A 144179-nucleotide genomic window follows, 5' to 3' on the forward strand; every position below is an offset into this window, starting at 1 on the left:
GGGGCCCACTTTATGTCTAGCAGCAGAGGCCGCTGTTAGTGTCACTACAGCTTTAGCTTCCAGAAGAACATCATATAAGCCTGCTTTATGGGACCGTTTTTGAGTCTAGAGATATCTGTGGATTCATTCCTCATCTATAGGAAAAGCTCTTCGTAACGGCTGTCATATTTCTTCAAACTGCCCCTTACCGAGCAGCTGGGAAATGAAAGACACTACTTGGAAAAAGATTTTAAAAAAGAGGAACAAAAACACAGCTGCAAGCTCTGATTCTCTCACACGGTGCCACTAAGACTCAAAGCTGTCGTAAAGTTTAAAGCATTTCCTGACTGTGCGAGCTTCCAGGGCTTGATGTATTTCACAAAGCATGGGTCCAGGAAACAAAACCTATTATGTAAGACTGATCTAACTTGGTCAAGTTGATTTTCAGATGAATTACTGTTCAAGAATGATTGTGGATCAAGTTTCTTAAAGGAATGATCCTTTGCCTCCTGGGTATGCCATGCAATGTGCTTGGGCATTCCTCAGAGCCTCCCACACCTCACTTCACCATCAGCCCAGTTCACTTCAGGCCCCTGTTGTGCCACTTAGGTGTGATGCTTTGAGGAGTAGCAGCTGCACCTGGAGCCTGGGGAATAGCAGGAGGTGAGGCTCAGGAGGAACCCTCACTATCAGGAACATCGCTACTGTTTTATAGTGGTATTGAAGTGCACTGATAACTTTTGGGCAACAATGTACATTCCACATACCGTTTCATAGTGTGATTTCCTACTTTTTATTCCACATTTGTAATGATTTGACACATGGTGTAGATCTGGCCCCTTATTCCACCTCATTAAGATCCAGCAAGCCAAGAGAGGAGGGGAGACCTCTGCAAAACCCAAAAGCATGGGTGTATAATCCACGGCCCTTGGATGTGTGTGGTGCTTATGGCACTGTCTCTGAATGCCTCCCCCTATACTGATCAGCATCACTGCTTTTGCACTGCTAATGGTGTCATAGAAGCCATAATGCTGCTCAGGGGTCACCCTCCAAGCAACCCAGAAGAAGCCAGTGCTTCTGCTTCTTCACCACCATGCATGGCAAAAACACAGCTATATCGATGGTCACTGGGATGGAGAGCATGCTAAGGCCTCTCCCACAGCCCAGTGATCCAGAAGCAGTTGATATCACTGCACCTGCGCCACTAATGGTGAAGCACAGACAAGGATGCCTGCTGGAGTTGCTGGGACCTCCAGCTTTCCCCTCCCTTAGTGACCTGCTCCACCAAAGCAACCTTCCCCCACCCCAGTGATATTGCAGGTATGTGTGCATGCGTGCAAATACACAGGCCTGCTGCCGATGCCTGATGCGACCTTCATGCCCCAAAGACTATGCACCCATGCTTTACGGAGAATTCCCACCATGTAGACAGAACTGCATACATGTGGGTCAGTGCATATGGAAGGAGAAATATCACCCCACCTATGAATTTCTCTTGCCGAATGATGTTTTATTCTCCAGGTTCTTGATACTGAAATTTCATTTCATTTTCATTCATTTCGTTTTCATTCATTTCTATATCTCCCAATAGCCAAAGGCCTCTGACCTTACAAAGATGACAACCCTTAAAAACACAATGTTGCACATAATATAAAAAACATTTACATGCAAACACATAAGCAGACAACACACACATACACCTAAACAATTTTTAAAAGTCAACAATAAGAAATATCAGGACCCAATTAAAAGCCTTATCATATGCTGCCAAATGCCTGAAAGTAGAGTGAACAATGTGATGTTCAGAGGGACCTTCAGAAAGGCCTTTCCCATTACTTACACTGGTACCTGGATGGCTCATTAAGCAAATCGAATTAATTAGAAGCCCAGTTGCTCCAGGTTTATTGTGGAGATTAGATTCACCCTAAAATATCCTAATAATCTAACGCTACCACCACCTCTTGAGTTAACAGAGCAGTAGGATGCTTAGGTTGCAATCCTATATCCACTTCCCTGAGAGTAAGCCCCATTGAACATAATGGGACATACGTCTGAGTAGGATTTATTTGATTTGTACCCTGCCTTTCTGCCAAGAACCAGTTTGGATCCAATCCTATCCACTGAAATGGCCATGAGATAATGAATACAACTCAACCATATGGCACAAAGAACTTGAGCCAGAGACTTTGGTATCTTACTCTGTTCCACCATACAGCTTGCTAGAGGAGGAACATTCTCACCTGATCTTTTCTGAACTTTAGTGTCACCATCACAGATAGTCAGGGTGGGCAGCCTTGAAGCTAACAGTTCAGAAAGGGGCAGGTGACACACAAGGGTCTAGTGAGGATCTACGTAGTTCTCTAAAGCAGCCAACTCTGACTTAGCAGAGAGCCCCAGAGCTCTGAGTCAGCCTGTGCTTCCATTGCTGCCTGCTCCCTCATTTACCATCGGATTGATAGTCCTAACACTGGCTAACCATACATATTTCATCAGTGCAGGCTGATGGTTCTGATGTCAGTGATGCTGTGAATCCTTTAAGTTAGAAGTCTGACTGAGAAAGGAGCTATCCAAGGTGCTGAACTATATCCCCAAAATGGGTTCAGTGCCTTGGATAGCTCCTTTAGAATTCTGACTTGTTCTGAATGAAACCCAGAGCAGTTTCACAGCACCGCTGACATCAGAGTCACCAGCCTCCATTGCATTTCATTGGAGAGTTAAGCAATGTGGCCACAGAATACTTAACCTTGGCTGGATTTTGCTCAAAGCATGGTAAGTAGGCCAGATGGAGGACCTGGAACATTTCACTAAAAATGAAATAATAATAATAAATAATAATAATAATAATAATAATAATAATAATTCTTCAACTCTTTCTATTCAGTAATGCATTCCAAGGTAGGTCTTTTTAAGCAGCTCAGAATCAGCTCTCAGATTTGCTTCACCTCTTTAAAATTCTAGTTCTATTTTCTATCATCTGCAGATGATCAAGCTGGATATTCAATCAGCCTCTCAGCGTGATGTTGCAGCATGGAAAATATAACCTTGAGAGAAAGAGAAATAACCTTACATCATATTAGCAGCAACAGACACTTTCAAAGAAGAAGAAACTGAATATGCATTTCCTTCCTTGCAAAGAAGGAACAGCTTGTGGTGGATTGAGAATACCCTTATTAAATAACCGACTGAAATTTTAAAAATCTATTGATGATCAAAATGACAATGATTTGGTGGAAGACTTTGTCGCCTAATGTAGACTATTAAAATTTAAATAGGGCCACAGCTCTGTGTATGTGGGGTAATGGGCATAATTCAGCTGACATGAAGTATGCTTTGCTCCCAATTTAACGCCCTGATTTCAATGAGACAGCTAATCAGGGCCTTAAATTTCTTCCACTGAAGTCAGTAGAAATGCAGGTTGCCTGCAATCTTGCACCGAGTTGGCTGGGAGTAACCCTTATTGGCCTCAATGGGTCTTACTTTTGATAGCCATGGATAAAATTGTGCTTTCATGTTTAAATTGAGCCCGATTTTATTTCAGTTATTTAGGGTAGAACTACATATTAGCAACATGGGCTTGCCAATAAAAATGGCAACACCATCTCATGTTACATTCTCCAGCCCATCACCATGCATGTGTCCCAGCATCAATATAGTGTGCATTTGCTTGCTCACCATCACTGGCTGTCCACAGCGGCAAAACAGAGAATGTGATTTATTTATTACATTTATATACCACCCCATAGCTGAAGCTCTCTGGGCGGTTTACATCATGACACACAATACACTGAACTATTCAATTTGGCGTGGGAGGTAGGGTGCACATGCAGTCAAGACAGGTCTGCCAATTTTGATGGCAGACCTGGTTTTGATAGCCCTGGTTCTGATAACGTGAATTTCCTCCAACAACTGTTTATGTCATTTCCCTAGGCTTTGCCACATAAGAAGCATTTCATTTATTTATTTATTTATTTATTACATTTTTATACCGCCCAATAGCCGAAGCTCTCTGGGCGGTTCACAAAAATTTAAACCATAATAAAACAACCAACAGGTTAAAAGCATTTCATCCACACAATTATTTTTAGTGTTAATTTAATTTGATTTTAGGGTCTGGACAAGTATATATGGGAGGAGGCAGTCCTTTGGTTATTTAAGATCCTTTCCCCATAACTGCTAACATTCTCATTGCCTTATTTCCCATCAGCACCATATTGATCTGATGATTTTAAGAAGTTATTCATAATAGCTACAACCAAGAAACTCTACAGGTTGCAGAGAGCTCTACGCACACAGAGGAATACTTAGTGTGGAGAGGTGGGTAACTAATAAATTAGTTACTACTACTACTACTACAAGTAGTAGTAGTATGACAGGATACATTTCTCAGTCACACACAGGAGAGAATGGGAAGTTCTTTCATGTACCAGGTATTGAAATGTGGCCCACCATTCCAAGATCACTTTCTTCATTGGTGATAGCTACTTTAGTGCTTAAAACTATGTAAGCCTTATAGGGGAGATCCATGGATTACATTTGTGCCTATCTACTTGTATCTCCAAGCCCTCCCGCAACCGTGCAAGACAATAAAGAGGTCCGCCAAGTAATCTACAAAGTTTTATTCAGCCAATAAACATCTTTTTGCACCTGAAGGGAGGTTAAACACTAGGAACTTTCCTCTAGGCTAAACTTGGATAACTAAGAAAGATGATTGTCCTTTCAACAAAAGGGAAGGTCTTTTCTCTGAGTCCCTTTCACTTCAAGGAGGATTCCTTGAAGAAGACTTTGGCAAGATGCTTGCTGAGCTGATCGCCTCTCCCCTACTTTTAGCTCTGAACCAGCAGAGGACCCTGGGATCAGCCAACTCTGAAGTCCCTCCCCCCTTCTGAGGATTCCTGAATTCTCACAGACTCTGAATTGTTAACATTTTCACTAATAAGATCCAGTGAAAAATCATCCCTGGCAGGTGAGGAGTCTGGGAGGATCACCTTCCCCACTTCCTCTGTAAGCTGGGATGTTTCTAGTCCTGTTTCTTCAATTTCAGAATCTGATTCTGATTGATAGCCCTCTGTGTTTTAGTTCATCTTTCCCCCAAATTCTCCATAGTTATTTGAATTTTGATCAGAAGTGGTGAAATATTTCATGACGTGCAGCTTTAACCATTCTGAAACTATTATGTCTCTTGTGGCAAACTACTCTGCAGGGAGAGCAATCACTGAGAGTCTCACAAATGCCTTCATTTAGTTATCAGCTGTAGCAGCTCTGCCTTATCTTCACTTCCTAATCCTGATTTGTTTTGCATGTTGATTATTGATGTGGTTCCCCCTCCCCTCAGATGTATGGGAGAAGCAGACTGATTGAGAGAGAGAGTACTGACTATCCTGCCTGGTGAAAGAATCCAAATTGGCAGCCTTCTGGAATGTTTTCCATTAAGGACTTTCTTGCTGTGCTTTTCACACATCCATTTCCAGCAGCTCAAAACCACCTAGAGCACATTAAATGGTTTCATAATCAGATCAGAACTTCTCCAGCTCACTAACGCAAATCAGAAGAAAGGAAGCATCTGAAAGCTTGCCCAGCATTTCTCAAACAAGTGCACCTTATTTCCTGTACCAAGTTCCTAAAGGCACCAGGCAGTAAGTTTTCGTACATTTTGATCCCTTGGCTATGGAAATACATAGAGATCCAGTACTATAAAAGCTACTGGAAGGAAAGAACTCATTTTGGCCATGGCATCTGCTAAGTGAGCTACAGAAAATAAATCCTTTGCAACAACAACAGCAACAGAGGCCTGTTGCATCGCATATTATACCAGCAAATCAGAATTTTGACATAACTTGACTTCTGATCCAAAGCGTTTGGCCAATAAAAAATCTTCTAGGATTTTGTCTAGACTGGGAGTTAAGAGGCACGCTGTTAGAAATATGCAGTGCCAGATGCTAAGTAACATGTTCTGAAAGACTGATCGAGGAAATCCAATATATAGGAAATGCAGGGTTTTGTGCGTAAAGTTCTCTCTTTCCAAAACAGAAGAGGCTGGACTAACGAATCATAGGTAGAAAAACACATCAACAATTCCATGACCTTTGCTGTTTTGAGAATGACTAGGCTACCCTTCTAGAATTGGCTTTCTCAAAGCTCCAGTCCCTTTGATGAACTGTAAATGAGGTCCTTAACAGCATTTATGGATGTCAGCCAGTGGGAGGGGATGGAAGTGGTGGTAGAAATGAGAAACTAACAATGTAGAAAGTGAAGGGGGGGGAAATAAGTGGTGAAGCAGACAAGTAGCTGACAGGAACCTGTCCAGCACAGTTATTCATTTTAAGTATTTAAAATACTTCTAGGTCATATTTCAGGGCAGGAAATATTTATTTATTCATTTATTGCATTTTTATACCACCCAATAGCTGAAACTCCCTGGGCAGTTCACAAAAATTGAAACCTTTTAAAGTATAAAACAAACAGTATAAAAACATGATATAAAATACAATATAAAAGCACAACCATATTATTGTAAATATGGAAGTTTACAATAATAAAATCTCATGGAGTATTCATAAAATTCATAAGAACAACCAACATCAGAAATAAACTCCTGGGCTAGATAATAAGATTTACAACACAATTACAGATCAAACCTGGATGGTCCAAGAAAACATAATCAGGAGAAGGGCAGAGAAAACAAGTACGTATTCAGGGCCTTCCTAGAAGGTTGCAGTGATGGGGTATGGGCAGGCAAGTATTATGGCACAGTTAGAAATGAAGCATTTTTTTCACAGAAGGCAAAAAAAAATAAAATCCAAATGTCAGCACCCCACCAGTTTAAAAAAAGAAGGATATTTAATTAAACTGACAGTGTGTTGCATTTTCATGGTCCCCAGAACTTGCTACTTGAGGCATCCTGCCTACCTGAAGAATCCTCCCCCTGCCTGGACTTTAAGGTCATCTTCAGCTAATAATAATAATAAAGTAATAATTTTCTTACCCACCTCTCCGTTTGGATCGAGACGGGGAACAACAGTAAGTATAAATACATAAAATTGATTAAAAATATAGTACACGTTATTAAAACATCCTAAAACATCCTAAAATTCCCCTGGATAGGCCAGCCAGAAGAGATCAGTCTTGATAGCTTTCTTAAATGCTAAAAGACTTTTAAGTTGACGAGTCTCCTCCAGCAGGCCATTCCACAGTCTGGGAGCAGCAAAAGAAAAGCTCCTCTGGGTAATACTTGTCATCCTAATTTTGGCAGGCTGAAGAAGATTCTTCCCAGAGGACCTGAGTGTGCAGGGTGGAAGGTGATCCTGCAGGTAGCCTGGACCCAAACCATGTAGATGCCCTTCTCCAGGTGGCTTTGTCAAATGAGGTGAGCCAGGTACCTCCTAAGGTGAAGCTCTTTTCAGTGGTGGTATGCTAATTGGGGAAGGCCTCCAGCTATAAGTCCTTCAGGGTTTTTTGTTTTGTTTAAAGTTTATGACCTCTGTGATTATTATAATTTTTTTAAAAAAAATGTTTTTATATTATGTTTTGTTTGTGAACCACCCAGAAAGCATTGGCTATTGGGCAATATAGAGATATAATACAATAAAAATAGATAAATAAATTTTGCAGTAGTGTAGAAGACAGAGCTGACCTTTTCTGCTAAGTATTTCCATCCATAGCTGGGCCACCACGAAGTTGATAGAAGGCCCTCCATGGTACTAAGGCCACCTCAGCCTCATGAGACAAAGATGACTCCAGGAGAATAAAATGAACCTGTTCCTTCAGAGGGGAGTTCAACCCTACAAGTTGAACACTTTCCATCTGGTCAGATGAACTAGTCACTATCAGCATCTCAGTTTTGTTGTCACCAAGGCTGTTTCCATATCAAAATTTAAAAGTGGAAAAGTGTAAAACTGACATTGAAGATTCAGTCTGTCCTCCCTACTTACAAATGGCCACAAGTCTGTAACATGGTTCAAAGTTGGTGTACTGCATCTTACAGACTCAGCCTTCCAAACAAACATAAATTTATTTATTTATTTATTTATTTAATTACATTTATATACCGCCCCACAGCCGAAGCTCTCTGGGCGGTTTACAACATTTAAAAATAATAAACATTAAAAGTATACAATTTAAAAACACACACACACACACACATAAAAAACAGTATAAAAACAACAGTATCCATTTAAAAACAACAATTGTGGGGTCCATTAAAAACAAACTTAACGTTGTTAAATGCTGTTAAAATGCTGTTAAAAATGCCTGGGAGAAGAGAAAAGTCTTGACCTGGCACCGAAAAGATAACAATGTTGGCGCCAGGCGAGCCTCATCGGGGAGATCATTCCACAGTCGGGGGGCCACCACTGAAAAGGCCCTCTCCCTTGTTGCCATCCTCCGAGCTTCCCTTGGAGTAGGCACTCGGAGGATAAATCATACTTACCTGTAAAGAAGTCCCATTGAGATCAGTGGGGTTTACTTTTGAGTAGACAGATGCATAAGAGTGCACTGCGACTTGTGAATATTCTAACAGATGCAGATTTTGATGACTCTTCTTGCACATAAACAGTATGTTTAAAATAGTAGGACTGTCTTTTGAAAAGGTAAGAGTTAAATAATTTCTATAACTCTAACTGTAGCTGAAATTCTATACACAGTTCCCTGGGAGTATACAGTACCCCACCTAAAAGAACAGGATTTACTTCTGAGTTGGCATGTTTAGGGTTGCATTTCTAGCAGTGCCAGTGTTGTAGCTGTGAGGAATTATTTGTATAGCACCCTGCCTGCATTAATACAAGATGGGAAAACATTCTATAAACACACATCACCATATGCACATTCTTGGAAGACAACAAGAAAGCAGGAATCAGAAACACTTCAGAGTTCAGAGAAAAATACCAATAGAATAGTAGTAGTAGTAGTAGTAGTAGTAGTCTGTTGCTTATGCCCTCACAGTCCTTATTTCCCCCCGCATTTTCCCCTTTAACTCTGATGCCATGCGACTTCAACAATCTGAATTTTTTCTTGTCGTTGTTGTTAGAGGCACACATCTCCTGAGGCTATATTAACTTTTTATGAGGTTTTTATTCCTATGGGTAAAACCATTTCACATTTCACCTTTAAAAGACACATTCCATTTCAGGTTTTGGCCAGCCCTGCTAGGTCTCCAACCAAAACATTTGCTTTTCAAGCAGTCAAGGATACCCAAGAAGTAACTACATACTAGCTCACATGACACCCGTTTACTTATGATTTTAGGTTACTGAGTCCAAGACAAATATATACAAATAAATACATACTGGCCTGGTTCAGAAGACATAATTATCTCAGTCTGATAAACCATGGTTTATGTCATGTCTGAAACTAGCAATGAGTTCCAAGACAGTCAGCACAAACAAGGATCAGGCAAAAAGCAAGCTCTCCATAGTCCATTTCCCAGGCAACAAGGTCCTAAGGAAACACAGGAGACAAAGAGTGGGCAGAAGGAGAATCAGAGTTCAGTCCAGAAGTACTTACACCTGGAATCAGTCAAGGCAGCAAACTGGAGTCAAGGCAAAGGAAACTTAATTCACGAAGATCTTGTCAACATTATCTCCAGCAAGCCTCTCAGACTTCCATTGTTGTTTTTATGTAGAGGCTCTCAGAGCCACACTTCAGCCTCAACAGTGAGCTGTTAGTGATCACAGCTGAAAAGGTCTTCCTTGTGAGCAAGCCCCATACATGTGAGTAGACCTTTACTCACAAGGAAGCCTCTGGCTTAGTCTTAACACCACTCCTGAGTGTCTTTTCAGGTGAGTTCTTTCCCACAAGCCTGGGGGTTCTCTGCCTCCATCTGTGAGGCAGAGTCCTTGTCCTCCCCAAGTGATACCCTCATGGTAGCCACCCCTGAGGGCCCAGGCTCCTCCTGGTCTATTGGCAGATACTGGGCATTGTTGTTTGTGGGTGGTTCTTGGTTCTCCAGCTCTTTCTTCTCCTCCAAAGAGTCTTCCAGTGTGGGCATGGCAATTTATATATAGCACATCCGGCAAGATATGCCAATCTTCAGTGCTACGCAGACCAGAACATAAGTATTTAAAAGTCTAAATATTTATTTATTTATTTAACATGTCAATGTTCAGAACAAACAATAAATTAATAAGAATAATAATTATGTTATGTTTGCAATGCTAATGCAATAAACCTAAGACCACATCTCTGCTTTTAATAGCTTCTCCCCCTTCCTTCTCATTCACAACTGATATGATCCCATCATAATGCAACTATATCCCACTTGCACATTTACATCTCATTGCACACATAATGACATCTACTCTGGTATTTCGGATAATAATATGGAATTAAATTCAGGCAATAACTCTAGGAAAGTGGTATACAGAATTGTATAAGTGCCCCTACAGTTACCAATACTGATAAAAAGCTCTACTGTACATCTAGCCCATGTTTCTTATTCTGCTGACTAACTTAACTCTGGCCCCTAATTCCTCTCACTGTCTATCTCCTAGCTCAACTCATTCAGACCTGATCCTGGTTTATAAGCATTTAAAGCACAGTTTCCCAGTTTGGATGCCAAAGTAATGTTTGTTTACCAAGCCAGGATAGAAGCATAAAGTCTTCCGAGTGTAACTCTACAAATAAAAAAAGATTTTTTGAAAAAAGATACATAAGCAGCTTGGGTGGAGGGGGATTAAGTTTGTATAGAATGGAGGTATAATTCAGATTGTTTGGAGGCATGCAACTGGAAATAAATGAGGCCCTCCTTTGCTATGCATATGATACCTGCTCTTCCACGCTAGGACTCACAAAATGATATTGCACACACCTTGGAAAGTATCCTTCTCTGAAAAAAAAAGTATGCTTCACTGCTTTATGGCTTTCACATGCAGACCAGAAGAACTAGAAACAGCAATCTGGGAAATATTATTCTTCTCAAAATAACACATGACTCATTCAGTGAGCGTTATTTCAATCCTCAAAACCAAATTATTACTGTTTTTTGTTGTTGTTGCTATTATAATCTTTGTGATGTAGCCTGCATACAGTACATTGTAAAAATAGCACTGTATAAGTCCTTAAAAGTCTGTTGCCTCTATCAAATAGATATTTTTTTTAAAAAAAAAATCAGGTAAAGAGATGTCTTAAGTTGTAAGAAATTTTACTTTACATGTTGATGAACACCCTTATCCTGACATTTAGCAAATGTTAATCTGAACCATCGCTATTAATAAATTAGCAGAAGAATGATGGTAATATGTATCATGTAGACATGATATCTTAAACTAGCCTATTAAAATGCATTGTGCCTATGAAGAGCATTCAGAAACTACAATTGGTATAAATATGGCAGCCAGTTTTTTAGCTGGACTCTCTTGGCCCAACTGCCACAACAATTGTGTCATTGATTACAACTCAGAGTGAATTGATAACAATTCAAATTACAATTCGTGGTTTGACCTGCATAGAACACTCCTTCCTGGGGTGGGGTGGGGCAAGTGGAGGTTCCAATGTTTTAGGCTCTAAAGTCTCCAAAAAAAGGAGGGAGTACCTGCCTGCTTAGGGGACCCTAAGCTCATCCTCAGGGGGTCCTTCTCCGTGAGCCCCTGCCAAAGGAAGTGAGGCAGGTGGCTACCAGAAGGAGGGCCTTCTCTGCTGTGGCTCCCCGGCTGTGGAATGAGCTCCCTGAGGAGGTTCGCCTGACATCTATATTCTTTCAGATGCCAGGTGAAGACCCTTTTATTCTCTTAGCATTTTAACAGTTTATACATTTTATTTTAACTTTGCTGTTTAAAATTTGTATTTTAAATTTGTATTTCTGCACTGCTGCTGATTTTATCCTGGTTGTGCTTTTATATTGTATTTTATATCATGTTTTTATACTGTTTCTTATACTGAATGGTTTTAATTTTTGTGAACTGCCCAGGGAGCTTTGGCTATTGGGCGGTATAAAAATGCAATAAATAAATAGATTGCCCTCCCTTTGGAACCAATTAGGGGGGGATTGTGTATGCCCAAGGGCCAAATTCCATTTCAGGGAACCTTTCAGGGGCCACATCACAGTGGTGGGCAAGGCCAAAGCAAAAGTGGCAGTGCCAAAGTACCCAGAATAACAGCATATTTTTAGTTTAAAGCTCTTCCTGCCGGTAATTAAGCCTTAGGAAAGGCATTTCAATGTGTTAGAATGGCGAGGATGCAAATACTGAATAGCCACCAAATAATCACTGGTCAATAGAAAGGGGCATGGCCACAAAAAGGAGGCGTGGCCCTCTAGGAAAGCCTGGAGGACCAGATTGGCCCACAGGCATAAAGTTCTTCACCCCTTTGTTTATGCCATCTCTTGAGATTTGGGTGCTATGGAGGCAAAGCTTCTTTTCATCTGCTCCCTTTTCATCTGCTCCCTTTTCATCATAGTCAGAGCTCCAACCACCGAAAAGCAAGAGCCATGGGGGTTTCACTAAGACATGGGAGGAGGCATCCAAGGTTGTATCTTCCCCTCCAAGGGCAGAGCTCTCTTTCCACCCTCCAGTATCAGGCAGTAAGGCTATATACACCAGTTTCTGGGGAGCATGGGCAGGAGGGTGGTGTTGCATCCGTATCCTGCTTGTGCTGGTCTACATGGACCCTTGGTCTGAACTAGCATGGCTCTTCTTATATTCTTAGATAGATATTTCCAAGATAAATATATCTTATTATTATTTATTGCATTTTTATACTGCCCAATAGCCAAAACTCCCTTATGACCCATGAGTGCTTCCCCTAAGATGAGCTCCCAGTGGACTGTTGTTACTTTCTTGTAATGGATGTTGCTTTCTTGTAATGGACTACTTGTGAAAGCCACCCTGGTGGCCAATCTGGTGGGAAGACTGGCTAAAAATGTGATCAATAAATTCATAAATAAAGATTGCCTAAATATTGTTGCAAAGATTCCAAGGCGAGTTAATTAAACAACAGCACAAGAGCCACACAAAATTGCCTTCTTCTGAGACCCTGGTGATTCTCTCGTCAGACTTTTCAACTGGATGTTTTTACAAATATGAGGGGGATTGCATCATTTCAAGACAGGTCCATCATACCACTTACCTGGGAGTAAATGCATTGAAAACTATGAGACTAGATATGCATATGATTTCACTGTTAAAGGGATTCTAGCTAGTTCAGTATAAGAACTATGGTTGGTGCAGTTTTGTTACTGAATGATATGTTAAAAAGGAGGTTAGCACATCTGTGCAGGAGAGGGAGAGAGAAATTTAAACCATGGGGGGAAACTCCAAGTGCAGTTTAACAAACGGCCCTAAGTCTTTTAATTCTGCAATTTCTGAGCTTAATGAGGGAGCTATTGATTTAACGCTTGTGTTCCACAACTATCTGTGAGCCCGACTTTGTAAGCCTGACATTTTGTTATCTAGATGTGTTTTTCTCATTAGCTTTAGGTCAATGTGAAGGATGTTTCCAAGATAACATATTATTCCAGAGGGCCTCAGTGTACTCTGAAATGAGAAAACCTAAAGCACAGGTTCCATCTGCTGACCCTTGGATGAAAATTAGGAGAAGTACATCATGACAAACTGGGCCTATGCAGAAAGAAGAATTCAGCAATGTCTTTTAGAGGTCGTCATTTCTTTCTGCTACCTTAAGTTGTACATCCTTCCTAAATTATGGATTTTGTACCTTAGGCACATCCTAAACACAGCAGCATTAGTTAAGAAATTCTTAAAGCAGGAGAGAACTCCCTATGGAAGGGAAGGAGAGCAAGGTTGACTTTGTTGCTTCAGTGTTTGAAGAAAACCTGTTAACATAGCCTGTTGCCTGTGAAATTTCATGTTAAACTAAAACCAATTTGTTACAAAGATGTTGCAGTTGATTCTAGCATTCAACAATCCCAAATACACAAAGATGATATTTCCTTTGGATTTTGGTTAGTTGCTTTAAGATCTATCACTTACTTTTTAAATTACAGCGTCAGTGCTATAGAACTGGTCACAGACCAGGAAAGTATGTGCAGATTGCTTAGCACAAAGTCTTCCCGATGGCAGATGCCTCCATACATTAAAATATAATCTTGGATATTAATGAGGTTGGCTGCATGATGCATTTACTGTGTGCTCCTCATTCCTTACTCATCTTTGGTTATTGTTTCTTTAGACGATGACATGACCCTCCAGTTTCTGTCAGGCTAATTGCTGGTGTTTGTTGTTTTTCTGATTTTTTTTACTGTTTTATTACTGTATTGGTTTCTATTATATGGGACTTTAGTTTTGTAAATCGCCTTGGAGTTCTCCTGCACAAAGAGGGGGATTAGAAATAATTTAAATAAATAAGTATAGAAGCATGGCATCTACTTGTTGGAGATGCTAAATATTTATTGAAATGTTTTTATACCAGCTTTTCAGACTGGCAAATCCAGCAAAGCTTCCATATTTGCACCACATTTAATGATTAGATGTCCCCAAGAGAATTGTGGATTAAAATAAGGAATTCAAAGGCTAATGAAACACAACTCAGTCGCAAGGTGTAAAAGTAATTAAATTCATCTTCTCTTTGTGCCTTCCCAAGATGGGAGATAGAGGTGCCAAGCAATTAGTAATTGATGATTATTTCATTGATACTCTGCTGATAAGAAAGGAATTCAGACAAGTGACAGGTTTTGCAGTTGGGGCACCAGGACATCAGTGCCCCTATTAGATTTATAGTGACAGAATCATAAATAGGATAATAAAGCAATTAGGGGGGATCATAAAACAGAAATGTGATCAAATAAGACAACCTGATGGATCTTCTCAGATTATAAATACAAAAGACATGTTTTGAAAATGAGACAGGATGGAGTCAGAGAAATAATTATAGTGTCACTAACATGCCAGTTTTTATATGTATGTTTTTATAATCCCCTATCTTGATAAGAGGTGATTTTCTTTAGTCATAAGTGATTTTAAAATAGAAATGTATCCTTGTGAATGTAGCTTAATGGGACATAAATAAATGAAATAAAAATAAGATAGACATGTATAAGGCCAGGCAAAAATATATAAAAACTTTTAAACATGCAACAGTAGGAGCTTTCCTTTTGGACCCCTAACATATTGGTTGTAGGAAAACTTGGTAAGTTTAATATTGGCAATTACTTTTGCTCTGCTTAGAAGCCTTGATTTAAGATTATGTGAATGAATTACGTGTTTCAGCCTATGCATGTATGAGCCTTGTATTTAGTATCACTATGCTGATATTTTTATAGGAAGGGGAAAAAAGACAAATTTTGTCTGAGAGGGTGATTTCTGAAAAATAGAAAACTCTATAGAGTGAGGAATTTAATCTTACTCTAAGATGGCATCTTGTTGCAAGACAGAACTAAAATGTATAGCTAAACAAGTTGCCTATATGCTGGTAACAATTTTTAAGAGAACGTCTGAACGAGGGCATATGCTGCAGTATACAATACAAATTTTTAAAAAACAATTTAACAAGAGACTTAAAAGCAAAGCAACAATATACATGGGAGCGGAACCAACAAAGCTCCTCATTAACAATCGTTAAGTGCTGAGCAAAACAAGCATGTCTTTGCTGCTTGCTGAAAGGCAAGCAATGAAGGAAAAAGCCTAGCTGGGGTGCTGCCACAGAAAATATTCCATGTTCAGAGCAACTTAACCACACTGGATGTTGGAAAATAGAGCAAGGCTTCAGATTAAAATATAACAGACATCTAAGGATTTCTGTTATTCTGAAGTGTTCCATTATTGTTGTTGTTATTGTTATTATTATTATTAAGAACTCATTTAAAAAATCTTTTGTTTTTAGAGAAGAGAGACACACTTGTAAATTCACTGATACACTGAAAGGCATGGAAAGAGTAAGTTAGGGCCTTAGCACCCATGCAACAGAAGCCATAAATAAGTTCTTCAGCAGCCTTCCACCCTGGTGCTCTAAGCCAGGCATGGGTGGCAGGGGGATTGTGGAAGTTACAGTCCCACAACCAGGAAGGCTGTAGGTTGGGGAAGGATGGTCCACAGTCATAAACACTTCTGATGTCCTGGATTACAATTTCAGCTCCATGAACCCACCGTTTACCTTGAATTTTCAGCCCCATTCCTCTTCCTCTGTAAATTGGGAGTTGTTCACCAAAACTGCCTTACTTCAGCTGGTGACGCCTCCTGCAGCAAGGCCTCCAATGAAGATCTCGATACACAGGCGGGTTCATATAGAAGAAAGTGTTCTTTTGAATCTCCTGGCCCTAGGTTGTTTGGGGCTTTAAAGTTTATTTATTTATTTATTTATTTATTACATTTTTATACCGCCCAATAGCCGAAGCTCTCTGGGCGGTTTACAAAAATTAAAACCACAATAAAACACCCAACAGGTTAAAAACACAATTACGAAATACAGTATAAAAAGCGCAACCAGGATAAAACCACACAGCAAAGTTGATATAAGATTAAAATACAGAGTTAAAACAGTAAAATTTAAATTTAAGTTAAAATTAAGTGTTAAAATACTGAGTGAATAAAAAGGTCTTCAGCTGACGATGAAAGCAGTACAGTGTAGGCGCCAGGCGGACCTCTCTGGGGAGCTCATTCCACAACCGGGGAAAGTTTAGTAAGAGCACTTTGAGTTGCATCTAGAGAAACCAATATGAAGAAGGTGGGAGAAAAATTTCCAGCACCAGAGTGGGATGCTACACAAAGCAGGATATGACACTTTGAAAATGGTTTGAAAACTGTATATGGAGAGCTCCATCACACCAGCGATTTAGTGCACTCTCGCTATGCCCGGTGTGCGGATTTGCAGCACTGTACTCACATGACACCGTGCCTGTCCTGCTGACACCCCTCCTCTTCCCCAGCCCTTTCTGTCTTTTCCTAGAACACCTAAAGTCTAGATTATTTTCCCTAAGCGTGATTTCCTTTGTTGGGGGCGTGTGCTGTGATGGGAGCCTTGCTGTTGGCTTGAATGGATTGCATCAGTTCCTGGCAAGGGAAAGCGATGTCTTCAAGCCTTAATATAAAACCCAAACCCTGCATCCCAGGCTCAAAAGCATTTTTAAAAAATCATACAACACCCTCATCTCTGCAGAGACAGGATTGTACTCCCTCGATGCTCCCAAAGAGCCAGACTAAAGGGTTGTTCCATTTTTGCTGGGCAGAAAGGCAGTCTGGTTGAAGTACTCATCTGAAAGGACCTGTCTTGTTAAAGTGGAGAAAAGAGCAACCAATGAACTGGAGGGAGAAAGAGAAGGGGTGGGGTTAACTGGAGTGGAAGAGCAAACAAGCGAAAGAGCATTGGAGGTACAACAACAACGAGACAAAGCAGGGGGGAATGAAATGTGATGGAGCATGGAGTGTGTCCTGGGCTCCAACAGTTGTCACTACTAGGGTGACCATATGAAAAGGAGGACAGGGCTCCTGCATCTTTAACAGAGCTATATACGAGAGTGACCAGATTTAAAAGAGGGCAGGGCACCTGCAGCTTTAACTGGTGTGATGAAGAGGAAATTTCACCAGGTTCCACATATATACAAATGACACCTGCTGAAATTCCCTTTTCTATCCAACTGTTAAAGAAACAGGAGCCCTGTCCTCCTTTTCATATGGTCACTCTAGTCGCTACTGTTATAAACCATTTTAAAGCAGTAGTGTAGATCCTGCCCAGGTTGCTGTTCATGACCCGCTAGACACTATTTGTACTGGCAATTCACTATTTGATGTAGTTGCCGTATCAAGTGAATTACAGCATTTCAAACTGGAAGGGAAATATAAAATGTGGCAATCACTGGTGAATAAAATGTGAGTCAGAAAGGGGTCCACATGGCTCATTTTTAAACTTTTTCTAGGCACGCCAACTCATATACTTTCTCTTGCATCAACCTTCTCTTCTTCTTTTTCTCTCCCTCTCATGGCAGTTTAAAAAAATCTATTCCTGAATGTATCCTGCCCTCTTGTGGTACTCTGTTATCTTTATACTGCACAACCCTTCAGGAAACTCTAAGCTTATACAGATACACTTTCAGATCAGGGCTTGCTGCTCTTTTTTCCTCCCATTGCTCCAACCCAAATAGCCCTTCCTTTGTGACTCATTTGACAGAGGTACTGACCAGCCAATCCAACACTGATGCTTATCCTTCCAAGCTTCGTACACTTTTTAAAAAATTACAGCACAATCATGCATTTGTTTGTTTTTAAAGCCACAAACATTTGTAGAAGGGGGGAAAGCTGCTCCAAGAATTAAGAAATGAGCTTGTGACATCACAGGGATCAGCCAATCAATGCTTTGGCTTATGTAGCAAAGAGGAAGAAGCAGTTTCCCTGGGGATGATCCTGAGGAGAAGACTATAATCCACTTCAGGTGTTCCGCTAACATGTTTAAGAGCATGGGGAGAAGGGTGGCAGCAGTCTCCACACACAGAATCGAATGCAAGGAGGGCTCTGTCCATGCGAATGGCAACTCACTGATCAGGGAACCTGGTTGCAAGGGCAGAGACATCCACACAGGAGTCTGCATACATTGGGCCTCCCTCCAGGTTGTCAATGAATGTCCAGAGAAGGAGAGGCTGTACTGCAAGTATTCATGTGAGCAGAGCAATGAGATGGGCTGTGGTTCTTTTGAGCAAAATGGGGTGAGTGTGTTTTCTTAGTTGGCTCAATGACATGAGTTATGTATGTCTGAATGCATCCCAAACCCAAAGGAAATATATTTTTGTTCTTGTGCTTGAAGATGGAGAATAGCAAACATCTCTCTCTCTCTCTTTGCAAATACGTTTAACTTAATCTTGGAAGATGTCATTTTAAAAAATGTATTTCAGTCATTGACCATAAATGAAAAAGTAACAAGACAAAACCACAGGGGGGAAATGAATAAAATAAGGCACCTGTATACTGCATGACAGTAATTGGGCAAAAGGCAGGATGATAATAATAATAATAATAATAATAATAATAATAATAATAATAATAATAATGATGTTTCAATATCATTCAACATCCAGATTAAATTCCACTACATTTCTCTCAAAATAGATTTGTATTCCCCTCACCCACCCATGTTTCTACCACTCCTGGTGACTAGGAGGTTCTCCTCTTACTAGTGATGCCAAAGGGGCTGTCCAATAGGTCAGGGAGCAAGGTTTTCAAGAGTGCAGGGGAGCTGTCCAGCGTTAAGGTCACAGGGAACGGAGCCAAATAAGGACTCAGTTTCCCAACATACTGGGCTCATCAGGGATTGTTTAACCCACAATGAGCTGCAGTGCATGTGAGTGACATTTTGAATATGCATATCTACAGAGGATTAGACAACCCTTGCATAAACTTTGGTTTGTTATTTAACCCTCGCACAGTCCTTAGCGGCTGGGTTTGCAAGACACAGGAACCCCTAAGTTGGGGTTGCATATTCAAAATGTTGTTCACATGCACTATGGCTCATTGTAGTTAAATAAACCCACAGTGAGCCATGACGTTTCATGGGAAATGGGCAGAGATGTTGCATCAGCAACTTTTAGGCACCAGCTTAAGAGTGCTACAGCTAACCCTGCTGCCCAACCCCTTCCTGGAACATCTGATTGCTGGTCTGATTGCTCCCTTTGAAGAGACCAGGCCTTGATTACTAATCAATAAAGCGCTTTTGAACCCTCTGTTGCTGGAATGGTGGAGTCGTGCTTAAGGGCTGTTTGGATCTCGTCCTTGGGTGAAAAGAACATTGATCTAACAAAAAGGGCCCAGGTATAGGCCTTTTGTTGGCTCTAGCTGCCTCCTCCCAATCAGGGCTCAGGAAAGTAAGGTCTTGTGTTGAAAGATGGGCACTGCCTTTGAAATCTCAATCAAGTCAGCACTCTTCTCAAATTAAACTTAGGCAAGTCTAGTAGATAGTTTTCTAGGCTATAACTGAGTATTATCCTAGCATACCAGGCTGTTGATTAAAATTGGCTAAAGAGGCATAGAGCTTTTTACATAAATCATATGTCCCTGAAGTGTTGCTTAAACTTCAATTTAGCAGCACTCCATCAAAGTAATTACCAGAAAACCCTGTAATTGGATTAATTGGGCAATTTATTAACACCCAGCATATTTGATCTGGTTTGATCTGTTCACATAACCATAATCTTGGGAGTTTGTTGGCCGGCATACTTAAGCCACAATTTAAATAGAAATGAATCGATTCCCAACCCTAGGAAGACTCCAGAGGCATTTTCCAGCATAATCAGCATGGTTATCCCGATGTTGTCCTTCTGTTGTCTTGTTTCTGCACATTCCTATACAGATCCCACCCACTACATGCTATGTTCAGAAGGGGCTGAATCCTGCCCGTACTGACTTCCAAACATCAAGTCAAATATCCAATGTCAACATCAACTACTATTTCCTATTTTAAAAAAATGGATTGGATCTAGATTAAGTATGACTAGCACCAGAAAATTTCAATAGGAGACATTATTTCAGGAATTTCTGCAAACATTTTTGTAAGTCCTTAAAGAATGCCTTTATATAACCTTTGTTCCAGTGTCTTGAGACCTTTCTCTTCCATTCGTAGGTCTATTTTGGATGGTCTCCCACTTTTGCATTCTTTCACCTGCCAAATCAGGCTGGCTTCAGTACATGCTGGCCTCTCTGATGAGCAAGCAAGGTCCCAGCCAATGTGTTGGGTAGATGATCCATTCAGTGTCCTCAACTGGGAACAGTAATGGACTGGATGAGGGCTAATAAACTGAGACTCAATCCAGACAAGACAAAAGTACTGTTAGTGGGTGGTTCATCTGTCTGGTGAGGTGATATTTGCGCTGTCCTGGACGGGGTTGCACTCTCCCTAAAGGATCGGGTCCGTAGTTTGGGGGTGCTCTTGGATCCAGAACTGTCACTTGAGGCACAGGTGAACTCAGTGGCAAAGAGCACCTTTTATCAGCTTAGGTTGATATACCAACTACTACCTTATCTGGACAGAGATAGCCTAGCTAGAGCTATCCATGCTCTGATAACCTCTCGTTTGGATTACTGCAATGCATTATATGTGAGGCTGCCTTTGAAAACAGTCCAGAAACTTCACCTGGTACAAAACAGGGCAGCCCATTTACTAACAGGGACTGGCCAGCGAGACCACATTATGCCAGTCCTTTTACAACTTCATTGGCTGCCAGTCCAGGTCCAGGCCCAATTCAAAGTGCTGGTATTGACATTCAAAGCCCTAAACGTTTTGGGGCCAGGATATTTGAAGGAACGCCTCCTCCCATATGTACCTGCCCGGACCTTAAGATCATCCACAGGGGCCCTTCTCCGTGAGCCCCTGCCAAAGGAAGTGAGGCAGGTGGCTACTAGGAGGAGGGCTTTCTCCACTGTGGCACCCAGGCTGTGGAATGAACTCCCCAGAGAGGTCCGCCTGGCGCCTACACTGTACTCCTTTCGTCACCAGCTGAAGACCTTTTTATTCTCTCAGTACTTTAACACTTAATTTTAACTTAAATTTAAATTTTACTGTTCTAATTCTGAATTTTAATCTTATATCAATTTCTGCTGCGTGGTTGTGCTTTTTATACTGTATTTTGTATTTGTGTTTTTAGACTGTTGATTTTAATTTAATGGTTTTAATTTTTGTGAACCGCCCAGAGAGCTTCAGCTATTGGGCGGTATAAAAAGGTATTAAATAAATAAAATAATTAATAAATAAACCAAATGATGATGTCATTTGGCCCATGGAAGGCTTGGTGGAAGGTCATCAAGCATACCACCCCAATTTAGTTCTCCACCCTTGGCCTATGAGTGCACTTTAATAACCAAGACTCCAGAAAATTAGTTCCTGTGGGCCAAACTATACATGATGTCTGTCAGGTAGCTCTGCCCTTAAGAGCAGTTAAAAAAAAAAACTAGTGGGGAGAATCGGGAACAGGTCCCTAGTATAATGGTCTTTAACACTTTGCCCCCACACCTGCTGTGATCCTTTTCCAGATTGGCACTTGTAATTTGCACTGCAAAAAGACCCATTGAAATGAATGGGACTTCCTCTGCAATGCAAATTGTAGACCTAGGGCTCCAATCCAGATAGCCCATCATAGCAAGTGGTCAATGGATTAATGCCCTCTACCCCCATGCTAGGATCTTGATCTGGATCAGGGGCCCATGCTGGGTCTTTGTTCAACCTCCCCTGCACTTAACAGTGGAGTTCAGTAACTAATATCATGTGTAGTTTGACCCTCAGGCTTGGAATATTCTAGAACCTGTAACCTAGCCCCTTTCCCCACATTAATGAAATATCATAATCCGTGCTGCTATTTCTAATTCCATCACCTCTTCTCCACCATTGAGAAGGATTTCCTCATGTTTCTTTGTTGTGCTCTCCACTACCGTGTCACCTGTACTTGAGATTTCTACAAAACCCAGGAACATTCCCCTGTGACAAAATGGTGAGATTTTGTTACCAAGCAAGCAAAACATTTGGGAGTTTCCTCTTGGCCAGCAAAATGCATCCCCACAAATTCTCAGTGGCAGAAAGGTTACTAGCATATGGGAAAGCCGGAAGTACAAGAGAAACCCAACCAAATCTTTTACGCAAGGTGTGCTATGAGTCAAAGTGTAAGGGAAAGGAATCCCATCAGACTGAGGGCAAATCTCCTGTGTGTATCATGTCCAGTTTACACATTCACAGCCATGGAGCTGCAGCCAATCGAGACATCCTGGCGAGCAGATCTGTGTAATGTGTATTTACAAACACTTTCATGCCACATTCCCATTCCCACAAATGTACCCCTAAAATATACACTTTCTAATGTATACCAAATGGTACCAATGTTCACCAAAACATCCTTGGTAGTTGCCTTAAAAGCATATTGTATATATAGTGCACCTGTTTTAAAAAAGAAACACTAATTTTAAAGCACATGTCATGGGTTGGATCCAGAGGGTTAGGGCACCCTGCTGAATAGGGGGTGCTGGGGTGCTAGGAGAATGGGGGTCCCCCAAAATTGAGGAGAGGCCCCTTTCATGAGCAGAGCGCTTACATCTACTGAAGGCAGATCCGGAATCTGATGCGAAATCTGCAGGACATAACTGCTTAAAATGAAGAACACAGCTGCTGCTTTCATGAATCTGAGAAACTAGCAACAACGTGGCTGGATATAGGAAGCACTTGGCTCACAAAAGGGTTCAGTACCATAGATCTTTGCTATGCCATCGGTAACATGCGTTTAACATTTACCATGGCAACTGCCACTTTGGTAACAAGGAGCAAGCTGAGAACTCCTGGAGTATAGGGCATAGAGTTCCATCAATTTCCTGATGTTTGCAAAGTGTAACCAAAGGGCAACTGCATTTGGTACCATGTGCAGAACAGAAAAATCAGTTAAGGAGTCCTTGGATACAGCAACAATATGTCTGTAACTCAGATTCTGCACTATGTTTGCCATGTGTGGAAACTTCAGGGGGCATCAATAAAAAAACAGGAACAAGCCTTCAAACAAGGGCATCAAAGAGAGATCGAATCTGAAAATCCAATGGACTCCTTTGGGCAGGAGAAATGCATTTATAATTACATCAATTAAATGTATTTAATTGGCCGCTGGTAATGGCCTTTCAAAGGCAAGGCACAGGTTAAAAGACAAACAACATCTTCCCGATCTTGTTTATATTGTTCATTTTCTGTGGCTTCATTCCCTGACTAACCATGTTCTTCCACTGTCATCAACAAGGATTCCAAAATAATTACTTTGTACTCCCTGGCTGTTCCCCTCATGCTCCTTTAAGGCATCTGCAAAAGACAATGTTCTTGCCAGTTAAAGGAAAGGAAATATTTATTGTCTCACAAAGTGCTTCCAGGCTTGCTTAATCTGGAAGCGGGTTTTTTCCTCCTGCTGATTTCAAAGGAGCTGAGGATTTTGGGGTTTTTTGTGTGTGTGTGTGTGTGTGTGTTTTTGAAGGCTAAGAGTCTTTCCAAAGGAGTGTTGTTATTTAAAGGGCCATCTGCTAAACTTGTCATTGCAGAAGGTAAGCATTAGGCCCCAATGGGTTCCACTGCCGAAATTATGCCTCAACCGTTCTTCTTGGCAACAGCACACATATGCCTCGTTTCCCTGAGAAATTGTTGTAACTGGACAGCATCAGGGGTGGCGTATGGCCCCTGGTAGTTTCCAAGGGGCAATGCGCACCCCAGCTGTGGAATGAGCTCCCCAGAGAGGTTTGCCTGGCACTTACACGGTATTCCTTTCGTCGCCAGCTGACGACCTTTTTATTTTCTCAGTATTGTAACACCTAATTGAACTTAAATTTAAACTTTGCTGTTTTAATTCCGTATTTTAATCTTTATCAATTTCTGTTGTGTGGTTTTATCCTGGGCAGGATCTACACTATTCATTACACCGTTGTTTAAGTGCATTGTTGCGTCCTCCCTTGCTATGTTACAAAATGCAACTTGAGCCCAGTCAATCGAAATACCTTTTCTTCTATCGTTTTACCCGGGCACACTCTTCTTTAGAACGTTCTTCATTAGCTCTGAAGTAAACCTCCTTCTTCCGGTGACTCTGAGCTAGACCTGCCGGGATAAGCCGGCAGGGAGGCGGGGCGACGCGTAGGGACGAGGGAAGCCCTGCAGCGTCTTAAAGGGGCCACGTGCGCCCCGAAAGATAAGCGGTTTTTTAAAAAAATTAAGCCTCTGTCCCCTCTTTCATCCAAACGACACATAGGGGATCCCGGGAGCAGGCAGGGACGACCCCTCCATTTGCCTGGGATAATCCTTAGGTCTAGCTAAGGCCATAGTCATGATTAATTTAAGCCCCATTGATTTCAATGGGTATGTATATTCTATGCAAACACACATTCTGGCAAACTGACATGGGACACCCAAATCAGTGAGCTTTATTGCAGAAAATCCTACAGCAAAAGCTTAATGGTTACTCACTTCAGAAATCATATAGGTGATGGTCAGCAGCTATAGGATCCAAGAAATTCCAGGACAGTCAAAAGCTAATCACTACACTAATGTGGTTTCCCCGTTACCATCTCCAGGGTTCAGAACACAAGGGAAGATCAATCCAAACCCAGACACGGGAGGGGGATGATTCCTCACATGATCCCTCAGGCAATTAAAGAAGCATATTCTTAAAAGGCCTAAGAAAACCACCCCAAGAGAGCTAGTCCAACCACGGATCATATGTTGGTAATTCAAAGGCAACATGGTTATGGCTTAAACAAGATCATGGGGAAAGACGAACCCTCAGATGTGAGGAATTCTGTGCCACCCCTTTTGCAGGAGCAACTCCTGACCACTTCAGTATAGACAGAGGAAAGGAGGTTCCACAATCACTGATCAAGCCCAGTCTCTCGGTGCACTGAGCTGATGACAAACAAAGACACACAATCCAGAGCAAATGAGAGTTCAAGTCTATGAAAAGCCTCCCAGCACTTTTCATGGCAAGTTCTTAGTAATCCAAAGTTCCACCTCGGAGGGAGCATGTGCCAAGTGCCCCCAGAGTCTCAGACAATAATGGATCTAAACAGGGAGGTTTTCCAGGAATGCAAAGCAGATTTCCTAGCAAACACTCCTTGCCTTTGCAACAGCTTAAAAAGGGGAGGCGTAGGTCTCTTCTAGACCTCTTGACAGACAGGGACGTTTGGCCTTAAAGCAATGCCCCTGTCCAAACAAGGCATCACTGCTCAATCTGGGTGATCCTTCCGCAAACCCCCACCCTTTCTCTGTCAAGTTCTCACAGTCAGCTTCTCTGCAAAGGCTAAGACAAGCAGGTGGCTGCAGGGAGTAGGGAAACTCCACCATCCCTGCTCTGAGAACGCTGACAGAGATCAACTCACACAGATTCTAACATTCCGGAAGCCGAATAGGCCCAAAGCCTTCCAAACTACTTCTAATTAAATCTTAGCTCAAAAGTACAAGGCCACACAGCAGTGCTGAAACCTTTCTCTGGCATTTGGACAAGGCGAACGTAAGAACATAAGAAGAGCCATGCTGGATCAGACCAAGGTCCATGCAGTTCAGCATTCTGCTCACACAGTGGTCAGCCAGATACCTACAGGAGAGTCTCAAGCAGGACAGGGTGCAACAGCTCTCTGCCCATGTTCCCCATTAACTGGTATACAAAGGTATATTGTTTCTGATACTGGAGATAGCATAGAGCCATCAGGACAAGTAGCCATTGGTGGCCTTCTCCAGGAATTTATCCCATACCCTTTTAAAGCCATCCAAGCAGGTGGCCATCACCACATCTTCTGGAAGCGAATTCCGTAGTTTAACTACACCGCGTGAAGAAGAACCTCCTTTTATCTGTCCTGAATCTCCCACCAGTCAGCTTCACAGGATGACCCCAGGTTCTAATATTATACAGTTTGGTCTGATCCTGCAAGTCACGTCTTATGTTCTTAACATAGTTTTGTCATTTCTCTGAATATTCAGAGAAAATTCTGCAATGTGGCATTCTTTTTCTGGAAAGGGGCATGTGACAGCGAAAAATTAGAGACATTTTCTCAGGGGGTGGGGAAAGTCTCCTGAGGGCCAAACTACATATTATGCTTATTTACTTTAGTATAAGCACACGCAGGTCCAATTTGGGTCAGGACCATGGTGATTTAAGAAGTTCAGTTTCCTCTCTCCCGTTTTTGACCTGAACTTTCACTGTGGGTGGGGTTGATGGGTTAAAAAATAAAAACTATCTCCGTTAGAAGGAAGTTCAGCTCAGCTTGTTAAAGAATAATCTGTACTTATTCTCCAACATCTATAACAGACCTCTTTCACAAACTATGTGTATATTCAAACAATGGAACAGACTAATTAGAATAAGCTAATGTGAACCATGAAACGATACCAGAAATCAGTGCATGCCAATTTTCAGTACTCCTGGCGGTAATGCAGTAGCAAAAAGTGAAGAAGTATTCGGATTGTAGAGTCCAGATTTCTATAACTTGATACTGATTTGCACAAGAGTGGTTTCAAACATACCCTAACTTCCTTTCCACCCTACAGGTCCATGCTGGATAGAAATAAGTCAGAAATAGGGAAAGTGTTCAAAATAATAATACAGATCTCCTTTAATTATACGTTCTCCGCAAAGAAAAGCATTCTCCATGGTGAACACAAGGTGGCAGCACAGCATAAGCCTTTTTTCTGTTGCTGCGTTGGAAACCACATTTATCAGGGGAAGTGCATTGGTTTCACATTAAACATACGCCAGTGTTCAATCTGCAAGAGGTATCGGATGTACATCGCTTTCCAGCAAAGAATTTACTGATTCCTGTAGGGATGTATGAGATTTTTGTTAATGTTTGCAATTCATGCAAATGTGCCATGATTACAACTAGGCATGTGCTCCGCTCCGATTAGAAGCACAGAAGCAGGAGAGAATTGGCCTGCTCAGCCTTGCCCAGAGGCGGAGTAGAAGCGGACCGCGGACCCCTAGAAGCAAGGCGAAGAGAAGCGACCATTTTTCGGAGCTTATCTTTCAGGCGGACCGCTCCGATCGCCATCTTGAAACATTTTGCCCATAGGATTGCATTGCGGAAAAGAATCGGGGATAACTGTGTTGTTTTTGAAGCTATCGTTCTGAAAATTCTTGTGCTCAGACAGTCGTGGATGGGGGTCATTTTGAGACTACTCTCACCTCTCTGCGTCGTGCGGGTCGCGCGCTAGAATTTTTTAAAAAATTGGCGGGAAAAATACCTTTTTCAAAGGGCTGAGGGGCAGAGTCAACTCCCGGTCATGATCACATGATCCCAAAGTTGGAGGAGGGGATAGGCAAAATGGGTAACTTGGGATTCTGGGAAACTTCTCTTTCTTAATCTGAACGGACTTTTCCCAGTGTTTTTTAAAACAGTAGCCCCACCAAATGCACAAACACAACCTGAAATCATATACTAAGCCAATAATAAGAGAGCACTGCTACCCACCCTAACTTTGAGGAACAACTGAAAAGATGTGGTGCAAGGGGATAAGCTCCCCTAGGGCATCCCATGTGGACGTGCCCCCACTCTCTCCTGTACTTGGAAGGCCATCAGAGCCTTCCAAAGAGAGTAACCCGGTGGAGCAATGCCTATCATGAGTTGAAGTGAGCGTTTACTCCTCAGAGCTGTTGGTGAAGCAATGGCTTTCATGAGTTGAACTGGCAGCTGCTTCCCCCTCCCCTGGGCATGTCCCCCTATTGCTGGTAAAAGACAGATATAGCCTTTTTTTAAAAGTTCTTGTTGTTGTTTATTCAGCAACACTGCTGCTTTTAATTCCACCCCTCCTTTGTTTATTTATTTATTCCATTTTATATGCATTACTGGCTTATCCTTGGCTCACTTCCTTATGCCCCCAGAAATGTCTGCTGCCTGCCTGCCTTGTGCCTTCCCTCCCTCCTCGCAGGGATGTTGTGTGTGTCTGGCTTTGACTCAGGGGAGAAGTCCTTCCTGCGCTCACTTAGAGTTTTGGAAGTTCCAAATCCATTTTTCAAGTGTGGAAGAAGATTCATTTAGGTTGATCTCTACTCCCCAATTCATGGCATGTTGGGATTTCCTTTGAAATGGCCCCATTGAGATGTCTGCAGGTTTAAGCCCCGCCAAAAATCAGGGGATGATGGGACTGCCTTGAGTCTTGGCGTGCGTGTATCCCTGGATAAGCTTTCATGGTGGTGAGTTTGAGGTTTCTAACGTGCAAATTGACGGAGCTATGGAAAGGGGTGTGAATGGGGTGTTGGATTTTCCTAAGTTCCCTAAAAATCAGGGGATGATGGGACTGCCTTGAGTCTCGGCGTGCGTATGTATCCCTGGATAAGCTTTCATGGTGGTGAGTTTGAGGTTTCTAACGTGCAAGTTGACGGAGCTATGGAAAGGGGTGTGAATGGGGTGCCCGATTTTCCTAAATTCCCCAAAAATCAGGGGATGATGAGACTGCCTTGAGTCTCAGCGTGCATATGTATCCCTGGATAAGCTTTCATGGTGGTGAATTTGGGGTTTCTAACGTGCAAATTAACGGAGCTATGGAAAGGGGTGTGAATGGGGTGCCCGATTTTCATAAATTCCCCAAAAATCAGGGGATGATGGGATTGCCTTGAAACTTGGCGTGCATGTGTATACCCCCATGAGGTGTCATGGTGCCAAACTTGAGATTTCTAACTTTCACAGAAAAAAAGTTGTATACTTTTTTAGCTTAATGCAAGCCTATGGGGGGAAACGGAGCTCCGATCCGGATCCGGAGCTCCGAGCGGAGCGGAGCGGATATAGGCAGAGCAGGGGCGGGGTGGAGCGGGCCGATCTGCAAATCACAGATCTGGGAGAGAAGCGGAGCGGGGGGTCCGTGCACACCCCTAATTACAACCCTGAACATGAACAGGAGAGCGTGCACTTCGAAAATGCTCACAGATTCCCAAATGTGCATTTGCGCTTGAAAATATGTGCACTTTCAAAAAAATGAACATTCTTACACTTTACGGAAAGTGAGCATTTTTGTATGCCCATTTTGAATTGTGCATTTTTCCCAATCCAAAATGTGCACTTTCCCCATTCAACTGAAATTTCAAAAGTGTGCAAACGAACGCAGGAAATGAGACAAACGGGCTCTAAATTGGCTTTTGGGGAATCGAGGCGATTGTGAAAATTGCTTGTTTGCCCATCTCTTGTCTCCTTATACACAGAAATACATCTGGCTCAGTTGGAAAACTTGATTAATTCCTGGCAGGATGACAGCTCCAAAGTTGAAGCAACTTCTTTGTTTGTATTGAGATTATTAGGTTGAAGAAAGTCATGTCCAAGCACTGGAGATAAACGAGCAACAATGTCTTGTTTTCTTCGTAAATATAGAAGTCTGTTTATCTTGATACAAGACTGTTTTTTGTTTTGTTTTTTGTTATCATTAGGCTGTGTATCTTCTTCTTCCAACTATCTATTTATGACAAGAAGCTTTGCTGAAAGCATATTTCCTGCTCTTACATGATAGCATCAAATAAGAGGTCAAAGTTGGTTTTGAAAACCACCCTTTCCTTAAAAACTTTGAAAAGACCATACCTTTGCCTTTGTTTTGATTCCTGTAATTGAAGGGGAAATAGCAGAATTAAAAGATACAACATAATTATTTTTTGTTTTTTAATTATGAAATTAGGAGACCAGCAGCTTGGCAACAGATCAAAACCTTGATGCAAGTAACCCTCGTATTTAAGCCAAAGTGCCATTTCAAGTCTGTTGGGGGCATTCTGGATGATAATGTTGCACAACTACGTTGTTTTTGTTTTACTGTTCCAGTCCAGTCCAAATCAGATTGCAATGCCCTATAGATTACGTCTATCTTGAGAACAGTAGGGTGAAAAATGCAAGGCATGTGGGAACAAGATGATTTTGGAACAGAAAAGAAGTACTAAAGAATCATCACTGGATAGACAGTTTACAGCACAATTCTTTGCATGTCTCCTCAGAACCACCCAGAGAGCTCCAGCTATTGGGCGGTATAGAAATGTAATAAATAAATAAATAGATAAATAAATAAATAGGGCTAGATCTACACTACTGCTTTATAGTGGTATTGAAGTCCACTGAGAACTGTTGGATCAAAATTCACTATTATTATTATTATCATCATCATCATCATCATCATCATCATCATCATCTATATACCACCCCATAGCCAAAGCTCTCTGGGCGGTTTACAAAGATTAAAAACACTGAACATTTAAAAACCAATTTACAAAATTTAAAAGCATAAAAACAGTCTACATACCAACTATCCAGGGGTCAGTTAAAAAACTCAACATATGCTGTTAAATGCCTGGGAGAAAAGTCTTGACTTGGCACCCAATGTTGGGGTCAGGCAAGCTTGATTAGGATCATTCCATAATTCGGGGGCCACCACTGAAAAGGCCCTCTCCCTTGTTGCCATTCTCTGAGCTTCTCTCGGAGCAGGCACCCGGAGGAGGACTTTAGATGTTGAGCATAAGTGTATGGGTAGGTTCATGTCGGGAGAAATGTTCTGTCAGGTATTGTGTTCCCAAGCCATGTAAGGCTTTATAGGTTAAAAGCAGCACCTTGAATTGGTCTCAGAAACGTACAGACAGCCAATGAAAGCACGCCAGAGTCGGTCTTATATGTTTGAACCTTCTGGTTCCTGATAGTGTTATTTCCTGCTTTTCATTCCACGTTCATAATGATTTGACACAAGGTGTAGATCTGGCCTATGTCTAGGACTGCAACTTTAAGGGAGGTTTTTAAAGATCCTGTGGACAACTCTTCTTGCTTCAGATATCATCTCTTTGAGTAGTGGCTCCCTAAGGAAGTCTACCTGTTAACATCACTACTTATTATCAGACAGTCTGTTTTAAAACCTCTTCCTCCTCCTCCTTCTACTACTACTACTTCAGAACTTTATTTAGGACTAGTGGAAACATTTTTCTTGCTACTATTTCTCATTTCCTGTGCTATTAATTTTATTACTATTATTGTTGTTGGTTTGACTGCACACTGACTTGGGTGTCTTTTCTTTTTTACAGAAAGATACTAAATTTATAAAATAATAATTATATGAATTTCACTTGTTTTATTACACTATATTCCCAAGTAAATATGCATTCAAGTCAGTCCCACAGAAGTCATAAACACTTATTTCCAAGTAAGAAATGGTATAGATAATATATTCACCATTAGGGGTGTGCACGGACCCCCCGCTCCGCCCATAGTCCGCTCCTCTTCGCTGTGGAGCCCTGGCTCCGAATCGGAGCTCCGCAGTGGAGGGGAGTGGCGCCAGGTAAGGCCCCCCTCCCTCCTCTCCCTTACCTGCAGAGCCCGGTAAGGGACCAAGGGGGAGGGGGCCTTACCTGCGTCCGTCTGCGGTCCCTCGGCTTCTTCAATTGAGCCCGTGGCTCAACCAGGAAGTCTGGGCCGCAAGTGCTGCCTAGACTTCCTGGTTGAGCCGCGGGCTCTATTGAAGAAGCCGAGGGACCGCAGATGGACACAGGTAAGGGAGAGGAGGGAGGGGGGTTTACCGGGCCCCGCCACCACCACCGCCCGTGCAGCAACGGCGGCAGAGCCCGGTAAGGGACCAAGGGGGAGGGGGGCCTTACCTGCGTCCGTCCGCGGTCCCTCAGCTTCAATTGAGCCCGTGGCTTAACCAGGAAGTCTAGGCCGCAAGTGCGGCCTAGACTTCCTGGTTGAGCCGCGGGCTCAATTGAAGAAGCTGAGGGACCGTGGACAGACGCAGGTAAGGGAGAGGAGGGAGGGAGGGGGGGTTACCGGGCCCTGCCACTGTTGCCGCATGGGTGACAGTGACAGCGGCAGGGCCTGGTAAACCCCACTTACCTTTCTTGTGGAGCTCCAGATCGAGGCGAAGGATCCGCCTTCACCTCGATCCTCTTCGCAACGCTCCGCCGCCCCCCCAATTCTCTTCGCCTCCGCTTTAAGGGGAGGCGAAGCACCCCGCTCCGCTTCTAATTCGCCGGTCCGATTAGAAACGGAGCATATCCCTATTCACTATGAGAATTCTGCATTCCTGTGCTTAATAATGATGTATAATTAGGAACTGCTGTTCACTGGGCTCATGATGCATTGAATCTCCCTGTCTCTAATCCTCTTCAACATTGCTCAGTGGTGGTGGTGTGGAAAATATGTCACAAATTGGGCTAGAGGGTGCCATTATGGGTGGGTGGGTACATGTGCATAATTTGGGTGTGTGTACATAAGTTCCCCATCTAGCTTTATAGATGAAGAAGAAAGGTCTGTGATGATAAACTCAAACCATCCTAATCCCCTCAAGAGTACTGCAGTGATGTTTGCCTTTGAGATTCTTCTAGTTGTTTTGCTTTTAGCAGTGCATGATGGTGTACTTTTATCAATTTCCAGATGGGTAGCCAAGTTAGGCAGTTGCAGCAAAAAGCAAAAAACAAAAGGTCTTGCAGTACTTTAAAGACTAACCAGTTTATTCTGGCACAAGCTTTCATGGTCTCATCTGATGAAGTGGACAGTGTCCGTGGAAGTTGATGCCAGAATAAATTGGTTAGCCTTTTAAGGTGCCACAAGACTCGATCTTTTATCTGTGCCTGTGCAGGCTCTTTGTGTGTAAGCAAACATTGATCTTCTGCATCAGCTTGCTTTCAGCTTTGATATGCTGGAGTTTTTATTCCCTTTCTGTTTTGGAATCAATATATTTTTGGAAGCAAGTTATTCATCTCTTCTACCTAAAGAACTGTTATGTGTATACTGCTTGTGACTGAGGTGTAATTTGCTAGGCCTTCAGTTCTCTGTGGCCTTGGGGACATGAAACCCCTGTAGTGTGTTAGTATTTCTAGTGCTGCTGGAAAACAAGCAGCAGCTGGGAATCATTCCCTCCTGGGATCACCCTTTCCCATCCCTTGCAGAGCCAAGTGAGTACTCTGCAAGGAACAGCTGGAGGAAAGAGCTGCTTGCTCCCCTCTTCATTGGATCTATAACTAAAACATCACCAGGCAGACTATACTCTCATTAGGGCCTGCATGAACAGAGCAGCTTCTTCACTTAGCAGCCTCTCAACCTGGTGCCTCCAGATGTTTGTATTACAACTCCCATAATCCCTGCCCACTGGCCGTGCTGGTTCTAACTGATGTCATCATGGCAGGGGGGCGCATAACTTGGGTCGCATAACTTGGGCAAGGGTGGGTTATTGGGGTGCTTGACAAGCCACCCAGAATCATAGGCTGTTTTTACCACCTCAACAGCTCACCCTTGCTGGGTTTACATGTAAAGAAAAGCCATGGCATGGCCTAAATATTCAAAATGGCGGCTGAAGCTATAATGAGAAACCCTAGGGGGAAATTCACCCAAGGTGCCTTCTCATGTGAACTGGGCCAGTGAGATTAGCTTCAGAGTAGCTGTAGACAAGCAACTGAAGACGCCTATTCATCAATCTGAATACAGCCTATGTCTGTGACAGACAAGAACAGTAACCAAAGGGGAACTGTGTGTGATAGCCCTGAAAAGGCCTGACAGCATGGCAGAGTTATTTTGTCATTGGCAGGTAGCAAAGCCGGAACATTCTCCCCTAAATCATGGTTTCCTGGTAAAACATGCAGAAGCTTTAGAGAGAGCTTGGTCAAAAGATCTTCAAATATTTCTTTCCTATGAAATGAAACAATTTATTTCCATCTTAGATACCTATGGAGGGATGTGATGGATTAATATTTTAAAGTAAATCATCCTTGAGAAAATTCTTCCTTATATTGCTGTTACAGTGAAAGGCTTAATTCTGCTTTGGGCCTAATAAAACACAATAATCCATTAACAAGTCACTTGGTTTTCCTTTTCTGTTTCAAGTTGTACAGTTGAGGCAGATTTAATAGGTTTATTATAAATGAAGGGATTGCATAGTGAAGAGTTTGTTGAAATAAAAAGCCAACTTCTGGATTAAAATCAATTAACTTTTAATGGTTAAAAAGCTATTTTGAATAGTTTCCAAAGAATGCAAGACATATATTAAAAATGAGAAAGAATGTGCATTTTTAGGTGACTAGTGATAATTTCTGTACTGCAATAGCATAAAAATTATATTTTGAAACCATAACCAGAGAATGTAAGATTGATTCATACCAAAGCTATTTGCACACTGTTCTTTTGCAGAGGAAGAAAAAAATTGCAGAAGAGATTGATAATCATGGAGATTTTAGGTTCTTCTGATATAGTTCCTTTGATATATTGTATGCTAACCACGGGGAGAAAGATTTAACTGCAATAGGCTTTCTTGGGACTTCATAATGGGTAATTACTTGCACCTGAAAACAGGATTTTTTAAAAATAAAAATTTCTCTCAGCACTGCATTTGTGGCACAGAAATGAACAGATCAGGGTTTTTTCCATAAAAAAGCTTCATCAGAAAGAACTTGAGCCAGTTTTTTGTTGAAAGGCTGATAGAAATCTCGTAGAATTTCCTTTGTGAGCGGTAACATAGGACCTAGATTACGATCTTCAGGTCTTCTAGTGTTTGATGCAGGACTCTTGGTAATTAGAGCTTCTTGTTTTTCAGTTAGGGCACCTGTGGGGGGAAAAACCAAAAAACCTGAATACATAAATAAATAAATAAAAATAAATGCATTGACCAGATGCAAAAGAGGGCAGGGCTCCTGCAGCTTTAACTGTTGCAATGAAGGGTTGGATGTCACCAGGTGCTGCATGCATACAAATGACACCTGCTGAAATTCCCTTTTCTATGCAACTGTTAAGATACAGGAGCCCTGTCCTCCTCTCCAAATGGTCACCCTGATTAAAGGTACAAATACAGTTTAGAATATTGCAGCTTGTGGTTCAAACTGTAAGTGTGGGTGGCTTGTTCTTGTTTGCCATCTCTGAAGTAGAACTCACACCTGCTCCCATTCAATTATGTTTAAACACAATGGTAAATGTGTGTAAACATTTAACATACATGATTTTTGTCCTTAAATAGAACCTTTGGGGGTGGGTGGGTGGAGAAGCAGTAACAGGACTGTGTAGCATGTATGGAGTGGATTTAACCCTTTCCCTGCATGTTGTGGCCTGCCAAAAAAAATCACCCCTAGGCTATTACACCCAGGAGGGAAGCTTGTAATGGAAACTTCCATTGTTGGGGCTTGTAGTAGCTTTGAAGAGGGGCGGTGATTTTAGGTGGGACGACAGGCTATGAGGAAAGGATTAATCACCTCTTCCCCATAATTCTGATCCTGCTTACATCCTTTTCCACGAATGCTGTTTAAGAAAGAAAAAGCATGCACATTTCAGGTCGTATGCAATTAACTATCTTCCATCTTTGTTAAAGGGAAGAGAGAAATTCTGACAACTTCCCACATGCCCTCAAAAATTGCCCTAGAGGGTTGGAGGACCTTATGGACAAGATATTGGGAGGGTGGGGTGCAGGTAATGAGGAAAGGAAGGAGGAGAGGAAGGGAAGGAGAGGAGAAAGGGGGAGGGGAAGAGGTGAAAAGGAGAGGGGAAGGGAAGGAGAAGAGGGGAGGGGAGGACTATCTGCTCATGTGGCATTGGATTTTGCCCTAATTGCTTCCGTGTATTTAACTTTATGTGGAGTATGGACGTAAAGTTGCTGGAGCAACTTAGGCATCTCACTGCAAGAGAAGTTGTGTGAGCTCTGCTTGACAAAAAAGCAAGGAGAACAGGAAGCATGGGCTTCCTATTCCACCTACAAGTTGTAGTATGAAAACTATTCTAAATAAATATATGTGTCAAGAGGAGCCCTGCTGGTGCTGGATCAGAGTAGAAAACCTTCTTTTCCAGAATCCTACTCCCCATGGATTCATAAATTTAGATATTTAGATGGCTTTTAAATATTATAAACTTTATTGCATTTAATACACAATATAATTTTTCCCAAGTATGAGTCATTTTGTATAATAAGTAGCAGTTATTATATTTATGACAGTATAAAAGAATCACGAATGCACATTCTTGGGTAGCAATTATTTTTCCTTATTTCTGAATACTTAGTCCTTTGTGTTAGAGTCACCTGATGTCAGTTAATATTTCACTCATGCACAGAGGTCCAGCAAAACATTCAAAATTGATTCCAATTTACTATTGAAATTGGTCTCACACCACATTAAGCTTTGTGAGGGGAGGGTGGAAGGGCATTTCTTATCACCTAAAAGTTCATCTTCAGTATAACAGCCCATGTTAAGTCTGTCTATACTGTAGAGTCTACAGTGTAGACGCTACACAACCTGCAAAAGTCTGATTCACAGAAGGTCATATAGATATCACTAAATATAGATATAGATATCACTAAGTTTGCTCCCATGTAGAAGGGGGGAAAGTGTGTAGCCATAACTTGTGATAACCACTCTGTAACTCGAGTAAAAGTAAGAATCTTTAGTGAAATAAACATAAGAAAAATTAAAAAAATTAAGACGCCTTTACTTTCTCAAACATTTTAGTCTTTCAGTTTCTGCTTAAATCTGTTACTGTCTTGTCTTGCAGCTAGGTTTTATTTTGGCTTTTACTTCTATTTTATACTGTGGTTTTAAACTTTTATAATGCATTTTATGTTATATTTTATGGTTGTAATTGCTGCAAACCACACATAGAGCTTTTGCTATTGGGCGGTGTCGAAATGTAATAAATAAAAAATAAATCTGTGTCTTTGTCACTTATTACATTGTACATGCAGTTTTCATAAATATGACCGCAAGTTGTTTTCTGTTTAGGGAAACATACATGAAGTGTCCCTAAAGGTGATGTAATCAGGTGGGTTATAATTTCATTAAAATAGCATACCTGCTGGTTAAAAAATCTGGAAAGCTAGATTTGATATATATACTGAGCATATCCCGACTAATTACATAGTGAATTCTAATATTATTGGATTAACTAAAAGGCCAGAAAATTATATCTAACTTGTACAAGCGCAGCAGGCAAAGCGTCCCAGTAAATTGAGCAGCCAGAAAACTGATTTACAAAGTTTTTGTAAGACATGATGAGACCCATGGAAGCATTTATGTCTCTATTTTTGAAGCTGAATTAACTGATGGGTGGCAAATGAATTGACCAAAAGGCCAAATTTAAAGCTCTGTAGAAATGTGCCAAATCTCAATTCATTCCCATGGTGAAATTTCTCTGACCCTTCTTTGTTACCATCTGTGTCTTTATAGCCACACTAAGGATAAACATTAGGACCGATGGTACTAGACGAAGGAGGATATAGAAGGAGTCTTAGAAAATATATGGCAATTTGATTTAATAGGTGATTGATGTGCTTAACTAAGAAAGCTCAGAAAAATTCCTACCTAAATCCAGAAACTGGAACACCATGTGCATAGTAAACTTAACATTGGATGCATGATCCTCCAAGCGGAGAACTAATATTTGATCTTTATTAAAAACTGTCAGCCAATCCAGGAGAAAAACAACATACAGACCAACCTGGAGCCTTACCTAAAAGAATGAAAAATAAAACAAAAACAGTTTGTGTTACATATGTAAGAAATATTAACACAAAAACACATTAATTATGCAATTTTTATACGTCCTTCTCTACTTCAGTGGAACTATTCTTATTGGCCCAACGCTTAAACATTGCGCTTCATGACACTAACTTATATTTATGACGTCTTAGAAGAGGCAAGACATAATGGCTTATATTTTCTTAGTACTGTTTCATACAAAAGACACCTCCTTTAGAGCCGTGGCCAGCATAGCCAATAGTGAGGGGTCATGGAAACTGTAAGCCAAAACATCTGGAAGGTCATAAGCTGCCCGGCTCTGCTTTAGAAGTTAAACACTACAACTGAACTTGCAGTTTGAGGAAGAAAGAGACAGAGTACCATGAATGGACTTAAACAGGCCACAACTTTATTAAAGGAACTTGGGGAGTTCCAGCCCCTTCCTATGAGATGCTCGGAGAGCCTGGCATGGATAGCCAGCCACAATGTCCCCCTGACACCTGAGGCTGGGAGGCAATCTGCTCCCATTGCAGGAAGAGGCAGGTGTGCAGTGGTCACCATGTTGGCAATCTATAGTCCTGCAGTGCACAGGCTACCTCCACAACCTTAGGCAGCAGTCCTGCTGCAAGAGCTGCTCCAGCCTCGTGAGTGTCCTGCTATACCCCATTGCAATGGACCTCCCAGGCATCCTTTCTACTCTCACTATATTGATGTCATTTTCCACATCCACACTGATTCTTCTGCCAAAGAGGTAGCAAGAAACGATGAATAAATTAGTGATGGCCAAATTGAATCAACAAGACCATAACATGCAAACCTCACCCCTGAAAAAGGAATTACATTGCTTTCATATTCTATTATCTAAACATAAGATCAAGCATAAACCGAAACGTACATACCGACATGGCATTGTTGAGGGAGTTGTTGTACACACAGGCTCTCAGGGAGTAATCTACCAGGCAATTTTCAAAGAGATGCAATGACTCAGACACTTTTTCATGGAAGTCTTCTACAGATTTGTTAGCATTTGCAAAGTAGAGATAATCAGAATATAATCTGTGAATGAAACAATACAGGAACAACTGAAATTTGTTGCCGAAATGAAGCCATGCCATCATAATGAAAATTGAAATGTACTGTTCAGAGAAGAAGAAAAATAACACTATTTGTATAGTAAGTACCTGTTGAAAACACTGTAGTTAATTTTATATTTCTTTTCTCCAGCAGAACATTGAAGGCTCAGATGCCATAGGTTCTTTTCAGGCAGGGCTCATGTCAGAAAAAACTAAGACCAATTATCAGGCTGTTCTGAGTTACATAACTGGCAAAGATTCCTCATCCATCTCACACTTGCAAAATCCATTTCCCACATATCTCCTACCATCTCATTGTTGCTACCATTGTTGCTTTTCTTTGTAAAGACAGGGAAAAGATAAAAGAAAATACTGCAATATTCAGATGTAATAAAACTACTGAGCTATAATGATACTACTTCTCAGTCTCTTTCCTAACTGATCATTTTCATATTCCCTTCTATCTGTAAGTGGCTCACAGGACACAGTTCTTGGTTCCATATTGCTTCCTGTATATTGTCTTCCTTCATTCTCTTATTCATTCTCATACCTTTTGCTACCTTTCACATCAATTAAACCAATCTCAAGCCCACTTACATAATCCTTACTTTTCCATTAGCCATTCATTTCTTCAACTCCCCATCTTTTCTGCTCTTTCCTCAAACTTCCTGTAACCCTGCCCTCAAGACCCTCTTCCTCCCCTTTATTGTCAACCCTGGACTCTTCATTGAACCACATTTCCTCTGGTCCCTCTGACTGTTAATTCTCTTCTACAGCAACATCTTTCTCAAGCTGTGTCTGGTCCAGAAAGCTACACCTGTCCCTAGGATCCATGCAAAGTTTGAACCACAGACATATTGACAATTTTCCTTTCCTTCACAAAGCTAGGCTTCAAACATTCTGACTTTTAAAATTATTTTTAGCAGTGGAATCATAGTAGAGTTGGAAGGGGCCCATTAGGCCATCGAGTCCAACCCCCAAGTTTATGTTCATAAACTTGCTCAGTTGAGCCAATTACAAGCCAATCATCCAAGTTGAGCCAATCAGTATCAGAGACTTTACACCCCAAGCACAATACCATTGAGATCTGGCTCTTTCTTGCCAGGCAATTCTACAGAGAATTTTCTCTAAAGTAGTCTCTTTGGCAAGGAGCTATATTTGTCTCTCCATAATGGCTAGTATAGCATTTCTGCTCTTAGGCCAATACGGTTCCATTAAAAGATTTACCTGCAGAAGAAAATTTGTGTCCTGCCCTTCCTGTTTACAAACACTGCTTTGTATCTAATAGTGTCCTTCTACCAGATGAACAGATGCTACTAGTGGATTAAACTTCCCCTACACACACACACCACACATTCCAAATCTGCTCCAGAGTGTTGGGGTACCCTCCGGAGTAAATGGGGAGGCACATGAAGGAGGAAGGAGAGGATTGGAAACTCCCATTGTATGAGTGAGTCTGCTTGTGCACCATTGGATTTAATCCACTGATCCAATAAATGAATCACATCTTAGCTATGTTTTGTTTCTTCTTTGTCTCTAGAGCTAATAATAAAATGTTCTATACCCAAGAAAGGGATTTTGCTTATAAAACATGGCAATAGCTATTTATTTGGATATAAAATGATTCTCTTTAAGTGAGTAACCATAAACTTAAAACAATAATTTGATCTTGGAATTTTGATGCAATTAAATTCAGCTTGTTGCCAGCTTTCATTAAAAGAGCATATTAAGGAAAACAACATCTTAAAATAGACTTCCAGCAGTGCTTTGCTTTTACCTTAAAATGAGTTTGTTGTTCCTTTCATAGGATGAAACACTCTTTTTATTATCATGGGAAGAAAGGAAAGAGATTGTAGCAGAGATATCAGACTAGTCAAAGGTGGGATAGGTGGCCTTCCTTATTACTATGGCTCTGTGACTTATGAATGGAAGGAACTGTATGTAGGTAGAAGTAATAAAACAGAGCAATGTGCCACTCCCATCTTATAGTTCACTGACAATAAACAGGCACTAAATATTTGGCTGAGCATAGTATTTTGCTGCCTCAGGCAGCTGCCTGTTTTACTGTGCATGAAATAGTTGGCTGTGAAACTGGAAGATGTGAGAAAAACAGGAAGGATGGAGCCAGCCGATTCATTAAATGCAGCTCTTTTTAATATAAACATATTTTTTGCCACACTCCCAGCAAAAGTGTATGTGTATAAAAAAGGTACAGGTCACTAATGGTGCACTATTAAAACAAGACAGATGAAGTGTGCAGTGTCCATCTCAAGTAACATTGTTTGTTGCAAGCCAACAGCTCTTGCCAACCTGTAGGTTGGATAAAAGGGGCTGGGAAACTGAGCTGGAAGAATGGTTTACATAAGCAGTTTATTTCATTTGGAAGGTTTTCCCTTGCCAACATTATTTAACTACATTCTCTAGATTGTAGGCAGCTTTCTATCACCAAAGAATGAAAACAATAACGATCAGACTAGACACCATAAAAGAAAAGGTTGACACAAAGGACAAGAGCACATTCTACTCATATGAAACTGGGTCAAGAGAGCATACATAGTTATGTGTCACAGTGCCACATCATAGGTATACAGGACTCAAGCTCTTTTATAGGTCAAGGTCAACATTTTCAAATGTAGCTAGTGATCATTTCCAATCAGGAGCATTAAGAATTGCTGACCTCTCTTTGTTTACATTATAAACTTTACAAGATTGGTTTTTTGCTTTATGTTATTAAATGTCCAATTTTAACATGACTATATTGATCCAGTCGTTCCTTGGGTGTGCATGCAATACTAAGAAGAATGGTGCCAATCAGGAAGCTTCCATGTGTGCAAGAACTTTCCAACAATGATGACAATGATGATGATGATATATCACTTTTCTGTAACTAGTTATAGCCGAAAGAGTTTATAAACAGAAGGGCAACAATCAAAACATGAGGGAAAACAGCAACCACAATTAACAGTGCAGTCCTATGTATATCTACTCAAAAGCAATCTCCACAAAGTTCATTGGGACTTATTTCTGGATAATGTGTATGGGATTGTAGCGTTAATAAAATAGCAGCATCAAAACATCCTTACTCTTCTTACAGTGCAATCCTATACGGGCATACACATCTCTGCTTGTGTCAGCCATATAAATTTTCTTAAAACCAATATATCATATGAATTCCCCATCCCCACATTGGAAATCCCGGAACGTTATAACCTAAGATAGCAAGGGAAAGGAAAACAAATGTTCTTGATACTAAACAGATGTAGATAAATGACATAGGCCATAGCTAGACCTAAGGTTTATCCCTGCATCGTCCAGGGGTCAAACCTGTTCACCTAGGTTCCACACAGGGGATCCAGTGCTCGGGCAGGGGCAAACCCTGGATGATCCCAGGAAAAACCTTAGGTCTAGCTGTGGCCATAGTGTCTTATTCTATGGATTGAATACAAAATCATCTGCTACAAGTAGAGTATGAAATTCTACCTTGAAATTAACGTCTCATCTTGTAAAAGGGAAGCCAGCTTTCTATCCCCTCTCAACCATAGCCTTTCCCCCATAGAAATTAGAATAAAATTATGATTATAATTAAAACAGAACAGGAAATTTCTCCCAACCCTTGAGATATAGAACAAAACAGAAAAATTGGGTGTCCTGGTGACAATAAATATGGATAAAACACTAAATCTAGTCACAATTAGATTACTGTTGTACAATAGCACTACTTAACTATTACACTAAACACATGACGGCCCATAATTTGCTTATCTTTATATCAATGGGGATTCCACAAGAAACTGGGATCCACCATCCATCCCAATTGTCAGCATAATTTGTATTTAGGATCAACTTTAAATGGATTTCTCTGACTATGGGCAGAATCCAATGCTGCCCATCCGCTAGCAGTGCTGCCTGCCAGTTCTGATCCGTGTGCAGCTAGCCAACAATTCCGGTCCATAAATGTCCACTACTGCTCCGCTGGACCTGCCGCTTTCCAGAAACTAGCATTTCCACTTGTTTCAGCTGGCCTCAGAATTCCTAAATTGCTGTTCCGCAAGCAATAGGGTCTGCTTGCAGACCAGAATTGGTGGTGTTAAATTATCACTTGCTTGATTGGAACCATATCCTTGCACAATATGTCCCACAATAGTTTGTCCTGCTACAAAAGATTTTTTTTAAAAATAAATAAATCCGCATTTGCTATCCAATTCACTGCTGTATAAACCATAGAAGACTAATATAGACTCACTCTTATAACCAACTAGATATGATTATTATAATTAAGAGTTTCTTTGGAATGAGATACCTGTTCAGAACAATTGTCTTTAGATAGGATTGTATGATCTCCTTTACCAAACCTCTTAACTGATTTAAACCGACTTTTAGAGGCTCCTTTCCTAAATGTTGTACTTCAGTATGTGTCAGACTCTGTTGATAGAACAGTTCTAGATCATTTCTCCAGTCCATTGTGGATTTACTAATGGACTGAAATTGATTTTCCAAAAATGAAGTCAGAATTCTAAAGAATTCTGGCTTATCAGTAAACAGTAAGCATGTTGGTATATGCTCCTGCTTGGCTACTCCAGCCAGCAGAAGTGGCAAAATTAACTAGGAAGTCACAAGCAAGCAAAAGTGTAGTTTAATATCCAAACCAGGATTCTTCATTTGTCACTTTCCAATAAGCCAGGAATCATAAGCTAAGAAAAAATCCTGGCTTCAGATTCTGGTTTCTTAGGAGAGCAACAAACTAGGAATTCTCCTTCAGATGTAAAACTAAGGCCATGGCTAGATGAGGGGGTTGGAGGGTGACGATCTCACGATTTTATGATCATGAGACCGTCGCCCTCGTCTACACGCGGCGCATGGCATCGCAGCCGCGTTTTAGGTTTTTTTTTAAAAAAAGGAAAAGGAGCTCCGTGCCCGGTTCCTCGTGTTTACTCAAGAGGAGTCGGGACATACCAGCGATGGCAGGCCACACATTCCACGGTCTCAGGATCATCCCGAGACAGTGGAAAAAGCAGGGGGGAAAGGGCTTGCCGATATCCTGGGCCAAGGGAGGGATCATCCCTCGCTGCTCCCGGGATGCACAGGGATGATCCCAGGGCGATCACCAGGATATCACCAGGTCTAGCCATGGCCTAAGCTTTTGTTTGCTGGTGACCTCCTGGATTGCTTAGACACTCCTCCTCAATCAGGCAGCATGAACTAGAGCTGTGAAGAAATGTCCTTTCGAAATTCTCCACCCTATTTGTGGGCAGAGAAATTGTGGGGACAATTTAACCAAATTTCTCTAAGAAGAGGAGGAATTCCCAAACAGTTTCTCACAAGTATGGCTCACTATTAGCAAGCTTCTTTCTTTTCTTTTTTGGGGGGAGTGTTTTTTTTTGGGGGGGTGTTGCTACTGGAAGTGGGAACAGCACAAGCTGTTTTGGTAGGTGGCCCCTATTTTGCATTCACCACAATGTCGGTGTGAGGGTGGAAGTGTTGTGTCTAGTTATAGGGAAGAGGTAAAGCTAGTGCAGTGCCTAAAACTGTTTTCCAATTTCCTGAAAGTTTTCTTGCTCCATGAAAAAGTCTTCCTTTCACTGCCTCATTCTCCGGGTGTTTTATAATGTATTTTTGGGATGTTTTTCAGCTTACCTAATCATTGTAGAGCAGCTGAGGGTGCTGTGTGTGTTTTCTTTCTGTTTCTCTGCATTGGTCTGCAACCTCCCAGGCTGCCTGTACTTCCTGATCTGAGAAAGCCCTAAGGAAGGAATTGCCTCATGATGTCTTCCCCTACAAATTCCAGTGCCAGTGTTTATTGGGGGAGGGGGGAGGAGAATGATATCCATGAGTTACAAAATTCCCAGGGCAAGTTAGCTACTATCTGTAAGAATGAGAACAAAGTAGAACAATAAAATACATTGAAAGTTTGTAAATATTGAGTGCTAACCTTTCAACAGGATCCCTAAGCATAACAATAAGTTTTGCATTTGGCTGGAAGGCATGGATAAAGTCCTGTATTAAAAATGGAGGCTCCCCTTCTGTACTGTTGTCATAGAAGAAGATCCAAGCATTGTTGTCCCACATTGTGGAAGCACTCGCCTCTCCTGAAACAACAAAAGTTGTGCATTGTTATCCTTCATTCCAGAGATCTTGATCTGAGCATTGCTATAAAGGCTTTACAGGACCAGAACATAAAGCAATGTGCTAGGTAAATTTTGTAAATTTTGGTATTTATTATTGCACAAAATAGTAACTAACATAGTCTGTCCTAAAGGCTTTTATATGAAAGCCCCAAAATGTTGGATTTTAGAATGTGTTTAATTTTAGCACCAAATTTACATTACAATGGTGTGTGTGTGTTTATGTGCTCGTGTGTGTGTGTGCACGCGTGTGTAAAGATTTTTACGTTTTAAAGAATATGGCTTCAATCCTAAACACATTTACGCTGGAGTAAGCCCCACTGAACACAACAGGACTTAGTTTCAAATAAACATGCATAGGATTAAACCATTCTCATTACTATGCTTTAGAAAAGTCTCCCTTAGCCTTGATGCACCATGAATGAGCCAAATCCCTTACAATATCCTCTGTACAGAGTTAAAATTTTGTTACACTTGCTAACAAACAACATAGTTTTGCCCTTCCTTTACCTGTGTCCAATTTAATCTATATTTTACATTTTCTAATCCTTTGGAGAGACTATGGCCCTTCCTACACCTAAGGATTATCCCAGGAAAATGGAGGGATCATCCCTGCCTGCTCCCAGGATCCCCTCTGTGTCATTTGGATGCATAGGGATGATCCCGGGAAAGAAGGCAGGTGTAGAAACAGCCTATATCAATGAAAATTACTCTTATCTATCTCCCAAACATAACGATGGTCAATCAGCATCTCAGATCCTTCACTCACGTAGGACTGTATGAAGACAAGAGTTACTACAGTATAACACCAATGGCTTTCCCCCATCAACCCTCTGTACAGAATTTGTACTGTCTACTCTAACTAGCATAGGGGTTGGCTGGTCTACCACATGGGAAGTTAGATTCCGGGGTGCACATATGGGCAGAGGGCTGGATTCATGTACTGTATCGCTTTTGTTAGCATAGGCTCCATCAGAGTTTTGGATTCCCAATGCTTATTTGGTCATAGCTTATGTTTTGCAGTCCATTCTTAAAAATAACTTGCGACTATCCAAACTTTCAGCTTTCCATTAGCTTCCCTAAAATGCTAATGTCTTGGCTATGGCAGCCAAAAATACACTTCTTGATGCATATCTACCTGTTTTGGCATCTCTACCTGTTTTAGCATCTCCCCACCACATCCGAATTCTGAATGAATGTTTGTGAGGAGGAAGCCATATTCAACCCATGATAAATTAACTACTGCTGCATTTATATATCAAATCATAACAGCACCAAAGATACCAATTTTTCATACGAGCTAAAAGCACATAACATATGATTAAAATGCCGGCTTTCATTAGAGAATGGCTATAGAATGTTCTTATCCTGAGATTAATGGAATAAAACCATGTTGTGCTTTCATAAAAAATTCTGGTGCATTTATCATAATAATCATCATAAATAAATCCTGTCTAGAATGCCTGGAATAGCAAGTGTAGTGTCTTGTGTAGTGCTTTCCAAACTTCCATGGGTTCATCTGGCAACATAATTATAACCTAATAACAATTTGATTCAGAGATGTTTTTGACTGGAAAATTACATTGCCTGATAAAGTTAGAGGAATGTTTATAGTTTTAATTATATCTTCCCTTTTTAATCATCTGAAGTTTAATAACGTTGCTCCCTAAGCGAATTTCTGATTTTCATATATTCTGCAAGCATTCTTGACTAAATTGTATTTTTTAACAAGATTTTTTTTAATATAATAAGCATATTAATTCAGGGTTTTCCCTGGAAACTTGAAGAGCAAATATAAACAGTTTCTTGAAGAGCAAATATAAACAGTTTCTAAACAAAACTTTCATTCCCTGAAAATATCTAACAGAAGGCAATTGCTCCAAAGAAGACAAAGTGTACAATATTAATCTGAATTAGTATATTTCCCAGAAGACATTTCTGAATATAATATACACCATAGGTATGCCTGCATGTGTCCTTGGTACAAACAACCCACAAAAATAGCTGGGGGCACACTATTATTATTATTATTTTGGAAAGAACAGTGGGCCTGTTGGATCACATCAACACAATCAGTACTAATAGCTTATGATTTACAAAGTCAGGATATGTCAGACCACATCAGAGACTCCCTCTTAGGACATGACAGCCTCAGCTTTCTTCTTATCTCAGGTGAGTAAGAAAACCACTGCCCTCCTGCAAAAAAAATCTCCACCCATCCCATCTCTCACACCTAACAAAATGAAGTACCATATCTATGTTTACTACATTTCATATTCCTCTAACAGCAGCACAGTTGGCAGAAATTCATGTGAGGAAGGATTCCCTTATTGCTGCATCTCCATGCCAGGAAAACTTAAAACTTCTGCCATTTAGTTATACAGAGATCTTAGGCTACTGCATGGTATAGATATGTAATAAATAAATAAAAATATTGGATAGTGTGGAATAGGATGTATAGTGAGGAAACATGTCTAGGTTCCCCTGGCAACTAAAGATTTTTTTTTGTTTACAAAGCATTTCAACAGATTCTGCTGAGCATGCTGGGTTTTTATTATCGTATTTATTTGTAGTTATTTTATGATTTTATATGAAGTCATTTAAATGGATTGCATCTTGTCATGAGTCCCATATACCGTATTTCTTCGATTCTAAGACACACTTTTTTCCCTAAATAGGCAGCTCTAAAAATGGACTGCGTCTTAGAATCAATGGCGTCTTAGAATCGAAGCAATACGGTAAGAGGAAAAGAGGAAGCTCCTGCAGCAGCCTCGAGCCATGCGAGCGAGGAGGAGCTGGTTGGGTAAGCGCCTGGTTTTTTGTTAGGCAAATTTATTCGTAAGTCCCATCGATTTCCATGGGACTTACTCGCGTGTCGTCGTCCCCTGGTGCACAGACAAGTAAAGAGCAGGACTGAAGAGTTAAGTTTACTCTTTGTTTCAACGCCCCCCTTCTTCCCGCACAAACGGCAGTTTCTTCTCTCACAGAGGGAAAAAAGAAAAGGACACAACCATTAGAAGAAAGCGTGGGGGGGGAAGAGGTTGGCTGGGCGGTGAGGGAAGTATTTCTTTGATTCTAAGATGCCTTTTTTCCAAATAAGCAGCTCTAAAAATGGGGTGCGCCTTAGAATCGATGGCGTCTTAGAATCGAAGAAATACGGTAGTAAGGAATGCAACTAATACAGTTACTAGATAAGCAAATAAAAGTACAATCCTATGCTTGTTTAGAGAGAACAAAGTCTGGCTAGGAAATGCTTTGAGTTGTAGGACTCTTTTTTGTCTAAACATGCACCCTAAAAGCTGCTAGTTACACTGAAAAACATAAAGTGCAAAATTGAAAGATTTATAACAGTCTTTTCAGACAGAATTTTTCAACTTTTCATTTGTGGTTGAAGACCCATTTAAATGATGCTGAAAAGCCTGCATTCCGTTTTGCCAGGAGAAGCTGTTCCAATAAAATGATATCATCTGTCTTACATGTTTCTTATCTCATATTTAGCTTACTGTACATTACTAAAATACAGCAGGATCTTGATACAGCAAGATTAGCACCATCAACATATACCCCATAAACAGTAGTTTCTGTACCAATGATGATGTTGTTCATCTTGTCATTGTCTCCCTGCAGCACATTCTGAATCTGATGAGCAGCCAAGTCAAAGAGATCTAGGTAATCTTCCACTGGGTAACGGTCATGAAATCCATCTCTCAGACGAATTATCCCTGAAAACCAGAATAGAAAGGAAAACCTGTAAACAACAGTTGTAAACTTGAGAGTTCTATCTGCATTTTCAAACAATGAAAGAGCCTGTTTAAAGAATGCAAAATAAATATGAATGCTAATTAAGGGTTCTATCCAATGGTAGTCTGACTAGATCTGTAAGTATGATTAACATTGGATGCATTCCACATGTACATCATCATGTGTATGTATGATGAGATAGATAAATGTGTGTTTGTTACACATAAGCTTGTAAATGCATCTCTTTTTTACACTTACATTAAAGGGGAGCACATTATTATTGTTGTTTCATCACAAGCCTTGCCATATGGTAAGTTTTCCCCTTGGGAGGAAGCTCAGTGATGTATCTAAAGTGTGTAACCTTAGCAAAAGGACTGCAGAACCAGTTAAATAACGGAGTGCTAATTAGCATGAAGGTTACTTTATAGAACCAAGCCTGTAACCCAAAAGTAGACAGAGCACAAAGAAGATCCAATAAAATATTTTATTAGAAGATTTAAATAAAAGGAAACTTCTCCTCCTGGAGGATGGTTGTTTCGTTAGGGAACCCATGAGCCAAGGAAAGCCTGCCTAGCACCACCTACATAAAGCACAGCCTAGCTGAGTCACTGAAGGAATGAATCAATGAAATGAGGAACCATTAATAGATTGTACGGAACTAAGAAGACTTCTGAAAAAGAGTCAAGGAATCCATCTAAGAGAATTCTGAAGGAAGTCCAGGAAGCCCGGTGGATTCTGGCTGAAACTAGATTATTCCCAATCATACCAAAGGACACAGTCACATGCACACTAGGATCTGGAGATTTCTGCACACCGTGGACTTGCGCTAGAGTTATTACAAAAGGACCACCTATTATTATTATTATTATTATTATTATTATTATATTTATTTGTATCCCGCCTTTTGCCCAATGCTGGGCCTCAAGGCGGCCTTACAAAGTTTAAAATATACATGGGGTGGGGAGGGAAACAAAACCATAAACAATTAAAAAATACACAACAAAATTATAATACATTAACCTAGATGGAGGGGTGGATTATTCTCCAGAGGCCTGCTTGAACAAAAAAGTTTTAGCCTGCTTCCGAAAGCCCATCAAGGAGGGAGCCAGCCTAGCTTCCCCAGGAAGAGAGTTCCAGAGCACCGGAGCAGCCACCGAGAAGGCCCTCTCCCATGTTCCCACCAAGCGTGCCTGTGAAGAAGGTGGGACTGAAAGAAGAGCCTCTCCAGAAGATCTCAAAGCACGGGCAGGCTCATAAGGGAGAATACGTTCTTTCAAATAACCTGGACCCAAACCATATAGAGCTTTATAGGTCATAACCAGAACTTTGAATTGTGCCCGGAAACAGACTGGAAGCCAGTGGAGCTGTTTTAACAGGGGAGTTGTCTGCTCCCTGTAACCAGCCCCGGTCAACAACAACCTAATGCACACTGAGAAGGAAGCAACCTGTAGAATAAGTCTGAACGCTCCTGTATGTGAGCATAGTATCGCCTGTATGCTTTGGACTCGTTTCTCCATGCTTTCTTCCTTTTTGGGTAACTTTGCAGGAGTGAACCAGAGAACCTAATTTGTCCAGCACAAAGTACAGAGGCCTCTTGGCCTTGGTGTGCAGCATGATCTTCACTGAACATCACAAAACAGCTTAGTGGTCTCTGGTCAGGCAGAGTGAGGAACCCAAGTTGTATCAAGACAGAACATTCCTTGAATTTTAATTAATTCCTCCGAAATTCCATAGTGTTCCCTATCAGAATAAACAGCCAAATAAATAGCCAAATTCCAGAGATATGTACAGTTTGATGCAAGGTTGCTTATCATAACTTGAAATTCTGCATAAGAAAAGCATAGGAAAAAACCCTGAGCATTAACATGACTGATGCTGTAAGATAAGAACAACTTAAATATTTTTAATTATGCTCCATCATATGAATAACTTTGTCTGTTTTACAGAGGATGATGGCTCCCCTCTATATGAAAGAAACCTTAAGCGTGACTGTCTTATCCTTCAGGAGATGGCATGGGTACAACTGATTGGTGGAGATCCTTACATATTGTTACAAATGACTTGCTGTTATGCCTGCATTCCACCCCATAGTCAAAGCAACATACAGAAGTGTTCCCAGGCAACTTCCCATCCAGGTACATTTTCTGCTTGAAAAATTGATCCACATCTGGGTGCTTTCATACCATTTGCTAGAGCAATTCCTTAAGTCTGGCCTGAAAACATGGCAGCAATTATTATTTTTAACAAACTCTACCTAATTTGACATAATTGCAGAAATAATGTATTGGGCAAAGTGTAGAAGTCTAACACATACAGGAGACAAACATGATACTGAGGAGGAAAATACTTGGGGGGAAACCCCACCTACTACATAAAATCCCACTGAAGTTAACTCAGCTCACTTTTTTGCATTAGTTATCTCCATTGCCTTAATAAGGAATCCAGTGATACCAATTTAGTAGAATTCACTCTCCTGTAGTTCACTACCCCTTGAATAGCAATGCCAAAGAAGAGCTGAATCTGAAAAATTAGGTTTCCGATTTAAACCTTCTGTAGAGTCCTTTGTTGACAAATGAAGCTCAGTTATGTATTCCTTCTAGTGCTTTGTTTGAAGATAGAAAGAGAAGAAATTGCTCAATTGAATCTGCGCCCATTCCAAAAATACTCTTCTATGTAGTATAAACCTCAGCCTACTAGCCATCTATAGCATAAACTATAGCTGAGCCCACAGGGCATACTGAGTAGAACCAAAGAGATGCCAACACAGCTGGAAAGGAAGGTAAAATCTCACTGTCATAACAGTACAATTAATAAAAAAAATATTCTCAACTGCTTTGAAATTTATAGATTTTTATTCTTGCAAGTTTTGAAAGCAATCATCATCAACAACATTATCATCTACTTGCCTAAATCTCTATATCCTAGGAAATCCATCAGAAGAATAATGGTGTCAGCATCAGGAATCCACAGGCAGCTGCTCAAAGATGCCAGGTGTTGATGCTGGCCCTAGTTTTAGACCATAATTGTAATTGCTCCCAACATTCACTCCTGCCAAACAGGCATTGAAGCAAGACAGATATTAGATACTGTTGTCACGAAGTCCTTCAATGAGCTCACAATTAGATAAGAAGTAGCACCATGTGTGTGAGCCTTTCAAATTGGGCCAATCAAATTCCATGATTCAAAGCTATGCAACTGAACAGGCTGATCACATGTCTCTCACACACACAGTTGGCAACCCCAGAGAAAACCCACACAATCTGACCCAGCTCTGTGGCTGCATCTTTTATCTGTAGTCAACAGGCACAGGCACAGTTTCAAGAGTCAGCAGCTGTCACCCACCCACTCCCACAGGAGGACCCACGGCTCACCTTGCCACCAGCCAGAAATACCAGCTACAGCAATGAAGGCTCCAGCACTGGGCCAAGGAAATCTAGCAGCTGAAATCCAGGCACTTATTATTTAAATTCCTCCACAATGTTCTGGGGATCCAATGTAGCATTTTCCAATCTGTTTCTACATCAGGGCTCCAGAGATATAACAACTTAAGAAAAGCTCTTTTGGACCGAAGGCTTACTAGTCTAACAGCCTGTTTCCCCAAAGTGGCCAAACAGATGTCTATGGAAAGCCTACAACAGGACATGGGACAATAACCAGTATTCAGAGGCATGGTGCCTCTGTTCCTAGAGGTAGCATATAGCCATCATGACTAGTAGCGGTTAATAACCTTGTCTTCATGAATATGTCTAATTTCCTTTTAAAGACTTCTAAGTTGGTAGTCATCACCAGATCCTGTGGAAATGCATTACGTAATTTAACTATGCACTGTGTGAACAAGCACTTCTTTTGTCTCCTGAATTTCCCACTATTTAGCTTCACTGGATGACTCCAGGTCCTAGCATAACAGGAGAAGGATAAAAAAGATATATCTATTTTCTCTACACTATGCAATAATATTATATACCTCTTATCATGTCCCCTATTTTCTTGCTGTCTTTTTTTAACTAAAAAGCCCCAAATATTGTAACTTTAAGTCATAAAGGAATGGATTAACCCCCATGATCATTTTGGTTGCCCATTGTTTTCACTTTTTCCAGCTTTACAATACCCTTTGAGACATGCAGCAATCAGAATTGTACATAATATTCCATGTGAAATCACACCCATAGATTTGTATAAAGGCATTAAGAAATTGGGGGATTTATTTTTTTTATTCCTTTCCTAATGATACACAAAACAGAATTTGTCCATTCGCCTAGTTTGGAAAGATCCCTAAGTGCACAATCTCTTTTAGTTTTAATCATCCTAGATAATTTTGTGTCAACAGCAAACTTAAGCTACCTCTCTGCTTACCCCTATAATTTATGAGCAAGTTAAAAAAACACAGATTCTATACAATTCCTCGTGAGACACCACTTCTTACATTGCTCCATTGTGAGAACACTCTGCTTCCGATTCTCTAACGAGTTACCAATCCATCTGCCCTCTTATCCCATCCCAGCAGTTTAAGCAATCTGCTAAGTTTGCTCTATTAGTTTATTTTAAAATGTAAGGTGCAATTATGCTCTATGGAATTGCTCTGTGCAAGCTTTGGGGGCAGTAGCAGTCTAGATATTCTATAAATAAACAAATACTAAGGTTTTTTATATATATCAATACCTTTTGCTTTGGGCAAAATAAGTTCACAGCAATGGGCTTACTATAAAAATACTGCTGTGGTACCAATGAAGCCATGAATATTTGTCCATAGCATTTCCAGGTGACAGTCTTCTCAGTGTTCGGCTGTTGATTTGTGGCTTGTTAAGTGATGTAAAAAATAAGGCATTTCCAATGTGTATCCAAGGCAACCTGCAACAGATCCAGACAATGAAGCCAGATCTCTTGATTTCCAGCATTAGGTTTATTGCTTCCTGGGGACTAAGAAACTTCAAAATGGAAGAAATACTGCTTCCTAAGGAAGGTTAAACATTCATTTCAGCAAACACAACTGTGAAATGTCAGAAGGGTCCTTACTCACCAAACCTTTTTCTTGTCCACCAGTGAGGCTCTTTAATGGCTGAAAATTTCACATCAGGATGTAACCTGAGCCTGTCATAAAGGTCCGTTGTTCCACACTTTGGCTGTCCTATGATGTAGAAATGGGGAAGACAGCGCAGCCTGTAGTGTTTGTCCTTGTAATGATACAAATGGCTCCAAAACACCTTTCTGAGGTAATCAAATAATGTCCGAAAACGTTTGGAATACAAGGCATATGAGTTTGTAGCATAAGGGTCTCTGGTAGTGTTTCCTCTGTATTCTTCGTACCAACAAGGATTCTTGCTGTTTGAAAGAAACTTGTTAGGAATTACCGAGAACATCTGCAATACAGAGAACAAAAACTTTAGTTTAAGGTAGAAATTCCAGCTATATTCCATTGTTTTCACTTTCCAATAATTTTAATATTAAATTGTGAGGCTAAATTTTAAACTTAACCTGCTACACAAATACATGACCTGGAGAATATCTAGAGCTTGCAGTGAGGAGGAATATTTTTATAGCTTTTAAATATGATCATCTAGGTTGACACACACACACAAATGCACACACAGAGGCATACTTTCTGCCATATAAGAACTAATTTTCTCTTCATCTATATAAGAGAAAATTATAACGCCCAAACAGAAGGAATACTTAGGGACAAGGCTCATACAACATGCAATGCAGCAGGTCTCCTCAAACCTTCTGCACAGCAACCATTCTAAAAGGGGCTATAATAATTACAACTCCAATTATTTATTTATTTATTTATTACATTTTTATACCACCCAACCGCTGAAGCTCTCTGGGTGGTTCACAAAAATTAGTTGTATTATCGATTAATTACTCTGATTAATTACAATTCTGATTCTCATGCAGTTACAAAGATCCATTAACTCTCTACATTTCCTAGCACCTATAAATTCCCTCTTGACAACTCACCACCTTGGAAGAACTAGCCTAGCCAAGATGAAGTATCCTTAGAACGTTGCTTGCTTACTCTTTTCATAACTGATTTAGCAATAGTATAGCATTGGCAGTCATCTCTCTGTCTCCTCTACATTTGTTAAGTTATGACAAAGTGTGTAGAGATAAATCACTTTTCATGTCTGGTATTCATACCTCCACATCTCACTATGGCTTATACCATTATTCCCCATTCTGGTGCCCTCCAAATGTTTTGGACTTCATCTCCCATCTCTTGGATCCACACCAGGAGAGATAGGAAAGGCCCCAGAAAAGACTTTGCTGGGCTGCAACTTGTGTGTTTTAGCCAGTCTCCAGCTAAGATACCAGTACAAAGAGCAAATAGGCATTGTAAATACTTGTGAGATAGTCCATACTACTGCTCTCACTCACAATATCTACAGGGCAATATCTGGACCACGCATGAAAAAGAGAGGCAGCTATAGGATTGATTGTCCACCATCTTGCAAAATTGAATCGGTAGCCTAAAAAGCATGATCCCCAGTCAATAAAAGTAGGTGTGTTGACTTAAAATGATGCAACTGGATCAATGGTTCTCTGGGTGCGTACTCAGAGGAAGGCCCAGAAGCCAGCAATAAGGGAGAGGGCCTTCTCTGTGGTGGCTCCCCAATTATGGAATGATCTCCCCAATGAGGCCCACCTTGTGCCAACACTGCTATCTTTTCAGTGCTAGTTTAAAACTTTTCACTTTTCCCAGGCATTTAGCAATATGTGATGAGCTTCATCAATCCTGGATTTGTTTTTATAGTTGTTTACAAAGTTGTTTACAGTTGTTTTTAGATGTATATTCCGTGTACGTTCCATGTTTTTGTGGTTTTAATTTTTGTATATTGTTTTTAATTGTTTTAATCTTATGTAAATCGCCCAGAGAGCTTCAGCTATGGTATGATATAGAAATAATAATAATAATAACAACAACAACAACCCAATACAGTATTCATTTCTAACAATTGTAATAATGAAAATATTTCTGTCTCTTTTATACTCACATGCATCTCTTGTTTTTGCAGATCTTCCAAGTCTGGAAGAGGTCTGGTTATGAATTCGATGTTTGAAGTAATACTGTCAATAATTGCTTTAATGCTTGGATAATCCTTTGTGTATGAAATATTTATTTTAGATGTTTGGTAATGGTCTTTCATATCACAGAGGCTCTCATTGTCCATTAAATTTGAATTGCTGATGAAAGGTCCATAACGGAGTGCTGGCTGCATCAGCAAGAAGCCATGTTTAGCTCCAGTCAGTATATAAGATGCCATTACTAGCATCATTATTAATAATCCAAATATTAAGCTGCATAGCTTCCCTTTCTTCAAGCAAAACAGTCCAGTCCAGCTATCACTGTGATCAGTCCTTACTTCCAAAACTGCAAGCAAGTTCATCTGTTTGCTATCCACGTGCAACAGAACTTTATTTTCTCCTCTGCACAGAGGACACTTTTGGCTATTGTGATTTGACCCCCGGCACTTGAAGCACAGCTTGTGCAAGTCATTTGGTAACAATGCTATGCAACAATGAATGCAATGCCTCATATTAATCCATTAAAGTATTGGTGGAAGGAGCCATTTACAGCAGTCAGAGAGGAAGTCCAAATGGATGAAAGTCATTTTCTATCAAAAATTCTCATAGAATCAGTTGAAGACCTTGAAATGTTTTTTTTTAAAAAAAGACGAAGCGAAACAAATAAGTACTGAAACAAATACGGTGATGTCTTAAAGGCACATTTTATGTGACCTGGACATATATAATTTGGATCAATGAGGGAAGAATATTAATTTTAAAATATAATACACTAGCTCAGGTTTTTCCCATTGAACAAAACAAGAATGGGATTTTACCATACCGAGCAAAGAGACACAAAAAACAAAATGAGTTCATTGTCCTTGGATTTCATCAAAAGTAAACAAATGTAGGTATGTGAGAATGCAGATTTTTTTGAAGTTTAAATACTTTGTTCCTAAAAAACGTAGGTTCCAAGATGGACACATCCCTTGAAGAGCTTCATCTTTATAACATCACTTTGGAGAATGCTGTTGCGTGACCTAAAAGGAAACAGAGCGAGAATGCAAATTCAGACATCTGCCAAGAGATCTTATCGAAGTGATAATCACTTTATCGAAAAATGTTTGCTAAACTGAGTGTTAAGGGCAAAGGGGAAATAAAATTCAGAGTTAGAAAGAACATGCTGGGAATACCAAAATCTAGATCAACAAACCAGCTTTGGACAGGGTGCACCCATATGAACCTGTTCAACTATGGAGATCGTCGTCAGGTGATATCTACTCACAGGCCCCCATCTTCTGAAGTGTGGAGGATGGCAACAACAAAGAAGGCCTTATCACTCTTGTCCCTTGAATCTGTCACTTTCTCCTTTTGCCCATCCACCAGGTTCCCCCTTAGAAAACAATTACAAATGCTGCTTCTCCCTCTTTGATTTTTAATGGGGTCCAATACACGCTTTTGAACTGACATTGCTGTAGGATGTTATCGGTTTAATTTTGTGTCGACGATTTTGTGTTATTGTTAGCTGCCTCAGGAGTCTTTGTGATTAAGAAGCACGATATAAATATTTGAGATAAAGAACAAGGAAGGATATGAGATAAAGAACAAGGAAGGAAATTATTGTCCAAGTGTCAGCTAGCAAATTTATACTAGGAGTTCCATGAGGATTTTGCTGCAGATTGCAAAAAGGATGAAACTAAAAAAACTATCTGGGCCAAGATTACCCAGTGGATCAACTTTTAGGCCAAATGGATCTGTGGGACAAGAAAGCTGTTCAGAAATGGAGGCTGTACAGGCAAGCAGATGAAGAAAGAAAAATAGTTGCACAATGACAGCATTTGAAGAGCAAAAATCAACAAATGTGTGTTGGGGAAGCTCTTTAGGAAGAAATAGTTGTTAAGAGTTCAGAAATATGCCTACACTGGGGCTGTACTCAAAATGCTGAAATAAACCATTTCAATCCTGTTTCTCTGTTTCGTAGAGCCAAAATGAGATACCTGAAACAGTAGGGGCGAAATACATGCTGAAGCATTTCAGCAGAGAGAAATACTTCCTAGATATGCACTGTGTTATTTATTTATTGCATTTATATCCCACCTTTTTTCCTCCAAGGAACCCAAGGCGTCATACATAATACTCCTCCTCTCCATTTTATCCTCACAACAACAACCCTGTAAGGTAGGTTGGGTTGAGAGTCTGTGACTGGCCCAAAGTCACTCAGTGGGTTTCCATGGTTGAGTGGGGACTAGAACCCGGATCTCCCAACTCCTAGACCAACACTTTATCCACTACACTACACTGTGTTACTCCTGCTTGTTGAGCTCAATGTCAAATTTGTTGCTGATGTTGTTAACAGCTGGGAGCTTCCATGAGAATATGTTTGTGAAGAAAAAAAGAAGGCTATTGAGTTGGGAGCTTTCAGCTTCAATGGTGGCACAGAAATATATGAAACAGTATCCCAACCGTACGTTTTCTGGTTCTTCCAGCAGCAGCAGCAAGAAAATACTTTGAGGCACCCAGCTACCCCTTTCAAGGAAGTAAACAGACACAAATTTTAATCCTCACACTTCAGCACTCTGAAAGCCTGCATGATTCTAGCTGCTAATTGTCCATCTTATCTGGATTGTCACTATGGTGATCTGAACAAATTTCAGAGGAAAGAGAATAGTGCAGCAGCAAAGAAGAAGAGGGGACCCAGGTGCCTTTGCCTGCATGTTCTGGAGAGTCCTAATTTACCTTGGAGGTGTATAGAGCTACATGTTATGATGGAGGGGAAGAGGGTCTGGGGGAACTAGAGCGATGCAATGTGGTGACTTTTGGTGGAGGAATCATCATTGAACTGTGAAGCAAGTGGAGAATCTTAAGTCAGTGTACCTCATTATAACATCTCTCAGCTGGTAAAAGGCAGATTGTAGTGCAGAGACATAAGCCCTTCCTACTTAAGTAAACCCTAGCTTAGTGTGGGCAAGGCAAGCTGCTTTTCTCAAAATCATCTGAGAGGCATTGTTGGGGGCATATGAGCTTAATATTCCCTGCTTGCTTTGCTTCCCAAAAGACTAACCAATGCAGATTCCTCCTCCCAGACTTCCCATCCAGTGCCATACAGGTAGCCATAATACTCTCCTCTAACACAAATCAACCACTGCTGCCATCATCAACTGGTAGTCCCAGGTGTGCTATTTTTGGACATGGGGCTTCCATTTAGCTGTCAGAGCTAGGTAAAATTCTAATTACCATTGACAGATCTTTTTTCCATGAGCTGCCTAATCTTTTAAAGCTATCTAGGACAGTGGCTAAAATAGCCTTCACCACATCATCTGTACTGCAGTTATCATTTGCAGTTATCATTTGGGAAAAAAGAAATTAAGGTGCAGCTCAGTAACACCTACCTATGTCTGTTTTTGTGTTATTAATAGGGAGACAAGAAGATAGCTTGAGGGGGTTCGAGAGAGTAAGAAACAGAGGCTAAATCTGCAGAGTTGTGTGCCAGCAAGGCACTGATAAGCAACACTTACAGTGCAACCCTATGCATGCATTTATGTATGTTGGCCTGAAAGCTTCAGCTATAGGATGACTCATAAGATGGATGGATGAATGGATGGATGATGTACCTAGTCAGAATCAAATCCTCCTTGTGTTAAATAGGACTTACTCCCAGATAAGTATGTTAGGATTGCAGCCTTATGGTAGTTGGGGCTCTGTGAAAGATAGCTACTGTAGGCTACAACAGAAGAAATGTAAGTGTGATTTGAGGGGGGGGGAAAGTTCCCCTAAGGGCATGTCTACACCTCCCGGCGATCCAGGAGGCAGGGGGGAGGATTTCACGAGATGCTGATCGTGAGATCCTTCCCGAGTTCACACGTGGCACGCGACATCCAGTGAGGAGGACGTCACACCTGCCACTTTTTTAAAAGAATACAATAAGTAAAAGAAAAAAGCCCCGACCCCACTCTCTACCCCCGATGGCCCTGGACTCTCCCCGTCCCGGCTCCTTTCCTCAGATAACCCCCACTACTCGCGGGGAAGAGGGAAGAAGCTGGGACAGCCAGCCACACCACCCGCAGTCCTTGGGATCACCCCGGGACCGCGGGAAAAACTGAGAAAAAAGGGTATAGCAATATCCTGGGGAAATACAGGGATCATCCCTCCCTGCTCCTGAGATCTTCTGTGTGTCATGTGGATGCACAGGGATGATCCCCAGGATATCACCTGGTGTAGACATGCCCCAAGTTGTAATCTGGGTCTTCATCAGAACATTTACATTCCATCTCTCTTAATTAGAGAAGACTGCATCACTTGTTTTCCCATAAAGGGCTGCTCACTGATGTAAAACTCAGCTGCACATTCTTCAGTACAGTACATTAACAAAATATGTCCCTGCAAGATATTCTTTTTTTTTTCTAATGAAAACATATTTTCAAATCTAAGAAAATTTTTTCCTAATTCATTGTTTTTAAAAAATGGTAGCATGACACATGGGTCTGGTTTACATAATCAAGCAGCCCACAATTTTTTATTTAAGCCATGGTGGGTTGTGACATGTATGGGATCTAAATGCTTTGCAGATGGTCAGAGTAGAAAAATGAATGGGAGGGTTACAAATAATTTACATATTTTGTTTCTTTTAATGCCATGTAAGATTGTGAATAAAATGTGCATAGATATTGTATGAGGTGGGACCCACATGAGTAATTAAGACAATTAAAATTTTATTCAGTATTTAAAGGAAGTTTGGGAGGATGTCAGAAGTTAATTGTAATCTTAGTGGGTTGAATCCAGAGATATGCCAATAGAAGGGGATAGATAAAAGGTGACTTCCCCCTCCTTCCCCCACTGCCCCACTGAGCTCTGAAAAAAGGCTCTTCCAGGTGTGCAAGGACTTTCCTGAATGGAGTGGGCTGTGGCCCCATGTGCTGAGAGGGAGGGAGGATTGTCACAATGAACAAAGGGCATTGCTCCTTCCCCCTCAGCACCCCCATGTCACAGCACACTCCATTCAGGAGGGGCTGGGGCGCTGCTGGGGCAGTTCAGCAATTATTAAAAAGATCACATATGCTCACACTACCATGGAGAGATGTATTTCAATACATGTCACACTGGTAACATGTACAGAACCTGTTCACAATCTTACACATTCTAGAAGTGGAGTATTGAATAAATCTGCATCAGATAAAATTTGGAAAAAAATACTAAAAATGTAATACATCTTGAATATTTTGCTTTCTACATTTCAAACAACTACAAATCTAAAAGCCTGCAGAAGACAAAAAGAGGTGGGGGAGTGGAAAAGAAGAAGGGATGGCAAGGAGCCATAAAACAAATGTTGTCGCGCGCGTGTGTGTGTGTGTGTGTGTGTGTGTGTGTTTAGCTCATTGCATACCTCTTCAAGGAATCTCATAAACAATGTATGCATTAGTACTCTTCCATTATATTCACTAGATGCCAAGAGACTACATCATTGCATAGCTTGTAGTATGTTACCCAAAACAGTAACAAGTCATAGCTCCAAGGAAGCTACAAATAGAATATTCACACCAGCAGGACCCTTTCCCATCTCCCACACTTAATTATTATAGTTCGAGACCCACCCATATGATTTGATCCACCTAACAAAGCAACCAACAGGCTAACTCCAAAGCTGCCTTAAGATCGATGAGTATAAGGTTGAGGGAGCTGTTCCTTCTCACAAGCCAAATTCTCTCCTGCTTACTCCACACTAGTTTTGACTGGCTGGCTGCATGTGCTCTATGTAAAGGAAAAGCGGGGTTTCAGTCAGTCCAGATGCTAACCTATGAGAAAGTGCCTGAACTGCTTCCTCATAGTTGTCTATACCAGATCTGTAACCTCTAGTATTGGTTATGACATGCTCCTCTCTAAGGCCAGATCTACATGAAGCAGGATATTGCACTATGAAAGTGGTATGAAAGCAGTATATAAGAGGCAGGAGCCACACCAAGCAGGATATAGCCCTATAAAAGCGGTATATGGTATGTGTCAATGGGCCCCAACAGTTGTCAGTGCACTTCAATACTACTATAAAGCAGTAGTGTGGCTCCTGCCTCTTATATACTGCTTTCATACTGCTTTCATAATGCTACATCCTGCTTGGTGTAGATCTGGCCAAAGACTCAGAAATGTTCCTCACCAGCCACAAATCCCAACAGGACATCCAGTACTAGCAAAGAACTTAACCCAATAAGTAGAACTGTATATTGTTTTAACTCTTGATTTGGGTGCTTGAGAATTTTTCTATATGTAATTATACATTGACACTGATTGCAACAAACAAAAGCATTTAAAAATGCATGGGCATCATTTTTAGCCTAACTCCTAGAACTATGTTTGCACCAAAATAGTAGAGTATATATAATCTATTACAAGTATTTGTATCTTGCTTTGTCAGTCTGTGAGTGTTTACTTAGGGAGGCTTACAATTTTTAAACAGTTCTGTTAAAAACACAATAAATATTTTAAAATAGCAGCAGTACAGTCAAGCAAAAACAGATCAAACTGCAGCATTAAAAAGACCTAAAAGATTACACTAAAAGGCCTAGTCAAATAAAAAAAAAATCATCTGGTATCAAAGAAACAGCAGGGTCAATGCAGGATATTCTTCCTGGGGGAAAGTGTTACACAACTGTTGTTTCCCCAGAACAGAAAGGTCCCTTTTCCCTGTCAACTCCTGTCTCATTTCCAAAGGGAGGAGAACGCAAGGATGACCTTAGTATCTGAGCTGGTTCAAGAACACGGTCCTTCAGGTACCTAGGTCCTAAGCCATTTATGGCTTTAAAGGGTAAGTATCAGCATCTTTAATTGCACTAGAAATGGACCAGTAGCTAGTGCCATTGCTTCAAGACAACATGACACGAACCATTTGAACAGTCCTCCTTAGTAATCTTGCCATTACATTTTGTACTATCTGACGTTTCCAAGCAGTTTCAATGGCAGTCCCAATGGAAGTCTCTTCAAAGGCCAGATTTGTTGGAGGTGCTGATATTGAAGCCAGACAAAGCTTATATGACTGACATTAATTCTCATTTTTCCAGAAATGAACTGTCAAAACTATATTACAGAATGTAGAGCTGTAAAGTCCTGCCCATTCTCTCCTCTCTACAAGCAAATTTATTATGACACTTCATATGAAAATCAAGCAAATAGGGATTTATTGGAACTCAATTGGAAAAAAAACATATTTAAGTGTGATGGGTTTGAGCATTTAAATGTGCATGCAATGCAATAATGATAGCATCCACAGTTGGATGCTTGTTTGGATATGGGTTTAATTTTATGCATGTAATTCAGGGTTATATATCTGGATCTTCTTGGATGCATTAGGATGATTTCTTAAAAAATGAAACATTGATATAAAGTGGAGAGAAAGACCAAGTTAAATGCTGCAATAGCAGCTCCAGAAAACAATTTAAATAAGGAAAGCAATATATGCCCAAATCTATGTTAATGCTACAAGGATGCTGATATCACTGATGAAATGAAGTTCTAAGTACAATTTCAACTATGCCAACCTATCCTTACTACATGATACATTTAGTAAGGCAATATTGGTCATCTTAATATAACTGTCAGCATACTGAAGAAGAAAAAAACATTGATTATTATTAGTGGAAGTATCATTTTGATGAATTTCAGGTCCAGGTAACAAGCCTGACTGCTGAAAAGAAAAGCACAGTAGTTAAGCCAAGAGGAAACTATATGTCATCAACATGCCAAAAATCAAATAGCTTATATTAAATATTGAAGAACTGTGATTGCCATGCTGGCACAAAAGCAAAGAGAAAGATCAAGTAAGATTTTATTGGTTTAGTGGTGTTTTTAATGTGTGTAATCTTGTTTTTATTGTATTACAACAAATATTTAGTAGAAGAGATTTACAACTATTGTCTATAAGGATTACTCCTTCTTGAATTCTGTACACATTTCCTAGGGTACACATGCTAGAAAATAACCTAATATATTCAAAAAAATGAAATGAATGACCACTAGTAGCACATCCAGTTTATAACTTTTTATAAATTTAAAAATGTTAAAATTCTAAAATTTAAAATTTTATAGCTTAGAAATATATATGTGAAACATTTCAGTATAAAATGCCAGCTTTGGTCACAAACAAGAATATGCTACAATGCCACTTATAAACTGAGCCTGAACCAATCAGGCACAGGCCTGAACTTGACTGTAGGTGAACATTTATCTTTTAAATTCATTCATTTTAGGTATAAAAGAAGAAAATACTAAACTTATAAATTGTTTATGTCATTACCTATGCGCCAAGTGGTGGCTGTCTCAAGTTCTTCATCACAACAGCACTTCATTAAAGTGATGTGCAATTTACTTGGATATTGCTGCAATTACTGCAGGTGACAAAAGATTGGTTATCTTCCCACCCATTGTAAAGCTGAACAATCCATCTGACCACTGCTACTTGCACAGTGTTTCTCACTGTATCATGAACTCTCTCATATAATATGATGGTTGAGTTCGCACATCACAACAATTTATAATACACTGAGTTGTTATGAATGATTATGAGCAAGAGAGCTTGTTGGCTACTGCCATTCAATTTCTTCCACTGCAAACTGAAGAAGCTAAACAACCCTGGGGTGCTCCATTCAAACTCTGGGCTATCACTCACCCAACAGCCCAGAATTTCCGGTTGAGACATCATACTAAACAACCCATGGACAAACCGTCATTGGGTGTCAGGATCATTCTCCTTAATGTGTGGGACTGGGTTTTGGGCGCTGAATTGTTCATAGAGATGAAGCAGAAGCAGAAGTACACCAGCCAAGACAGGAAGCAGGGGAGGAGATCCTCCAAGACTCTTCAGGAGTCAAGGATGAATCTTCTCAGGAGTTTATCGGACAGGATGCCCAGGCTCAGATATCATCTTCCCCCACCCACCCCTGGGAACTCAGTCTTTGTTGGATGGGGCGGGAACATCACAATAAACAGGTCCCAGAGATTCCTACAGGGTCAAGCAGGCAGAGTTAAGAGGAAGTGGGGGGAGGGAACATCAGAGCTGACAGATCCCAGAGTCTACTGCAGGGTCAATTTATATTATTATTATTATTATTATTATTATTATTATTATTATTATTATTATTATTATTATTATTTACATTTCTATACCACCCCATAGCCAAAGCTCTCTTTGGGCAGTTTACATAAGATTAAAACAATAAAAAACAATATACAAAATTTAAACCACAAAAACATGCAACCTACACAAAAACATACATCTAAAACAACTATAAACAACTTTAAGCTCTGAACCTGAATCTCCTCACATATTGCTAAAAGCCTGGGAGAAAAGTCTCAACCTTGTGCTGAAAAGATAGCAATGTTGGTGCCAGGGGGGCCTCATCAAGGAGATAAATCCGTAATTGGGGGGCTACCACAGAGAAGGCCCTTACTGTGGTTGCTGTCTTCCAAATTTCCCTCAGAGTAGGCACCCAGAGGAGGACCTTAGATGTAGAGCGTAGTGTACAGGTAGATTCCTGTCAGGAAAGGCATTCCGTCAGGTATTGTGGTCCCAAGCAGGGTCAAGCAGGCGAAGTTGAGAGGAGGTGGAGGGCGGTCCATTAGGGTAGCCATTCACCAGAGGTTTCAACTATAGGAAGGATTCGGTAAAAGCCACAGTGAGGAAACTGTCAATTTGATTGATAGGCAACTGCCTTCCTTTGTTAGGCTAATTAAGTTTAGAGGATAGCTCCTAGAATTCACTCTCTCTTCAGGTGTTTTGTATTTATTAAATAAATTAATGTATTTATTAAATAAAGCTTTGTGGATTGCACAGCAGACCTCTTTATTGTCTCACGTTTTGGTGAGAGGGCTTGGAAACACAACAGTGGGTTGTTCATTCCTGGTGAGAGTGATCAGATGGTGGGAGCCGGCACATCTGTTCACTTCCACTCAATCATATCAACTCAGGATTTGAAAAACTCTAGGTTTTTGTGATGTGTAATCTGGACCTATAATCTAGCTCCACATCAAAAAGTGGATTAGCACTTCAGGACAGAGAGGCATACCTTCATACAATATTACCACAATGCAACATACAATATTACTGACAATATTACAATATTACTGACTACCACAATGAACAGTAACTTAGATGGCTTTTAAATAGGGATTAGATACATTCATAGAGACAAAATTTATTATTAGCTATTACCTAATATAGCTAAACAGAGTAAGCAGAAGAGGCAGTAACCCCCTGAAACCACATCTTAGGGACAAACAAGGAATTATCATGACTATCATGCCATGCTTGGGAACATCTAGAAGAATTTGATCGGCTGTTGGAAACTCTTCCAGACCAAGTTCTTATTAGGCATCTACATAATACACCTTTCTGGCTAGCCAATGGAAAACCTAAGCATTCAGAAGGACTTAGATATGTCTTCCTACAATCCTAGCCCCTTCAACTAACACGTCAATATTGTGTGTTTGGGAGATGCTATATTTATCTTTCTTCTCAATAGCTCTGAGAAGAACACATTCCTAATTTATCTCAACTGATGTCCTACTCCAGATTTCAAATATGTTTCTCAATAGTTTCATAGCTGCCTTATGCAAGGAACACAATTTTATTCATGCCTTAGTGTTTGATACGTCTAATCAGAAATATTTGTGCAATAGATAGTCCAGTCTGTGATGTTAATGCTACAGTTTGCTGTGCAGAAGTCCCTTAAGTAATGCAGTAGACACCAATTGCTTTCATGGAGTAGCAAATGTTCCCCATTTATTAATATTTTACCCTTAAGAGCAATAATGAATATACATAAAGGATGTGAGTAACTAAGTGAAAAGATTTCTCACAGCTATATTAGAATATGAATAATGATTTGTTATTTTAAAAGTTCAAATTGTGTGACCAGAATAAATTATGCCAATTATGTAAAGTAACAAGTTTGCTTGATTAGTATAAATCTGATTTACAAACTAGATTAAACACTGGGAAATGCATTGAATTTAAATCAGACAGCTGTTCTACCTACTGATAGGTCGTGAAATTATGTGTTGCAAAGGAAACTATATATACTAAGGGGCTGTTATCACTACACAGAGGGAAAGGAGGTGCATAATATAGTTTCATAACTGACTGTGACTATCTATTTCAGGGCCAGGAATTCCAGTTTCCTTGAGTGCAGATAATAATATAACTTAGGAGCTGGCCTTTTTGCTATTGGTAGAGAGCTGCACCAAATCCTTTGTGGGGGCAACCACATATAGAATAAAGTGTAATGACATATTTTTATCTGCTGTTACTGGTGATTGTGTTAAGTCATCAATCAGCTCATTTAATACACTTTGGTGTTGATCAATCCACATTATTGGCTGTTTCTTTTTAAAAAATCACACTTAGACATTTTGAGTTGGATGCCATATTTCTATAGTTATTGTAACACCCACTTCTGTTCTGTTGCTCTCCATCAATATAATGGAAATCAAGTGTTTTGGTGCCCTTCCATGACACTGTCCAGCAACTGCATAAGTTCTGGCTAATCCTGCCCATTGCAATGCCCATACTGTATACTCCATTCAAAGGAGTTTACATAATTCCCAAGCGTTCTTCCATTCAAGCAAATTAAAAGGCCCTGATCTGCTTTTCCCATTAGTAAGTTATATTAGGCAAAAGCAGCCACCCATGTTTGAAACAGTTTTTAATTGTTTTGCATGGTGCAACTTCTGTGAATGAATTGCATGAAGAATAAAAAAAAAACTCAAAATATTATTCACTTATTTGATTTTTATACCACCTTTCTACCAAAATGGCAGCTTACAATCATCAATAAAAGTGGATAAAATCAATAAGCAAATACATTAAAACACAATGGCAACAACAACAGAGTAAAACAGCATCCACATCAACAGAACTGCTTAAACCAAAGGCCTGCTTGAATAAAGCAGCCTCTGCCTTCCAGCAGAAGGACAGCAGAGAGGGAGTAAACCTAGGCCACAGCTAGACCTAAGGTTTATCCTGGGATCATCCAGGATTCGCCCCTGCCTGAGCACTGGATCCCCTGTGCGTCACCTAGATGAACAGGTTTGACCCCTGGACAATCCAGGGATAAACCTTAGGTCTACCTATGGCCCTAGCCTCCTTTGTCAGGGAGTTACACAGCCGGAGAGCAGCCACCATGGTCTCTTTTACATTGCCACCAAACATGCCTCTGAAGGTGATGGTCTCAAAAGAAGGGTTTCTCCCAAAGATCTTAAGAACCAGGCAGGCTTGCATTGGAGAAGCAGTCTTTCAGGTAGCCTAGTCCCAAGCCATGTAGGGTTTTATAGGTCATAACCAGCACTTTGTATTCTGCCCAGAAACATACCAGTAGCCAGTGAAGCTGTTGTAACAAGAAAGCATGTTTCCTCTAACCATATTAAAAAAGAAGGAAGACTCTGTTGGAAATGAGACTCGGCTGAATATTGAACATACTGGGCTTCTCCGATTAATATTTTGTTAATAAACTTTGCATGAACTTGTAGCTATTTACTTCCAAGCAATCTAGTATCTGCCAAAAAAAATAAAATAAATTTTATGAGAAATCACTGCCCTCTGTAACCTTACAACAGAAAGGCCTGAGTAATGGTTTTGAAAGCCCACATGATGAGTTATGCAGGTCAGTGACCTTCTCGTGGTAGAGTACTCCCTCACTCTGCTCAATATAAAAATTCACAAAATTCAACTCACAGGGAAAAAAACATTATAAAGTGTCTGTCAAAGAGTTTCCTTGAAGGCAAAAACTAACAGCATGTGGAGGAAATGAACATTTGGTAACAGTCAGGAAATATATACACAGCCTGTCTAACAGTTGTTCGGATATAAACTTGCCATCATAGTTAAGTTTTTTTTAAAAAAGAAAGCTTTCCATTAAAGGCAGCAATTTTGCTTAAATAGGGAGTTAATAGATTACATTTCAAGTTGTTACATATGTCCCAAAAGTTTCTGTCCAAATATGTTCAAATTTATCACTGCTGCATTTATAGAGAAAAGGAAGCCATCTGTGTAAAACAACCTAGCTTCATAGATATCACAAGGAAATACATCTATTTAAATCACTGGATCATTGTTTTTAAGTTTGTTCTTGGAGAGCAAGTTATGACATTTTCATTTCTATTACTGATGATTCTGATGACTGACAAATTCTTTTTTACTTGTGTTTCAACAGAACCTGTTCCTCCATTTCTATGATTCATCTTCAAAATAAAGATATACATCCTACTAAGATATATAAAAAAGAATGCTTGAATGGCATAACCAAAGTAGGTTAAATGGAGATTCAACTTGAATTTTCAAACTAATCTCAGGCTTGTAAACTATTGACCCAGAATTCTGTATAATAGAAGTTTACCTACATTATCCTGCTTTATTATGGTAGAGCACTGAAAAGTACACTACAGAGCTATTCCCATAGTACAATATTATCTTCTCAGAGCTTCAATAACACAACCCCTTGTTCAAGTTGAGTTCATATAACATGCCTCTCACACAATACTTGATATGAGTGATTTAAACTATTCCATCATACTAAAGTGTCACACAACTAAGCTAAATCATCTATTAAAAATAATGCTATTTTTTTAAAAAAAAAAACTACCTTAAACATATAGTCCAGTAAATATTCACCTCTTATATAACCTAACTCAGCTTACATATTTATGAAAGAAAGCATACAAATGGCAAGCATGAATAAAAATATTCAATGTTATGTCTGTTCAAAAACATGTAGTTTCCCAACCTTGTAGCCACGCTGAGCAATCTTCCTAAACCCATACTACCCTTGAGATGATTGATACACTATAACTAGAAAGTAAGAGTTGTGGTTAAGAACGCATTCCATCTGCATTCTTAAAGGCAGCTTGAAAACATTGCTGCACCATATTCTTAACAAACTACATTTTACAGCACAAACTTTGTATCTGTTTAAATAGTGCTGAAAGCTTTTGATATTTCAGTTTCTCGTCAATGGGGACTAAATACACCACAGTCTTAAATGTTATAATATGCTGTCTATGGTAATTAATTTTCACTCCCAACTCATTGAAGTATTCAACTGATACAGAATGACAGCAAGAAAATGCACAGAGATCAACTGGAAACAAATGATACAAATTATATCTAAATAATTTGCATATTTATGGATTTATTATTATTGGCTGCAATCCTATACATACCTGAACATGTGGATTACTTCTGAGTAGATATGCATAGGATTGCACTGAGAATCTACCATAGCCAAAAAACAAAACAAAAAAATCCATTAAGTGCAAAAGTTAAGGCATAAGGTGGAATGATTTAAATATCAAAAAGCAAGGAAACACAAAATTGTCTTATTCCTGAATTAGATTTTCAAGTAGGTTTTTGCTCCTGAATATCTGTGGTTTTGAAACATGAGCTCCTAATGACACAAGCTGCACACTGTAGTAAAGTATTTCTAGGTTATGTGTAGTATTAGATGAAAATGTGTATCAAGTGTGCATTAGTAACAAAGGGGTCATCTACACCAAGGAGGATATTCCACTATGAAAGCAGAATATAACAGGCAGGAGCCACACCAAGCAGGATATAGCGGTATGAAAGTGGTATATGGTATGTGTCAATGGGCCTCAACAGTTGTCAGTGCACTTCAATACTGCTATAAAGGAGCAGTGTGGCTCCTGTCTTTTATATACCGCTTTTATAGTGGAATATCCTGCTTGGTGTAGATGTGCCCAAAGAAAAATCTCACATATCTGGCTCATGGTAACAATTATTCAGAAAACTCCCAAAGCAAAAAAACTGGCCTCATATTCCCAGAACTAAGGCCACAGCTAGACCTGTTAATCCTGGGATCATCCAGGGTTCGCCCCTGCCTGAGCACTGGATCCCCTGTGTGTCACCTAGATGAATAGGTTTGACCCCTGGACGATCCAGGGATACTTAGGTCTAGCTCTGGCCCAAAACAAAAACAAAAACGACTCATCATTTTTATTACTATTCCTGCCTCTTTTTTTGGCTTGCCGTTACATTTCTGCACACTTCTCAAATCTCTGTACAGAGTTCCTAAAGATAGCTAAAGGAGATATTTTATAGAAACGGGCACAAAATATATCAAACATTTTTTTCTCTGACTTAACTCACTTTGGTGTGAAAGATGACGTACGTGTTTTCATCCTTTTATCAGAGCACATAGACCTTCCAATTGATCTATAGAGCTGGGATTTGGCCAGGGGGAAAAAATCAATGTTCTTGATATTTCTAGCCAACTAAAGTATACAAGAATTCTCCATGCAAACATGGTGAAGGGAGAAGGAATATGTAATGGACATACTGTATAACATGAGGTAGGAAGGAAGGGTCAAAGTACTTTTTTTCTGGAAAGACTTGTGGAACTTGGAGCATTTCACATATTTTGACTACATAGACACTGCTTTTCCTCCATGTGGACCCATGTGCACTATCTTGTATGAAAAATGCATTTTACGTGCAAGTGCATGTGTTTATCTTTTTTTCCACAGAGCATGCCACCTTCCCTATCTTCCTTCCCACCAGTCTTGCTTATTTACCTGTCTGCTGCCTATTTGCTTAATCCTTGTTTCTTTCTTGAACTTAGGCCACAGCTAGACTTAAGGTTTATCCTGGGATCATCCAGGGTTCACCCCTGCCTGAGCACTGGATCCCCTGTGTGTCACCTAGATGAACAGGTTGGACCCCTGGATGATCCAGGGATAAACCTTAGGTCTAGCTATTGCCCTAGTCACTCCTCCTTCCTCCATGGATTCCACTCCATTATAGACTTGATTCTTTGAAAACCTCCCTCTCTAGTATTGTATAAATACTCCAAGTGCCAGTGCACTGGTGCCATGCTTCCACTCATGTTCAAGTTTCAAAATCACATCTTTCTTTCATTGCCTTTGCAAAGAGAAGTCAATGGTGAGACCTTTTTTTAAAAAAAATGGCCTGTGAACATTGTTTTTTATCTAAACCTAGAAGGCTAGTTTTTAATCTAAACTCAGGCATATATTTAATTCTTGGGGTATGGGTCTAGACTGGGGCCTAAGGTTTATCCCAGGATTGTCCTGGGGTCAAACCTGTTCATCTAAGTGCCACACAGGGCATCCAGCGCTCAGGCAGGGACAAACCCGGGATGATCCTGGGATAAACCTTAGGTCTAGCTACAGCCTGGGTTTTCTCATCTGAATGAGCCAATTAGTGAAGAAAAACAGGGGTCTCATTAACTGTAAACTTGGGGGGTAATTATCATTATCCCATCCCATAGGCTAACAAAGTATATTTAATCTAAACTAAATGCATATGAGCTAAGAAGATGAATCTATAAACCTTCAACAGCTGAAAACAAGAAAGCATTTGATTTTAGGATTATGCCTTTTACCCAGGTATTAGGAAGCATAGAAACCATAGCTATCACCAGCTCTTGAAGTGTTTGTGCAATTTTGAGTAGAACATGATATAGAAACCTATGCAGACATGATAACATTCTCATCCCTTTTCTTCTTTAACTATGTGCACAGAGTCCAAACACAAATGAGGCTTAACATGTCTTTGGAAAGAGAAAATATGAATACACACACACCAAAATAGAAGCATATCATTTCCCAACAGTGTAACTGCTACAATGAATGAACCATACCAAGAACTATTCTCCTTCTCAGTTCTTAGTGGACTTTGAATGTACAAAGAACAGGAACATGGAAAATAAATTTGCTTTTGAGCACTCAGAATATATTTTTGGAAACTGATACTACCAATCTTAATGGAACTTACTTTCTAGTAAACAAGCTTAGCCTTGCAGCCCATCCAGATGTGTCTCACATCACCAAGAAAATCCACAACCCTACATAGCAATTACATAGTTGCATAACAACTATGAACCACAGGCCTCAGAATTCCACAAAACAGGTCAGAAAAACAAACCAGTTCTTTCTTCCTTTTTTTCCTTTTAATTGAATGCCTTACCTTATCAAAAAGAAAGAAAATGAGAGTTCAAGCAAGGTGCATAAGATAAACCCAGGCGTATATGGTAATGCTATGAGGCAAGATAATCCTATACCATCTACAAAATGGCCCTTAGAGTGGCCTGGCATGGAAGATATAACTATTTCCATCACAACTTTTTCATGCTGAAAATTTATCCTTGAAGTTTGTATTTCCCTTGAAACTGTTATATTCTGCAAACAGCAGCTTTGGGGAAGGAAAACAACACACTGCACTCTGATTTGGGCAGGGGGACACAACTGCTTTTTATAAATAAATTTTGAAAAGTAAAGGCAACACCAAGAACTGGATTCAAATAAGACTTTAATGTAATGTGTAGCTTGATCCTAAATTATTTGTATTATGAGTCATCATAACTATACTCCTCAGGAGGGGCAGCTGCAATATTTAAGTCCTATACTTAACTGCAACATGTAATTGTTGCGTCTAGATTAGAAATCAGTAAGAACTCAGAAAACCAATGACCAAGATGGGATATTTTAATACTAGCTATTACAATACTTTACATAACACTAATGAAAGGAAAAAAGAGAAGGTTTTTTGTAAGAAATTGGCTTCCATTTATTCTATGTTGAGACAAGAGATGTAACAAAAAGTGTTGAAACATATATATTACTATTGCAACATATATTATTATTATTATTATTATTATTATTATTATTATTATTATTTATTTATTTATTTATATAGCACCATCGATGTACATGGTGCTGTACAGACCACACAGTAAATAGCAAGACCCTGCCGCATAGGCTTACAATCTAATAAAGTTGTAGTAAACAATAAGAGGGAAAGAGAATGCAAACAGGCACAGGGAAGTGTAAACAGGCACCGGCAATTCTCTTTTGTAGAGTAACCAGACACAAAAGAGGGCAGGGCTCCTGCAGCTTTAACGGTTGTGATGAAGAGGGAATTTCACCAGGTGCTGCATGCATACAAATGGCACCTACTGAAATTCCCTTTTCTAGACAAGTTAAAGATACAGGAGCCCTGTCTTCCTTTTCATATGGTCACCCTATGCAGAACAGGGGTGGAAAACATTATTTCTGTCGAGGGCCACTTACTTCTGGGGTACTCTCTTGAGGGCCTCAGGCCACCAATGGGTGGGGCCAAAGCCAGCAGTGGGCAGGGCCACCTACTCTTCTCTCTTTATGCCATGACTTTTCTCTACCTTGCACTCCCTTGCGTCATCCATACTGGGCTGTTGGCAGAGAACAGGTTTGACTTACCAGAGGTCTGAACTAGCTGCTTTTAAAGTTAGGTCTATGCAATATCTCCCTTGAATCACAATGAAAAATTATGAGCCCTTGCAGGTCACCATGCTCATCTCAAGCATAAATCCCAGCTCAGCCCTCACACTCATTTTAAACTGAGCCGGGAAGGATGTAAGATGCAACACAATGCAAAACCTTACATAAAGAGATGTTGCAGTGCATATGGTTACATCATAATTTTCCATAACTGCTGGGCCCATGCACTTATTTTCAAAAGCACAGGAAGGAATCATGAAAAATGCATTGTTGTGATGCCTTGGTGATTGAGATACTACTGCAAAATGTACCATGTGCATTCAGGACACAATTTATGTTTGTTTAAACCCACGTTTAACATACAACCTGCCACTGCAGCACACACCTGTTTTCAAGAGGCCTATTAAACACTATGAACCAAAATAGTTTTAAATCTATACCTAGAAGCTTTATTTTTTATTATTTTTTAATATTTTACTCCACGGTAAATGCAGGGGGAAATTTGCATTGCATTGGGGGGCTTTTAAAATCCCTAAGAATGGTCTAAATGTCACCTTCTAGAATTCTCACAACACTGGAAAGGATAATTAAAATAAAATAAAAAGACAACTCATTTATTTATTTATTTATTTATTTAAAGCATTTTTATAGCGCCGCCTCACCATTTCTGGCATCGAGGCGCTTTACAATAACATATAAAACAATTCCATTAAAACCATTAGAACTCAATATCACATTAGACAGAGTTATGTCACTTATATATAGCTAATTCTATATGGAAAAATGTTAAAACTGGACATACCATGATATGAAGCATAACAAAGAAAACTTCACTGAACAGTGAATACTAATTAAAACACACACAAAAACCCCAACCATTTTGACCTCTCCACATTTAGTGCAGCTGGAAAGAAGCCAGAGGAAAAGCTTCACTAGTTCTACACAGTTTTTAATGAGCCAGAAAGTTTCTAGCTTGCCCTTTTGCTGAAAAGACAAATCCCAACATAGCACATCAGATAGTGTTTTTTTGCCATCAATAACCAAGCCAAGGCAAAACTCATTAGTTTTGTAACTCTTTGTTACTGGCTGGAAAACGCTCATACCCATATCAAAATACCAGCCTTCTCCCGTCTCCACACACACATGAGCTTTCTGTGCTTTTAACAGCCATATGACAGGCAGAAATTCAATAGATGAAGCACCTACTTGTAGAAAAATTATCACGTGGTGAAATCCTCATTGACATTGTTATACAGCTATTAAAAGCAAACAAGCCAAGTCAGATAAAAGTTGGCAACTTTGCGTACAGATCAACTTGGATAAGACAAGAACAAAAAGTTTTCACCTGATACTTTTACTTCTACTGTCAACCAGCAGGCAACCAAAAAAAACCAAAAACCTCAGAAGTGAATATCCCTAAACTTTCATATCCTCAAGGTACATTGTATACTGGAGTCATTCTAAATTATAAAATTCATACAAATTATAAATTAAGATTTTCTTCAAAGGTCCTTTTTCCAGGTGTCCCCACTTCAGAAGTCAGGCAGGTGACCACCAAACAGAGAAACTTCTTTACTATTTTTAGAGCAAAATCAGTTCTATAATGCCTTTAATAGCTTCTTTCTTTCTTTCTCTTTTTGAACTGTCCTATATTAATTGCCCGATTTGCTAATTTTATTTGGGGGGGGTTCATCTTTAAACATTTGGCCCATTGTTTTTTTACTGCTATTTTTAATGCCCTTTAATGTGCTTTTATATGTTGATGGTATTTTTAGCATTTTCACCATAATATGCTTTGAGACTGTTGCAAAATATGAAGTAACAGTATTTCAGATAAAATAAAATAGGATACAAAAGGGGGAAATATAGCATGGAAAAGAAGGTGCGAAAATTACTTAGAGCTATCTCTTTAAGTATGCAAGTTAGCACACTTCTCTGTACCCGATTCAATTTATCTGCTGATAGATTAATATGATGCTGCATTCTCTCCCTTACTCTATCCCAGAAGGTATACTACAGTGAGTGTTGATGTTTCTCATAAATATTTGAATGCATGACTTAGGGGTAAATTCTCTTTGGGGTGCTTGATTTTTGCCTTATACACAAAGACCTTGCATACACCAAGGCCTTAGCTAGACCTAAGGTTTATCCCAGGATCGTCCCGGGGTCATCCCTGCCTGCTCCCGAGATCATCTGTGTGTCATTTACATGAACAGGGATGACCCCAGGATGATCCCGGGATAAACCTTAGGTCTAGCTAAGGCCCAAGTTTTGTCTTGGTTCTACCCTGAGTAAGGTACAAATGAAATAAAATAATTACATAAATAAAAAAAGACAAAGACAGTAAACTTTAAGAAATCTTATTTTAGCTAAGCAAGGGAAATAGTAAGGAAGCTCTAATGAGAAGCTAATCTAAAAGGGGAAAGATTCTGGGAAAGTGTTGAGTTGAGTATTATTCGCCCCTCCTCTTGAAAAAGAAACTTTGTAAGCCACAGTACCATAACAACTGGAGTGGGGGGGGGGACCCCTGAGATTCATGCTGATCTAATATCTATAATAGCTTATAATATCTAATAGCTTATAATGTGGAGAGCTGGAGATGGCAGCACAACCATGCAAAGGCAAAAATAGAAAGGCAACAGCACAGTATAAAATATGACTGGCAAGATGAACAAAGGATAACAAAGAGATTTGAAAACACATTTTAAGAAATGAGTGACTAAATAGAGTGTAGAACCTATAATGACTATATTTACTACATTCTCAGTAACATATCAGGTTGCAATGGCTTCATTCATGGTCCCTGGTTTCTGTGTAATAACAAGCAGAGGTGTGCACCATACCAAAGATCTGATTCAGACTCTGTTAGGATAGAACTGGGAAATAAGATTAGTCCTCATTAATGCAGCACATAGCCAAATCTGATTAGATATGTAACGTTGCATTGTCATCACATTCACTACAATCCCTGAATGGATTGGGATGGCCAATGTGGATAATTCAGGAAGTAGAAAGAAGCAGTAACTGGGTATGAAAGAGAAGCAGCTAGGGGAAACAATGACATCAAACAGGATCCAGAAAAGGTGAACATTCGTGCCATAAAAGTGTTTTTGGGGAGCACATTCTTCTTCCCTTCAGAAAAAGCTAGGAAAATAGGAAGCCACTTGCATGTGTTTTATAACAGAACTCAGAAAGGTAATGTGAGTTTAATACAACATTCTAAGAACAGTGCAAATATTAGGGTAAGCATTCTAGAAGTGTCTTATTCAGAAATGCTTAATGCAACTGTTTAAAAAGGGTGCTAGTCTTTGTTTTATAACTATAGTCTGATTCACACATGCAAATCTGTCAGTTTTCCCCATTCAGTTAACCCCATTCAGTTCCTCACAGCCATGTCTCCAAGCTGGGATGTCATTAGTTTTAATCTAGTCCTAGCTACCATGTCTCCTCTAGACATTGCAGCAGAGCATACCTGCATTGTGTGAACTGGCAGTAAACAACCACATTACATTTCCCTACCTGGGGATGATCTGGAAAGACTGCATGGAGGGAAAGGGAAAGCATGTGCGAATGAATCCTTTATCACATAGGCAACTATAAGGTGAAAGATATCTCTCTTCAAGCATTGTGAAACCTGTTCTACTTTCCTTTTCTACCAGCTGTCACCACTGTATACTTAGCTGAAGCATACAGTACTATATATTTTAAACTATCATTGTCAACAATGACTATTGTTACTTACCCATCCAATTCAACGGAACTACCTTCAAAACACATACTTGTAGGAATTATAGTCCCAAATGCCTCCATTTTGTGCTTTATATAAACTGGATTTTTGTAGCCCATGAGAGATAATTTCTTTAAAATCATCCTAAAAAGTACAATTTCTGAAGCAATTTAATATAAATACATTTCTTAAGGCACCATTTTTTTCTTTTTTAAAAAGAAAAGAATGTGGAGAGATGGTTTTAACACACTTTTGGATTGCTTTGGTTTCTTTCTTTTTTATTATTTTACAACACATAATAAATCATATACATACATAACACAACATTCTTATTTCTACTTCTTAACTGACTCACATTAATAAGTGCCCCCCCCCACCTTCGGAATCTTATTCTAGTTTCCAAAATTGCATTGAATCTTCTGGAGATGTTCTTCCTCTCCCTTTTAAAAATACATATTCTAGGAACAATTTCCATATCTCTTCAAAATCATTGTTTTTTATTATCCCCCTTCTAAATCTAATCTTACATGTTAATTTATCATTTATAGCAATAGCCCATATTTCTTTATACCAATCTTCTATATCATAATCTCCTTGAACCTTCCAATTTCTAGATATCATTAACCTTGCCGCTGTTAACAAGTTTGTTATTAATTCTTTTTCCATCTGATTACATACATTGATTTCCATACATTGATAATAATTCTACACTTGGTGTTTCTTCTAAATTCATTCCAGTTATTTCATTTATTTCTCTATACACCATTTTCCACAATTTTTGTACATGTTCACAATTCCACCACATATGTATATACGTTCCCTTCTCCTGACATCCTCTCCAACAAAGTAATGAATTCTCTTTATTTATTAAGTTTAATTTTATTGGAGTTAGATACCACCTCCAAATTATCTTATAATAATTTTCTTTTATCCTTACAGACATATTTTTCAACACTCTTTGTTTCCATAAACTCCCCCAGTCCTGTTGCTCTATTTTCTCATTCAAATCTGTTTCCCATACCATCCTAACAGAATCTTCTTGAGTTTCCATTTCCAATAATATCATATACCGTATTTCACTCATTAATCCTTTTATCAATTTATTTTCTTCTTTTTCTTTCTCTTTTTGTAAGATCAAATCTTCAAATTTAGTATTTTTTCTGCACTCTCTATTATCCTTTAGCCATTTTTGGTCCATTGTTCCATTTGGATACAGTTGAACCATGATATATTTCCCCCTTTTAAATTTTCTTTTATTTCTTCCTTAGATCCCATCTTCCTTAGATCTATCCAATCTCTTATTTTAAGTACTTTCTCTTCTTTTAATTTCCCTCTTTTAAATTTTCAGGAAACTCCCTCATTACCACCACGGGTGTTATTGGGGAAATGACTAGAACCAATTTCCTTTTATATAATCGCCAAATTTCTAACACATTCTTTAAAAGAGGGTTCTCAATTCCCCTCCTCCACTTTGAATTATGGTCCTTAAAGAATATATTTTCTAACTTCCAATCTAACCCTTTCCCCTTTTTCTCCTCTAACCAATTTAGATCTCCTATTCCTATTATACCCTCTATTACATATCTCAACTGGTTTGCTACATAATATAATTTAATGTTTGGGAGCCCTAATCACCTTGTTCTCTGCAATTTATACCATATTTTCTTATTAATTCTTGCTTTTCTATCTCCATTACAAAAATTGTTAACCATAATTTGCCAGCTCTTTATTTCCTTTTCCGATATCTTAATTGGTAACATTCTAAACAAAAAAATATTTTTTGGTAAAAATCCTCATTTTTATCAATGCTATTCTCCCAAACCATGATAATTTTATCTTTTTATATTCCTTTAACTTTCCTCTTACTTGTTGCTTTAAACTATTAAAAATTTTCTCTTCCATATCTTCCCAATTTTTTGTAATCTTAATTCCTAAATATTTAATTGTTTCTTTTAATTTAATTTATTTTTCCTTTACCTCCCCTTCCTTTTCTTCCACTTTGCTATAATTAAACAGCATCATTTCTGACTTTGACCAATTTATTTGTAATCCAGTCATTTCCCCAAATTCCCTCAGATAATATTTTATCCGATCCATTTTCTCCAAGGGGTTCTTAATTATCAATAATGTGTCATCTACAAACATGCTTACCTTAATTTCATCTTCATTCCCAATCCCCTCTATGTTTCTATCCTTTCTAATTACGTTTGCCAAGACCTCTATAACTAATACAAATAGGACTGGTGAGAGTGGACAACCTTGTCTTGATCCTCGGGCAAGTAGTATTTGTTCTGTCATCCCATCATTTACCACCACTGATGCTACATTTCGTGAATATAACTGGTTTATTAATCCTTTAAATCTTTCCCCAAATCCCATTGTTCCTATTATAATTTTTAATGCTTGCCAGCTCACGCAGTCAAAGACCTTAAAACTATCTAATGCAATTATTCCCGTTTTTGACTTCTTCCTTTTTATTTAATATATTATATTTAATAATCTTCCCAACTAAATTATGCATCTGTCTCCCTACTACAAACCCACATTGGTCCTTTCCAAAATATCTAGATACAAATGTATTCATTCTTTTTGCCATTATCGCTGTTAAAATTTTTGCATCTTGATTAATTAATGATATGGGTCTATATGAATCCAGAACAGTTAGATCTTTATCAGGCTTAGGAATTAATACTATTAATGACTGTTCCCACGATGGCGGGATCATATCTCCCTTTATTATTCCATTATATAGTTTCATTAATTTCCTAACTAATATTTTTTTTAAAGTTTTGTAATACTCCGGTCCCAATCCATCTACCCCTGGGGATTTCCCTCCCTTTAGCTTATCTATGACCCCCACAATTATATCTCTCATCTCCGGAACTCTCTCCTGATGTTCACGATCGTATCTCGGCATGTCTTTCAGATATCTCAGCTTGGCTGCTTCATCGTCGTTTGAAACTTAATATGGCAAAAACTGAACTGCTTGTTTTTCCTCCTAAACCTTCTCCTCACCTCTCATTCTCTCTTACTGTCAACGATGTCATGCTCTCTCCGGTCAAGGAAGCTCGTAGTCTCGGCTTTATATTTGATTCCTCGCTCTCCTTTATTCCTCATATCGAGGCAGTAGCTAAATCCTGTCGTTTCTTCCTGTATAATAGTGCCAGGATTCGACCATTTTTGTCTGTCTCTTCTGCCAAGACTACTGCAACCTTCTTCTCTCTGGCCTTCCTTCGTCTCACATCAGTCCGCTGGTCTCTGTCCACCACTCTGCCGCTAAGATCATCTTCTTGGCCCGCCGCTCTGATCATGTCACTCCACTTCTGAAATCTCTTCATTGGCTCCCAATTCACTCCAGAATCCAATATAAACTTCTCCTGTTGACCTTCAAAGCTTTTCACGGTCTAGCTCCTGCCTATCTCTCCTCTCTCATCTCACACCATTCCCCCACTCGTGCTCTCCGCTCCTCTGATGCCATGCTTCTCGCCTGCCCAAGGACCTCCACTTCCCTTACTCGGCTTCGTCCTTTTTCTTCTGCTGCCCCTTACGCCTGGAACGCTCTTCCAGAACACTTGAGAACTACCAACTCAATCACAGCTTTTAAAACTCAGCTAAAAACTTTTCTTTTCCCTATAGCTTTTAAATATTGAGTTTGTTCTGACTCTATACTGTTAGCTTCACCCTACCCGGTGCCTGTTTACACTTCCCTGTGCCTGTTTGCATTCTCTTTCCCTCCTTATTGTTTACTACAACTTTATTAGATTGTAAGCCTATGCGTCAGGGTCTTGCTATTTACTGTGTATAATCTGTACAGCACCATGTACATTGATGGTGCTATATAAATTAATAATAATAATAATAATAATAATAATAATAATAATAATATTTCCATTTCTGTCAGCAATCCTTCCATTAGTTCCCTATCTTCCTCCTGTAATCGTATCTTTATATGTTTTTCAATATATTCTCTAATTCTCGTCGCGGGTGTATCTCCTGCCTCATAAAGCCCTTGATAAAACTCTTGAAATATTTCTATTTTTCCTCTCATTAAATTACAATTTTTCCTTGTTTTATCTTTAATTGCCCCTATTGTGTTCTTTGCCTTCCTTGACTGCGTGGCCCTGGCCAACATTCTAGAATTTCTATTATTATTCTCAAAAAATTCCTTTTAAATAAACCAAATTTCTCTGGACTTCCTCTATGTTCTTATTTTCTAATTCCTTTTTCTTTGCTAGTAATATTATCAAAATTTGTTTTTCTCTATTTTTCAAATATTCCTCTTCCAATTTTTTAATTTCCTCCTCTAATTTTTTTTTGTTTTTCCTCTTGTTGTCTTCTTAAATTACATGTTTCACGAATAAATATACCTCTTACCACTGCTTTCATCGTATCCCATAAAATTGCTTGAGAACTTTCCCCGTTATCATTAATCTCCCATGTCTCCCATAATTCCTTTATCTTTTCCACTATCTTATCATATTTTAATATTTTGGTGTTCATCCTCCATCTTTTTGCTTCTTTATAATCTTTTCTAACTCTGAACTCCATATTTACTAATGCATGGTCTGTTACCTTAATAACTCCCACCTCTGTATTCTTAAATCTGGAGATTAAACCCTTTGAGACAAAAATATAATCTATCCTGGAGAACCTCTTAAAAACTGGCGAATAAAAGGTATATTTTCTGTCTCCTCCTTTCAGCCAACGCCACACATCCTTCAATTCATTTTCATCTATCCATTTTTTTTAAAACTGTAATGTTATTTCTTCTTTCCCTGATAGTAGGATTTGATTTCTCTTGCCTTTTATCCAAAACCATATTAAAATCTCCAGCTATTATTAAATGTCCTCTGTGGATATCCTTCATCTCGCTAGACACTTCTTTATAAAACTTGATTTGCTTCTCATTTGGGGCGTAAATGTTGACCAATGTGTAATATTCCCCCGCCATTTGCCCCTGAATTATAAGGAATCTACCTTTTACATCCCTTTTAATCTGTAATACATTAAATCCACATTTATGATATTAAAATAGCAACCCCCCCATTTTTTGAAGTACCAAAGGCTTTCTCATATGTCACTGCCCATCTTAACTTAAGTTCATTCTTTCCATCTTTTATTTGATGTTTCCTGTAAGAAAATAATGTCCACTTTATCCTTATTTAGCATTATTTCTATCTTCTTCCTTTTCACTACTGCCCCCAATCCTTTAACATTCTGTGTTGATAACTTAATGTTCTTATCCATATTCTGTCTGTGTTTTTTCTTCTTTGTTGATCCCTTTTGTGTCCACCCACATAAACACATTACTTAAACTTAATATAACAAAAATTCCCCCCAACCATAATCCCACCCTCCTCTTCCTCCCCCCACCCTCCTCTTTCTCCCTTCCCCTCCCTCTTCCCTCCCTTCCCCCTCTTTTTCTCCCCCCTCTTTTCCCCCAGGGCCTATTCACCCTAGCCATGGTTGATCCCAACCGTAAGGGGGGGGAATGGATCCCTCAGTCCCGATGCAGTGACCCCCTTCCTCTCTCGGTTATGCTTATATCATCATCTCCTCTCCCTCTGTTTTAAAACCCGTCCGTATTTACTTCTGACTTGGTCCTGGCCGATCTTCCTCCAGTTGACTTGGTCTTGGCCTTTATTCATGGCCTTCTCCAGCCCTAATTCTCGTAATTTGGACATCCCTTGTTCCAGCGATGTTATTTTTTCCTGCTTCCCCTTCCAAAAAAATCTCAGGAACACAGGATATCCCCACGAGTATGTAATTCCCTCACGCTTAAGCACTGCTATGCATAATCTGACACTCCTCCTCCACGCGATGGTCTCAGGACATAGATCGTTGAAGACTTGTATTGGAGTATCTTGGTAGGTCAGCGTTGACTTCTGTCTGATTTTCTTCATAAATTCTTCTTTTTTATAGAAATTTGCGCATCTCACCAAGATATCTCTAGGCATCATTCTGTTTCTTCCCCCAGCAACTCTATGAACTCTTTCTATGTCATAACCATTCCAAATTATATCTTCGGCCATTTCTTGGAGCCAACCCAAAATCTTCCTTCTCAAGTTTTCTCCTGCTTCTTCAGGGAAATTGCGTATGCGCAAATTTACTCTCCTGCTGTTGTCTGATAACTCTATTAGTCTCAGTTCATTCTGTTCAAATCTTATATTCTGTTGTCTTATCTCCTGATTTTCACTTTTTTCTCCAGTTGATTCACTTGTGCATTCACTTTGTCTATATTTGCTTTCATTTCAGCCATAGATTTAGCAACCCCTGTCAGTATTTCTTTAACTATGACCTCTTTCATAGCTTTGCTTTCTTTTTTCATTTTTTCTTCCATTTGTTCAAGTAATATTTCATTATTTCTCTGTGTCATCTCCCAAATTTTTGTAAACAGATCTTCTGTCTCTCCTGTCTGTTTTGGCCTTGCGCCAGAAGCTGTACTTGGAGACAAGCCGTTTGAGACATCTTTCCCATTGCTTTGGTTTCTAAGGGAAATAAATTTAGAAGTCTCTCTCTTTAATACCTGAGGGTGTGTTAATTTAGAGCCCCTTACTGCTTTACACTCACAGTTATTTTCTGATTTCTGAGTGCCAACTATACACTACATGATTGAGTAACATGTATCCAAGGTGTCTCTTTTGCTTTACTCTAGTCTAAGAACACAAGCCCCGATTTGGATCAGAACTACTACATTCCAGGAGGGGAGGATTAAACTCCTTCCACAACACTACTTGTTTGCTTCTCAAAATTATTTTTACTTTTTGAAAAAAACTTTCGAGTATGTGCAGGGCCCCCAATATGGATCTTAAAAGCACAAAAGACAATGGATACTTTTTTCTTTTTCTTTTTTGTTACTATAATATTAGCATAACATGTAGTTTATTTCTGAAGTCTGTTTCACACAAAATGACAACCAATAAGTTTGTTGTTGGGTTTACTCTGGGTTAAACAACCTAGAGTTTCTAAGGACTTTGCTAGACCTACCTGAAAATCCGGGGGAGAGGAGGGGAGACCTCGCGTTGTGAATTACGCGAGATCTCACCCTCATTTACACGCAATGCGCAATGAGCTCAAGAAGAAAGGTGTAGCGCCTGCCATTTTTTTAATTTTCTTAAAGGGCTAGCTGCGCACGAGCGCTCAAACAGAAAGGTAAGGGTTTGGTGTGTTTTTTTAAAAAATGATTTTCCCACTCCCCCACCCCACCCTAGCCCTAATGGGCGCAGCACTCCTGAGGAGCGCTGCACCCCTGCGCAGAGCCGGGAAAAGCCATGGAAATGAGCCACATGCTTGCAGTCTCGGGCTCGAGACCGGGGGCAAAACCAGGCCCAAAGTGTAGGGCTGTATCCTGGGGGCAGGGAGGGATGATCCCTCCCTGATCCCGGGATCCCCTGTGCATCATCTGGACAAACAGGGGCGATCCCGGGTATAACTGCTGGTCTAGCTTAGGCCTGAGTCTGGATGACATGATAACAATTTGGGACCAGGACATACCTCAGTGTATTGTGGGAAATGTGGTATACAAATAAATTGACTGTAATGCAACGATTTCAAGGGGGCACATGTGTGGAATTGACAAACACCAGGTTGTAGGACTGATGTGCAGCATTCATCTGTGAAAGGATTTCCTCACCCAGATAGGGACAGGCATGCAGAAGCTTGCTACTTCACAGATTTGCCCCACAGCTAAATCAAGAGGCATATTTTTATGGTTTAATTCTAGCAGGGGTTAGAGGGGAAACTTTTTCACCTGCTAGACTAGAAATGTGAAGCTTTGTATTGCAGATCTTATAGATCTTTCTGTATTTGCAAACATTCTCTGCTTTTTGAGGGATGTCTTTACCAAAATGTTTTGTCACTTATAGATTATTTTGCAGTAGTTATCTAATGAAATATCTGAATGTGAAAATTAATCATATATGGCTATGATTAAAAGGCTGACAGTGCTGATTATGTGGAGAAAGAACAAAGGCAACAGCAAAGAGACAAGAACTCCTGACATGCTTACAAAGAATATCTTTCCTATAAATCAAATGAGAATCACTTTGCAAGAGCAAGGAATAAAGAGACAAACACCAATGGCTGGGATTTAATGGCAACAACTTTAACAAGTAAATAGGGCATAAGACACTGATTTTTGAATGGAGTCCACTGCTTGTAATATATCTTATTGAAATGCCCAGGGAGATTGCCATTAACAACTAGTCAATATGTCTCACTGGTACAACTCTCAGATAATTTTTAAACCCTTGTGGAACGATCCAGATATCCCCATTGGAGCCACCTGAAATCCCATTGGTTGGGCCACAGTTTCATAACCATCAACAGCAGTCCTATTTGTGGAAAGATCCAACATTATGGGTGTCCTGTTTGGTATCTAGGCCTATTTTTTCCTGTATTCGAGAAGTCAACATTTCTCAGTGAAGTGCTGTAATATGGGTAATGTAGCCTAGCACATTGAAACCCCTCTTCAACTATTAACAAGAAAATCATCTAAGTAATGAGACACAGTTGAATTCCCTCCTTTCCATCAAACTCTATTTTAAAACAGAATTAAATCACTAGAAAGCTGAATGAGAAATAAATCAGCCCATTGGGAGTGCTTTTCAAAATGAAACCCACCTTTCAATGCAAATCCCAGAACATCAAACCAGCAGGATACACAGACAAAAGCAAAAAATGTAGACTTTACATCAATCATACTTTGTCAAAAGAGATCCAGGGCCTAAATACAGCTCTGGATCTATAGTATCATTAACAAATGCTTCATTCACATGGGATGGTTATGGATGTATTTGTAGTCACCTTCTTGGGCAGTGGGCACCATTACTAAAAGCAAGATCTGCACAGTATGGTACAGCAAGTTCCAATCCAGTTCCATCTCCTTCTTGATTGATTCCCTTAACACTTATTCCATTCCCTGTACCAATTTGAAATAGTTGGTCACATGGGATTGTAAAACTAATTACCAAATTATTTCTTTGAAATGCTGTATCATTCCACTCAGAGCTGTTAGACTTTCCTCCTCTGTGAATCTATTGCCTCTGCCACCTCTTACTTGTTATTTCATGTCCTACAGGACTTTGCTGTTTCTTTTATCCCATCATCCCCTATGATAAAATGCAGTAGGGGAGGCCACTTGTACACTCATGGTTATATCTACAGGAGAAACTAAAATGCTACCCAGATCTCAGTCTGCTGTTTGTTTGTTTGTTTTCTCCAATTTTTAAAATCTTTAATTATATAAAATAAAATTTAAGAATTAATATAAAAACTCACCTAATACATGCATTAGGTGAGTCATCATTCCAAAATTCATCATTCCAAAACATAAGTCGCTCCATCTTTTAATAAACCTACTGTCAAACATTTGTTCTTCTCCAGCCCTTATATAAGATAATTTCATCATTATTGCCACATCCCAGATCCTAAAAAAAAAAAAACAGAAAAAGAGGGGCAATGCCCGCTTTCCAAAAAGAAGCTGTTATCTGCTCTACATAAAACACAAGCAGATTCCAATAAGATTTAATTTTAATAAAACATCAAAAAAAATTGCACATAATCTGCTCCACAAGAATCACATCTCCAACATCTATCATGTTCTAAGCCATATATCTTCTTAATTTTGTAAGGTGTTAAATATAATTGATGTAATGTTTTAAGTCTGCTGTTTTAATTGGTGTTTTGTTCTGTGGTTATGTTAACTGTGTTTAATGTTTTTACGGGATTTGTTGTTCTTTTGTTTGTTTTGTTTTCTTTTGACCATAAACTTTGAGTTCTTTTTTAATGGAGGATTGTATGTACTTGAGTCCATTGAATCATGCTCTAAGGGGGGGGGGGTTCTACTTAAAGGCTTAATATGGCTGCTTAAGATTCCCATCCACTACTTAAGAGCCAGCTTTACTATGTTGAAGCAAAACTGTTGACATGTTGCCAGCTTGCCCCAAGTAATTGTTAGGAAATACTTGTACATGCTTGCACAGGGTCATTCCTGGCACTTCTTTCCAAGACTAGTAAGATCCAGGGCCAGACCACAGATCTTTCAAGATAAAGACTTGGTTCACATGATCAGATTGAACCACTGAGTTAAATAAGCTACCATGGCTTGAGGCACATGTCAGGTGCCCATGGGCACCCATTCTGTAAACCAACCCCCGCTTGTAGGATCCTGTATTTTCTGAACCTGGCAAGGGTGGGTTATTGGTGGGTTATTGGATGTTTCAGGTTTGTTATCCACGCCGGCAACCCACCCTTGCCAGGTTCAGAATAAGAACCTATGATCAAACGTTGGGTTATGGAATGGGTGTCCACAGGTGACCGGTACATGTCACAAGCCACCATGGTTTTAAGCCACTGTGGCTCAAATTGATAATGGCCCAGTTCAGGCAACACTCTGGGCTTTGTGGTTAGCTTAACCCTGTTCAGCTGTGGTTAATGCTAACCACATGCACAATGCTTGCAGACAACACTTTTAACCCTTTTGTGGTTAAGTTTTCCTTAACCACACGCTAATCACAAAGTGGTTAGCGGAACACCTGATTCCTCCAAGTGATCCACCCTATATTCCAGCAGCCCTAGAGCTAGGAACCCTGGCAGTTACAGCCATCACTTTAGTGCAGGCACTAATGAAAATAGCAATTACATACATACATCGCCCCATTTAGTGAGCAGTTCCTTTGCTTTCTGCATAACCATGCCTGCTATACCTACAGTCATCACAGGGGAAGTGGAAGCCTTCCAGGACGGCTGCGCTAGCTGTGTCATCAGGCAGCGCCGCCACAGTAATCAGAACCTGAGGGGTGTAATGGCGCTTCAATGATGTAGGAGAAATGGATGCTTCGTATGGGGAAATCCGCTGTGCAAAAATCGCTCCAAAAAACAAATGCGAAACACGAAATGGCAGCTGCAGAGAGCGTATCAATCGGCAGTCCAGAGCAGCCATAGAGCCCGCTGACTAGAGTGGCCCCGCCTAGTTAAGCAACTCTGTTCTGGAAGCTCTATGTCTTAACCCCTTAACCATGGCCCCTTAACCACAGACATGTGTCAGACGACACTTTTAGCCATGGTTAGTGCTGCTAACCATATTGCACAATGTGGTTAACAGGGAAGATGATTAGGGAAAATGGGTGTTCAAATGACACCATTAACCATGCTGCCCCAACCACACTAACCACAAAAGGGTTATCAGCATCGTTAATGGTGTCGTCTGAATGGGGCCAATGTGAAAGAGGTCAAACCGAGGTCATCCCAAGTCACCTCTTCCAGCAATCTTCCACCCTCTCCACAGATTTAGCTGCAGAGGCGGGAGTGGTGGTTTTAACCTTGCATTTGAAGAATATTTGATCCAGACTCAGTTCTGGAGCAGTGTGACTATAAATTAATGTGCTATTCTTTGGTGCTGTCATAGGAAGGTCTAAATTATGTGCATACGTTTTCCACTATATATACAGTAGTTGCCACAGCAGGGCACAAAAGGTAAGAAGCTGACAAGGAGAATTATAAAAAGAAAAGTGATGAGAAAAAAATGAGAAAGTCAACAGTGATAAGTCAGCAAACCCAGGTGCCACTTACTGAAGCATTTTGAAATCTGATTTATAAAACAGTAGCTTTGTTGAAGGGCTGGCGAACGATCCCAAACATCTGAAAACCACTGAAAAGTTACCGAAGAAAATCTGCCCCAAACCAATAAACATGACATTGGATTAACTTAGGTAACATCAAAGATAGTGGATATGAAATTTCAATGTCTTCTTTCCCAGGTGAATTAAAAGACCACAAGTGCATATTGGTTTTGCCATACATATTACCTTGTGGAATAATAACATTAATGTGGGAGAAGATTAGTAAAGCCAGTAACAGCCAATAAGCTTGTTCACACGTAATGCTAAGCCTTCGACTCATACACTCCCCTCACCTGCCCCGGCATAGCCACAATGGGAAGTTAAAAAGTTTTAGCTTCTATTTTACATTAACCATGGTTTGCCAGATCACCCAAACCCGATACATTTTAGTTATTCTTAATCATGGTTAGTGGAAACTAACCAACTTCAAACCATGGTTTAGCAAGCTTGCTTGTTTCCAGTAACCATAACAAAAATTAACCACAGTGTAGAATTTGAAAGACATGCTAAACTGCAGTTAATCTAAATTAGAGTGGACACAACTTATCTTCTAATGGCCATGCTAGAGTATGGAAGTCTAAGATTTGCTGTAGCTTATTTTCAGAATGTAAAACTGTGGTTTAGATATGTATTACATCTGAACCAGCTCTGTCAGTCTCGCTGTACCATTACTAACTTCATGGGAAAATGAGAAGTTGGAAAATATAATCTTGTTGTACCTGAACATAAGAAGAGGCATACTGGATCAGATCAAGGATCCATTTAGTCCAGCACAGTGGCTAACTAGCTGATGACCAGTAATCCACAAGCAGGGCACGAGTGCAATAGCTCCCTCCCACCCATGTTCCCCAGATACTGCCTCTGATACTAGAAGTAGCATATATCAGGACTAGCAGCCATTAACAGCTTGTTCATCCAGAAATTTATCTAAATTTTAAAACCATCTAAATTGGTGGCCATCACTACATCTTGTAGTAGGGAATTCCACAGTTTAACGATGCACTGTATAAAGAAGTTCTTCCTTTTATCTGTCCTGAATCTCCCACCAATCAGCTTCATGGGATGAGCCCAGGTTCTAGAATTTTGAGAGAGGGATAAAAATGTCTCCTTATCCACTTCCTTCATATAATTTTGCAAAATTTTGTACACCTCTATCATGTCTGCCCTAAATATGTAACTCGTGAGTTGGTCCAGAACAAATTGAAAAAGTAAAGCTTTGTGAATACATATAACATTAACTTTAAATCTTCCTTTTTAGCCCAGTTTTTTAATCTTTCCAATCAAGCATTTTATACTTAAGAGCACAATCCTATGCATATTTAGACAGAAAAAAATATCCTACACCTCCCAGCATTTCCCAGCCATCATGACTGGTTGGGGGATGCAAAGATGCTGGGAGATGCATAGGATTGCACCTAGTTATTTGCCACCTAATTTTCTGAAGTTGAGAATAGTCCTTAAATAAGACATGTTCACAGTTATTTTTTAAAAAGGGGTGGGGAGAATATGTTCTCCAAAAAAAAAATTATATATATACCATTTCTTTCTTCATAAGTAAACGTTTCCTAATAAGCAACACCAAACTGGACTATAGATGCATGGGCCAAGGAACAATTCATTGCTACAATATACAGTATATTACAATGTTTAGTTTTGAAGTCAGTTTTGATTCCTTAGAAGAATTATGCCTTTGTGTTTACACACAGTATAGTGGGATATTATGGAAGAGATCTAAAACGAAACCAATAAATGTTTGAAAACATCTATTATGTCATCTCTAACTGAAAATCACATTTACCATGAACTCCTCTCAAGATAAAAAAATGTATTTATTTCTATTAAATTAATATTTAAACTTCATTTTTATAAAACTTTCTGTGATGACTGAGCTTATGATGTTGGAACAGGGATATATCCGAAGTGGGTTCTTATAAATGACTGGAACACTCAACAGAATTTAATGCACTTGTTCATCCACCTCATTGCACTTATTCTAGCAGACAGTCCCCATAAAGCTTTTTATAGAATACTATTGTTGAGATTCAAATGGTCTTAGACTGTAACCATATCCTTGATATGGTTAGACTGTAACCATATCCCACCCAGCAGGACACCCATATCCTGTCCTGCTGGGTGGGACAGTTCATCCACCTGCAGAGCAAAATGGTACATCAGCAGAAAAATAATGCAAGTGTAGTGATACCCTTGCATCAGTGAGACTATGCCAAAGAGGATCTCCGAGCCCCTGAAACTGTAAGTAACCAAAGAAGCAATCAGGAAAACCTTTATACATTGGAGAGTGTTTCTCTGTTCTTTGAGGTCATTAATGTGCCATGAGATGAATGTATGCTATCATAAAATCATAGAATTATAGAATAGCAGAGTTGGAAGGGGCCTACAAGGCCATCGAGTCCAACCCCCTGCTCAATGCAGGAATCCACCCTAAAGCATCCCTGACAGATAGTTGTCCAGCTGCTTCTTGAATGCCTCAAGTGTGGGAGAGTCCACAACTTCCCTAGGCAATTGGCTCCATTGTCATACTGCTCTAACAGTCAGGAAGTTTTTCCTGATGTCCAGCCGGAATCAGGCTTCCTTTAACTTGAGCCCATTATTCCGTGTCCTGCACTCTGGGAGGATCGAGAAGAGATCCTGGCCCTCCTCTGTGTGACAACCTTTTAAGTATTTGAAGAGTGCTATCATGTCTCCCCTCAATCTTCTCTTCTCCAGGCTAAACATGCCCAGTTCTTTCAGTCTCTCTTCATAGGGCTTTGTTTCCAGACCCCTGATCATCCTGGTTGCCCTCCTCTGAACACGCTCCAGCTTTTCTGCATCCTTCTTGAATTGTGGAGCCCAGAACTAGATGCAATACTCTAGTTGAGGCATAACCAGGGCCGAATAGAGAGGAACCAGTACCTCAGGATAGGTTCTACCAGTTTTCAGGCTAGGGACCAAACCTCATAGCCAGCCTCCTCTATAGGCACCCAATGCACTCTGAAAACCCACTGTTAACTGTAAAAGCAGTGAAAATCCCAGGTGCACCCAAAAATGGGAGATGGGGGTTGCAGGATCGGGACCAAACTTCATGCTCTGCCTCCTCTACACTGCTGGCTTGGTCCCTTTAACATGTTCCTAATCAGTAAGCCAGCGAAGAGCAGAGAAGCAGCTGTTTTGACTGCTCTTGTCACACAGCTGTATAGCCAGCCAAAATAACCTACAGTGACTGCCATGCAACACAATAACCCACAATGACTTAAATAACCCCCTCTATGGACTGTAGGTTATCAGAGTTGGTTATTTTGGTCAAATAAACCATCGTGGGTTTAAAAAAGCTCCCACCAGATGACACGATAATCCATGATGGGTCAATTAAGCCACCTATGGGTTATCATGATGTCCAAATCCAGTCAAACTGTTAACTAATAAAACTTACCAACGTTAATGGAAATAAATTTTACTAAGAGTAAATACTGTTTCAGAAAGTGACATTTCAGTCATGCAACTCCAATTAAAATCAGATATGCAACAAGAATCCTGATTAGAATATTGAGTTTAAATAGACTCATACCAATTTAAATGTTTTCTGAACACTATTCTCTTTTTTGAGAACCTTCCTGCATACACAGTGGCTGTAATTTTCATATTACTTCCACTAGTTTTATTTGTATATTTTGTACAGCACCAAGTACATTGTTGGTGCTATATAAATAAATAAATAAATAAATGTACATTTGGCATTGTACAATTTTGATACTGTTTTTCAGTTGGCTTAGCTGAGAATTCCAATCTTCAAATGCAATATCACTACTAAAAAATGAATTTTGAATTAGATAACAAAACCAGGCAATTTTAAACAATAAGTATGGCAGTTAAAACAACAAAGTTGGCCCAAATCATAAAAGGTTAAACTAAAAGAAAGAGAAAGTTTATAAATCCACATTTATTTCAATACAGTAATTTCAAGTTTTTAATAATAAATATGTTGATGATTATAGAAGTTCTACAACTATTACTCTAAAAGAAAGATATGAGTAGTTACAGAGATGAGTTTTAGAATATAACAGAAAGTTATGATAAAGTGTTGAAAAGTTGTAAAAGTTAAAATATACTCATGATTTCTAAAGCCATGTTAAGGTACTCAATGACTCAGGTTTTTGACATTTCTGGGTCATCTTTTGTAGCAGCCTGCAGTGGCTAATGATATAAGAAATTTGTGGTCCTCCAAAAGATAGGACTTCCTGATTTCCTGCTTTTGATTCCATTATTTGAAACAATACTCTATTAATTATTACTTACTCCAATTACAATGTTATTGTGGAATAATTATTACTAATCTTTCTAGATTTAGTTGGGGTAGCTGCTGTACTTTAGTGGGGAAGCACATGTTTTGCATGCAGATAAATCCCTGACATCTCCAGTTAAGATGATCAGGAAAGGAATGATAGGAAACATGCCTGACTGAGACATTAGAGAGCAGCAGCCACTAAGTAGACAATACTGGGCAAATACTCTTACCTGGTAAAAGGCAACTTCTGTTCCTAATACAAGTGAACCATCTGGTTTAATTTTAAAAGATTTAAGATTAAAGGCACGCTCAAAGGAAAAACTGCACCACAACATTCTAGATTTAAGGTGTTGTTGTTGTTTTTAAAAAAAGAAGCTACACTCTAACATAACTGCAAATCTCTTTTTAAACACAGAATAATATTAAATATTATTAAGATATTTCTAAGTGATGCATATGACAAAGTGCCATGCCTGTACCTTACATTTGTCTTTCCCTCTCATCACTGAAAAATAAAGAGAACCGAATTAAAATAGCAAAATCTCAAGGGGGAAGATACAAAATTGAACACAAAATATTTGACAGCACAATCTGAAACCTTGTGTTATTTATAATACTAAGTACCAGAGCTGGAGGATAAAAGCTTGAAAGACTGAGGAAATTATTGTGCCCCCTTAAAGGCTACCATTAAATAACTATTAAATTCTAGCAGAAGCTTTTTATGCATTTCATTGTATAGTGCCAGAGTGAGAGACTCCAAAATTGTAGCTTGTGCAATCCAAAAAATTATACATTATTTAGTGAGAACACTTTGATGTGCTAAAAATGTGTTTGAATAATTGTTAGCAAGTGGCTGTGGAGGAGACATTTATGGAAAATGCTTCAATCATAAAATTACTTAAATTTGATTTAACAAAACTGAATTGCAGTGATATTAAGCTAAAAGCTACTCATAAAGCATCAAGAAACATGAAAGTACTAGTCACTTACAACAGACTGCTCTTACACTTTCACAACTTTGCATGTGTCTTATTCATGCTGTGGCAGCCAGTGAGGAGTGGCACAAATCAGTAAACAATCACTTCCACCAAGCAGCAATTGAGAGGAAGTTGAGTATCATGCATTTACCAACAGCCTTATTTTGGGGACAACAAAAGTAGAGCAGCTCACCCTGGCTTTTGCTATGCTTTCAAACTTGTTGGGTGTGTTTTTTAACCTTTTACAGTGTTTTATTTGAGTATGGTTTTTATTTTCTGAAATCTTTGTTAACTCCCTTTGGCTTCAGAAAGCTGGTATAGAAATGCAATAAATAAATAAATAATAAACATTGCTGATGAAGTAGGGATGGATGGTTCAGTCTATTTCCAGATCGTGATGGTTCATTTATTTATTTATTTATTTATTACATTTTTATATAGCCTAATAGTCAAAGCTCTCTGGGCAGTTCACAAAAATTAAAACCGTGAAACGTATAATAAAACAACCAACAGTCTAAAAACACAATGTCCCATTTTCACATAAATCTGAATCTTTTGTAAATCACAAAATATGCATTTTATTCCTAAAATATGCATTTTTATACACAGTTTGATACTTTATCTAAGAACTTAATATCACAAGATTCAAGAGAAGTGTAAGATTTAAACTTCCAACCTCCCCATTTGTCCAGGAAGTGCAAACCAGGTCAGTTCTCTTAAAAATACAGGCTAAATGAAATCTTCAAGCATCTCTATGATAGTCATCACCCCGTATCTATTTAGAGCAGTGCTGACTAATCACCAATGGTACACTCATGCAATGTTGCACAAACTGTCCCTGCTGCAGGAACTTCCAAGAAATGAAAACTAGAAAGGGACAAGGCTCCTCTGCCCCTCAGTCACTGCTTGATAACAACCAGTGCCTGTTTACCCTACCTTGTGCCTGTTTGCATTCTCTTCCCCTCCTTATTGTTTTATTATGATTTTATTAGAATGTAAGCCTATGCAGCAAGGTCTTGCTATTTATAGTTTTACTCTGTACAGCACCATGTACACTGATGGTGCTATATAAATAAATAAATAAATAAATAAATAATAATAAGTGTACTTTCATTTCCACCTTGTCAGCCACCATTGAATCCATCTCATTTCGAAAACCTAGTACTCCTATTTAGGCAGTTAGCACCTGAATAGGGCAAGAACCTGTGGGATCGCCTTCTCCCGTACAATCCGCCCTGCATACTCAGGCCCTCTGGGAAGAATTTACTCCAGCCAACAAAAACAAGGCTGACAACTATTACCCAGAGGACCTTTTCTTCTGCCGCTTCCAGTTTGTGGAATGGCTTGCCAGGAGAGATTCATCAACTTAACGGTCTTCCAGAATTTAAGAAAGCCATAAAGACTGATCTCTTCCAGCAGGCCTACCCAGTTGAATTTTAAATTTGTCTTTAAATTTTAAATCTGGCTCTGAGGAGCATATGGGAAACTGATCTACATATACAGATTGAAGATACAAAATGGAAACAAATTTGGATAAATCCCCCCCTCCGAACAATATCATCCCGCATACAGGAGTCAGCCCTCAAGGTTATATTAAGATGGTATATAACTCCAATTCAACTCTCGCATGCAACGACTTCAATCTCCCCGTTGTGTTGGAGAGGATGCGATGAAAAGGGCTTTTACTTACATATGTGGTGGGAGTGTAAGGCCCTGAAGCAGTTCTGGGAAACTATCTTCAATATAATTTCTAAGGCCACTGATCAGATAATCTTTCCAGAACCAAGCCTGGCCCTGCTGGCCCTGCCCAATGCTCTAAACCCCTCCCTTACCCATAAAGAATTGGTATTTATCCTCCTTACGGCAGCTCGTTTAGAAATCGCCGAACACTGGAAGGATCCAAAGAGCCCTATACTCACTGGATGGAAAGGGAAAGTGTGGAATATAGCCTGCTCTGAAAAATTAACCTACCACCGCAGAGTCTCGTCGGGCCAACTTAGCTATGACCCATTCAATGAAATATGGTCTCCTTTTCTCGATTACATCAATGGTAAAGATGTGGCATCCAACTCTGGTTTAACAAATCTTCCTCTGACCACAGTAAATTGAAGGAAACAAGCTCGGTTTGGCATCTACAGAAATCGTGTTTGTGTATTTATTAGAAACGCTGTCTGACTTGTATGTTTTTATATATATATTTAACTTTTTTAAAACTGCTTTGTTAAATAGAGTTTAATAAATATTTTTTTAAAAAATGTGCTGCTTTTAATAATGTATTAGTTTTAAATGTTTTAATTAGTTATATGATGTTTGCATTTGTGTTGTACCCCGCCTCGATCCAATAAATAAATAAAAATATTTTTTATTATTTTTTATTATTATTATTATTATTATTATTATTATTATTGAGGAGTGCTCCATCCACATCCCTCTCCTTGGTTGCATTCATTGCCCTCTACTCATGCAGAGCAACTGTCTGAAGACAAAAGCCTGCTGTATCCATGGATAGCCTCCATGAATATGGGAAGCTCTCCTCACTTCAGAGAGTCACCACTGACAAGTTGAGGGTGACAAATGCGACAGAGAAGGGCAGAGCTGGAGTGCTCCTTCCTGTCACATGTTTCCTCTATTCAGGTACAGAACATTTCAATAGGGCTGGTATATACATAAATTCTTCTCGCACTGAGTCTGTACACAGATTCTGCAGACTTCACATCTCCCATCGCCAAAGACTGGCTATAGCAGAGATGGATGACTTTTTTTGCCACAAACAGGAAACTCCCTATACAAGGGTATACATATACATACACACACATGAGCCTACAGACTACGGAATTAAGTGGTGCTGGGAAACATCAACAGCTGTAAAATCTCTTAGGGATGCTGCTTAATGACTAGAGATATGAAAGGCAAATGGACAGAGCTGAAGCAGAAAAACTGGCATTTTGAGAGTTAGTGCATGGCGAGTAAAAGTAAATCATTTATCAAACAGATTGTGTTAAAAGGGTTTTTTTTAAAAATAGCTGTGGGAGAAAATATCTGACATCTGATATTAAAAATTATAATTGCACAATACATCATGTATTATATTTACTCTTGTAAACTTCCTCCCACTCCTATGCCAGATTATTAGAAGTCCCACTTTGTCCAGTTGCATAGCATTGCAGCTCAAGCCTTCTCAGGTACTAAGCAAGTGATCTTGCTTAGTACCTTTGCATACATACACAATACCAAACAGAAACCTTTTATCCCTAGCCTCTGCCTCCAGCTCTTCCAGTGTCTTCAGTTTTCTTGGATGATTCAGGAACTATTTGCAAGATCCTTTTAATTAGACATAAAATCAAAACCTAAAATGTATTGTGTAAAGCTTGCTTTGCCCATAAAAATATCATATTAAATTTAAAGATATAAAATATTAACACAATAAATACACACTTACTGACAGAGCAATCGTTTGGTCTCTGGAAGGGCATCCCAGGGAACATAAGATTTATTTATTTATTTATTACATTTTTATACCGCCCAATAGCCGAAGCTATTGGGCGGTTCACAAAAATTAAAACCACAATAAAACAACCAACAGGTTAAAAGCACAATTACGAAATACAGTATAAAAAGCGCAACCAGGATAAAACCACGCAGCAAAATTGATATAAGATTAAAATACAGAGTTAAAACAGTAAAATTTAAATTTAAGTTAAAATTAAGTGTTAAAATACTGAGTGAATAAAAAGGTCTGAGTGAATAAAATGTTGGGTTTCCCACCTGCCCACTCATCCCACCAGGCCATAGTCATGCTTGTCACCTCAGAGAGAAATCCACATGGAGGTTCCCCACTCCACCCCCCAGCTACCATGAAAATCTCCAAAGCAGCTCCTCTTCTGAGGTCACAACAGGAAAAAAGTCAGAAATGGAGAAAAGGAGGCATGATAGTGGGAGGGGAGAGGGAAAGAGAGATATGGATCTGTTGAATCCATGAGCTTCTCCATTCTCATCCAACTCACCCTGCCTGCCAGGACTTAACCTAGACAGATGGCCCTGATCTCAGAGCCCTCCATCTATAGTGGCAATCCCATAGGATTAGTTTCTAAGTTTACTTATATTTTTTATGAGCAAACCAAGTTTTATATAACATATTATGTTCCTAAAGTAACTTTAGATATTTAAAGAGTACTAAAAAAAAAGTACTGCATATTTTCCATTTTTCTCTCAATCATTTCCCCCCTAAACAGTCAGGGAAGGAATGATTTTTCCCATTGCATCAAAATTTCTGGATATTTTACATCTCTAGATATGTCAAAGAGCTGCAAGGCATTGTTTAGCCATTACATACTTTGGAAAGCTTTCAAAGTAGTATGTGTGTCTATCCGTCTCCTGCCTTATGGCAAGAAAGTAACTAATTAACTTGATGTTTCTGAATGGCGGCATTTGCACATAATGATAAACCAGGATTCCTGGCTTATCTTGGCTTACTGTGAAGGAACAGCGTGCTGATATGCACCGACAGTTCACTCCTGTTACAGTCTTCCCTTTGCACAAGTAGGTAAAACTAATCAGAGAGTGATACCTTATTGTGATGTACACAAACTTGAGATCCTGTTTTCTTGTTCCCAAACATCCTAGAATTTATAAACCAACAATAGTGTTTACGACACAATTTATTTTATTTAAGAACTTGTATCCTGCCTTTTCACAAAGTGAATTCAAAGAAGCTTACAGAATAATATCAAACAATTTTATTTATTTATATTTATTTATTTGTTACATTTTTATACTGCCCCATAGCCAAAGCTCCCTGGGCGGTTTACAAATAAACAAATAAAAATATCCAATATAAAATTACTAAAACTCAAATATATAAAGCATCAATCATAGAGATAACTTCACTAAGGTAATGAAGTTAAGAGAAAGGTCACCCAAAACACTTCTGGAGCTGCTGTGTTTTTGCCAGGTATTTAAATAAACATATAAGAGCTGGTGGTGTACCCTCATCAGAATATTTAATTTTCCTGCTCTTCTATAGGGTAACTATTTTTCATGGTGACTAAAAACTTGTGCTACTCAGGAAAGAACTATTTGTTCCTCCATCACTATGTATCTCTAGTTCCTGGTTACTACTTCATCGAGTCAAAGTAGAACAAAGCAGCAATAGATTGGAGGCAGTCACATAACCCTTCCTGCCTCCACCACATTTCCCCTCCAGCACTCCTTCTCCGTCACACCATTTAGAGGAGCTCATATTCTACATTAATGGAATGTGTATAAGATTTGTAACTAACAGAATTCAGTGTTCTTCGTTATACCAGTTTTTCCATAGATTAGGGACAGACTTATCTAACAAAGCTGAAAATGCAAATTCCAATTGTAATGGTTTGCTTTTAGAAACAATGCCATAGAAGGGAATAATAGATTTGCAACATAAATATTTACCAAATGAAATATACATTTCTGGTACCAATGCCATGATTCAAAACAGAGGAGAAGGAAGAGATGTGCAACTCTTGACTCTTCCAGAAATCAACAAGAGCTTTTACCTGTAAGACTTCAAAAGTAGAACACAAACACAGCAAGTGAGACTTTAATATTACAGGCACATACCATCCAGTTTACTTTTGCACTGTTTTCATCTGTTCTTTTTCGTATTCCTGGACCTGGAACAACTAAACTACGGCCACTACAGATGACATGTCTTCTCAAAAACTCATTCTTCTCAAAGCAGTCATCATGTTTCATAACAATTTCAAGCAGTGATCAATGGGGGAATATGCCAAGAATTTTCAAGAAATCTTTCTTAATAGTAATCCTCACAAGGTGAACCAGTAAATATTAGTCTTTTCCTCTCAATGTTTATGATAACAGCATCATGACCCCTGCTCTGAATCTCACAGGAAAGAAAATTTAACAGCTGGCACTAGTTAATCTTGACATTATAGCTGTATGGATGGCCAAAAAGAGGCACAAACCCAAACTGTTGAGGTTAAACCAAAACATCTGCCAAGTCTGTGTAACAAGTACAGATTGTCTCCTGATTATATTAGCATTAAGTCTCTCTTTCATGCACCTTTATCAATAACTTGCACAAAACAAGAATGCTGTCAATGGCCTTCAGTGTATCTTTTAAATGCTCCAGCAGGATGGCTTCTTAGCTTATATACTTAGTTCAATAGAGATCTTGGGAGAGCTCTTCCCAATATCTCCTAAATTCAGCAGCAGCAGCAGCAACAAAATCACTATTCTTTTTGCCTATTTTGTTTGCTTGCCAATTATTGCCAAGGAAGGTTCTTCCATATGCTTACATAGCCCATAGAAAATAATGCACATTAAGAAAATACAGAAAATAAGAAAATACAGGATGCCCTTCACAGACCATAAACACTGTAAGTGCAGACTAACCCAATTAAACTTGCACACAGTGGGGAGGACCAAAATGTACAACAATCTAGTGACAACCAAGCAGAAATAAGACGTTAATGGCAAAACAAGAACTTAATGAATCTCAGGATGCTTATCACTTTGTCTGAAATTCTTCATATAAACAAACAATGCTTTGGACTCTAAAAACCCATAAAGTTACAAACACCTAGGGAAACACTACACTGGTTTGATATCATTTCGAATTTCACTCAACAGGACCAAACAAACAACCCTAAGCTACCAACTGAACATGGCATTAAAAATGAACTTGATAAACTAAGAACATGCAAAGCAGATAAGCATTTTGGAGAAATATGAAATGATGAATTAACATCAGGGAGGGGCTTCATTTAACAGGGAACTAAAGGGGTGCAAAATAACAGAAATGGCTTCTAAAACTGGAAGCTTTATCATTCTTTCCTATGGATCCTATAGATTTTTAAAAAGCAAATTAAAGCTACTTCAACTGGGGGACAGGGGCAGAGGAATTTGGAGTGGAGCAGCAGTGGGGAATGATGGGATTCTTCACTTTAAAATGCGGTAGCAGAGTTTTGTTACATGCATTGGTGTTGAAGGATTGTTTATTTATTATTTATTTATTTATTACACTTATATACCGCTCCCATAGCTAGGGCTCTCTGGGCGGTTTACAGAAATTCTAAAATTGAGGTAAAAACAAGTATACAAAATTTAAAACTCTAAAACACAGAACATACACACATAAAGCATTAAAAACCGATTAAAAACTAAACATGTGGGTAATTAGATCTGCTATCATGAGATCTGCTGGGATGTGCCGCCATATGCCTGGGCAAAGAGGAAAGTCTTAACCTGGCGCCAGAAAGATAGCAGCATTTGTGCCAGGCGACCTTCATCAGGGAGATCATTCCACAGTCTGGGGGCCACCACTGAAAAGGCCCTATCCCTCGTTGCCACACTCCGAGCCTCTCTCGGAGTAGGCACCCGGAGGAGGACCTTAGATGTTGAACGTAGTGCCTCACAGGTAATCTCTAATTATGTAGGCCTATCCAGTGGAATTTTAGGATGTTTTTAGAATGTTTTTAACAATGATTTAACAATGTATATTATGTTTTAATTCAGTTTTATGTATTTTATATTTGCTGCTGCTCCCTGCCTCGATCAGAATGGAGAGGCAGATAAGAAATAATAATAATAATAATAATAATAATGATGATGATGATGATGATGATGATGCCTGGAAACTAATTGGCAGCCAGTGTAATGATTTTAAAACTGGTGTAATATGGTCACCCCTAGATGTACCGGTGACTAACGCAGCAACTGTTGCACACAGGCGTACTGCCTCAGATACTGGAGGTAGCACATAGTCATCAGGGCTAGTAGCTATTGATAGCCTTCTCCTCCAGGAATTTATCCAACCCCCTTTTAAAGACATCCAAATTGGTGGACATCACTACATGTTGTGGTAGTGAGTTCCATAAAACAACTTCAGCTGGGGGCATCTTCTCCCCTTTCCAGACAGTGATGACACCACTGACAGAAGTGAGGGGTAAGATTAGACCCTGTCTAATAACCTTCCAACTTCAATTCACTGAAGCACTTACTGATTTATATCGAAAAAGGGTAAATGAGAGTGGGGGAAGGATTATGCTATATGCTGACAATTCTGGATTCAAGGAGAGGTATAAATAGTATATACAAGAGGGAAATGTCTTTAAAAATGTTTGAAGAGAAGAAATTGGCCTCAGATAAAACATGTCCTTTTACAGTTTAAGAAACCACCAGGGGGTAGGGAAATTGGCCTGAGGTGATGCACTGCCTCTCAGGAAAAAATCTCACCCATTTTCAAAAACCCTTACCTGTAACTTTTTCATAGATCTCTACATGAATATTTTTTTATATCTATCCCCATCTTTCTGCCTCTTTTTCCTCAGCCTTCTCTTCTACCTACCCTTCTCTTCAGTCTCTTGTTTTTCAGTTTACTGCTTGCCCTATCCTTCCAACCACTCCTCCCTTTGTTTCCTGGCCCCTCCCTTCCCTTTCTCCCCAAACCTCTTCATATTGTGTCTTCCAGTGTTCAATCTCCTGCCTATCTTATCCAAACAGTTTGTCCTGTCCTTGAGGTCTGTGGAAGGTTTCCTAGCTGAATTGACTTGTTGCTTGAAGTCACAAAAGATGAACTGTTGTGAATGTTCTATAACTAACAACTTCCCTCAGCAGACAGAATGTTTTTGTTCATTCCATGACATCACATCACATCAGCCAGACAACAGGTGCCAGAGGCATCATTACTGCCTCTACCAATCTTGTAGCATACTGCAATGTATATGATAGGTGGTGCTATTGAATTGGTATAACAGGTCTCAAAAATCTCTGGTACTCAGTCACAATTGCTGCATAGAAATGTGATGCTGCTGCCTTTGGCAGCTATCTGAGGACTGTTATCCTTAAGACAAGTGGTTTTTAACAAGCTGGGTATACTGGGAGTTCAATTTTTATAACAATACTTAGCAATTATATACTTCACATACATTTTTTCAATAATCCATAAAACAAGCTTGTAAGGTAGACAAATATCTTTTCCATACTGAAGAATGGGGACTGAAGTTCAGAGATGGTGGATACTTAAAGCCCTGGGACTCATATTATCCTGGCAGCATGGTAACTGCTGAAGCACCATTTCTTCTTGCACTGCAGGGTCTTACGAGAAACTCTAAACCAGCAAGTAGGACCCCATTCTACAGCCCCTGCCAGTGCCAACTCTTGAGAGTGGGGCTAATGCTTGCATAGGGAGGATCCACAAAATGTAATGCCCTTTTGCATGGTCCAGGGCAGGGGTCCCCAATGCTGCACACACAGGTCCCCAACATGGGGGCCATGAGCACATGAAAATATTTTTCCTCTGTTTTTTATATGGATACGGGGATTTGTATGAAATGCATACAGCTTTCTAGAAATTATACATGGGCTGAAACAAAAGTAGGCCAAATATCTAAATAAATATTCCTTTAACAATGACCTTCATATTCCACCTTTCAAATATTGAGGGGCCGACCAAGGGCAAGATGGATGGATGATATTCTGGAGGTGACAAGACTTGACCTTGGGGAGCGAGGGGTGGCAACAGCCGACAGAAAGCTCTGGCGTGGGCTGGTCCATGAAGTCACGAAGAGTCAGAAGCGACTGAACGAATAAACAACAAAAAAGGTCCTCAATCCATCACATTATAGGAGGTTAGTGTTTATCCTTCCAATTTTGTAATATTAGTATTTTAGCCGTCGAAATGGCACAAAGAATCCATTTACATGTATCCATTTGTTAATTTCCATGAAGCAGGTAGATAACTTAAATAACATTTACATCACTGAAGACTGTTCCAGTACAATATTTTTCTGCATAATAACCTCCCTGCAAAAAGAAGGAACTACTGGGCATTGCCAAAACATATGTTTAAAAGAAGCATTAACTTTATCACACTGCCACTAATTAGCTAAATTAGACAATTCCTTATTAAAGATACTTTGTGGTATGCAACAGACAAGAAGCAAAAAAGTTTTGCTGAATAAGATGCAGCTTAAATCAAAAAGTGGATGCCAAAGCGGCTACCCACTGATTAGGCATTTTTTACTGATGCTCACATAAGTATTCCCAAATGCATCCATAGGTCCAAAAAGGCTGGGGACCCCTGGTCCAGGGTGTCTCATGTTAATCAGTGGTGCAACAAAGAACAGCACTGCAGTTGCTCCCATGCAACTACGGCAGTCTTCCCCAACATGATGCCCTCCAGATGTTGTGCACTACAACTCCTATCAGTTCCAAGCTGCATGACCAATGGTCAGGAATAATGGGAGTTGTAGTCCATAACATCTGCAGGTCATCTCCTTGGAAAAGGCTACACTAGATGATATTGACCCGGGGACTTTCCAGATTACTACACTACATCAGCTTGAAGTTAAGTAGTTATTATCAGCATCTTTGGTCCTCATTTCGGCAACTTCTAATTTAATCAACTTACTACCAATTCCGCCAACAATATTGGCTGACTAGCAAAGACCGTCTGAATAGCATATAGTCTGTAATGTACATACTACTCCCAAGATTCTCTCAAAACTAACATTACTTTTGATTACCTTGTTCAAGACTAATCCTGAACACTGAATATTCTTTTCACAATGTTTCAAAATTTATATTTATTTGATTCAATTTCAAAACCAACAACTAAAACCAGGACTATCAAGATATCAGTTGTATAAAAACCCACAATCAACAAAACAAAACGAAAATGCAGAAAAGCAACAGCATTAGCCACAGTTGGATTTGAGACTGAACTTTGTATCAGCTTGTAAACTGTAAAACTGTAGACTTCAGAGTTCAAGTTTAGGCTCCACATTGACTATATTTATAAACACTGGAATGTTTTTCTAGATCCCCTCAGGGTCTAAGTCCATTAAAATACTGTTGTGTTAGGTGACATTTATATAAGCAAAGCATTATTTTTAGCATGTAAATTAATTTTCTTCTCTTAGCTTGTAAAGAGCCAAATGACTATTTTGACTCAATGCCCAACTGTAGGAGAGAATAAGACAGTGACAGAGAATTTGACAGAATCTTTTAGGATATCATGTGAAAGTGTTTGGTTCACTACCATGAAAGGGCTAATTTTGAACAAGGAACTCCAGTACATTTAATGAACTCTAGTAATTTCTGTAACTAGTAACTACTTGTTTCAGGAGTTCTCCATATTAATTAAGGAAAATCTAGCATAACGAATAACGCCATTCAATGAAACATTTGTCTAGAGAAAAATGAACAAATGAGCATATCTGACTCAGTCATATCTCTAAACTATTTGCTCTTCATGAAAAAAGAAGTCTTAGAAGTCAAGGCTTATGAACTAAAAAATAAATGCCAGTATACTCCATACAAAATTTAAAAGAACTAAGTTTATCAATATTTGTCTTTCAAGTCTACCAATAATACCATGTTCTAAGGTCAACTGTCATTTTATAATGGTAAAATGAAAAGAGACATAGAAATGCTTATGTTTAGATAGTAATTAGTTGATCAAAAAAATTCTGCCATTTAATAACTTGTTACTGAACTTTGAAGCCAATTCCAGCACATAAAACTAATTGTTGAAACTATCCATTCAACAAGAATCTTCTTTACTATCTAACTGTATTCATTTGCAAATAGTCATATCCATATACATCCTTTTGCTTGAAGACATATCTATCCTGCTTAGGTTAAATGGAAAAAAACAACCCCTTTTCCAGATACAAGCTGTTTCACCATTCTTCCCTGACAAATTGCCTTAAAAATGCTGTAATTAGCGAATCAGCCATTCTCAGTCACATTGGGCTGAACCTAACACGAAACCCAGCAAGATGACAGCAAAATTACATTATCATCATTATTATGCAGCTCCTCCAAGGCCTTTATCCAGACAAACAACATTTTGAAAGGGCACATTACCTCTTTTTTTATTATTTAAGTCAAGGCCCCCTATCTGTTTATGAAGTGCAAATGCTGTGCAGCTCTGCTTCTCTGTTGAGAAGAGAATGGATGTGTCTGTTAAGAAATAGACACAACAAACTGAACACCTCACATCTACTATCTAGAATGTAATTAAGCAATAGGAAAGGTAGTTTCAAAATCTCACTTAGCAGAGGTTCATGACAAATGCAAAATAATGCTCCCGCTTTCCTGCCTTTTGTAAAGCCTTTTTCTAAGAAGTCGCTGTCATGCTCTGTTTTACAGAAGATGGAAAGGAGGAGTTAAAAACATCTCAAGATCATCAGCAAGTTGTCACTGAACAGTGAACACTACTACCAGATGCACTAGTCAATGACAGGGGCTCTGTGTCAGAAGATTCTGCAAATTACCTTCTCTATAAATGCTGTAACTGGTACTGCCATTTAAGGATGAATGAATCAGAAAGCTTTTTTGACAAGAAGTCTAATCAAGCAACCAAACAAAACTGTGTGCAGAGGCACAGTTCTCCCCACACTAACAAACACCCCAGACACTACTAATTAGAAAACCACCTATGGACACATTCACAACTCAAGCACACATTCCTCCATATCCAGATAAACCCACATAGGCATCTTCATATCCATTCTGTACAGGTGCCTCTGGCCCTCTTATTAGATCATATAATATATGTCAAGGATGATTAATATATTTATTTATTTATAATCAATATATCAAGAGGGCTTATAAAGCTGGTATTCATTCAAAAGCAAGAATGATATAGCAGAAACATCCATAAATGTGCATAGTATTGTACACAATAAAATGCAAATGCCCTAGGTCATGATAAAGTCAATGTTGCTAATTAGCAATACAGCATATTCTGTGCATGTTGTAATGTATGACAGTAGCTATAAATATATGGACTTCCATATGTATTATGAAAGTATATCATGATAAATATACCCCTCTGTATATATTTCTGTATCAATGGTTGCCTAAATGATCAAGCATCCCACACTTCTGTATATATAATTTCTACATGCAACTAAATCATGCAACTCAGCATTCTTTAACTGTTAGGGCAAATATCCCAATCAAGACCAGAGGTCTGATGACATTTCATGTGAGCACATTAGACATCTGATTTGTCTGTCCTATGTGTGTCTTGCATAATGCTGGTGATAAGTCGGTCTCAGTAGTACAACATCCAGTGATGGAAGTGGACAGAAAAAAGGTAGAAAGAACCAGTTAATTTTGTTGAAAGTTCTGGAAATACAATTCACCCACATTCATCACAGAGTACAGTACTCCCATAGCCCTGCATAGGTTTGCATTACCATAATGCAACGGTTATTCTAACCCCTCTGAATTCCTGAGATACAATATAAAGCCACCACAGCTCTTTAGTCAGCATGGTATACTGGCTATACCAGTTTAAAACCCCTTCTCAGCTATGAGGTTCACTGGGTAGTTAAGAAGAAGAAAAACCCATTGGTTAACCCCAGGTATGCTGCCTGGAACTCCTTGGAAGACTACAATAAATGACTAACACAGGAGTCAAGTTTTGTTTTGTTTTTTAATCCTACACACGTCTCTGTGTATCCTGCCAGGAGGGTGCAGAAAATAGCATCCAATGAGAATAGACCCACTGAAACGAAAGAGACTTAGGATAGTCAGGGCGAACACAACCCCGTTCATTTCAGTGGGTCTACTCTAAGTACGACTAACATTGGATACTACCCAGAAGCAAAGGCGGCTCCAAACCACGCTTCCCCATGCCCAGTTAGTTGGTCACGCTCAGCTCTGCCGTGGCGCAAGGCTTCCTCTGCGCGCCTCGCTCTAGAGATGGGCAGTTGCGCTGCGCCCGCGCTACCTCCCTCCCGGGCATGTTTCACACTCCTACGCGTGCGCACCGGGACGCGCCGCGACGGAGACCCTCGTGTCCTCTCCCCGCACTCCCGCCCACCTCCCCGCAAGTGACTCGCTCCACACAACTTCCCACAAAGTGAGGAGGAGAGCCCGGGTGGCGCCGCAGTCGGCCCGACGGCTCTGGCCGTCGCCTCTCTCCCGCTCTCGATACTGACCTTGGGGGGCGCTTCCCTGGCGCCGAGAGCTTAGCACTGCAGGTCCGAAACAATGCACTGGTGGGCACGTGCAACGGCCTCCTCCCTCGGCAGCAACTTCTCCCCTCAGCGGTGCCTCAGAGCATCCCCGTCGCCCGTCCCTGCCTCGAGCTGCTCTCGCACAGGCTCCCGCCTGCCTCGCGCTGCGCCCCTCGTCTCCGCTGACCCCTCTTTTTCTTCTGCTTTTCTTTCTTCTTCTCCTCGCACTTTCCCGCTGAGAGGCTGAGCAGGGGAGGGTCGAGTTGGCTTTCAGTCAGCGCCGCCAACCCTCCGCTCCGGCTCGCGGCGGTGCTGTGGCTCCAGCGGCTCGCTCGCTCCTCAGCCGCGCGCTGCACCACACACCGGGCAGCGGGTGAGAGAAGGAGGGGCGGAGGGAGGGAAGGAGGGAGAGCGAGAGAGAGCAAGAGGGAGGGAGGCGTGGTGCGTCTGACCTGCCGCCTCCCCTCAGCGAACTGCCGAAGCTAATAGCCTGGCGTTACGGTGGCGGCGGCGGCGGCGGCTGGCGCTGCTTCCTCGCGCTCGTTTGGGGCTAGAAGGAGGAGGCCGGTTTTCAGCCACCGCCAGCGAGTCACTACCAGCAACGGCGGCGAGTGCCACGAGCCAAGCACCAACAGAGCCCAGCCCAAAGCTGCGGGCGACGACTTTCCGAGCACGCTGCAGCCGCTGTCGAGTCCCCAGAGGGACTGGCAACGAGCATCCGCAAGGCCTCAGCCGAGGCTAAAAATAAAGGAAGTTTGATTAAAGTTCCTTGGCGCTTTCCAGAACATGAGTTGCGGCTGCCAAACCCATGGGTGGAACCGTCGCGACAACGCCGCGAAGAGAACTAGTTCGCGTCCTTTTGGAGCGTGAACCAGAGACCCTTCCCCACCCCCCTCGGTATCCCCAAAGTACACCGTGCCGGGCCAAGGTTAGGAAGGGGGACCGGGGAAACACATCTGGACGTGGCAGGAGCCTCGCGTAGATCGAGCGTTCCCTGCAGCAGTTACCTGTTTCAATCAAACGTGCGCTAAATACAGTCACACAGCATAGCAACGTAAGGCGCTGCCCTTCTCTCCAAACACTTTAACTCACCAATTATTACAACCTAAAATTCTGTAATGGGACCTGCTTCACATGTCACTAAAGCACATTTGTGGAGGAATTAGCATGCCTGGATCCTAATATGACACAATTGCACACACACCGAGATGAACAGGCAGCCAAAATACACCTAAGTGCTGCTGTCACAGTGATCTAAATACAGTGTACAGTATGCTAATTTTTGCTTGTTTGGTACTTTAATCCAGAGCCATACAGACCCCCAGTTTGCAAGGGTCTCCGGTTTTAGCCTTTTTTTTTTTTACTAGAACCAGAGCATGGTACAAAGGACACTAAATTCTGAGCCCAGGAATTTGTAGTACTAGAGCTTTATGGCCCTTACAGTCCTTCCATACAAAAATCCATGGCCAGTGCAAGATGACCTGCCACCACTGCCCTCTCCGCCTGCCACCTCCCCACCATCCCCAGTTACCCATCTCTCACGATGTCTTCCTCGGAGTGAGGCATCTACTACAGCAGCTCAGGTAGGATCCAGGACCAACTCATGTCAGAGGTTAACAAGGCTTTGTAACTGAGCTTATTTAAGCCAGACGGCTATATGAACGTGCCACATGGTTTTGCAGCAGAGCAGGATAGATAACATAAGATAGTATAAAAAGGTATAGGAAGGAAAGTCGAAACAGCCAAAGATTAGTTTCATGGGCCTAAGAACATAAGAGTCCTGCTGGATCAGACCAAGGGTCCATTTAGTGCAGCATTCTGCTCACACACTATTCAGCTGCCCATGTGGAACCCACAAGCAGGACACAAGTGCAATAGCACCCCCCTGCGCAAGTTCCCCAGCAACTGGTGTACATAGACATACTGCCTCTGATTCTGGAAGCAGTGCATAGCCATCAGGACTTGCAGCCATTGATAACTGCTTCCTCCAGGGATTTGTTTAACCCCCTATTATAGTCATCCAAACTATTGGCCATCACTGTAAGCTCCATCACACCAGAGGGGGGGGACACACACTCCCTACCTTCACTTCTCCACCTGTGTTTTCGTTCCTCAGTTACTACCTCTTTCAAAAGAGGAAGTACACCATGAGCATGAGGCCCACTGAGTTTGCTGTTCTAATGGCGCTGCTTCTCCTGCACACAGCAGGAGAGAGCAGCAATTCCGTCTTTAAAAAAGATCTGACTTAATGAGGGGATTTTTTGTTGCGCAAGGAAGGCCAGAAGGGGCGGAAGGCGCATGGGAGGCAGACGACCTCATGTGAGGGACCTGAGCAAACTCTGTGAGTGCCCAGTAATGAGCGAGCAATAAAATGCTCGTTGGTTGGAGCTTTATGTCTTGTGGTAGTTTAACTATTTGTTGTGTGAAGCAGTTCTTCCTCTTCTTTCTGCTGAATTTCCCATCAATCCTGCCTAGTTTGAACCAGGGTAAATTTTGGGATGTGACTGTTGGGAAGCAGGGACACTTGACTTTGCTAAAGAGAGATGTTTAAGGGGGAAGTTTGTGGTTACTTGATACTTAAGGAGAAGTTGAGAACTTTTCAAATTTCTCTTGAATTAACAAAGACATCAGCAATTATGCTAGTAGATGGGCGGCGCTTGGATTTAGAGTAAGGGGCTTTTACTTTAAATCTAAGGCAGAATTGTGCATAATAACTGGCTTAGGATAAAAGGAGGTTTCACCTTGAAGTGTTGGGAGGGGGGCTTCATTCCTTCTATCCTGACTGTAAGAGAACTTCTTTTTGGTGGGAGAGTGAACAGAGCCTCTGTCAATGGATTTGTTGTAAGTCTAACTCTTTATTTCTGAATTAGGTATGAAAGGCATATATGAATGAAACTTCATAAGAAAAGTACTTTATTTCATTTTAAACTATTGTCAGTGTGGTTGTTATATATGTGTATGTAAAATTAGCACATCTCATCATCAAGACTGTCACTTCTCCTGACATGCGCCAAATTTTAGTAGACAGAAATTGGGATCTGTCATAATTGTAAACATGTGACTTGGAGTAAAACCATAAACAAATCACCAGAAAATTCTAATTTTCCTTCACTCATTCCTCAGAACATGGAATTGGAGCCTGACAGCTCTCTGAAGTTCCTCAGTGGGAGGCATTGAGTGAGAAGTCACTCCAGAGACCTACACTGGATGCTTTCTCCTGGAGGAAGTCACCAGCCACACTCCAGGAACCCCTCTCTGGAGAGCAATGCTAGTCACTTCCCTGTTGTGAATCCAGCCTGCTGTCCACTGACCCTGTGGAGTCCCCAGAGCAAGGTATCAGTGTGGATCCTGCAGCAGCAGCAGAGAAGGCACATGGCCTTCCCAGTGGTAGTGGGGCTCATGCAATCCAGGCCCTTCCAGAACCATTGCTTGAGGAGAGGGATTCATCCTGCTTCATGGGAAGGTCAGCCCTCAAAAAAAATCCACTCCTTCTTACTGAGGTGTCCTTGCTGATCAGCAATCTACCAGTAGATTGGATCTTCCTTCTATCTACTCTGCTTCATCCAGTAGTGCAGGGAATGGTATCCTGTAGAATAGGTACAAAATGTCCAGAGTTTAAATTGAGCTAGGTTTCAGCACTGGAAGAAACATATAAAGCAGATTGGGAAACCTCCAGCATGTGGGTCTAACATGGCCTGCCAGGCCTCCACATAAGTCCCCAACACTCTTATCATGCCATGCACTCCCACAGTGCCCCCTTTAAACCACAGCCAGTCTCTAACCTTTCAGTCCCAGCGAGCACCTTTCTCAGTCAATCATTCAGATGTGACTAAGTGATATCAAGTTTGGGATGATAATAATATGGAAATTTTCCAGCTCTGTCCCTCTAGAAATGAGCTGAGCAGAGGAAAACATCCTGATAGCATTTATGTTCATGTTGCCTCAGCAAGCACAGGTTTAAGAAAACACATTGGCCAAACGAACCTACCAGGATTCTAGTAGTAAGGAGTTTTGGTATGAGTGTAACTTCCCAGTCAACCTCCCAGTGTAACTTCCCAGTTACGGTATTAAACAGTGAAGGTCACTTCACACATGGTAATTTTCCTACAGGGGTATTTTGCCTATGTAGGAAAAAGTGTACGTTATCAAGTGTGATAAACTATCAAATGTCTTACCATTGGGCCAAGGTATATATGTGGTAGAAAATATATGTTCATATTCATCTCACACGCTTTTCCTACATGGAAGTAATATCCATGTTTTTAAAAATGAGATAGTGTATAAGGCTCTATTAGGGGTTATCTATTAATTTAGATGCTATCTGAATCCCCATCTGAACAGGTGGCATGCAACTTGCAAAGAATAGGTAGGTAAGACCACTAAAAATCCCATAGGACCTAAATAGACACTATACAAAACAACTATGCTCCCTCATTACACAGATTTTTTTAAAAAAACCTTCTTGCTTAGCCAACCTTATGTGGATAAATGAAATATTGTCCATTAGTATGGAAAGTTATATTTTAATACCACTCTTTCTCCTCCATATTCCACTATCTAAGTATCAGGTCACAAGTTGATGTGTATCATGTAATTCAATCTGGATGTGTGAAGGCAGCTGTTAAAAGAAGGAAGACATTTCTTGGTACAAGCTTATCAAAAACATCCCTATCATTTGATAACAGCCATCTCAGAATTTGCTGTAGATACACATCAATGCTCAAAAGCACATCTGCAGTGTTTAAGGCATTTGTTTACCAATTTTAACTGTGAGGAGGAACTGAAAATTGCTGTCATTTTGTTGGGTGTCCTTTTCTTTTCTTTGATGGCTAAGATTGCAGTTGTATGCACACCTCATTGGAAAGTAAGCCTCATTGAACACAGCTGGACTTATTTTCGAGTAAACATCCATAGGAATGAGTCAGAAAAAGATGTGTCCCTGTATTGACTCCATCTCTTCCAGCCAAAACATGGCTTTGAAGGGCCCAATTCCATTGAGCATCTATGGGCCACTTTGGATATTACTTTTACTTACTTGCAGCTTGAAGACACCTTCAAGGCTCCCGAAGCTAGTTTGTGTTTGAGATCTTTTCAAGATCCTTGCATACAGAAGGCTCCTAGCACAATGAATCAGAAGGAATTGTGCAGCTGTTCCATCTTTTCTTCATTGCCAGATTATTTGTGGAAAGAAAGAAAAATGCTGTGAGAAGTGGTGGAGAAAGACAGGAGGGGTACCAATGGAAAATTAGAATGTCTGGACCACCTACCTGCATCCCCAGCCCCCACCCTGTCACCATAATATTCCATGAATGGGGGAGGATGATCGCATGATAAAAGCAATGGAAACCAGTGCAAATGAAAGGAACTGATGTAACATACTGTGAGATGTAAACACCAAACCACTCTCGCCGTTGCGGTTTACACTAGCTAAAGCAAAAATGCAGAACTTCGTTAGGTTCCTCCAGGGGGCAGGACATGGCCTTCAAGCTAAACCTCCTGGAGTTATCTGTCTAGAAGTATCCCTGCTGTCAGAGACAACAGCAGGAATGCCAGTGGTGAGTGCCCAGCACTGGAAAGAGTATGGCTGCTCTTACCAATGCCAGCTGAGTCCTTCTTGGGTGATTTGTTAACCACAGTAGCAACCCACCCTTGGCTGATTCAGATGCTGGCAAGGGTAATTAAGCAAATCAGGACAGCATGTAACTATCATACACAACATGGTTAACAAGCCACCATGGTTTGTTAACCACCTGTGACTATGCAAACCTTGTCTATGGGTCTGTTCAGACAACACACTAACCCACACTCAGTGGTTGAGTGTAGGTTGTTTGTTGAACCAGAGGTTGTCGTGTTGTCTGAACATCCATAGGGTGACTTGTTAACCATGCAGTGTGAATTATTTTCTCAAACATGACTTGTTGTTAGGTTTTTCAGGGTGGTTAACAAGCCACATTACATTGTTAACAAGCCCCCATGCAGACACTCAGACAACATGCTAACCTGCAGTTCAACAACTGTGCATGCTCAACCAGTCAGGATCTAGGTGCAAGCCTAGATCAGTTCTTATACTAAGCAAAAGTATTCTGTCTTGTTTAGATTATACCTCTGTTTAATAGCCCACGATGCATCTTTTGTATTCTTTTTTATTGATGTTTAAGCTGTTCTTTTTGGCTGTAGAGTGGTGTAACAATTATTTAAATAAAGGAAGGAAGAAGGAAGGAAGGAAGGAATATGAGCCAACAGTGCGATATGGCTGCAAGAAAGGCAAATGCTATTTTGGACTGCATTAATAGAAGTATAGCTTCCAAATCACGTGAGGTACTGGTTCCTCTCTGTTCGGCCCTGGTTAGGCCTCATCTTGAGTATTGCATCCTGTTCTGGGCTCCACAATTCAAGAAGAACGCAGACAAGCTGGAGCGTGTTCAGTGGAGGGCAACCAGGATAATCAGGGTTCTGAAAACAAAGCCCTATGAAGAGAGACTGAAAGAACTGGGCATGTTTAGCCTGGAGAAAAGAAGATTGAGGGGAGACATGATAGCACTCTTCAAATACCTAAAAGGTTGTCACACAGAGGAGGGCCAGGATCTCTTCTCAAACCTCCCAGAGTGCAGGACACAGAATAATGGGCTCCAGTTAAAGGAAGCCAGATTCCAGCTGGACAGCAGGAAAAACTTCCTGACTGTTAGAGCAGTACGACAATGGAATCAGTTACCTAGGGAGGTTGTGGGCTCTCCCACACTAGAGGCCTTCAAGAGGCAGCTGGACAACCATCTGTCAGGGATGCTTTAGGGTGGATTCCTGCATTGAGCAGGGGGTTGGACTCAATGGCCTTGTAGGCCCCTTCCAACTCTGCTATTCTATGATTCTATAAATGCTCATCCAAAAGCACGTTTTGCTTATGAACAATTTTCTTGTTAATTGCTACATATAAAATCTCCTTGTCACACATCCTTTCCTGTGTCTCCCAGGCTGCAATTATATTAAACTGTGGTTGTGCTTGGATAGCTTTAAACTCATACGTTAGCCTCCAACAACTGTCAGTGGCTCTTGTTAGTCACCCACACAATTTGTGTCACTAATATATGGCAGTACAAAAGCCACAGCCAGATTGAGATACACAGCAAGTAAAATAATGTTTACTGTTTTAATGGTTACTGTTTTTAACTTGTGTTAACCACCCAGAGAGCTTCAGCTGTGGGGCGGTATATAAATGCAATTAATTAATTAAATAAATAAATAAATGTAAGGCTTTGTTAGACCTTCTGCTCATTCAGTGCTTCTACATATGTGTTTGTTCTTCCCCCAGTATTTACATTTTCCACCTCCAGAAAAACCTTTCCACATCAATTTGGTGGTTGAGGAACCCCTAAGCATCTGTCCAGTGTTCACAACATTGATGTGGGTGCATTGAACAGACCTTTTCGAAGGGTGATTACGTTTGCCCCATCATCACCACTCATCAACTGAAAGTACACCCTAGAACAGCCTCCGTGACCCAGTGCCCTCCAGGGATGTTAGACGACAACACTGAAGGTTCTGGGAGTATGATTTTGTATGAAAAAAAAGTGTGTGCTTTGTTTTAAAGGGAAATTGCCACTTTTTTTGCCACCACCACAGTGCCAGATTTTGTCAGCAAATACAGCAGTGATCTGGGGATAGTGAGGGCTGGAAAATCACCCACGGGGCTAAATACAACCTGCAGGTCACATGTGAAAAACCACTGCCTCAGCCAAGTGAAAAACTATTAACATATAGCTATATAAAATACATAATAGAAGTCCACAAGCCCCTGCTGCTAAAAAAAAAAAAACTTTCCCCAAAATAATGCAGTTTAACAAGTCTCTCAAAGATAGGAATTCAATGGAAAGCAAAATAAAATAAAAGGTGATCTTGTCATATGGTCAGGTTTTTGCCTACCTGTCTGGGTCTGTTGATCTTGAGAACAAAGAAAATCACTGTTAGCTAGTTAGGCCTTGCCGACTGAAATGACTAGCAAGACTGCAATTCTATATCCATTTACCTGGAAGTGAGCCTTATTGGACTCAATGGGACTTCTTTCTGAATAGACATATATAAATTTGTTCCATGAGGGTTTTTATGACTTAAATATACATCAGAGACAAATTAGAAAATGAAAATATAATAAGCAGAAAGTAAGTCATTTCCATCTCAAAGTCTAACAACACTGTTGTAAGGCTCGTAAAATAGATGACAGTCTCAGAAAGGCCTGTTAACAACAAAGTGACTCTACAAAGAAGAATCCAAAACAGAAGTGCAAAGGTTTGTTTTGTTTTTTGTTTATTGGTTTCAGGACAACTTGATTGAGACATACTGGTTTCACGCAACAGCAGTATTCTAGCTAGAGGGAAACATTTAATTCTGGGTAGCCAGAGGATAGAGGACAGAGAGCTGTTGTTGGCTTTCCAAACATACCAGAAATCTCTATGATGGAAACATTTGGCTCATTTGAATGCCACAGGCTGCTAGGGCTTCTCTTTATATAATCTACAGGTCTTCCTAAAATTTGTTCAATCTACATAGGAGCAGGGAGAATTGTGTTTGCCCTGCTTTGTTATAGATATTCCTTCAGTTCTACTGATAAAAAGACAGAGTTGCAATTGGAGTATTTTACAAGTTCTAAGATTTTTTAAAAAACAAAACCTTAAGTTTGAGAGAAGGATTAAAGACTCTTACAAATTTATTCATGGTACAAAAAGTTAAGGTGCCTCTCTTAATTTGCATTCCATATAACCTGTAACAATGATCAACAGTCTCACATATTGTACGATGACTTACAATTGCAGTTGCTTCAGCCTTCACGGACTCCACATTTTATCTTATCCTCAGCCTTCTCCTTGGCCGGTGCGATTGCGCCAGACCAGGAGAAGGCTAGATCGGGGTGGGGGCTGGAGAAGTCTGGGAATGCGCCGTTCTAGGCCCAGTGACAATCTCAGCTGGTGCAATTGCACCAGCCAAGGTGAAGTTCAGATTGGTGCTGGGGGCGGGGGCTGGAGGACACGTTCCCAGAAGTCCGGAAACGCGTCCTCCAGCCCTTTTCCTTGGTAAATTAGGGCCCAGTACCGGTTGCCATAGAGATCTCCATTTTTCCATAGGGCTCTGGAGTTTTCCGTGTCATCTGGTCACCCTACTTGGGCTTCAACCTCCAATTCTCTTGGGGGTGGTAATGAAGTTGAGGGCAGTGCAGGGCCAGTTACCTGCTGAGGGCCCATCCCAACAGGGGTCCACTGACAAAAGTCTCCTGGAGTTGCTTTTCCTCTTCACCCTTTCAACCTGCTTATTCACCTGCCTCTCATTCTGACCCAGACAACAGTGGTGATGAGAAGGAGGAGCAGTAGATCCCACTACCTGCTATCTGTTTACTGGCTCTCTGCCTGTCAAGCAAGCAAGTGGTTGCAATAATGTGAAAGAAGACAAGGAACAATAAGGTGACAATGGCAGTGAAAAGGTAGACTTGCTGAGGAAGGAGGTTCTTTGTGGGTGTCTTCCCTCAAAAACAGAGTCAGCCTGGTAACTGCCTGCTTCCTGGTTTGCTAATATGCTCTCATTTGCATATGCTTTCATTCCTCTTCAGGTTGGAGGCAACACTGAAGCTGATATCAGTGTTTTATAAATGTTTAATGTAAATTTGATTGCATCACATGTAGAAATTAGTGCATGGAATGAAAGGAATGAATGCAAATTGGTAGTGCCAATTTGGAAATAAATCCTATTGTCATTTGCAGATCTCATTAAGTGGCTGGGAAAGAATATAATGGAGCTGTGTCTTTGGAACTGGGAGGGGTAAGACAAAATAATAAGGAAGAAACAAGGGTGAAGGAGTGAGATGAATGTAATAACAGAAAAGGAGGCTACTGGGTTTGGGCAAAGTAATCACTTTTTTTCCCTTGTATGCACTCACAACTTTGACCTTCGTTTCATTAGTGCGGCAAGTGCTGATCCCTTACAGATTGCTGCTGCTGTTTGCTCTCCCGGCACTCACAGTTCTTCTTCGTGGTCTCTGTGCATCACACATATGGGCTCTGCGCCTGCGCAGGGCCAGCTTCGGAAACTTCTATAGCTGAAAACGTTTTAGGCGGGAACCCCTCCCCCACCGTCCACTGAGCATGCTCAGGGGTTCCCGCCTAATCCCCTCAGTTCTCTTCAACCGCCTGTAGGGTCAACAGCTTGTGGAGACTTCTCGTGTGTGGTATACTTTACCTCAGCTGAAAATATTCTATTTTCCTTCTTGTCTTTTCTCTCCAGTTTTCTAATCTTTTCTATTTAGTTAATATATATATATATATATATATATATATATATATATATATAAAGAATCCGTTTGTTGTTAGTTAGCCTTGTGGCTTATGGCACATCAAGGCCTCTTCAAGAAGTGCCCTGTTTGCGCGCTGAAGATCATGCTAACCGACGGACATTCCCTTTGTTTGCTTTGCTTGGGGGACACACATTGTGGAATCTTGTGTGTTTTGTCTAAAATTCTCGAGGCAAGCGAGAAAAAACCGATCAGACCGCCTTTGGGCGTTGTTCTGAAAAAAGGCGTTGGAGGCAATGGAGGTACCGAGAGGATCTTGACGCTCCAAATCTCCTATTATAATGGAGTCTATGCTCCAACCTCCTCCCGCACGGAGTGAAGCCTTATCGGTTCCCCCTTCCTCCTCTCAGCCGCATCAACAAAGGCGGCAAAGAAGATTTCTAAGAGAGTGAGAGAGCATTCTGGGGCTGACAACCCCAGAAAAAAAAGAGCAAACTTAAGACAGAAAATGTGAAGAAAAAAACCATTGAAACCGACTTCGTCGGTACCAAGGAGCCCGGTACCAAGCACTTCGGTACCGAGGCATCTGACAGGGCACAGGAGCCCGATGTCGAGCCTTTCATTGCAAAGGTCTCCTCCAGAACAGATAAGCCCGATACCGAGGCTATCGCTACCGAGACCATTTTCGATACCGAGATGGGCGACACCATCCGCACCACCGGTATCGAATTCTCCGCCCCAGGCAGGGCACGGTATCGGCTCACCGATACTTTCTCCGCTGCAGATCATCACGGTACCGACAGATGATCCCAGCGTAAGAGCATCGATTTCGGAAGGCGAAATTAGAGGTTCCTCCCTGGATAATACCGTACCTGATCAGGGTCCCAGTTCCCCTCGGTACTGAGAGGAACCACAGCCCATCGATACCGACGGACGTCGTTACCGACAAGTGCCCCAGCAAACGCCGGTCGATACCAAAGGCTATCGATACCGACACACGCCTCACCAGCAACCGCCGGTTGATACCGAAGGCTATCGATACTGACATACGCCTCCTTACAGATACGACCGGGGTCGTTCACCGGCTTTAGCTCATTCAGGTCCTCAATATATGACCTATGATGAGCGACATCTGTCCCCTCCAAGAATGTGGGACTATTACGCTGATTGGCAACCTCCCTAGTATCCTCCGTATTATTACGAGGATTGGAGACACAGAAGGCACCAAGATTACTATTATCAGTATCCGTAGGAACGGCAACACGAGCCGTACCCGCGTTTCCGCCAACCACCCTCCAATTGCAAACGTTGCCTACATCAGACATGGGACTGGATGTTCCATCGGAGGAGGATTACCAATCGGACTCCTCACAAGATACATCACCACCAGATGACCTCATGGTCACTGCAGACGTGGTGTCCCCTTCAGAGGACTTAGCACACTTTACTGATAAGGTACAAAGAATGGCAAGGTCCCTAGGGGCTCAAATATCCCAACCTATAGAGAAATTTAATGACCCAGTTTACGATGATGTATCCTGTGGGTCATCAACCCCAGTGGCTATTCCATATTTGCCTGTGCTGCTGCGCACAGCACAACAATCATGGAAGCTGCCCTCCTCTATGCCACAATGTCGAGGAGGCTAGACAACATATATTTATAAGATGCAGGACTAAATTGTCCCGTTCCTATTTACATACAAATAATGCACCAGTGGACAAAGAAGGCCATAGGTTGCACGGCCTGGGGAGAAGAGTATAATGTTCTACAGCTTTATCCCTTCGTGTGCATAATTACCAAGCCACAATGGAAAAATGTAAGCTCTTTTTATTGGGGAATATTACATCTCTCTCCGGATTCTTGCCAGATGACCAAAGGGAACTGGCAGATGTTTTTGTATTGAGGCTATGAGACTTTCTCGACAATAGCTTAATACAGCACGCCACGCTACGGACTGCGCCTCAAAGCCATGGTAGTTTCCATTGCGCTACGAAGGCATGCATAGCTGAGGTCCGCAGGGCTGTCCCAGCAGGCACGCACCCGCATAGAGGATCTGCCGTTCGATGGAAGCCAGATCTAACCACTACTGTTAGAGTCCCCATGGCTGGCCTCCTCGGTAGCAATAATAACTAGGTTCTTCAGTACACTGAAGCCTCTCGATACCGAGACTTGCAACAATATAACTAGCTTCTTCAGTGCCTAGCCTGTGACCTCTCGGTACCTAGACTGAAGCCTCTCAGTACCGTGACTTGCAACAATATAACTAGCTTCTTCAGTACGGAACCTGAAGCCTCTCGATACCGAGTCTGGCAACAATATAACTAGTTTCTTCGGTACCGAGAATGAATCCCTCAATGCCGAGACCGGCAACAATGTAGCTTCTTCGGTACAGACTGGAGCCCTCGATACCAACAGTGGCAATTACATAACTAGCATCTACAATGCAGACGCTGGAGTTCTCTATGCTGACACTGGCAATGAACATAACTGGCTTTTTTGGTACCAAGGTTGAAATTTTTGGTACTGAAAATGACAATAACATAACAATAATGTTAATAGCTCTTTGGTACAAACGCTGAGACTCTTGATACCAAGAGGGCATCTCGCATGCAGCTTCAATGTCAGAGGGTGAGATGTAATATCTCTCCCCTCCAAAGCCAATGGACATCTGTCCACCACATCAGGCAGTGTATACCTTGCAAGCTAACCACCTATTTCAAGGTCCCCATTCCAGAGTCTCTACGCTCTGAGTGCTTTGCTTTCAATGGAGAGAATTTTATTACCATGATGTCTGATGTCATCATTCTTGGGGCTCCCCCCCCCCCGGAAGAGGAGGGCATACAATGTTAAATGGGCCACGTCTCCTGAGAATACCATACAAGCATGGATACTGGCTTTAGTACCGTGATGGGGATACGTACAACTGTGATCATTGTCATTGCGACCGATACACAGGGCTCAGCTGTTACAGCCACAATGCGTCAGCACAATTACTTAGCTCTTCCCCATTCCACCCCCATTCCATGGGACATTAGGAGATCAACTTGGGGAAGATGAGTTAGAGCATAAGAATAGACCTGATTCCCTTCAATCCTTTGAGGACTATCAGTCGGTCTCAACATTGCTCTCTTCTGCATCACCTACACAGGGCAGAACCTCCTTTGGAGGACTTATATCACTTCCCAGTCATTGAGGATGACCAGGCTTGGTATTGAGACACATAACTAGGAAAATAAAGTGCAGGATTTTGTATCTCATGCTGTATGTACTGAGAAGCCAACTCCAGTGTCGATATTTTTCCTCCCAGAACTGCTTCTGACAGTTAAAAATTCCTGGAAGGGCCCTTCTTTGATGGCTCTGACATTGGAAAGTGCAGAATCTTTAAAGTGCAGTAATGGACATGGGGTTTTTTCTTTATGCACCCGTGTTCCAATTCTATATTAGTTCAGTTAGCCCCAAGGGGAGTTTTCAGAACATATTCATCTGCTTTGGGCCCCAGAGTCATACACTATCTAGTTATGATGTCCAGATCCAACTTTCCCTCTTGTCAGCAACTTTACATGACTCGTCACTTCACTGGGAGTTGAGAGCGATGGTGCGCGCTCTGGCGCTTCGCATGCATACCTATGATTAGCAGGTCTCACTCCGTGAACTAGATTGAGGACCTCCCATCCGATGGTGAAGGATTGTTCAATCTCATTGCTCATCTCGTTTCCTGCATCAGAACCAGCAAATTACAGATGACACACTGTCTTTCTTAATGCTGCTCCTCAAGAAGGGAGTAGGTTTTGCCCCATACACATAAGTATGTATACTTCCATATAGCCATTCAGAACACTCACCAGAGGTACCTTGGGTTTATCATAGGTACCGATATGTCCCAGTTTGGGTGTGTCTATGGACCTAAGCACAGCCCACCAAATGTTTGCAAAATATATGGCAGTTCATTGCCTACACAGGGTGAAAGTCTACCTATATTTAGACAACTGGCTTCTAGTGGCATCTTAGAAGAGGATGCTATCGAAGGCAGTGGGAGTAATCTTCAATTTATTGAGCTCTCTGGACCTCATAGTAGAAACCACAATGTTAGACTGTCAATCCTTACCCCCTGATATATGGGACATAATTCTAGCAGCTAAGAAACAAGCGACTAGAAAGTCATATGCTACCAAATGGGAAGCTCACTCCTCCTTTGCACTAAGCAGGAATGAGAAACCCCTTTCAGAGCCTATTTCCACCATCCTCACTTTCCCTTTTTCCTTGTTAAAAGAGGCCTTAAGTTTCCTCACTTAGAGTTTATCTGGCAGCGATTCTGCCTCACATTTATGGATTTAGGGCTGTTCGGTCTTCACTCATCCACTGGTTAAGCGCTTTATGAAAGGGATGAAAAATACAGTTCCACCCCTTCGTCCCTTTGTTCCGCAATGGAGCTTTTCCGTGGTGCTCAAAGCACTGTCTGCCAAGCCTTTCGAACCGTTGGCAAAGACAGATTTGCGTTTACCGACTTTTAAGGTGGTATTCCTTGTTGCCATAACGTCTGCTAGACGTGCATCAGAGTTAGCGGCACTCCGTATGGACTCACCTTATACGGGTTTTCATGCCGACAAAGTGGTCCTTAGACCGGACCCAGCTTTTTTCCAAAGGTTGTTTCTCCTTTCACCTTGGACAGGATTTTACTCTGCCAAGCTTTTTCCTTGCGCCGACAACTCTTCTTGAGTCAACACTACATACGCTGGACAGAACAGTGACTCTCCGGAGATCCCTAAGATTTTTTGTTTGTTATGGGTCAAACAAAAGGGACTCCAAGCATCTCCGCAGAGAATATCTGCTTGGGTTTTTTCAGACTATTAAATTAGCCTATGAACTTGCTGGCCCCCCGCTGAAGGGGAAAGTGCGCTCTCACTCCACCAGAGGAGGGGCCACTGCTACAGCTTTTGAAAGAGGTATTGCCATACTGGACCTCTGCAAAGCAGATACCTGGTCGACACCTCTGACTTTTGCCAGTCACTACCGTCTGGACATCAGAGTGCGTAGAGACTGTGCTTTTGGGCGTGCCGTCTTATCGGAAATCCATTGAATTTTCATCCATCACCTGACACCACCCACCTCCGGGTAGTCAGCTTGTTATTCGCCCATATGTGTGATGCACAGAGACCACGAAGAAGAAAGACAGGTTGCTTACCTGTAACTGTAGTTCTTCGAGTGGTCATCTGTGCAGTCACACAACCCTCCCACCGTCCCCACTATGGTGTCATTATTTTTTGATCACCTGGTGGTTCTCCTCAGTGAGACTGTCTAGGCGGTTTCAGGAACTGAGGGGATTAGGCGGGAACCCCTGAGCATGCTCAGTGGATGGTGGGGGAGGGGTTCCCGCCTAAAAGACTTTCAGCTAGAGAAGTTTCCGAAGCTGGCCCTACGCAGGCGCAGAGCCCATATGTGTGACTGCACAGATGACCACTCGAAGAACTACAGTTACAGGTAAGCAACCTGTCTATTTTCGCAGGTCCCTCTCATGACAATGTCTGCCTCCCATCCCTACTAGCCTTCTTCACGCCACAAAAAACACCCCCCAGTAAGTCTGACTTGTTTTTAAAGACGGAAGTTGCTGCTATCTCCTGCTGTGTGAAGAAGAAGCGTGATCAAAGCGGCCCCTGAATGGGCCATGTGCACGTTGTTTACTTCCTCTTTCAAAAGGGACAAACGCACGGGCGGAGAAGCGACGGTAAGTAAACACAATTTCCCGTCATGTGATGACGCTCTTAAACATGAATGTTTGAACTTTCAAACTTGAATCTTCCTATGCACTGTACCACAGTGATCAGATCACTGTTTTGATTCTTCTACAGTCTTGGTCTAAGCCCATTTTCAGTTAGTGTTTTGCTTTAAAAAATCCTTTTAAATAACTGTTTAGAGACTCTAGAGAAATGCATCTCCTACAAATTCATCCTTCATCCTTCTCCAGTTATGTATAGTTCTGGGTGGATCAAGAAGAAGTTTAACTTTGAGAAATGACTGCCACCTACTCCCATGGTTTAAAAAAAGGATTAAATGATAGGATAGGATTTACATTTACCACGATGAATTTTAGTCAGTCAAACACCTGACTAGCTGGCTAATTAAGCTTGTAATTTGAAAATGTTACGTTTTCTTTGTTTCTGCTTTGGATTAAATATGGTGTCCCTTCAAAAGAGGTTGATGTCTCATAGGATACACTTTGAAAAGGAATTTTATTTAGAAAGCAACCTACGCACCAGACTCTCTAGCTCATGTTTTCAGACCTTTCAGACCTGAAATAAAATTGTTTTTTCCTAAAACAATTTGGAGTAAAATGTGAAATATGCTCTAAGTGATGTTGATACCAATGGTGAACATGGGGGTGGTGGTTGTCATTATTTATTTATTTATTTCATTGAATTTCATCTATATACTGCCCCATAGCCGAAGCTCTCTGGGTGGTTTACAAAAGCTAAAAACAATGAACATTAAAAATAGATATACAAAAATTTAAAACCATCAAAAGCATAAAAACAATATCAATTTTAAAACAACATCCATCATCATCATCCCACCTTTCCTCCAAACAGCTCAAAGCAACAACATACATTCCCCTCCCTCATTTTATCCTCACACAGTCCTTTAAGGTGAGTTAGGCTGAGAGGTGATGATGTAGCCCAGGTCACTCATGAGGTTTCATGACTGAATGAGATTTTTAATCTGGGTCACCCCGATCTTAATCTGTCACTCACACTCCACTCCACTCGGGGTGGGCAAAAGGTAAATCTCCAGATGTTTTGGACCTCATCTCCCAGAAACCCCTGCTGAGAGTTGAAATCCAAAATATCTGGAGATCGACTTCTGCCCACCCCTGTACTATACCACACGTATTAATTTAAAATGACTTATTATGTAAATTAGTGCACTTGAGAGGAGGTATCATTTCCTGCTACTCTCATCTAAAACTCTGACACAGGCAAATGCATCTGTATCAGCAGTGTAGTAATTTGTATGACTAATAATGTTATTACTATTATTATTTGTAAAGTACCTATAGTAACTAGGCACTGATCTCAGACTTAAAATCTGAGGCTGTAACTACACATAACACTAGTCATATACTTTGCCCTAGAGTGCATGATTTCAGAAATAGCCAGTGCCGAGGGGTGAAGGGTGGGATCTGGACTGGACCCTGAAGTGGTGCAGGTAAGGGATCAACTTCCTTATCCTCTGCTGTTGGCCCAATCAAAATTGAGCCTGAAGTTTGCATAAAGAGAAAGCTCCCATTGAAGCAAATAGCCACCTTTGTGTCAAATTTCCATCACGCTGAATCTAGAGCAGAAAAGAGAGGTGTTGTTTAATAATGGAAAGAAAAATCATAAAGACAGAAGGCTAAGAATCCCACAGCTGCCTCTTCCTACCCATGTCTGATTTACAAGCCAAAATGGGTCTATGTCCTTCCAGTTTCAGCATTATGATGTTCATCATGACAGAAATGACTTGCCATGAATGAACATTATTAATATTGAAAACAGCTCTTATGCTGAGATCTGGGTATGTTTTGTATGCTATCAGAATTGAAAGGAAGAAAACTCCTGTGTATTATTCTTTCCCCAGTACAATTGCATAGGCTTCCTTGTCACTAAGGCGATTATACCTACTGTGTATGCATCACTCAGAAAACACTGTAATAGGCAAACTGCAGACAGGTTACTAGCCTCCTTTTAGTGAAAATAAGTTAATGTTTTAAAATCTGGAAAAAACAGATTTTTCCCTTACAAAATTGCCCCTGGGAACTACATTTGTAGGCTCATAAATTCTGGAGAAAATCCTGGAGCCTAGGTACTCAATCCAAACTCTGTTAGAGCTTGTTCTGAACAAAGGCTGAGGCAAAATTCAACAAGAAAAACACAAGATAAAATACATTATGCTTTTAAAAAATAATTTTCAGACTCCACTGTCCAATGCTTAGTTTGTTCCTTTTTATTCTTACTCATAATGCCGTTGCAATACACTAAATAATTCCTTTTAACTTAATGTTTGCATCCTTCAACAACTTGTTGAAGCCCTTACTGATATTTCGCTCTTTCTAATCTTTCCTTATAAGTCACTATTGTCAGGCCTTTCTCATCATTTTTATTACTGTTCCATGAATTCTCTTCAATTTGTTTATATCTTTCAGGCAATAAAGTTCCAGGAGTAAAATAAGGCATACCGGTTATGATCTCATCACATCACTACAGACAGGTAGTATTAATTTAAGGATAAATTGAATTAATTATAACATTTTTATCAGTGTTTTGGAATTATAGAGTAAGTGGGAATTGATCCAAGAAGTGTTGAAGTGATACAGACTTGCATATATGCTACAGAGATTTGAGGGAACTGCTTATGAGAAGAATCACTTCACACCACTTTTTCAGCTCATTAATCCACTGTTAAAAACAACATTTTAATGTGTAAGTGGGGAGACAAGAGACTTAATCATTTCATTAATAGAACAAATCAATTCATTACAAAATTAAAACATCTCTCAATTTTAAGTCAGCTTTGAGTGACTTTTTAGCATTCAATGCTGATGGCATAATTACATATACTAAGTATGTGGCCTAATTCAGGTAATGGCTGTGATCCAGAAGACCACAGAATTGCCACCTTAGTCGGTCAAGGAGAATTTATCTGCAAAATATCACATTATGATAATTGACTTCTTAATACAGAGCTGATGTAATGTAGTAGCTCTTCCCTCACCCAATTTATCCTTATGACAATCATGAGAAATAGGCTACATTGAAAGAGAGTGACTAGCGTAAGATGACATAGTGATCATCATATCTGAGTACCATGTGCATGTTGTTTCATTATGGTTTTAACTTTTGTGAACCGCCCAGAGAGCGTCGGCTATTGGGTGGTATAGAAATGTAATAAATAAATAAATAAATGAACGAATGTGCAGTCCACACTTTAACCAATATACTACACTGGCTCACTTTTAATTCTGTAGGACAAAATATACTGGTACTGGACAGGTATGTTTCCCTAGTATATTTTCCACTGTGACGCTAATAGCAGCTTTGGGATATGCGATTTAGATTCAGAAAACAACATGGGAGAAAAGAGTAAAATACCCTCTCGGAGAATTACTTCCCTGATCTTCAAAGCAGCTACATAATGAGACTGCTAGTTAGGCCAGATCTACAGCTTGTGTCACATCATTACGAATGTGGAATAAAAGCAGGATATAACACTATGAAAATGGATATGAAATGTGGATTGTGGCTAGATCTACACTACTGCTTTATAGTGGTATTGAGGTGCACTGTTAACTGTTGGGACACAGGACACATTCCATATACCACTTTCAGTGTTATTTTCTGCTTTTTATTCAATGCTCATAATGATTTGACACAAGTGCACTATAAAACAGGGGGGGGGGTGCGTGCGTGCGTGTGTATTGAAAGTGGGAATATTATTATAGATCTCCTGCATCTTGTCTATTTTGATTTGAAGACTGTAAAGAAGACATGAAACTTCAGATCTACTGCCATAAACTTTCAAGAGTGGGGTTTATGCAAGTGACTATGATTTGGTTTGCACAATCAAAATATCCTTATTTAAATCGAGGTACATGCCAGGCATGTGTCGGGTGTGATTTCCATGCACTCCACATGGATGTAGCTTGTTGTTGATCTTCTGAACCCGAGCAGCATGCCTTGTTGGAGGTGGAAACCACCTCCAATAACCTTACAACAACCCATGGCTTATTGGGGAGTTGTTTCCCCCTCCAACAAGCCCTGCTGCCCAGGTTTGGACAAGAAAACAAGCCACGCCTGGGTGATGACTTTGGAAACTGCGCCCTGCACACTCCGTGGTTTAATTAAGCCAGAATGGCTTCATTTGATCATGTAAAGCAGCCCTATGTCTCAGCCCACTTTCCCCACTATAACATTGGGATAATAGTACAGTGTTGTTATAAAGATAATGTAGTTATGGAAAAATGCAATCCTGTCTGCCCACTTCATGCAACATTGGAGGCTCTGCTGTTCATCCCACCATTGTGGCTCCAAGGAAATGAAACTCACTCCTTAGAAAGGTTCAGTTGGCTCCGTCTCATAAGCATCAGGCAAGCTGCTAAGACCTTATTATTTAATCAAATCTTTTAGTGTCTCTCTGTTTTATGCTGAATTGTTTTATTCTGCTCTTAGTTTCATTGAAATTAATTTGATTTTGGTATTTTGAACTCTTTATATTGTGTTTCTTGCATTCTACTTTTTCCATAAACTGTTTTGAGTTTATTTTATAAATAAAAGCAGGGCATATTTTAAAAAATAATTAAAAAATAAGGAATCCTGAGATAAAGTTATTGTTTCATTATGTTTTGTGCTTTTAAGTTTGTTTGTATGCCACCTTGGGAGAGTTACCCTAAAAGGCAGCTTATAAAACTTTCAATCCATTCATCAAACAAACAAATAAACAATGTATGTGAAGTGCTTTGAACATTCAAAGTGCTATATAAAAGCAAGGTGCCATTATTAATACATTAAAAACACTGTTTATCAAACCACTCAAGGGTTGTGAAACCCCTAATGTTAATACTGAACATTCTTACTTAGGAAACGATGGCCATGGACTGCTGGGAATTGTAGGACTAATTTCTTTCTGAACATACATAAGATTGTGCCCAATTGTTCCACCATCACCAGCCCCTCTGATGTTGATGGAAGGAGGGAATTAACATGGTGCATTAGCAGATCTCCACCAGCCTCCATTAGTGAAGTTCTGCCATGGCAGAGGCCCCTGCTACCCTCAGGCAGGCAGAAAGCTACCATTGGCAGGAAGTGCTCCACTCTCCTAGACAGGCCCATTTTGGACCTATCAGCTACGTCACTTCTATGACTAATTTCACACACACACACACACACACACACACACACACACACCTGACCTCACTTAGGATTGCTAATATACAAGATGCCAAAATGACCATCTGAAAACTATTTGTAGATAGTATCTAGAGTTAAAAATGGCTACAAATACACATTAGGCAGATAGATTTTTTGTGCTCTCACACTCAGGGCCCTGAGAACACGAGAAGTCCATCTGGTACCGAACCCTTTCTCGAACTATGACTAGCCAGATGCCAACCAGTGAAAAGCTGCATTCCTCAAGGTTCAAGAAAAAATGGTCCCTATGTTTAACAGTAGCAATATGCTACTGAAATGCATGTGTGCTAGTTCCACTGGATAGAGGCAATAAGACAACTGTTTCCTCCAACCACTTTGTGCCAATTAGGATCATTGGGCACCAACAAAGGAGTTGTTACTATGCAACATGTGATGATTACACTGTTCCTGAATGTAACATTAGTCTAAGGACCAGAAGTAATGATTATGAAGGATTTCCTGACTGCATGATGGAATGTTTCCCAAGAGTCAAGGAACTCCACAACTGCAGGAGCAAAGACTAGTAAAGTAAATCTAGGCTTCATGCTTTTAGAAATTGGGCCCAGTGCCAGAAAAAAAGGGAAATGCCCCATATACACTATACTGCCTTCTTCCAGCTTTGTTTTGACACAAAGTGAATTAATCATTAATGGAGTGAGTAATCATTACAAACTACGTAATATAAGGGGCAGAAGATGACAATGGAGACAAACTATTTCCCTCTCTGTCTACTCACACAGTTGCAGATTCACAATTCTTCTCTCATTCATTTACTTTTCAAATGCTGAACAGGATGATTCTTTTGGTTAAAATGCACTAGAAAACCACAATTGTCATATCACCAACAATAAAAAATAATCCAGCTGCAGTGCTGTGATGGCAATCTATGTACTATATGACACCATGTGGCAGAGTCATAAGCATGAAGTAAGCCCCATTCAATTCAGTGTGCAATCAGTGGTGGCCCACTTTGGTGGGTTGGGAGCCCCCTGAACCCTGCAGTGGCTGCACCCCTCCCTGCTGTCACCAGAAGTGGCTGCACTGTCAGAATCCCAGTAATTCTGCTGGGAATTGGGGCATGGCAGCAGCAATGGCAGTGGTGGCAGGGTCTAGGTGGGGGATGCACAACAGCCATGGTTGTCCCCATGTGGCCCGTGGACCACATGTTGCCTCCCCCTGCTATATGTGTTTATCCAGAAGCCCCATTATGCTCAGTGGGACTTTCTCTCAGGCAAGTGTGCATAGAATTGCAGCCTCAATCCCTAATGTATTTGTCCCATAGCATTAATTTCCATGTTTGTGCACGAGAGACAAGATGCACCCACCAGTGGTCAGATTTTACTTCTTTAGATCCAGGAGTGCATGCTAAAACCTGGGAAATAGTGTTATGAGATTGGAAATTTGGACAGGTTGGAGGAGCTGGATAGTTCTAGCATAGCTTCCGAGTATGTTTCTTTAGTTAGGGAGATGGGTTGATGGCTCTCAGTGGCTAGGGGGGGAAATCCCTCCATCCCAGCTAAGGATGATGTGACCTAGGTGTCTACATGTGAGCAGACACTGCAGTTTGAGAGAGACTGCAGTTTGAAAAAGGCACAGCTACACATAGAGCTCCATCACTCCATCACACCAGCACTGTCATCCTGCCTTCTTTACCATTTTGCCCTGTGACCTTCACTTGACGTCAGCCCTGTCCTGCAGTTATCTTGCCTCTTCCCCTGCATTTCCTGAGATTTTCTAAGGATGGGAAGTGTAGTATTTTTTCTCCACTTGGGATAAAACCGCCATTCCATCTCCGTGTATTGCCATCCTCGCACAATGTTGCAGAACATCCCTTCTTGAGGGCGTGTGCATTGAAGGGCAGTCTTGCTGTTGAAAGAGGAGGGTGGGGTGGTTCTCCAGTGGACCGAGTTGGTTGAATGGACTTCTGCTGCTCCAACCCCACTCTCATTGCTCTATCATCCACCCATTTCAACTTCCTTCTCCCCACCCCCCGCTGTATGAGGTGCCCATCTAGTGAACTGCTAAATCGTTAAACTGCAGACAATAAAACCAGAGGGGGGGGGAGTGCCCATGTCCATCAGAATGTCCATCAGCCACAAGAACCAATAAACTGGGGGGAGAAGGAGCGGGGTGGGGTGGCCAGCCAGCGCAGGTGAAAAGGTAAACAGGATAAAATAGTGCAACAACACACACACGTGAAAGTGACCAGCAATTGATGCAGCAATGAAATGGAGGTGGAAATCATGGATGCATACCGGGGGGGGGGGGGGGGGAAGTAAGTTTGACTGAGCTCATTTAGGGCTGAAGACGATTTGTAAGCATCTTAGGCTGCTGCCTACCTGCCTGCCTCTAGAGTTCTGCTGTGGGAACAGTGGGCTTTGGCTGCCCATTGGAATGTTTAAGCTGTGCTTCCACCTATGCTGTAAATAAACTCAAAAACCACAAAATGCCAAAAAGCCTCAAGTGAGCTCTTCCCAAAGGAAAGCAAATCTAGGTAGATGCTGCACCCAAACCTCTCACTGCTTAGAGAAGTAGGACAGAAAGTAGATGTCTATGGCCACAGCGAGACCTAAGGTTTATCCTGGGATCATCCAGGGTTCGCCCCTGCCTGAGCACTGGAGCCCTGTGTGTCACCTAGATGAACAGGTTTGACCCCTGGACGATCCAGAGATAAACCTTAGGTCTAGCTATGGCCTGAGTGATTTCAAATGGATCAGCAATGACTTTTGACTCCCAATTGTTTCATAATAGCAACAACATGACACACACACACACACACACCCCCGAGCCTAAATTATATTGATTGAAATGGATAAAGGGAAAGATACCCAGGAGTGAATTTTTGTATTGGACTGTGAACTCCAGTTAGTTCTGGTACTCAAAACAAATCCCTGGGATCAGAATTCTTAAATTCTACATGTGTTTCTTTTGCACCAGAGAGGGAGCATAACTCGGTGGTAAAACTCATGCCAGGTTTGATCCCCAGCATCTTCAGGTAGACAGGAAAAACACCTGCCTGAAACCATGCAGAGGTGCTGCCAGTCAGTGTCAACAATACTGAGCTAGTATAAGGAAGATTACCATGTTCCATACTCTGATTGTAGATCTTAGGGCCCAAATTCAAACCATGTAGGTCCCATAAATCTGAAGTAGGGAGAGAATAACCATCACATTTTATCCTGATGGTTTTTTAAAAAGGGATTTCCAAAATTTATCTCAAAGAAAAAATAAGGATGGCCATTTGCCATGGACTCTCTTCTGAAAATCAAGTCTGTCCCTGTAAAAAAGAACCATGATGACAACTTAAAGAGCCATTCACCCTTCATTGTATGCCCGAGGTCCAGAAGTGGTACTTACCAGTGAGGAGGAGACACGTCTCCTCCTCTTAATGTAGCTGCTCCTTTTATTTAAAGCACATAGTTCTGGGTCATTTGTGGACTCTGGCCAACCATGTGCACATCAGGAGGCATTTCTCTCCAAAACACAGGAAGAAGGCAGAGAATGGCTTGGACTGTTGTCAGCTCCTGCACTGTCTCTTGTTGAAGCCCTCTGAACTCCAAACTGCCTGCAGATGGGAGCAGGAAGGGGGTAACCAAAGCAGAGAAAACCAGTTCATATGGTTGACTCCTCCTTGCCTCAAGGCGATTTCTAGTATGAGCAAGTCCTTAAAAAACTTTTTAGAAGTTTTTGTTAATCAGGCAGGAACAGTCTGGGGGGTGGGAGAGTGTATTTTTCTTTCTTTCTTTGTCGGTTGAGCCCTTCACGCCCAGCAACTCTGTTTGTTAAGCCCAAGCGTGGCAATTTTAAAATAATTGTCTGTGGAAAAGTCTGCTGCCGAGTGACGCCTTGTAAAAGCTGCCTGTTCAGCAACATGGCTCTTGATTTTCACATACTGTTTGCAGTGGTTTTGAACGATTTCCTAAACAGGTGTTTCCTTTGGTATCTAACAGGAACACTTGCAATAGTTTTAACTGAATGGAACCCATTTTTATGAGTTTGCTAAGTTTATGCAGCTCACTATCATTTGCAAATTTAAAGAAGAAACCCATAATTCCTTAGTTTCCTCTGTATTTATGCCATACTTCGTGGCTTTGTTTGTATGACACCCTTATTACGCACTTTCCTTTCAGCTCTTCCCACCTGCTCTTCTCCTCAGGCAACAGCAACAGCATTAGTTTGCCAATGGGATTCGAGCTTGCTCCTCTCTTGCTGTCAGGATCCCTTCACATTGAGCTCCATCGGACAAGTGTTTTATTGCACACTCATTACTGGGCACTCACAGATTTTCATGGGTCCCTCTCATGACAACATCTGCCTCCCTTCTAGCCTTCTTTGAGCAACAAAAACCACACCTCAGTAAGTCTGACTTATTTTTAAAGATGGAAGTTACTGCTACCTCTTGCTGTGTGCAGGAGAAGCAGCGGGATCAAAAAGGCCCACTAAATGCGCCTTGTGCAAGTTGTTTACTTCCTCTTTCAAAAGAGCAAGTAATGCGGAGAAGTGACGGTAAGCAAACACGATTTTCCCCTGTGTGATGATGCTCAATGTGTTTCTGAAAGAGGCGTATAATGCTATGAATCTTTTTTTTTTGTGGGGGGGGGGGGCATTGTTTTAACTTGTAAAGCAATTGTAGGTTGAGTGGAAGACTGGGCAAGATTCCACTATCGTAGGGGTGAGGAGAGAGGCACTTTAACCTTTTCCTTCACAGCTCTGCCTCTCCTCCAACTGCTTTTTCTTTTTGAAATATAAAAGATACAAGTCACTGCTTTGACATAAAAATAACATTTAGGGATTAATCATATTAGGATACGAAGAGATGACTGAGCCACTAATTTTGCCACTTTTCTGTAATGGCCAACCAAAGCTTTGATGTCACCACTTCACATAGGGAAGATGGAAAGACATTCAGGTCTGGAAAATATACCGCAACACCTAATGCAGCTGGATGTATGTGGCACACGTGCGCACAACATTCACAGCATCTGACATGCACAGCTTCTCCTTAACATTTTGCAGAAAAAACTACTCCAGTCATTTGTTCAGCCCTGAAATTTCTCAGAAATATTAGGTATGTGAATGTATTTAATCTGTCTGCCACAAGTAAGGAATTATAGGTCACTGGGCTATTTTGTGTCTATGCCAGCATAATTTGCCCTTCCTTATTCATTTCTTATTCCTCCCCATCTCCTGAATACAAAATGCAGCCTTTAAAATTTGATCAGAGATGTATTATAAATTGCCCTTGAATCATACAGTTTTTCCTTCCCATTTACCAATCTTTTCTTAACCCATTCTGTCCATGCTTGTTCAAGGCCCCATGTGGTGCATTTTATGTCTCTGGGGTCCATCACATCTACTTTTTTCCACAGGTACAATCTGCAGCTTCCACCATTTCATTAGCACGTCAAATGTTGGTCCCTCTCATGTCCCTTCTTGCTATCGCCATTACATTGGCAAAATCTCTTTTCATTTGTTCACTCTTCTGCTATTGCACCCGCCCCACTTTGTTCCCTTCTCCTTCCCCCTCCAGTTCATTGGTTCTTGTGGTTGATGGACATTGTGATGCGTGTGGGCGCCTCCCCCACCCTCTCGTTTTGTTGTCTAGCATTTTAGCGATTTAGCTAAAATGCTAGACAACATTATTTCATCATCTGGGCACTATTTCTGCCTTTAGAGGTGAGATGATGCTCCCTTCTGTGAGGGATCTTCATGTGCCCTCTCTCCCTCCCCCGCTTCCTGGTTCTATGAATTGGAGGAGAACCATCCTCATCCTCCTCTTTCGTCAGCGACCGCCCTTCAACGTGACTTAGTATGAGGACAACAATACACGGGGACAGAAGGGCACTTTTATTCCACATGGGGAAAAGTACTGCACTTTCCCCGCCCCAGAAGAACACGGAAAAATGGAGGGGAAGAGGCATGATGACTGTAGGACAAGGATGAAGTCATGTGAGGATTGTGGGGCAAAATGGTAAACAATGCTGGTGTGATGGAGCTCTTTGTTCCCTTGTCCACAACAAACATTCTTTTTCCTGTAACTTCTTCTGTTCCTTTTTTCATGGCTTGATCTCTGCAGGAGATATGGATGTTCAAGATGTGTAAATTTGAGGCAACCCAGTAATCAAAATTATGTTTCAGCAAAAGTATGTTCTGTTCATCATTCTATCAGAAATCACTCTATACAAAATCAGTCACACACATGGGTTATCCAGTTGCGTTCTCCAATCGGGAGTGTGTGATGTTCTGTCCTTTCAACTATTGTTCCCTTAAATGAAAAATACTTCCCTAACAATGCACCACAATAGGAATGGAAAGCTGTTTTTGTGCCTATTGGTGATATCCAAGGTGGGTTTGCACTTGCAGAAAGCACAAAGCAGAGAATCTTCCCCTGCTTGCTGCAGCTCTCTGCACCACATCCCATTCTGTTCCAGAGGGTTCTGTTCCCAGCTTTCAGCAGCATTTCAAGGAATGTGAGAGAGCTACAGTAAGTAGAGGGGATGACGAAAACCAGATGCATCGCCCTGCACTAGCAGAAAGCCACCACTGGATGCAACCTTATATCACAGAGAGAGAGAGAGAGAGAGAGAGAGAGGGAGAGAGAGGGAGGGAGGGAGGGAGGGGGGATAGTGAGAAGGGAGGAGGGAGAGGGAGATAGAGGGAGGGAGTTTAGTTACAAATAACACAGCAAAGGTTCAACAGCAGGCCAAAGTCTCAGCTGCCATGTCTGATAGGCCAATGTCTAGTCTTTTACTAGGACTCCAAGATCTACCTACTACGCATGTTGCAAAGGAACTTAGAATTAAAAAATTCCAAGCCCAGGAATTTGTTTTGACTACAAGAACTGAATAGGGCTCACAGTTCCTCTACACAAAAATCCACTCCTGGTTAGCCCAAGCATTCTTTATTTCAGCAATATAATTTATGGTTGGATTGAGTAATTTTGCAGCTGCTATTGCCATACAATTGGGACTCGGCAATCTTGGCCTATCTATTGCAAATCACCCAGAGTTCTACCAGTTGATTCAGATGTGCCTTCTCCCCATCCCTGGCCTAAGAAACAGAGCCCTAGAAGTGATTTCCCTTTTCTTCTCCACACCATAGTCATAATGAGAAAGGAGGATGAAGAGATGATGCACCACAGCATGTTCAAGCAATTTCTATGATGGATAAAATGTAGGAAGCCCACTGGATACAAGTGGCAAAATTCCAAAACAGTATATTTTACGGCCACTTATGTATGCAAATTTATCATTACACACAAATCTTTGTAATGGAATATACTCTACTGATACTCTACTGGATGAGGCCATTTATTTATTTATTTATTGTTCTAAAAATATCAAAAAGCAGAAGCATGCCTTCATGGTGACACTCATTTTGGAGAGTTTTTTTTCAGAATCTTTGAATTAATGACAAGAGCATTTCTCAGGTTTATTGCATTCAGTGAAACTACGAGACATGGTGGTGTTGAACAGGTACCCAACTTTTCACATGTAAACTGAGTAATTGAACTGTCGCCCCTTCTGCACCTTACCTCCCATTCAGTTCACTGATCCAAGCACTTTGCTTTCTTTCAAGCTTACTTCTGGCACCCAAACTGGGAAGGGAGGAAGTACTTGTAACAACTGCCTATGGGAAGGAAAGACATAGGGCACTTCATCGACCCATACCAATATGGTCCTCATAATGGTACTTGTATGCAAAAGATGAGCACATGAATTATACCCTCTTTATGTATAATTCTTCCACTATAGCAGGGGTGGTCAGAAGGTAGCTTGGGATCTACTGGTAGATCATTGGATAATTTGTAGCGGATTAGCAAATGTTTAACTATAGCAAATAAAATTGCAGGAGAAAAAAATTCTATGCCAAGGCTAGTTTGTGCTAACTGTTTTATCATCCTCAGTATCCTTCACCTGTAAAACAGGTGTATTGAATGATTTGCTTTGACTAGGGCAGGATCTACACTACTGCTTTAAAATGGTTTATAACGGTATTGACTGCTGTTGGGGCCTGTGACACACTCCATATACAGTGTTCAAACCGTTTTCATAGTGTTATATCCTGCTTGGTATAGATCTGGCCCAGGCCTTTGTACACTTCTCCTGGCCTATTGTAAGTTTTGCATTACAATCCCTGATCTGAAATAAGTGTAGGCTCCCATTGCTAGCTGTACCACTGCCTGCCATTGGAAAAATAACCAGCTAAATGGATAAAATGGAGTGAGAGGTGCTTCACTGAGGTGGCCGGCAAGGGAAATACTGGATCCTGTTGCTCTACCAATAAAGTAATTTTGAGCATCGTAATTTGACCTGTAATTAGATTCATATAAACTGAGCTATTTCCTCATTTGGGGAGGATATAGAAAATAGCTCAGTTTGCTTGGCTGAATTACAAATCAAACCAGGGCTTCAAATTCAAAAAAATCACTCCTCAGGGATATAGGGCAGTTGTACCTTTGACTGCCTTGTTGGTCTAGGATTATGATTCTCATGCAGAGCGAAGGAGATCCTGATTCAAACCTGGGACAAGACCTGTCGGGGGGCGGGGTAGGGTGCCTATCCTTATAAGTAGGGAGGAGCCATAGTTCAACATGCAGAATGTCCAAGGTTCAATTTCTGGCACATACTGCTAAAAAAAGGGACCTTGGGGAAGATGGCTGGGAAAGACGTTTGCTTTGTCTGAGGATCAGGCAAGCCATGACCATGCAAAGTAGAAAGAGCTGGGGTAGATGGGCCATGAGCCCACCTCAGTATAATACAGTTTCGTGTGCTAATACAAACCCAGTGACTGAAAGAACAAAGGAGAATTGAAGGGCTTCTGCATACTGGCTAATTTCCTGCTGATTCAGGCAACCTGGTATAGATCCAACGTCTGTAATATCTGAACCTTGCATGAGAAATGGCAATGGGTGAACAGAACTTTGAATGCTGGGATACCCTGCCTAATAGACAGATGGGATATTTACTCCAGATATCAAGCTGCCCGCCTCTCCTGCTCCCATTCAGCTGAGCCAGACAGTTGGTCATCCAAAGGAGGAGGAAATCTGAGCTGTAGTTGCTAAGCAACCACAGGATATGCTTTCAATTTACCCTCAAACTATAATATGCTCTCCTGTTTTCTGGACTTGGCAAATGGTCAACACGGCCCAGTTTCTCCTCGTTCCCCTGAGCAATGCAAACAGGGAATTGGGGATAGTGGAAGTAGTGAGATAGAGTCCTGGCTTCCTTTGCTCCACACCCCTTTCTGCTATGGCCCAGCCTGTTCCTTGGTGGCTGTCTTGTCTCTGGAAAGACAAACTAGGCATAAAAGAAGATGGAAACTGGGACTCTGGTTCACACACAAGACATCTATAATGTGTCTCCTCCCTCTCTTGTGCGCTGGATGTCTGATGTGCATTGCCTCACCTTTTATTGCTCAGAAAGGATGGATAAACAGAAAGCAGAGGGGAACAGGCTTCAGGCTTGCAGGATTTACTTTGTTTTTTACTGGAACTCCTAGATCCATCAACCAGAGTTTGGTGCAAAAGAGAAAAAAACACTTAGAATGAAAGCATTCTATTTGAAGTCACAGAACTGAATGGAAGTCACAGGCCTTCCAGAGAGAAACACACCTAGATTTTCTTTATTCATTCCAGAAATATATTTTATGATTGGGATGGCAGTCATTTTGTTGCTTCTGTTGCTAACTTTGTTAACTCTGTGTGTGATTTTAAGGCAGCTTTAAAGACTAGCCTTTTCCGGCAGGCCTATCCAGATCAATGTTAAATCATGAATTTTTAAGATGTATTGATTCCTGTTCTAATGTTGTTCCCCGCCTCGATCTAAAAGGAGAGGCGGGTAAGAAATAAATTTATTATTATTATTATTATTATTATTATTATTATTAACAATTGGCATTCTGAATTCCTTGCCAATCTACTACAAATCAGTCAGAGATCCACCAGTAGGTCCCAGATTACCTACCCACCCCAGCTTAAAGACAGGCACACCTCTAAAACCTCACCAGAAATTCAGGATGAATGACCGTGGGACCGAAGTCAGAAATTGGCTTTTGTAATGATAGAAGTTTATTTTCTTTTATAGCTGTATAAAAGATGGCATTAGCAGTTGTTCCTTTATTCTACATTTACATCATGAATGGGCAACAAGCAGCCTGCATGCCCCACCTTGTGTGACCCCCGTGGCACTGAATTCAAAAAATTGGCTCATTTCAGTGGTAAACCACTTGTTTTCAAATTGCATTTGTTCTCTCTAAGACTCCATAATGGTTGGCTGCTGAAATTTGGTGCAAACAGCCAATCTTTGGCTACTGCTGTGCTACCAAATTTGGCATCATGGCAGTGGCAGGAGTGCAGTCCATGGGGAGGGGGGGTCCATGGGTGGAAAGAGGCCTGAAGTTGCCAACACCTGCTCCACATAAAAACTGTTGACAATTGCTCTTATGTATAAAAATTACAGGAGATTTGCTGGTCATCTGCTGGTCAGCCACCTTAAGTGACTTTTTTTGGAAGAAAGACAAGGAACAAATAAAATAAATAAGTACCTCTATCCCTGTGCTGTTTTACAATATTTTTTTGTCTGTGGAGATTTGACATTGGTTAATATAGGAAGGAATCTGAGAGTCATTTTAAACATTGGCTGGGTTCACACACTAGCCCACCCAGTATGGGTTGTTGTTGAACCATGGATAATTGTGTTCTCTGAACACAGTGGTTTTTCTACAGGGTGGGTTATTGTCTTGTCTGAACACAGCTTGTTTCCTGCAGAATTACTTGTTAACTATGCAGTGGGACTTGTTAACTACTCTGAACAACCCAACAACAAGCCATGCTTTCAGACAACACAATAACCCACCCTGTGAAAAACACGCTGGCCCCATTCAGACAACATGCTAAACCATGTTTAGCGTGTTGTCTGAATGGCGCCACTGCGTTCAAACAACATGTTAACCCACACTACAGAAAATGTTCATCACAGCACCATGTACATTGATGGTGCTATATAAATAAATAAATAAATAATAATAATAATGATAACCCGTGGTGGGTTAGCCATGAAAACATGGAAGTTGTGTTATTTTTAAGAACTTCAACCATCTATATATCTCTACCACTCATTTGTCTTCCTTTACAAAAAACTATGGCGCGCGCACACACACACACACACACACACACACCAGCAGTCCATCAGGCTCTGAACATGATCTGAAGAAGGAAATTCTGTTCTTAAGTGCAGATCAGTTATGGTGCCACAAAATAAAAGATCGAGCCATCACTGTATGTAGTCACCTGAAAAATCCTCTGCGATTTTCATTTGGGGAGATTAGCTATTGTTGGTGGGACTTGCTTTTTGCACATCACACTGGACCTCACTGTCTTGCAAATTGATTTGACTCATTCCCCAATTCCAAGAATTGGGGTGGCAAGAGGACTTCTTAACCTGCATTTGTCTCATTTATGCTGAAGGAAGTGACTGCCTCTCTCACACACAATGCTGATAAGAATTGCACTAGTAGTAAATAAAGACTAATGGCATTGTGAAGTTTAAGCCAATGCAAGTTTACTTTGCATCTGAAGGACTGTAGTTTAACTGAATTTCCAAGCAACAGGGCCCATAGCAACAACATCTCCACGATGTGCTCAGCGTGAGTATTTTTATACCATTATTCCTAAATCATAATGTACCATTCAGGCAGAGGCATAAGAGCTTTCAAAGGCACAAACTCAGTTCTCACCTTGGGCAAGGCATTATGGTTGGATCAGAAAACTTCTACTGTGTTAGCTGACTTGCAGCCAAAGATATTGTTTTGTACTGCTTGTTCTCAGATTTCCAAGCTATGCAGCAACAATTATTTCTTCGCAGAACCAGGGACTTTCCAAGGGAATTTCTGGTGCTGTTCCACTGAAAGCCAGGGGAAAGAGCAACCCCGCTGCAGACTTTATAGCTGTGAAGTAAGCATTTTAACAGCTGTTGTTTTTTTCATCCCTGCATAAAAAGTACCCCAGTCACAAGTACCCCTGCTTGGGCAAGGTGCTCAAGTAGATGGTTGCAGTCTAACTCCAGGCTCTCTTGGAGAAGACAGATTATATAGACCCATTTCAGTCCAGCTTCAGGATTGGCTTTAGCTTGGCCCGTCTTATAGAAGACTTCTGTCAGAAAAGAGGCAGGTGGGTGTAACTTACTTGATCTCTTCTTGATCTCTTGGCAGCTTTTGATACTATCAACCATAGCATCCTTGTCAATCAGTTTTGTGAGTTGGAAATCTAGTCACTACCATCTCAGGTTCCAAATGCCCCTCAAAGTAAATGAGGTAAATTTAGCAGCACTTTGAATGAGGTGAATTTAGCATGTGACTCTGTTCTCAGTAGCTTGCCAATTTCCTTTTCTTTTGAAAAAAGTACAACCAAGAAAATGACATGCACTTATAGATTTGGTACAACATCGCTATAACTGCAAATGTTTTTTTGGGGGGGGGAGATCCAAATGTTTGCCTCCTATTAGAACCACAGTGCACCCACATTGTACTTACAGTATTATTTTGTTTGTTTATGCTGTTAAATTCACACCTTCTAAAATTTGCTGTGAACTTTAACAATACACTTCTCATGCCTCCAAGGACATTTGCTCTTCAGAGACATCTAAAGGGTTTACTGATGTACAAATGAATTGCAATAAAAATTTCTACAGTCTATTCACAGAAAACCTGATAATATTAAGGTAGTGTTAGTATTTATAAAGAGTTGCATGCTGTCACATGTAAAATGGGTCAAATTAAAAAAATAATTTCCCCACCTTCTACATAAACATAACATCATCATGACCATATACCAAATGTTTCAATGGACTGCTAAGAACTGCTAAGAACTCCATCTGTTCAACTTCATTTTTGATTCGAATATATTAAAAGAAGCACTGACAGGTAATGGAATTACTCCACAAGAGGACTTATCTCAAGGCAATTTATTTTATTATGCACATGAAATTATTACATATAGATACTCATTGTATTCTTTTTAGAGCTAGCGAAATGAGCTTCACCCAAATTTTCACATGCAATGCGAACACTGAAGGCGGGGAGAAAAAAGGCCACAAATTCTATTTGAATACGAACAATCCTCCCAACATTGAATATGCTTTTGCATCAAGGTTACTTCTGACTTTATTAGTATTCATTTTCATTTACACTGTTGCCAAGTCATTAATGTGATAAGAGCTTTACTATCTTTTTCAACAATGCATATTCACTGAGGCCATGCACACTGTAAATTGGCAAGATGATGGAACATTGCAAAGTACAATGCAAAGGATCCTCTAGGAAAAAAATAATATAGATTTCTCATTCTTTTCAACAGCTTCAGAGGAGACAAGCAAGATAACACTGAAGAGCTGAACTTAACAAAATTTGCAAGCGCTTTGAATGTTGAAACTGCCCATGTAAAAGACCTGAGTAGAAAGATTCCTTTTCTAGGAGTCAATGACTTTCTTGCCTCTTAACAAGTATCTGTCCTGCAGTTTTATTAAATTAAAAATGCCATTGCCTGCCGACAAAATTACAGAATATGTAGGAACTATGGATTCTTAAGTATTTATACAGCTAGATATGCTCTATCATACCCTCGGGACATATTTGCATGTAATGATAAACCAGGATTCCACGTCACTCCTGCTTGCCAGTAAATCAAACCAGGAAGGGGGGGGGATAGCTTATTGTTATGTCTGAACCTGACATCCTGGTTTGTTGCTTCCCAAACAAGCAAAGATTTATAAACCAACAACAACTCTTCAGCCATGGCTAGACCAGGCCTATATCCCAGGATCGTCCCAGGATCATCCCTGTGCATCCAAATGACACACGGGATCCCGGGAGCAGGCAGGGATGACCCCTCCATTTGCTGGGATAATCCTTAGGTTTAACTAAGGCCTTTGCTGCTCATTCACAGTAAACCAAGCTTATTATGTGGAAACATGGCCAGTGTCTACAATTTCAGTAGGAGTTTGGCCCACTGCTCTTTTTAATCACATTCAAGTGCCAATGGGTAGAGAGACACTGTAGTATTAATTCTGGATATGGCTTTTCAGTGGGGGGGGGAATGCTTTATAATGCAACCGCATGACCAGGCTGGTCATTCTTATTCTATTTTACAGAAAGAAAATTGAGACTAAAAAGAAAAGCTAGATAAAAAATAGAAATTTCAATACTAACAGTAGAATGGACTTGGAGAAATTAAAAATAAAATTCATGAATGATGGGGGGAAAAAAACCATAGCCTAGGTATCTCATACTACATGGTATCTCATGGCCCTTTTGCCTTTGACCCCACCAGCCACTGGAACGCAGCCCCTGATAGCTTCTCCAAAACTGAATTCGGTCCTCAGGCTGAAAGTAGTTCAAAACTAGGGGTGTGCACGG

The 144179-nt window shown here is 40.5% G+C and overlaps 1 protein-coding gene across 1 annotated transcript; it reads right to left on the bottom strand.

The window, feature by feature from the left end:
• Positions 1 to 34306: 34306 nt before the first annotated feature.
• On the bottom strand, positions 34307 to 108820 carry CHST15 (carbohydrate sulfotransferase 15). The gene is made up of 8 exons (XM_063132779.1): positions 108542 to 108820; positions 55697 to 56749; positions 53722 to 54061; positions 48551 to 48685; positions 44771 to 44927; positions 38668 to 38824; positions 37613 to 37760; positions 34307 to 34878 (listed from the first exon to the last, which is right to left on the bottom strand). The coding sequence occupies exons 2-8, from the start codon at positions 56237 to 56239 to the stop codon at positions 34688 to 34690; spliced, it is 1671 nt and encodes a 556-aa protein (XP_062988849.1). The 5' UTR covers positions 56240 to 56749; positions 108542 to 108820; the 3' UTR covers positions 34307 to 34687.
• Between the last annotated feature and the right edge of the window lie 35359 nt (positions 108821 to 144179).

Source organism: Elgaria multicarinata, chromosome 8 (genome assembly GCF_023053635.1).
Source record: "Elgaria multicarinata webbii isolate HBS135686 ecotype San Diego chromosome 8, rElgMul1.1.pri, whole genome shotgun sequence".
In the NCBI taxonomy this organism is placed as follows: domain Eukaryota; kingdom Metazoa; phylum Chordata; class Lepidosauria; order Squamata; family Anguidae; genus Elgaria; species Elgaria multicarinata.

Coding starts and splice junctions, on each gene's coding strand:
- CHST15 (XM_063132779.1), bottom strand. CDS start 56,239: ATGAGGCATTGCATTCATTGTTGCATAGCATTGTTACCAAATGACTTG. Junction 48,686..53,721: donor GTGGACAAGAAAAAGGTTTG/GTGAGTAAGGAC, acceptor TCTGGTTTTCAG/GGATAATTCGTCTGAGAGAT. Junction 38,825..44,770: donor CTTAGGGATCCTGTTGAAAG/GTTAGCACTCAA, acceptor TTTCATTCACAG/ATTATATTCTGATTATCTCT.